Source organism: Eschscholzia californica, unplaced genomic scaffold (assembly GCF_041429995.1).
Source record: "Eschscholzia californica isolate CP2 unplaced genomic scaffold, dmEscCali1.0.p SCAF_3, whole genome shotgun sequence".
Classification (NCBI taxonomy): Eukaryota; Viridiplantae; Streptophyta; class Magnoliopsida; order Ranunculales; family Papaveraceae; genus Eschscholzia; species Eschscholzia californica.
Genome location: NW_028238420.1, coordinates 43,659,036 through 43,797,300, shown reverse-complemented (window position 1 = coordinate 43,797,300; position 138,265 = coordinate 43,659,036). Strand labels below are relative to the sequence as shown.

The 138,265-nt window shown below is 35.8% G+C and overlaps 18 protein-coding genes, 1 long non-coding RNA gene and 1 pseudogene across 32 annotated transcripts in view; 11 read left to right on the top strand and 9 right to left on the bottom strand.

Moving 5' to 3' along the window:
• Positions 1-323, top strand: part of LOC147550629 (anamorsin homolog) — a 2,242-nt gene extending 1,919 nt beyond the window's left edge. The window contains exon 7 of the mRNA XM_086665207.1: positions 5-323. Within this exon, the coding sequence (XP_086521333.1) occupies positions 5-43 (39 nt within the window). The 3' untranslated portion in view covers positions 44-323. The remainder of the gene's footprint in view (positions 1-4) is intronic.
• A 292-nt stretch (positions 324-615) lies between these two features.
• LOC147550628 (putative metal-nicotianamine transporter YSL12) lies at positions 616-3,839 on the bottom strand. The gene is made up of 4 exons (XM_086668480.1): positions 3,807-3,839; positions 2,745-2,842; positions 2,323-2,647; positions 616-1,894 (listed from the first exon to the last, which is right to left on the bottom strand). The coding sequence occupies exons 1-4, from the start codon at positions 3,837-3,839 to the stop codon at positions 779-781; spliced, it is 1,572 nt and encodes a 523-aa protein (XP_086524606.1). The 3' UTR covers positions 616-778.
• Positions 3,840-4,209: 370 nt separating this feature from the next.
• LOC147550627 (transcription initiation factor TFIID subunit 15-like) lies at positions 4,210-6,867 on the bottom strand. Of its 3 annotated transcripts, none has more exons than XM_086665210.1 (4): positions 6,727-6,867; positions 5,242-5,396; positions 4,723-5,111; positions 4,210-4,612 (listed from the first exon to the last, which is right to left on the bottom strand). In XM_086665210.1, the coding sequence occupies exons 2-3, from the start codon at positions 5,359-5,361 to the stop codon at positions 4,728-4,730; spliced, it is 504 nt and encodes a 167-aa protein (XP_086521336.1). In that variant the 5' UTR covers positions 5,362-5,396; positions 6,727-6,867; the 3' UTR covers positions 4,210-4,612; positions 4,723-4,727. The 3 variants fall into 3 exon arrangements, with proteins under 3 accessions (XP_086521336.1, XP_086521334.1, XP_086521335.1); XM_086665208.1 differs by having other exon boundaries at positions 4,741-5,111; XM_086665209.1 differs by lacking the exon at positions 6,727-6,867 and adding an exon at positions 6,007-6,545 and having other exon boundaries at positions 4,741-5,111.
• Positions 6,861-10,906, top strand: LOC147550626 (anamorsin homolog). 3 transcript variants are annotated; one of them, XM_086665205.1, is made up of 8 exons: positions 6,861-7,223; positions 8,674-8,815; positions 9,107-9,267; positions 9,348-9,452; positions 9,596-9,755; positions 9,835-9,971; positions 10,418-10,492; positions 10,597-10,906. In XM_086665205.1, the coding sequence occupies exons 2-8, from the start codon at positions 8,686-8,688 to the stop codon at positions 10,633-10,635; spliced, it is 807 nt and encodes a 268-aa protein (XP_086521331.1). In that variant the 5' UTR covers positions 6,861-7,223; positions 8,674-8,685; the 3' UTR covers positions 10,636-10,906. The 3 variants fall into 3 exon arrangements, with proteins under 3 accessions (XP_086521331.1, XP_086521332.1, XP_086521330.1); XM_086665206.1 differs by lacking the exon at positions 6,861-7,223 and adding an exon at positions 7,341-7,494; XM_086665204.1 differs by lacking the exon at positions 6,861-7,223 and having other exon boundaries at positions 7,655-8,815.
• A 253-nt stretch (positions 10,907-11,159) lies between these two features.
• On the top strand, positions 11,160-15,745 carry LOC147550625 (putative metal-nicotianamine transporter YSL7). Its single transcript, XM_086665198.1, has 3 exons — positions 11,160-11,678; positions 13,714-14,038; positions 14,467-15,745. The coding sequence occupies exons 2-3, from the start codon at positions 13,889-13,891 to the stop codon at positions 15,580-15,582; spliced, it is 1,266 nt and encodes a 421-aa protein (XP_086521324.1). The 5' UTR covers positions 11,160-11,678; positions 13,714-13,888; the 3' UTR covers positions 15,583-15,745.
• A 301-nt stretch (positions 15,746-16,046) lies between these two features.
• LOC147550624 (anamorsin homolog) lies at positions 16,047-28,255 on the bottom strand. The gene is made up of 11 exons (XM_086665203.1): positions 28,105-28,255; positions 27,918-27,982; positions 26,988-27,065; positions 25,383-25,768; positions 18,138-18,279; positions 17,686-17,846; positions 17,501-17,605; positions 17,198-17,357; positions 16,982-17,118; positions 16,461-16,535; positions 16,047-16,356 (listed from the first exon to the last, which is right to left on the bottom strand). Exons 4-11 carry the CDS (start codon positions 25,455-25,457, stop codon positions 16,318-16,320), a joined length of 894 nt encoding a protein of 297 aa, XP_086521329.1. The 5' UTR covers positions 25,458-25,768; positions 26,988-27,065; positions 27,918-27,982; positions 28,105-28,255; the 3' UTR covers positions 16,047-16,317.
• A 149-nt stretch (positions 28,256-28,404) lies between these two features.
• Positions 28,405-29,991, top strand: LOC147550623 (uncharacterized). Its single transcript, XR_015237938.1, has 2 exons — positions 28,405-29,293; positions 29,635-29,991. It is a non-coding gene; the product is annotated as an uncharacterized LOC147550623 (long non-coding RNA).
• Positions 29,992-40,366: 10,375 nt separating this feature from the next.
• On the bottom strand, positions 40,367-41,751 carry LOC147550622 (uncharacterized). Its single transcript, XM_086668479.1, has 2 exons — positions 40,704-41,751; positions 40,367-40,401 (listed from the first exon to the last, which is right to left on the bottom strand). The coding sequence occupies exons 1-2, from the start codon at positions 41,749-41,751 to the stop codon at positions 40,367-40,369; spliced, it is 1,083 nt and encodes a 360-aa protein (XP_086524605.1).
• A 507-nt stretch (positions 41,752-42,258) lies between these two features.
• Positions 42,259-48,288, top strand: LOC147550621 (protein argonaute PNH1). The gene is made up of 21 exons (XM_086665195.1): positions 42,259-42,467; positions 42,593-42,739; positions 42,910-43,043; positions 43,140-43,249; positions 43,462-43,568; positions 43,657-43,795; positions 43,928-44,044; positions 44,361-44,468; positions 44,566-44,637; positions 44,729-44,851; positions 44,993-45,152; positions 45,402-45,523; positions 45,604-45,741; positions 45,820-45,962; positions 46,507-46,569; positions 46,699-46,762; positions 46,875-47,010; positions 47,099-47,172; positions 47,308-47,402; positions 47,489-47,520; positions 47,896-48,288. Exons 3-21 carry the CDS (start codon positions 43,022-43,024, stop codon positions 48,063-48,065), a joined length of 1,995 nt encoding a protein of 664 aa, XP_086521321.1. The 5' UTR covers positions 42,259-42,467; positions 42,593-42,739; positions 42,910-43,021; the 3' UTR covers positions 48,066-48,288.
• A 5,353-nt stretch (positions 48,289-53,641) lies between these two features.
• Positions 53,642-54,871, top strand: LOC147550620 (uncharacterized). Its single transcript, XM_086668478.1, has one exon. The coding sequence runs from the start codon at positions 53,642-53,644 to the stop codon at positions 54,869-54,871; it is 1,230 nt and encodes a 409-aa protein (XP_086524604.1).
• Positions 54,872-54,995: 124 nt separating this feature from the next.
• On the top strand, positions 54,996-61,285 carry LOC147550619 (protein PARTING DANCERS-like). 4 transcript variants are annotated; one of them, XM_086670961.1, is made up of 9 exons: positions 54,996-55,025; positions 55,064-55,327; positions 56,296-56,423; positions 56,500-56,588; positions 56,661-56,756; positions 56,846-56,940; positions 57,031-57,071; positions 57,162-57,245; positions 57,835-61,285. In XM_086670961.1, exons 2-9 carry the CDS (start codon positions 55,264-55,266, stop codon positions 57,982-57,984), a joined length of 747 nt encoding a protein of 248 aa, XP_086527087.1. In that variant the 5' UTR covers positions 54,996-55,025; positions 55,064-55,263; the 3' UTR covers positions 57,985-61,285. The 4 variants fall into 4 exon arrangements, 3 of the variants coding, with proteins under 3 accessions (XP_086527087.1, XP_086527088.1, XP_086527086.1); XR_015238235.1 differs by having other exon boundaries at positions 55,025-55,327; positions 57,835-59,335; positions 59,451-61,285; XM_086670962.1 differs by having other exon boundaries at positions 55,025-55,327; positions 57,835-57,995; positions 59,615-61,285.
• On the top strand, positions 59,639-61,285 carry LOC147550618 (molybdate transporter 2 pseudogene; annotated as a pseudogene). The gene has a single exon (XR_015238234.1). The product of XR_015238234.1 is annotated as a molybdate transporter 2 pseudogene (transcript).
• A 16,397-nt stretch (positions 61,286-77,682) lies between these two features.
• Positions 77,683-79,812, bottom strand: LOC147550617 (protein SLENDER RICE1-LIKE 1-like). The gene has a single exon (XM_086666482.1). It carries the CDS (start codon positions 79,383-79,385, stop codon positions 77,796-77,798), a length of 1,590 nt encoding a protein of 529 aa, XP_086522608.1. The 5' UTR covers positions 79,386-79,812; the 3' UTR covers positions 77,683-77,795.
• Positions 79,813-84,675: 4,863 nt separating this feature from the next.
• On the bottom strand, positions 84,676-89,434 carry LOC147550615 (root phototropism protein 3-like). 2 transcript variants are annotated; one of them, XM_086666483.1, is made up of 3 exons: positions 88,713-89,434; positions 88,042-88,578; positions 84,676-85,904 (listed from the first exon to the last, which is right to left on the bottom strand). In XM_086666483.1, exons 1-2 carry the CDS (start codon positions 89,388-89,390, stop codon positions 88,048-88,050), a joined length of 1,209 nt encoding a protein of 402 aa, XP_086522609.1. In that variant the 5' UTR covers positions 89,391-89,434; the 3' UTR covers positions 84,676-85,904; positions 88,042-88,047. The 2 variants fall into 2 exon arrangements, with proteins under 2 accessions (XP_086522609.1, XP_086522610.1); XM_086666484.1 differs by having other exon boundaries at positions 84,676-85,826; positions 88,713-89,390.
• LOC147550616 (wall-associated receptor kinase 1-like) lies at positions 84,783-87,722 on the top strand. The gene is made up of 3 exons (XM_086666479.1): positions 84,783-85,838; positions 86,072-86,242; positions 86,346-87,722. Exons 1-3 carry the CDS (start codon positions 84,914-84,916, stop codon positions 87,545-87,547), a joined length of 2,298 nt encoding a protein of 765 aa, XP_086522605.1. The 5' UTR covers positions 84,783-84,913; the 3' UTR covers positions 87,548-87,722.
• A 2,550-nt stretch (positions 89,435-91,984) lies between the features above and the next one.
• LOC147550614 (ADP,ATP carrier protein 1, chloroplastic-like) lies at positions 91,985-96,163 on the bottom strand. 2 transcript variants are annotated; one of them, XM_086666480.1, is made up of 5 exons: positions 94,632-96,163; positions 93,583-93,840; positions 93,235-93,378; positions 92,794-93,141; positions 91,985-92,597 (listed from the first exon to the last, which is right to left on the bottom strand). In XM_086666480.1, exons 1-5 carry the CDS (start codon positions 95,418-95,420, stop codon positions 92,229-92,231), a joined length of 1,908 nt encoding a protein of 635 aa, XP_086522606.1. In that variant the 5' UTR covers positions 95,421-96,163; the 3' UTR covers positions 91,985-92,228. The 2 variants fall into 2 exon arrangements, with proteins under 2 accessions (XP_086522606.1, XP_086522607.1); XM_086666481.1 differs by having other exon boundaries at positions 93,235-93,375; positions 94,632-95,837.
• Positions 96,164-108,541: 12,378 nt separating this feature from the next.
• On the top strand, positions 108,542-114,793 carry LOC147550613 (V-type proton ATPase subunit c''1-like). Its single transcript, XM_086668726.1, has 4 exons — positions 108,542-108,845; positions 108,927-109,004; positions 113,960-114,130; positions 114,454-114,793. Exons 1-4 carry the CDS (start codon positions 108,718-108,720, stop codon positions 114,623-114,625), a joined length of 549 nt encoding a protein of 182 aa, XP_086524852.1. The 5' UTR covers positions 108,542-108,717; the 3' UTR covers positions 114,626-114,793.
• A 601-nt stretch (positions 114,794-115,394) lies between these two features.
• Positions 115,395-118,247, bottom strand: LOC147550612 (FAD/NAD(P)-binding oxidoreductase family protein). The gene is made up of 4 exons (XM_086668725.1): positions 117,880-118,247; positions 116,753-117,057; positions 116,449-116,659; positions 115,395-116,049 (listed from the first exon to the last, which is right to left on the bottom strand). The coding sequence occupies exons 1-4, from the start codon at positions 118,117-118,119 to the stop codon at positions 115,543-115,545; spliced, it is 1,263 nt and encodes a 420-aa protein (XP_086524851.1). The 5' UTR covers positions 118,120-118,247; the 3' UTR covers positions 115,395-115,542.
• A 3,758-nt stretch (positions 118,248-122,005) lies between these two features.
• On the top strand, positions 122,006-133,757 carry LOC147550611 (uncharacterized). 3 transcript variants are annotated; one of them, XM_086672530.1, is made up of 7 exons: positions 122,006-122,460; positions 122,610-122,747; positions 122,833-122,904; positions 123,006-123,068; positions 132,750-132,823; positions 132,939-133,146; positions 133,411-133,757. In XM_086672530.1, the coding sequence occupies exons 1-7, from the start codon at positions 122,056-122,058 to the stop codon at positions 133,453-133,455; spliced, it is 1,005 nt and encodes a 334-aa protein (XP_086528656.1). In that variant the 5' UTR covers positions 122,006-122,055; the 3' UTR covers positions 133,456-133,757. The 3 variants fall into 3 exon arrangements, with proteins under 3 accessions (XP_086528656.1, XP_086528657.1, XP_086528658.1); XM_086672532.1 differs by having other exon boundaries at positions 122,052-122,460; positions 122,592-122,747; XM_086672531.1 differs by lacking the exons at positions 122,610-122,747; positions 122,833-122,904 and having other exon boundaries at positions 122,020-122,460.
• A 543-nt stretch (positions 133,758-134,300) lies between these two features.
• LOC147550610 (DNA-directed RNA polymerase subunit beta) lies at positions 134,301-136,742 on the bottom strand. Of its 2 annotated transcripts, none has more exons than XM_086672528.1 (7): positions 136,481-136,742; positions 135,365-135,407; positions 135,186-135,278; positions 135,035-135,097; positions 134,846-134,941; positions 134,658-134,735; positions 134,301-134,554 (listed from the first exon to the last, which is right to left on the bottom strand). In XM_086672528.1, exons 1-7 carry the CDS (start codon positions 136,624-136,626, stop codon positions 134,468-134,470), a joined length of 606 nt encoding a protein of 201 aa, XP_086528654.1. In that variant the 5' UTR covers positions 136,627-136,742; the 3' UTR covers positions 134,301-134,467. The 2 variants fall into 2 exon arrangements, with proteins under 2 accessions (XP_086528654.1, XP_086528655.1); XM_086672529.1 differs by having other exon boundaries at positions 135,186-135,268; positions 135,379-135,407; positions 136,481-136,691.
• Positions 136,743-138,265: the final 1,523 nt, after the last annotated feature.

Genomic DNA, 138,265 nt, shown 5'->3' with positions numbered 1-138,265 from the left:
CCAGGTAACATTGTCTGACAACTTTCTTTTGGCCGACATTTGATTCTTCTCCCAAGAATAACTGAGAAATCGACCGTGAGATAATGCTATAGTTTGACAAAAAGGAGTGACAGTAGTTCAGATATATATATCCCAAGGTTTTATTTTCCTGTGTGACTTTGAATTGTCTACGGAACTTTTTCCTTCAACGTTCCAAAAACAAAATAGTATGTTCTGTTTGATTGACTGATGCTGAAAGGCTGATGAGAAAGATTTAAAAGATTTTGCTTTTGGTTTTATTCTCTAAATAATACAATTATCGACTTTTATTGTTACATTATGCATCAATTTTTGTTAATACATTGATAGACTCTCGGACTGTTCTTCGTAAAATTATCTATATGGTTGAGAAATTGTAAAAATAAAATAAATGAGATGATGACAGAATCTCTTAAACCCAAGTTTGTTGACGAAAGAGTTGGAGAGTATTCCAATCTTACAAACAAATAAAATTACACAAGGAAAAAATCAGCCTTGGGTGGCCTGAGCCCGACGGGGCATTATACCTCATTTGGTTCGATATATAATGTACTATACATCGATAAATCATGAAACATGAAAAGAATCCCCAAGAAGTAACATGACAAAAAAGATGTAATTTTGAATTTGTATGCACAGTGATAATACTAATACTATTAGCTATTACAAAGTTGGAGCAATACATATTTATATACATGAAGTATGTATAGGGACTAAACCATGAAAACAATCTAATGGTGAAAGTCAGCATGTTGAAGAATCAAGCGGTCTTCAACAGAAGATCAACTTTTTCATTTAAGTCTCTTGGAAGGAACTTCATACATATAGGTGGACGAATTTTAGCAAGTGAGAGTATAGAAGCAGGCATTCCCCACAAAGAATCTCCACATATCATACCTGATGCCATAGCTGGTACAAATGCGTCAGCTTCCGCTCTATCCCTCTTCTCCCACACATACCGAATCAAACTTCCAACACACATATCAATGGCGAAATACCCACCCAAATAGAATGGAATAGCCATTGCCATAGCATTTGGAACATACTTATGATACTCACACTGATATAGCAACAACATGTCTCTCAAAAGGTTCAAAAATATAGAGATTAGGAAGAACAAACCAGCTAGCTTTACACAGTTCATGGGTAGTGCTCTTGTTCCTTCGATAGCAATAAGAGCAATACCTCGATATAATGAGCCATATGGAGCTGGATGTTCACTTCCGTCCACGCCTAAGTCAGGATAAGCTTTGTAGAAGAAGAACCAGAACACAAATGGAGATAAAATGCAGCCTAGTAATGTTCCGAAAATTTGGCTAAAGAACATAGATCTTGGAGACGCAAGTGTCAAGTAACCTGTCCTGAAATCCTGCATTAAATCTGAAGCAACCGTCACGATACTCATCATAACACCGCAGGCAGCTAAACCAGCAACCACTCCTCCTTTTTCGACACCAACCCATGCACCAAATATGAAGATAGCAAGTTTACCATAACTTGAAGCTAAAGACCAATCTGTTAAACCACATCCATAAGAATTGCAGAAGGCTAAGATTGGAGCTATTGTGTATATAATGACAATGTGATACCATTTCAGCTCGTGGAAAAATAATGGGACAGCGATAATTGCGAGGGTTGCCAGAGTAATGTAACCACCGACAGCAACCGATGTGGGAATTTGATCTTTTAAGAAGAACTGAGTTCTTCGTTGATCGTCATAGCTCATAGGAATTTGATGTGCAGAAGAACTAGCATATGCAGATACGCTGTGTTTCTTTGAAAATTTTGATTTCACCATCCTGATTGTGGTTATTGACAAAACGACAAGAAAATGGTAAAAACCGTCTCCAAGGATCGTAGCTATAGCAATGAAGACCTGTTTTTTACAACCGGCACACAAAAAACGTGAGATGATTGTTTAGGTACAATTAGTAGTACTGGATAAGGTGTTAGCTAAGGTTATGTCTCGTTCCTGAGTCAAATCATAGATCCGTCTCTCAAACTCTGAATTGACTCAAGTCAGAATTTTCGTACTGTTTGTTTTTTTCCAACTCATAATGCATGAACTGTCTGAATAGCTGGTTTGGGTCCATTTCATCAAGACAAGTCAGATTCAGACAATGAGAAAAACAAACACATGTTTTTGTGTTTCTCCATAATGTGAACGCCCATACATTATAAATATCGACGTTTCACTTGATCTCGTACCAATGTTAAGTACTACTACCATGTTTGAACATGAGAAAATCGAAATGGATATACCTTAAATATACGAATGAAAGAAATGAAGGAGGAAAAAGTTACCTTGTACCCTTGGAGACCTTTCACACTAGAGGTAGGAAGTGATGTTGGGTACCACACACCTTGTTGTCTTTCGATAATTGGCCACATTACTCCCCACGAAACGAAAGCTCCAAGCAACATGGATAAATTTATGGAGTAAGGGCAAATCATTCCAACCCCAACATAAGTTGCAGAGAAATCAAAGTAAAACCTATATTTAAAGGCTTCAAGACCAAAAGTTGGGAAAGATGTAAAGCCACAACCATCTGCCGCAGTGAAGAACCATTGGAAGAAAGCCCATACAAAACTAAAGAAAAACCATTTGAATAGCTCAACAACTTGTTGCCTGTTTTCAAAAATAGAATACAAATATATATTACTTTAGTTAGTGTTTCTTTTACGAGATTAAATTCGGGTCATTCCATTTGATTCGGGTTTCTTACTTGGCCAGCCTCGCTCCTTTAGGTGTATGGAAACTGTTAATAAGGTATGCTGTAGCAGTTCCGCTCGGGTAGGTTAGTTTGTAGTCAAGGATCATGATCTGAAACAAAAAAATTTACACCATTTGATAATTCTAACGGAGTCTATTATAAAAATTCGTAATCACCTAAACCCAAAAAGAATTGTTCAAAGCCTAGTCATATCATTTGATGATCTTGAGTATATGTTTACCTTCCGAAGGGGAACAATTGAGAAGAGTCCGACGAAGCTCACGACATTTCAGGGAGGTTAAACCACTTAGATGTTATATTTGTAAAACCATATTTTATGTGTCCCTCTGGGATATATACACCTAAAAACATTATCTATTCTTCGTTTTTATCATTTAAGATTAAGCTGAAGTATGTTCCGCTTCTATACTTGTATGTCTTCAAGATATATCTGAGTTTAGCATTGTTATTTATCGTGAAATCTATGCTTCTAGATCAGTAATTGTCTAGTAGTTTATATACATAAATCATTCTGTAAGTTTTATCAGGGTAACGAAATCATGGTGCATATACATCATACATGGTAAGAAACTGATGTGAAACAGAACTTATATGCGCAAGAAACTTAGTCCCGCGTTTCTTAGGAAGACGTCCCAGACCTGAGTTATAATATAACACATTGTTCATACATATTGGCTAGGCCTTTAGGTGAGTTTGGCGCATAGATTGGTCAGGTGGAGAAGGTAACCTGGATGGTCTAAGGCAGCAGGCTCGTGCCAAGGAAAGCCTGTCCCATGTGAAACTAGGCCAATGATGTCTAAATAAAGGAGAATAAGAATAGTACTGAGGTTGGTGTTCATGTTTTATGTTAAAGCAGAGATGGGTGTTAAATCAGAATTATATTCTCAGTTTAGGACAATGTCGATACAGTGACATTAAAGAGTTTATTTGTGTTGGGGAAGGGCAAGCACCGACCATGATCATTTTTTTCGATATTCTCATATACTAAACTACAAGTTTGCCATAGAAGCCTAACTAGCCTAAGCGTGTATCAGTGTAGAGCAGTCGGCATACGCGAGATAGAGCCAAAAGCTGTGTTGAAGGCATGTAATTCCAAATTTTCACAAAACATTTCCATCACTGACATATCTCATGACCCTTTCTCAGTGTCTTCTCTGTTCTACCATTCTTGTTTTAAAACCACTCTCACATAACATTTCCATCACCAAGGATATTGCCCATAGATTTTGAATCCAATTTTCACAAAAACAAAGTAATAAAAGTAACACCTCTTCATATACCCTGATACAATAGCTGCTCATAGATTTGTTTTTGCTTATGATTTCAGACTCAACTGATTCATCTGAGCTCATTCAACGGTAAAATAGTAATTTTAACTGAGCCAGATATATATCTTCTGACAGATAACATATCAAATCAAATATTTATCCATTATACTGGAAGTATTTCAACAAGGTAAGCTCAAGAGATCAAATAATCTTGTATTTAGGCAGAGACCCAGCTCGACTGAAGTTGTATCTGAAATTTACGAGTGTATGAAACTAAGCGGATAAATGTATATCTACATATAGTAAGACAAATGTACATCTACGTATAGTAAAAGTTCTCGATACTGAGATCAAGACATACAAAAAATTGTGTATACCACCAGTGGTTATTTTCACAACAAATTTAGTAAGCTGGTGGCAAAATGTAACATGATCCAATCTTCTAACAAATGTAGAGTAATCTCATCTTGCCCAGGAAACAGAGTCTATCTCGTTCCTAGCCGATTTGTATAATTCCAGCCTCTTAGCACACTGCAGTCTTTGCTCCATCAAGGCAGGATCTTCATCCAATAATTGTGCAAGCTGTTTTCCCTGTTTATCAGATCGCGACAACCAAATTACAAAACATACCTCCACAAAATATATAACACTTCGAAGGAATAAAAGCGTCAGACATAATCTTGTGAGAAAGAGCTGCTCACCAATGTCACATCACAGACCTTGTATTCGGGCACATCCAATCTCCATCTTGCTGCCATGCTTTTCCTGACGCATCACCCCGGCCTCCTCCTCTTCCTCCACCATTCATATTTCCAGCATCATCCACTTGCCCACCAAAATCATCACCTACAACTGTATCTTCCATATGCTGGACTTGATGCCCTGAGTTATAGGAGACATCATCTTTGTTCTTTGACTCGGCTATAAATACCCCAATGGTGCTTCCATGAAAATCCTTATTATTAAACCATTCAACAGCAGCAAGTGCTGCATGTGGATCCTCATAAGTGACTGTTGCATCTCCCTTGGGCTCATTAGTTACTTTGTCTCGGTAAAACCATATCTTTGGTCTACCTGTTCTTTTGTCTTTCTACAGTGTATGAAGTTCAAAACAAACAAACCATACATTGTTTAGTTCCTCGATAAGAAATTTATTTACAGAAAATTGGTAGAACAATTACTGCCGGAAAAAAAATATGTTACCTGTTCAAACTCCCTACCTTTAGCAACCCGATGGTGCCGAAAAACTCGGCTAGCATATCTTCATCAGTACCCTGAGGCAAGTTACAAACATAAACTGAACCATTTGAAGGGTCTCTTTTTCCCGTATAATTTGCCATGTCTGCACTAATCTCATGAAACCACTACACTGGTCCTGCATAGTGAGAAAGTTTACTTGTCTGGTAAACGTATTTTTGGATATATACATTTAAATGCACTCCATGAGGAACAATTTGTAAGGGAAGTATCGACATAACAAAAATCAAGGGCGAATCTAGGATTTCACGACAGACAAGCCTAACCCCTAGGCTTGATGTTAGAAAAAATATAATGAAAAAAGCACTATATATATTCATTTTCTACCTAAGACACACCTAATATGTATAAAATTACAATCTAAAGGTACTTTTAAGTGATCAAATGTATTCTCAATGATTCAATACAGTGTGGAAATCAAGAATTGGCATAATTGTACAAAAACCAGTGAAACTAATCTTTTAATTCTTGGGGATATATCATCATCATGGCTAATACCAAATTCAGGTAGGAATAACTCAAACTCCAATTAGCCCAAGTGATTGGAGAACCAAATTGACAGAGAGAAAGTCATGACACATCTGAAGGTCATGGAGTAAGAACCCCGATTTCTAAAAGCGTTAATCATCTTAAACCAGGCTAGCAAAGACAACTAAGAAGCAATTCTTCATTGTTCAGGCAAGAATGACAATATTGAATCATATTCATCAAATGACAAAAGGATTTACCTCAAATCCCCAATTAGCTCAACAGAATGGGGAATCAGGTTGACAGAAAGCAAATTATAACACAATTGAAGTCTAGTTTCTAAACCATGGAGTAAAAACTCCAGATTTCTAACAACCTAAACTCATCTTTAGACCCGAAACAACTGATAAAGCAACTCGCCATTGTTTCAGGTAAAAATAAGAACACCGATTTTCACATCAATAATCGAATTTGGGGGTTCATTCAAAAGATAGCGAAAAATGATCCCTAGGGTAATTAGTCAACTTCACGTTACTTCTGAATGGACTAAAGGAAAGCAACCACGTTGTTTCTCAAGCTTCTTAAAGGAATACCCATTGCCCATGCTGCAATGCAACTCTAATCGTTGCGTGTACTTCAGCTTGAGCTGAGCTTGTAGTTGCTTCTCCTTTTTTGTCCATTCAAATTTCTAACGTCGACGAACCCTAAAATCCCAGAATATAACCATAAAAATCTCCTAATTTATTAGATCCTCATAAGAAATTCATTTTCTACAAGACTAGATCTTAGATTTAAATCATCAACAAAAAGCAAATTAGAGAAGACATTCAAATATAGCAAACCCTAAAATTAAATTTACCTGTATGTACATATATGTTTATGATTCTAATTAAGAACAACTGGCAGTAAGAAAAAAATTAGGTTTTTTTTTTTTTTTAACCAAGAAGACATAACAAAGAGAGAAATCATGGTAAACGTACCTGATGGTAAACCCAGAACGTCAAGAAGAAGATTAAGTTAAAAACTGTCCGTGTAGATTGAAATAGATAGAAATTGAAATCTTCTTTTTTAGGGTTTCTCGACCCCCCGTATAAACTACAGAGAAATTGAAAGGATTGAGATGAAACCTGATTTTCTACTATATGGAGCAGTTTTGGAGATGTGTTCATTGGAGGAGATGATTGACCATTTTACCCTTGAGCAGATCATTATGGTTATAGGCACCTCCAATTTTAAAGACGCATCCAGTTTTAAAGACACTCATGGAAAAGGCAAAAACCAAACAGTGCACGTGAAGAAGACGTGAAAAACAAGATAGTTAGGTATATTTTAGTCATTTGTCAATTTCCTGTTTCCGTAAACCCCTCTCTCTTCTCTCTCTCTAAAACCGCTTGCCGTATTTCGTCTTCCAAGTCAAAACTCTTTTCCGTGTTCAAATATCAAACACACAACAGAGAATTCGATTCATCGATCTAAGGTAAGGTTTCCTAATACGAACCCTAATTCAGTTCCATCAATTTTAACTTTGTCTCAAATTTTAGTGTTTATTGTATTAGAAATTTTAGGGAAAATCTCTAGGTTATAGTGATTTTAGGGGATCTTTCTGGTTTCACTGATAGGTGGCTTGGGTATTTCACCTGCTTTTATTTTTATTTCATTTTTCTTTTAATCTGGGGACTGAGCAAAGCAAGTGAAGTTAGCAACTAGTACTAGGGTTTATTTTTATTCTCCACTTGACCACTTAGAAGGTCAGAATCTGCAAATTAAACACTTCCTAGGTCAACCGGTTGATGATCATGATCTATGAACTATAACTCTTACTTTCTTATACGTTATGAATCTTAGATAAGTTTAAATTTTGTTTATTAGTCGGTGTTCGTTTGTCGATTGATGGTTATGATTTATGAATTATTATACTTACTATCTTATAAGTTATATATCTTAGATAAGTTCAATATTTGTTAATTAGTCGATGTTCATTTGTAGGTTGATGGTTATGATTTATGATTTATGATTCTTACTTTCTTATAATTTAGAATTCTTAGATGAGTTCAATTTTGTTAATGAGTTGTTCTTGATCGATTGATGGTTATGAATTATGATTCTTAATTTCTTATGAGGTATGAATCTTAAATAATTCAGTTTTGGTTCATTACTTTGACGTCTAATTGTCGATTGAGTGACATTGTTTATTGATTCATGTTTAAATTTTTCTAGACAAAAAATCTACATAAATGTGAAATGCATCGTTAAGAATGTATTTTATCACTAGAATTACCTTTAAATAACACTTTTACATATATTACATGTATCATAGGTAGAAACCTACTTATAGTGACTTTTTGTTAAAATCTTGGCTACCGTGAAATTAAAGCTTAGCCTCGTCTAAGTTTTCAGCACTGGATCTTTCATTGATAAGGTGACACGTAACCTTCAGGTGGCACCAACCACCAAGGGCCTGATGTTTGATACATCTCAGTACTCTAAATCTCTTGTTCGTTTACCTGTTTTATATATGCTTACATTTTAAAGCATAAAACCAGAAACAAAAAATAACAAGAAAAGTTGGACAAGTATATAGAGAAAATAAAAATACAATTTTCAAAATGTTATAGTGAAGCAGTAGCATAAAAGTAAAGTGAGAATAGCATCAACGCTAGCCTGAAAGCGCAAGCATCGACCACCTGATGATATTGTCTTGAATTCACATTGTACCACCTCCATTTTGAAGACCAATTCGTACTGGTGGACTTGGAATTCTTATATTTTTTCCGAACCTTAAAGTTGTATTCTTATTTTAGTTGTTGATATTCCTGTCGTTGTTTTTCTGCATGCTGCCCCCACTTTTTCTATATGCCGTTGTGCAGAATTTTATTGATGAATGCTCAGAATCTGTATAAATATATTTATTTTTATCGTTTCTGCAGGATACCATCGCAATGGCAAAGAATACAGTGGTGCTTACAGATCATGTTCTCGTGCCTGTCAGTGCAGTTTTGAATGCAATCAAAGAGCTCGAGGTTGATGGGCAGAATGATCCGCAGATTATCACTCAAGCTTTCCATCTACGTAATATTTTCTTTAGTCCGTTACTTCTTTGATGGAATATTATACTTTCTTGAGTTGGCTTTAACTAGTATTAGATTGCTTTCTAGTATCTGACCTTTGTAGTGATCATGCCAATTAGTTAAGTAAAGTATCTAAGTAACAAAAGATATTGAATGCTGTAGGATTTCACTTGTTTTTCAGTTTGTAGTAGAAGGGTTGTCTTATCTTTCCAAGATGGGCCTCCTATGCAACATTAGAAAGTCCTAGCTTGATTCAGTTTAATTTGAAATTAACTTCACTTTCCACTTGCAGAGATGCTTCCGATTGAGTCATCTTCAGTTGATACTGTCGTCTATATTCTGAAAACCCCTGATCTTCCTGATCAGTTACTTGCTGAGATCTCTAGAGTTTTGAAACCTGGTGGGAGAATCCTAACTCAGGCAGCATATCGTACCTCAGAGAACCCTGATAAGGTAATAACTGGTTTCCATAACGTAATGAAATTTTGATGTCCTTGAAATTCGCTTTAGATATTAATGGATTATTCTTGCAGCCTGGCTCGCATCTTGAGCGCAAGTTACTCTTGGCAGGATTCCTCGGAGTGCAACTTGTGGACCTAAAACAAATAGTACCAGAAGAAGATGTTAAACCTTTAACTGTGAGTGCGCTTATTCTTCTACCCTCCTGTCTACTTCTTATGTTACTTGGCTGTTAATAGGGGAACAACTTATGCGCCAGCATGTTAGTGAACGGTTTGTGTTATTTTTCGCAAGGTGTAAACTAAATTATTTATTTTGGCAGGTCAAAGCCAATAAACCTTCATGGGAGATTGGGTCATCATTTTCCATCAAGAAAACTACAAAGAGTTTACCCAAGGTACAAATTGATGATGATTTGGATCTTATCGATGAAGATAGTCTATTAACAGAAGAAGACTTGAAGAAACCAGAACTCCCCCCTGGTAAGATGACGACCCCTTCTCTACCTTACATCAATTTCGGAATCACTCTTTCAATTCTGATGCAATTATCCATGTGCAGAAGGTGATTGTGAAATTGGAAGCACAAGGAAAGCTTGCAAAAATTGCTCATGTGGAAGGGCTGAGGAAGAGGCGAAGGTTGAAAAGCTTGGGCTAACTGTAGACCAGATTGACAACCCTCAGTCTTCATGCGGCAGTGTAAGTATTTTCAGGCGTCTTGGTATTGGTATTGGTCATTGAACTTCTAAGTTTTGAAGTGAGCTTAAGTTTTGCTGATGCATTCTCTCTTCAAAGATTTGATATACCGATTAAGGATTTCTATGGATGTTAATTTGACCTACTTCAAGAACCTTCCTATATTTATATGAGCTACTGAGTACTGACTTAACTTTATCCCGGGTCCAACTGGTCATACACATAATTTTTTTTTGTTGATCTTGGCCGCATCATCCCAGTAAGTGGGGTCTTAGTACAATTAGAGAATACAAATCAGGTTGGTAAATGGACAAATATTAATCAAAGATTTCTACTTGTTTTTAGTGTTTATATATGTAAATCATCGTTTGCTTGAGATGATGTGCCTTGAGTTTCACCGTTTTTCGTTATTATTATACGGGTTTAACATGATTCTTTCTCATATGCAGTGTGGATTAGGAGATGCCTTCAGATGCAGCACTTGCCCTTACAAAGGTCTGCCTCCATTCAAATTGGGTGAGAAGGTAAGAACCAAATTCCGGTGTTGCAACTCAAGGACTTCTCTTGTTTTATATTCTTTAAGGAGTTCTTATCTAACTACCTGAACATGAGTTCATTTTTTTTCCAGGTAACATTGTCTGACAACTTTCTTTTGGCCGACATTTGATTCTTCTCCCAAGAATAACTGAGAAATCGACCGTGAGATAATGCTATAGTTTGACAAAAAGGAGTGACAGTAGTTCAGATATATATATCCCAAGGTTTTATTTTCCTGTGTGACTTTGAATTGTCTACGGAACTTTTTCCTTCAACGTTCCAAAAACAAAATAGTATGTTCTGTTTGATTGACTGATGCTGAAAGGCTGATGAGAAAGATTTAAAAGATTTTGCTTTTGGTTTTATTCTCTAAATAATACAATTATCGACTTTTATTGTTACATTATGCATCAATTTTTGTTAATACATTGATAGACTCTCGGACTGTTCTTCGTAAAATTATCTATATGGTTGAGAAATTGTAAAAATAAAATAAATGAGATGATGACAGAATCTCTTAAACCCAAGTTTGTTGACGAAAGAGTTGGAGAGTATTCCAATCTTACAAACAAATAAAATTACACAAGGAAAAAATCAGCCTTGGGTGGCCTGAGCCCGACGGGGCATTATACCTCATTTGGTTCGATATATAATGTACTATACATCGATAAATCATGAAACATGAAAAGAATCCCCAAGAAGTAACATGACAAAAAAGATGTAATTTTGAATTTGTATGCACAGTGATAATACTAATACTATTAGCTATTACAAAGTTGGAGCAATACATATTTATATACATGAAGTATGTATAGGGACTAAACCATGAAAACAATCTAATGGTGAAAGTCAGCATGTTGAAGAATCAAGCGGTCTTCAACAGAAGATCAACTTTTTCATTTAAGTCTCTTGGAAGGAACTTCATACATATAGGTGGACGAATTTTAGCAAGTGAGAGTATAGAAGCAGGCATTCCCCACAAAGAATCTCCACATATCATACCTGATGCCATAGCTGGTACAAATGCGTCAGCTTCCGCTCTATCCCTCTTTGTTCCTGTTAAAAACTCCCCAAATGCAATCCGAACTTCTTCTACTATTACTCTGAACCAGATAATTTATCAAGAACAAGATTCCAGCCCTCTTCTTTCCTCATCAAATCTTCACTTTCAGGGTAACTTCTCCTCTCGTCTTTTCGTTTCTTTATCATATCCAAAAGAATGAACATCCCCATTGCTTACTTCCGTTTCAATCCGAATTATCTATAATATTTTTTGGGTTTTTTGTAGAATTGTTGATTACCCATCGATGGTTTTAGTAAATTAACACTTGGGTTTTCGCCCAATCGAAGAGATTTGAAAAAAAAACTTTTTTGTTTTTGGAGATTTCGTGCTAGTGGGCAATTATTGCTTTAGGGTTCTTAATTTTGAAATTATGTGTTTCTTTTGTGTGTTATTATATGAATGATAGATTTCAAATTTGTTTATTTCGTCATGGTTGTAGTTTAGGCTATATGATTCATATTGGGGGTAAAATGTATCTGTTGCCTTAGGATTTTAGTTACTCAGTCTGATCTGTTTATATTCAAGAACGGGTTTTCTCAGTAACTTCTTGTGTCAATAATTAAACTGGTGTTTCATCAAACTGCAAGCTTTGAGTGTGTGCTTATGTGGAAGTCTCAATGTAGGATGTAATTAGGGTTTGCAGTTCCGATGGGTGTGATCGATGTTTGATGTTTAGACACGTTAGTCAGTCTAACTGCCGAAAAGGCCCTAACAAATAGGGAATCTGACATAGGAAAGGAATTGTCTAAATATGACCTTTTGGGGTCTGTTATCTTTCCTGACTGGTCATGGAGGCTACTTCACTTCGTTGAGAAAGGCGAAGTCGACCTGCGCATGGGCAGGCAATAAAGGTAATGTCGTGGGGAACTCGTGGGTATCTCCCTTTTATGTTTGTTGGAGGTGATGCCCACTCGTCATGAACCCTAGACCAGCTTTGAGATGGAAAGAGGCTTCTTTCACGAACTCCGCGCACTTGAGTCTAAGGTGTACTTGACATTTTAGTAACACAATGGTCATGTTAATTAGTCACTTGTAGTAGGAGTATTTCTGGTTGTACTTGCACATGTGATTGTTCTTCTTCTTAGATATTTCTGTAGAAGGCTAAGTTAGAGCATATATAAGAAACATTTATCAGGAGAATCTTGTGAGAAAGAGCTGCTCACCAATGTCACATCACAGACCTTGTATTCGGGCACATCCAATCTCCATCTTGCTGCCATGCTTTTCCTGACGCATCACCCCGGCCTCCTCCTCTTCCTCCACCATTCATATTTCCAGCATCATCCACTTGCCCACCAAAATCATCACCTACAACTGTATCTTCCATATGCTGGACTTGATGCCCTGAGTTATAGGAGACATCATCTTTGTTCTTTGACTCGGCTATAAATACCCCAATGGTGCTTCCATGAAAATCCTTATTATTAAACCATTCAACAGCAGCAAGTGCTGCATGTGGATCCTCATAAGTGACTGTTGCATCTCCCTTGGGCTCATTAGTTACTTTGTCTCGGTAAAACCATATCTTTGGTCTACCTGTTCTTTTGTCTTTCTACAGTGTATGAAGTTCAAAACAAACAAACCATACATTGTTCAGATCCACCATTCTGCTGACATTTTAGTTATGACAGAGCTCAAAGTGCCTGGTAGACTCGTGTTGACCTCTATGTCAGGGCTCGGGTTGCAGAGTTCTTTCGAATTTACATCTCTGTTGATTTCGTAAAAGATCTCGCTTGTGTGTCAGGTATCCAACACCTACTGCTCAAATCAATCAATTAACTTCTTAATTTAACTCGTCAAAGATTTCTGTATTTAACATTATTAATAAACAAATACAGCCGAAACTAAAAAACAATCCATGTCATATCCCTCGTGAAAGAGCAAAAACACAAATAAGCCAAAAATCAAAGGAGGCCAAGCACATTTTATAATTCAATAACTAAATGTAGCTATAGCTTGTAAAGTAGTAAAATTACAGTAACTCGTTATCTGTCTCAAATCCAATCTTAACTAATTGGTATGTCTGCACTAATCTCGTATCTGGCCAAGTAAGAAACCCGAATCAAATGGAATGACCCGAATTTAATCTCGTAAAAGAAACACTAACTAAAGTAATATATATTTGTATTCTATTTTTGAAAACAGGCAACAAGTTGTTGAGCTATTCAAATGGTTTTTCTTTAGTTTTGTATGGGCTTTCTTCCAATGGTTCTTCACTGCGGCAGATGGTTGTGGCTTTACATCTTTCCCAACTTTTGGTCTTGAAGCCTTTAAATATAGGTTTTACTTTGATTTCTCTGCAACTTATGTTGGGGTTGGAATGATTTGCCCTTACTCCATAAATTTATCCATGTTGCTTGGAGCTTTCGTTTCGTGGGGAGTAATGTGGCCAATTATCGAAAGACAACAAGGTGTGTGGTACCCAACATCACTTCCTACCTCTAGTGTGAAAGGTCTCCAAGGGTACAAGGTAACTTTTTCCTCCTTCATTTCTTTCATTCGTATATTTAAGGTATATCCATTTCGATTTTCTCATGTTCAAACATGGTAGTAGTACTTAACATTGGTACGAGATCAAGTGAAACGTCGATATTTATAATGTATGGGCGTTCACATTATGGAGAAACACAAAAACATGTGTTTGTTTTTCTCATTGTCTGAATCTGACTTGTCTTGATGAAATGGACCCAAACCAGCTATTCAGACAGTTCATGCATTATGAGTTGGAAAAAAACAAACAGTACGAAAATTCTGACTTGAGTCAATTCAGAGTTTGAGAGACGGATCTATGATTTGACTCAGGAACGAGACATAACCTTAGCTAACACCTTATCCAGTACTACTAATTGTACCTAAACAATCATCTCACGTTTTTTGTGTGCCGGTTGTAAAAAACAGGTCTTCATTGCTATAGCTACGATCCTTGGAGACGGTTTTTACCATTTTCTTGTCGTTTTGTCAATAACCACAATCAGGATGGTGAAATCAAAATTTTCAAAGAAACACAGCGTATCTGCATATGCTAGTTCTTCTGCACATCAAATTCCTATGAGCTATGACGATCAACGAAGAACTCAGTTCTTCTTAAAAGATCAAATTCCCACATCGGTTGCTGTCGGTGGTTACATTACTCTGGCAACCCTCGCAATTATCGCTGTCCCATTATTTTTCCACGAGCTGAAATGGTATCACATTGTCATTATATACACAATAGCTCCAATCTTAGCCTTCTGCAATTCTTATGGATGTGGTTTAACAGATTGGTCTTTAGCTTCAAGTTATGGTAAACTTGCTATCTTCATATTTGGTGCATGGGTTGGTGTCGAAAAAGGAGGAGTGGTTGCTGGTTTAGCTGCCTGCGGTGTTATGATGAGTATCGTGACGGTTGCTTCAGATTTAATGCAGGATTTCAGGACAGGTTACTTGACACTTGCGTCTCCAAGATCTATGTTCTTTAGCCAAATTTTCGGAACATTACTAGGCTGCATTTTATCTCCATTTGTGTTCTGGTTCTTCTTCTACAAAGCTTATCCTGACTTAGGCGTGGACGGAAGTGAACATCCAGCTCCATATGGCTCATTATATCGAGGTATTGCTCTTATTGCTATCGAAGGAACAAGAGCACTACCCATGAACTGTGTAAAGCTAGCTGGTTTGTTCTTCCTAATCTCTATATTTTTGAACCTTTTGAGAGACATGTTGTTGCTATATCAGTGTGAGTATCATAAGTATGTTCCAAATGCTATGGCAATGGCTATTCCATTCTATTTGGGTGGGTATTTCGCCATTGATATGTGTGTTGGAAGTTTGATTCGGTATGTGTGGGAGAAGAGGGATAGAGCGGAAGCTGACGCATTTGTACCAGCTATGGCATCAGGTATGATATGTGGAGATTCTTTGTGGGGAATGCCTGCTTCTATACTCTCACTTGCTAAAATTCGTCCACCTATATGTATGAAGTTCCTTCCAAGAGACTTAAATGAAAAAGTTGATCTTCTGTTGAAGACCGCTTGATTCTTCAACATGCTGACTTTCACCATTAGATTGTTTTCATGGTTTAGTCCCTATACATACTTCATGTATATAAATATGTATTGCTCCAACTTTGTAATAGCTAATAGTATTAGTATTATCACTGTGCATACAAATTCAAAATTACATCTTTTTTGTCATGTTACTTCTTGGGGATTCTTTTCATGTTTCATGATTTATCGATGTATAGTACATTATATATCGAACCAAATGAGGTATAATGCCCCGTCGGGCTCAGGCCACCCAAGGCTGATTTTTTCCTTGTGTAATTTTATTTGTTTGTAAGATTGGAATACTCTCCAACTCTTTCGTCAACAAACTTGGGTTTAAGAGATTCTGTCATCATCTCATTTATTTTATTTTTACAATTTCTCAACCATATAGATAATTTTACGAAGAACAGTCCGAGAGTCTATCAATGTATTAACAAAAATTGATGCATAATGTAACAATAAAAGTCGATAATTGTATTATTTAGAGAATAAAACCAAAAGCAAAATCTTTTAAATCTTTCTCATCAGCCTTTCAGCATCAGTCAATCAAACAGAACATACTATTTTGTTTTTGGAACGTTGAAGGAAAAAGTTCCGTAGACAATTCAAAGTCACACAGGAAAATAAAACCTTGGGATATATATATCTGAACTACTGTCACTCCTTTTTGTCAAACTATAGCATTATCTCACGGTCGATTTCTCAGTTATTCTTGGGAGAAGAATCAAATGTCGGCCAAAAGAAAGTTGTCAGACAATGTTACCTGGAAAAAAAATGAACTCATGTTCAGGTAGTTAGATAAGAACTCCTTAAAGAATATAAAACAAGAGAAGTCCTTGAGTTGCAACACCGGAATTTGGTTCTTACCTTCTCACCCAATTTGAATGGAGGCAGACCTTTGTAAGGGCAAGTGCTGCATCTGAAGGCATCTCCTAATCCACACTGCATATGAGAAAGAATCATGTTAAACCCGTATAATAATAACGAAAAACGGTGAAACTCAAGGCACATCATCTCAAGCAAACGATGATTTACATATATAAACACTAAAAACAAGTAGAAATCTTTGATTAATATTTGTCCATTTACCAACCTGATTTGTATTCTCTAATTGTACTAAGACCCCACTTACTGGGATGATGCGGCCAAGATCAACAAAAAAAAATTATGTGTATGACCAGTTGGACCCGGGATAAAGTTAAGTCAGTACTCAGTAGCTCATATAAATATAGGAAGGTTCTTGAAGTAGGTCAAATTAACATCCATAGAAATCCTTAATCGGTATATCAAATCTTTGAAGAGAGAATGCATCAGCAAAACTTAAGCTCACTTCAAAACTTAGAAGTTCAATGACCAATACCAATACCAAGACGCCTGAAAATACTTACACTGCCGCATGAAGACTGAGGGTTGTCAATCTGGTCTACAGTTAGCCCAAGCTTTTCAACCTTCGCCTCTTCCTCAGCCCTTCCACATGAGCAATTTTTGCAAGCTTTCCTTGTGCTTCCAATTTCACAATCACCTTCTGCACATGGATAATTGCATCAGAATTGAAAGAGTGATTCCGAAATTGATGTAAGGTAGAGAAGGGGTCGTCATCTTACCAGGGGGGAGTTCTGGTTTCTTCAAGTCTTCTTCTGTTAATAGACTATCTTCATCGATAAGATCCAAATCATCATCAATTTGTACCTTGGGTAAACTCTTTGTAGTTTTCTTGATGGAAAATGATGACCCAATCTCCCATGAAGGTTTATTGGCTTTGACCTGCCAAAATAAATAATTTAGTTTACACCTTGCGAAAAATAACACAAACCGTTCACTAACATGCTGGCGCATAAGTTGTTCCCCTATTAACAGCCAAGTAACATAAGAAGTAGACAGGAGGGTAGAAGAATAAGCGCACTCACAGTTAAAGGTTTAACATCTTCTTCTGGTACTATTTGTTTTAGGTCCACAAGTTGCACTCCGAGGAATCCTGCCAAGAGTAACTTGCGCTCAAGATGCGAGCCAGGCTGCAAGAATAATCCATTAATATCTAAAGCGAATTTCAAGGACATCAAAATTTCATTACGTTATGGAAACCAGTTATTACCTTATCAGGGTTCTCTGAGGTACGATATGCTGCCTGAGTTAGGATTCTCCCACCAGGTTTCAAAACTCTAGAGATCTCAGCAAGTAACTGATCAGGAAGATCAGGGGTTTTCAGAATATAGACGACAGTATCAACTGAAGATGACTCAATCGGAAGCATCTCTGCAAGTGGAAAGTGAAGTTAATTTCAAATTAAACTGAATCAAGCTAGGACTTTCTAATGTTGCATAGGAGGCCCATCTTGGAAAGATAAGACAACCCTTCTACTACAAACTGAAAAACAAGTGAAATCCTACAGCATTCAATATCTTTTGTTACTTAGATACTTTACTTAACTAATTGGCATGATCACTACAAAGGTCAGATACTAGAAAGCAATCTAATACTAGTTAAAGCCAACTCAAGAAAGTATAATATTCCATCAAAGAAGTAACGGACTAAAGAAAATATTACGTAGATGGAAAGCTTGAGTGATAATCTGCGGATCATTCTGCCCATCAACCTCGAGCTCTTTGATTGCATTCAAAACTGCACTGACAGGCACGAGAACATGATCTGTAAGCACCACTGTATTCTTTGCCATTGCGATGGTATCCTGCAGAAACGATAAAAATAAATATATTTATACAGATTCTGAGCATTCATCAATAAAATTCTGCACAACGGCATATAGAAAAAGTGGGGGCAGCATGCAGAAAAACAACGACAGGAATATCAACAACTAAAATAAGAATACAACTTTAAGGTTCGGAAAAAATATAAGAATTCCAAGTCCACCAGTACGAATTGGTCTTCAAAATGGAGGTGGTACAATGTGAATTCAAGACAATATCATCAGGTGGTCGATGCTTGCGCTTTCAGGCTAGCGTTGATGCTATTCTCACTTTACTTTTATGCTACTGCTTCACTATAACATTTTGAAAATTGTATTTTTATTTTCTCTATATACTTGTCCAACTTTTCTTGTTATTTTTTGTTTCTGGTTTTATGCTTTAAAATGTAAGCATATATAAAACAGGTAAACGAACAAGAGATTTAGAGTACTGAGATGTATCAAACATCAGGCCCTTGGTGGTTGGTGCCACCTGAAGGTTACGTGTCACCTTATCAATGAAAGATCCAGTGCTGAAAACTTAGACGAGGCTAAGCTTTAATTTCACGGTAGCCAAGATTTTAACAAAAAGTCACTATAAGTAGGTTTCTACCTATGATACATGTAATATATGTAAAAGTGTTATTTAAAGGTAATTCTAGTGATAAAATACATTCTTAACGATGCATTTCACATTTATGTAGATTTTTTGTCTAGAAAAATTTAAACATGAATCAATAAACAATGTCACTCAATCGACAATTAGACGTCAAAGTAATGAACCAAAACTGAATTATTTAAGATTCATACCTCATAAGAAATTAAGAATCATAATTCATAACCATCAATCGATCAAGAACAACTCATTAACAAAATTGAACTCATCTAAGAATTCTAAATTATAAGAAAGTAAGAATCATAAATCATAAATCATAACCATCAACCTACAAATGAACATCGACTAATTAACAAATATTGAACTTATCTAAGATATATAACTTATAAGATAGTAAGTATAATAATTCATAAATCATAACCATCAATCGACAAACGAACACCGACTAATAAACAAAATTTAAACTTATCTAAGATTCATAACGTATAAGAAAGTAAGAGTTATAGTTCATAGATCATGATCATCAACCGGTTGACCTAGGAAGTGTTTAATTTGCAGATTCTAACCTTCTAAGTGGTCAAGTGGAGAATAAAAATAAACCCTAGTACTAGTTGCTAACTTTACTTGCTTTGCTCAGTCCCCAGATTAAAAGAAAAATGAAATAAAAATAAAAGCAGGTACTATTTACGAAATTTCTTATATCGGAGAAGATGATATAATAAACATTCTCTAAGTTCAATACCCTTATAACATTCTCTAAGCTTAGTACAACTAATATAGTATTGTTCAAGAATAAAAACCTTATCTTCATCACGAACCTCTTGGTTTATAAACCAATCTTCCATTTGTTGAATCCAAAAATCTATATGATATTGATAATCAAACATAGGAATTTTGGAATCGACATTAATTTTGATAATCAAACATAGGAATTTTGGAATCGACATTAATTTTGTTTTGATCTTTTCGATCAACATAGAGTTGTTGTGCATCTCTTAAAGGATCCCAACCTAAACGCGGAAGATTATTCCAACATTCAAGATGAGAAGTATTTAAAAAAAAATTATCTGTTCCCAGATTCTTAAGGCTCTGAATACTGGCTGATGTAGATTGTTGCGGAAGCGTAAAAGTAATGGAATCCACCATTGTTAATAAACTAAACTAACGAAATAAAACTGATAAAATAACGATAAACAATAAACTTGATTAATAATAAACGATAAACTTGATTAACAATAAACTTGATTCATAATATTCTCTGATCTGCTTAACAAAGACAGACTAGACTTCTCTTATATAGAGATTGTACTTTCCTAGATAGACTCAAATAAGGAAATAAGATAACTACTAATAATACTTTCCTTGATTGCTAAGACTCATAATTATGGAAACCCTAAATACTTAATTATAGAAACTACGCTAATGTAGCTTCTTGACCGTGAGGCCCACTATCACCATGGTCGTGAGGCCCAATAGGAAGATGGTCTCCATCATACTCCCCCGCTGTGGAACAACTTGCCCCCAAGTTGGTATTGTCATAAAGCGGATCGTCCAAGTAATGAGGATATATATCAGCGATGTTGAAGGTAACTTCGGCGACGAGTTTGAAGGCAATCCTTAGTTCCCACTTTGCACGAAAATTGCCGAAAATCCGAAGAAGAAAAATATTGACAATATCACCAATTATAATGTGAAACATATATTGCCAAGATACTCGCAAAAGCAATACCAACGTAGATACGTCTAGTAAATTGCGACATCGCCCGTCGTCTTTTAGTTTGACGAAAGAGGTCACATATACAACCTGTCTTGTTCTTGGAAAAACAATGGATGGCCATGAAGATTGGTTTGTATAATTCTTTGAAGTTGAAAGCCATGAAGAAATCAATGGAGGAGAAAGTATTTTATGATTCGACACAACTAATTCGTCTCCCGTAATCATATATGGATCAAACAACTTATTCGAGCTTGTGTTAGTCAGTTGGATTTCTTATTCTTGATCTGTCTCATAGAAATTTTCTTCCTCCATTATTGAAAAATTAGGATTTTTTTTTATCAAAAACCTCTCCTTCAATAATATTGACCATGGTAGTCGAAGGAATTTCGGATAATAATTTGTTCGATTGGATTTGAGATTCTATAAAAGATAAGTATTCATGTAAAGGGAGAAAAGCATATCGAAAAATACTTTTCACTTTATTCCAATCATCTACGAATGATTTTCCTTCATTAACGAGTCTCCATTGCATTTGGGGCCCTTAATAGTTCCTTGTAAGGCTTCACAAAATTATAAAAGAAAAACTATTTTTGGGGATTCGAACCTGGGCGATTGGCATGAAACAACTACGTGGACCAACCTACTGACAAATCTTGTGTGTTAATTGATATAAAGAAATAAGCAAATAACTCATAAAAGTTCATTCAGAGGCCCTTCAGATGTGGAGGCTCAAAGCCACTGCTTTGGTGGCTTTGGGTCAGGGCCGCCCCTGACGGAAGGCTACCATTGCAGTTGAATCCACAACCCAACAGATAACCTATCCAAGTGTTGTGCTCTTCTAATATGTTAATGTACATTACATGCACAGCATTACCAAATAGGATTTGCACGGGCATTTCAGTCAGATCTCCTCCTCTAGTACCACGCCCGGTGTCTTTAACGCAAGTAGTATCTTACAATTTCTAAAGCCTACTGGGTTTAGTAGTAACATTTGTATGTCAGTATTGGGAGGCGGTTTTCTATTGCACTATGTTGTCTTCGGTTGATTAGTAACATGTGTATCTCTCCGCTTAGGAGACCAGGGTTTGAGGCTTTTTTTGAACTATGTGGCGTGTGGGTAAAGTGTGGGGGCCATTGGGCCCTACATGAGGTGCGAGGCTCATTGGGTGGTAGTCTCACATCGCTCGCGAGTGTCTGGAGCATGGACTATAGGTGAATGCTCAAGCTAAGTGTCTAGGACTTTTTGGTGGTCTAGTGGAGCCATCGCCAGGAACAAAACCTTGTACATGTGGGCCTGGTCTGAGGTGTTAAAAGTGGGGAACATATCTCTACAGTGTACCAGTAAACTACTCAAGATGGGCCTCACGGCCGAACTAGTTAGAGGGCCTCATGGCCGAGTCCATTAGGGTTAGAGTTTAGGAGTTTCCATGTTTTAATATTTCCTACTAAGTCTAGGTTTAGAAGTTTCTATATTTGAGTATCTTTGATATTTAGGAATCCTAATTTGAGTCTATTTAGAAGTTTCTAAGTTCCTATAAAAGGAAGTCATGTCTGTCCTTGTTATTCAGATCAGAGAATATTATCAATCGAGTTTATTATTAATCAGGTTTATCGTTTTGTTCTTTACTTTATCAGTTTATTTACGTATTTTACCGGTTTATTTACGTATTTTATCATTGTTATAATGGTGGATTCCATTACTTTTACGCTTCCGCAACAATCTACATCAGCTGGTATCAGAGCTTTAAAAATCTGGGAACAAAAGATGAAATTTTTTTCATGGATACATCTCTCCTTGAGTGTTGGAAAATTTTTCCACGTTTAGATTGGGATCCCTTTCGAGATTCTAAACAATTCTACGTTGATCGAAAAGATCAAGAAAAAATTAATAACGTTTCCAAAATTCCTCTCTTCGATGGTCAATACCATATAGATTTTTGGATTGAACAGATGGAGGTTGAAAGCCATGAAGAAATCAATGGAGGAGAAAGTATTTTATGATTCGACACAACTAATTCGTCTCCCGTAATCATATATGGATCAAACAACTTATTCGAGCTTGTGTTAGTCAGTTGGATTTCTTATTCTTGATCTGTCTCATAGAAATTTTCTTCCTCCATTATTGAAAAATTAGGATTTTTTTTTATCAAAAACCTCTCCTTCAATAATATTGACCATGGTAGTCGAAGGAATTTCGGATAATAATTTGTTCGATTGGATTTGAGATTCTATAAAAGATAAGTATTCATGTAAAGGGAGAAAAGCATATCGAAAAATACTTTTCACTTTATTCCAATCATCTACGAACGATTTTCCTTCATTAACGAGTCTCCATTGCATTTGGGGCCCTTAATAGTTCCTTGTAAGGCTTCACAAAATTATAAAAGAAAAACTATTTTTGGGGATTCGAACCTGGGCGATTGGCATGAAACAACTACGTGGACCAACCTACTGACAAATCTTGTGTGTTAATTGATATAAAGAAATAAGCAAATAACTCATAAAAGTTCATTCAGAGGCCCTTCAGATGTGGAGGCTCAAAGCCACTGCTTTGGTGGCTTTGGGTCAGGGCCGACCCTGACGGAAGGCTACCATTGCAGTTGAATCCACAACCCAACAGATAACCTATCCAAGTGTTGTGCTCTTCTAATATGTTAATGTACATTACATGCACAGCATTACCAAATAGGATTTGCACGGGCATTTCAGTCAGATCTCCTCCTCTAGTACCACGCCCGGTGTCTTTAACGCAAGTAGTATCTTACAATTTCTAAAGCCTACTGGGTTTAGTAGTAACATTTGTATGTCAGTATTGGGAGGCGGTTTTCTATTGCACTATGTTGTCTTCGGTTGATTAGTAACATGTGTATCTCTCCGCTTAGGAGACCAGGGTTTGAGGCTTTTTTTGAACTATGTGGCGTGTGGGTAAAGTGTGGGGGCCATTGGGCCCTACATGAGGTGCGAGGCTCATTGGGTGGTAGTCTCACATCGCTCGCGAGTGTCTGGAGCACGGACTATAGGTGAATGCTCAAGCTAAGTGTCTAGGACTTTTTGGTGGTCTCGTGGAGCCATCGCCAGGAACAAAACCTTGTACATGTGGGCCTGGTCTGAGGTGTTAAAAGATCTATCCTCAACAAAAAAAAATAGAAAAGATCTAATGTTTGGTAGGCAGCAGAGGCGGAGCCATGATCTGAACTCAGACAGGGGCTAACTTTAAATTACAAAATTTGAACTTCTATCGTTAAAAATAAATAATATTGGCTATCTAAAAATTAAAATCACTCTTGAACACAAAACTTTTTGTATTTTCTAACTTCAATTTCAAAATTAACGAGTACAAAAAGATTAATAAGATGTAAAGAATACGGTTCATCAGATAAGAGAATATATGTCTACTGCCGAATTACGTTTCAATTTTTAAATTATATGTTCTTAATTGATAAAATGATTTCTAAATCATTTATCTTGGATATCTAAATATTTTAGTGATAGGTCCTATAGGAACTGGATGATCATATTTGGTCACATCTTATGATGTATTAATGTCATGCAATGACTAACGTAGATCGTAGTCCATTTCCAAAAAAAAGGTGATCGTTAACCCTTCTTCAAATAGCGTCCAGATGGGAAAAGGATAGAGAAAAGTAAAAGAAAACATTGATTCATGAAATATGACATTAGACAAATACGGGGACTAAACTCTGGATAAGTCACAAATTGGGGGCCAATTACAATGAACCCTAAAATAATAGAGGATAAGGAAATTGTGAGCAAAAGGGTTGTTAACATTGCTAGAAGGAAGAAACAAACACGAGACTTCAACACACTCACTCATCAGTCTTACCATTGGGCTACAGACCATCTCAATGTGTGGTTTTTACAGAAAATCGAATAAATAACCCCAGACTGTAGCCCTGTGTAGTCTACATACATCTCCGCCCCTGATAGGTGGAGGGCTAAGTTTGCCGTTTGAGATAAGACCTGCTAAACTTCGTTTCATCCTTTCATACAATGTTTTCCTTTAGTTTTTGGCCTTTTACCTTCAATTTTTTTTTCAATATTTTCAACGAAGTTCTAATTTTATTGATGTTAATTTATAAGTTTACTAAGTTTTTGTTCTTTTATTTATTTTATTTTAAATCCCCAACCACAAGTAATATCACTTCAAGCACCAAATTAGTTTTTTTTTTTTATGAAATATACTAAAACCGAGTCCTTACAAACCAACCAACCACTACTGACTTAAGAGCTGACATGAAAGCAGGTATTACATTCAAACATATTTTTGTCTATTTTTCCTCCCCCATTTGGCTAGGGCATCTGCTTTAGCATTAACTTTTCTCGTAGCGTATGTGACTTTGATCTCCGTAAACTTATTCTTGAGTTCCATAACTTTTGAGATGATCTGATTCGATTGTCAGTCCAAACCATTACCTTGTTCGTTAATGTGATTGACGATGTTTTGGTTATCGCTCTCTATATGTACATGTTGAATCTGTAACTGAATCGCCCATAAGATACCGTGGAGTATAGGTAAGCTCTCACATTCTTTCGCATTTTGTCCTCTGACAGAGTCTGCCATGGCTATGATGAAATTTGCTTCTTCATCGTGAATAATACAACCTATCACTGCCGGTTCTAATAACTGCTTAAAAGATGCATCTACATTGATTTTGAGAAATGGTGTGGATAGAGGTCTCCGTTTTTGTTGCTTTGGTTTTTCTGTGACCCCCCGTGCCCCATAACTAGGCACGACCACGCCCAACAATTCACAGATGAGCCGAAAATTCGACAGGACCTCCTCTGTAAATCGAACGGGTCGTACCTGTAACCTGTCATGCAAACCATACATTCGCATACACATACATAACGGAAGCTAAAAATAAGACATAACTCAACTAAAAACTCTGGTTCCAAGCTAACCCCCAACACTAGGTTAACTCAACCTGCACAAAACCTTACATCCCTGCACAACCTATGTGATACATATATATTTACATTATAAGGTGTTAAGTGTATAAAACTATAACTCCGAAGCTAAATCAAAACCGAAATGAAAGGAAATAACACTAAAGTGGCACCGCGCCACAACCCCTGTAATCCATCTGCTAACCCTGTCGTTGCAGATGCTTCTAACTAGGAACCTGCATACTAACACACTGGTAGGGGGTCAGTAACTCACCGACACGAGTTAACTGGTAGAGGAGTCCCAAAATAAAACTACGATAAAAACCTTTTGCAAGTAAAACATGCACACCATAAATATATATCAATCCTACTCTAGCATACAGTAACAGACTTAACTGCCCACCCATGGTATGCCTCTCAATTAACAGAGAGTTACCCAGAGAATTCTATAGTACTTTGGTTAGTACCGTCCCATACCGGCACTAACCAAGGTACTCAAATTCTCTCGAGAAAGTGGCTTACCCCTAGGTAGGTAAGCCCCTCTCCCACTAGGCGACTCCACAGTCATTGAAAAGCTAACCTCGTGATAAATATATACACCTAGCTTAACTAGATACGTTTTAGCTTCACCGAAGTCGAATAGTTAGGTCGTCCCTCCAGTATTCGTGTTGGGACGAAAAACATATTCTCATCGATACCCTAGCATGCAACTATTCCTTCTGGTTTTAGAAAAGCATTTATTGTGTCAACAACCGAAATAATACTCTTTTCTTGTGAAAACATCCTTCACCCACAATCTCAGCAGATTCGGAACTGGCCCGTTACGCCCTCGACTAAGATAGGCTTTTTAAAACATTACTTATCTTATCATACACAGAAGTGGCACACCCAAGAGTCATATCATAATGTGCAGAGGGATCCCAATCACCAAACCAATCGGGCAGTCCGAGGTGTACAGCCTCTGAGCCCCGAGGGTAAGAACAAACAGGCTTACAGTCCAATCGAGCGGTCAAGGGTAGCAAATCCCTGAGCCCCGAGAGTCCAACCTAACGAGAATCCTGGCCAGAGAGTGGAGCACTACAACTGCCAAGACCCTCGTCTCAGTCCACTTCACCAATCACATACAACATACGAAATCAATATGTTTCCAAACATCAATCATCACAATCCGTTTCAAAAACCATTTCTCTAATCATTCGTAAGACATGTTTGCATATATAAAACCATCGCATCAAGAAAGTAACGTTCACAATACAAATCTCATCGAAATCACAATAAACAATACAAGCTTGATCGTAAAACACTTACTTAATATAGGCATAATCCATGTTATAAACCTCATTGAAATCAACGCCATAAATCATGCAGTATGCTCGTCTATTTATCTATGTATAGTGATGCATGCATATCTTCTACTCCTAGCATGAATCTAGACGATAATATGAAAGGAAAACATGAGATCACCCATACCTAGCGATGCAGTACTCCGTCCTCATCCGATTTGCTTCGATCTTGCTGCCAACTCGTTTCGGCTTTCCTTCTGACATCCTAGAAAAAGATAAACTTAAATTCCTCGACAAGAATCTTAAGATGACATAAATAACTCTGAAAAGACAATACGACAAGAGTGACAAAAGAGACTTGACTCGCATGAACATCGGAAGACCCCGAGTGACTCTATTCTGTCTTAGATTCATTCTCGTCACAATTTAGTGCCAATTCAAGCATATCATATATCGTTGGAAAGATACTTCAGTTTCTACCATTTCATTCCTTAGTGTCTCGGTCAAATTTAAAATGTACGGTCCTCGAAATAGCAAAATACAAACAACAGCGAATCTGAATTTCCTAACAGCGCGTTGCGCGCTATAACAGTCACAAATCTCTCATCGCTGATCGCTGATCGGTTTCAGTCCATTCTTTCGTCTTCGGAAAGTTTATCTCATCTACAATGTTTTGTTCTCAGGTAGTTTCTCTTAATTCAATCTAAAACATCTCCAAATACCACAAACTGTACGCAGCAGTGCATCTGTTTCACTGATCGTACGCTGCGTGTACTAACGGTCATATCTTTCTCATCCGAACTCGAAATAACATGTACCATACCATTATGGAAAGCTAGCATTCTAAGCTACAACTTACGTCTTTTGTATTACTTCATCCGGACACTTAATTAACACAGAAATGTCCGATAACAAACTACATTACGCAGTCCGTTGTTTTAGCTCAATCGATGTGCATCTTCAACCATTAAATTCTATCACTAATTTCCTTGGACTCCCGCATCTAACCATGGTCACATGAACACAAAACCCCCAATTTCTAGATCATAAAACCCTAGAATTTAAATAATTTAAACAGTCCATAATACTATTTGAAATTGAAGTGAGAATCTCTTACCCTTCTCTTGTAGTGATGACTCCCAACAATCTTTTTGTAGCTTTATTCAACCATCTTCAGAAAACCTAATACATATAAAGCTTAACTTCTATTAATGGAGTCTCACACCAAAGTATGAAGAAGAAGAAGAAGAATTAACTAAAAAGGTAGCAACAAAGTCAAAATATCTACAATTACTAACATTTACCTTCACCCCAAATAGCTACGACCGAAATCTTCACGCACCATCAAGCTTCAAGCCTTCATCTCTCCAATTACTAAACATCTCAATTTTCTAAAACTTCAATATTTTAGCACTAACTCTCTTTCCCCATGATCAGTTGATGAGGAAGAACCCTAAGAAATGGAGAACAGCAGCATAAATGTAAATCTCGAAAATTACTCTTTGGTCCCTACATTTTTCCATAAAGTGCAAAACAGACCCTGAATTGTACCTGGTTGTGTCCACCATCCTAAAAATCAACACTAGTTGCAAATTTAACTCTTATTTGTTTGCGAAACAGTCCCTCAGGCAACTTATTCATTTAATTCTTTAATCGAACACTCGGGACGTTACATTTTCACTGCTTTCAATAGTTGAAGTTTTGTCACTTTTAAGAGGTTTTGTTGACATTTTGTTGATTCGCTTGATCATCTGTATTGGTGATTGCCTTGTAGAGTTAAAACAATTTTTGCATCTCGCTTTCCAGATAAACCAAAGGATTTTAGCACCAAATTAGTTGTTATTGGTAAGAATTTCGTCGGATGAATCTATTTGTAAGTAGTTAAAAATTGTTAGAGATCTTATGCTCTTTGAAAAGATTCTTATAATTTTGAGTCAAAAAAAGTGTCATACACAACAAATATTTTCTTTGCATTAAACATTCAGCCTGTGTCATGGTGAGTTCCTGACTTTGCCCAGGGGCTTGTCATTTTAGCTATTGTCCAAGGTAACTCTGATCAATAATTTTGATCCAAAATTATTTTTTGTTGAGGATAGATCTTTTCTAATTGATATCAACACCCTTGACCACTCTTTAACAAAAAAGAAGAAATCCTCAACCACTTCAATGGCCCATATAACAAACTATACCACCCTTGGTCGGTCTGGGCAATCTATGGTGTCGACCACTTCAATGGCCCATATAACTTTCCCACCCTTGGTCGGTCTGGGCAATCTATGGTGCCACGCGTATCATGTAAAGAGATATGACCTGTCAATGGTGAAGCTAGATTACATAGACACCTGTTTCTTTCTCTCTCTCTCTCTATGCACTTATTTGTTTTCTTTCTCTCTCAATCTTTCTGTCTGAGTTGCCGTTATTTAACAGAAGATCAGATTTACCTAACAGAGATAGATAGATATGACCGGAAAGGAAATCCTCCACAAAATTAAGGTAATTAAATTCTTCCCATCATCTTTTTTGAGTTTGGGTATTCTTTTATTTACATTTTTGTTAAGTGGGTTTTCTTCAATAGAGATATATATCATAATTGACAATACTTATTCTCATTTGATATCAAAATTTGGATGATCAAGTAAGAATGAAGTTTTAGTTTTGATTTTTAATTGTTGAGACCAAATTTTAATTCAAGTTTGTGTTAAGTTAAACATTTTCGGTATTATAGACAACAAACACTTAAAAATGAAAGGCTAATAAAAACCACAAAGTTGTAAAATGTTGGGAAAGCATTTAAGTCATGGTTTTGGGGTTAAAAATGTTTGAAACTTTTGTAGGAAAAAACTGGTTTTGGTTCATCAACATCACCAGAAACAGGTGGGAAAGGAAAGAGCAAAATGTTGGGAAAACATTTAACTCATGGTTTCCACTTGGTGAAAGGACAATCACATCATCCAATGGAAGATTTCATAGTTGCAAAATTCAAAAAAGTAGATGATGAGAATGAGTTGGGTTTATTTGCCATATTTGATGGTCATTTAGGTCATGATGTCCCTAATTACCTCTGCTCACATCTATTCGACAACATCTTGAATGAGGTATAAATTTCACCATAACTTCTTGCCTTTTCATTTACTTTTCTTGTAGAATGGAACTATGGAAGTAGTAGTAAAATTTTATCTTTTTAAGAGGAATGATGACAATGACCAATGGGCCCCACACCCTGCATAGGGCCCAATGGGTCGCACCTATTGGGCCCAATATCCGTTGTAGAAGTTATCAATATTGTCCCACTTTTGACACTTCAAAGGCCCATAGGTACGAGGTTTTGTTTTGTTCTTGGTGAAGGCTCCATGAACCCACACAAAAGGCCTCTTATGCTTGAGCGTTCACCTATAGTCCAGGTTTCGAACACTCTCGCGAGTGATGTGGGACTATCATAATCTCCCACCCTTGGCGAAGAGTCGTCCTTGACTTTGATACCACTTGTGACGACCCAAGACTAACCAATTATGGATATGTTCCCCACTTTTAACACCTCAGACCAGGCCCACATGTACAAGGTTTTGTTCCTGGCGATGGCTCCACGAGACCACCAAAAAGTCCTAGACACTTAGCTTGAGCATTCACCTATAGTCCATGCTCCAGACACTCGCGAGCGATGTGAGACTACCACCCAATGAGCCTCGCACCTCATGTAGGGCCCAATGGCCCCCACACTTTACCCACACGCCACATAGTTCAAAAAAAGCCTCAAACCCTGGTCTCCTAAGCGGAGAGATACACATGTTACTAATCAACCGAAGACAACATAGTGCAATAGAAAACCGCCTCCCAATACTGACATACAAATGTTACTACTAAACCCAGTAGGCTTTAGAAATTGTAAGATACTACTTGCGTTAAAGACACCGGGCGTGGTACTAGAGGAGGAGATCTGACTGAAATGCCCGTGCAAATCCTATTTGGTAATGCTGTGCATGTAATGTACATTAACATATTAGAAGAGCACAACACTTGGATAGGTTATCTGTTGGGTTGTGGATTCAACTGCAATGGTAGCCTTCCGTCAGGGGCGGCCCTGACCCAAAGCCACCAAAGCAGTGGCTTTGAGCCTCCACATCTGAAGGGCCTCTGAATGAACTTTTATGAGTTATTTGCTTATTTCTTTATATCAATTAACACACAAGATTTGTCAGTAGGTTGGTCCACGTAGTTGTTTCATGCCAATCGCCCAGGTTCGAATCCCCAAAAATAGTTTTTCTTTTATAATTTTGTGAAGCCTTACAAGGAACTATTAAGGGCCCCAAATGCAATGGAGACTCGTTAATGAAGGAAAATCGTTCGTAGATGATTGGAATAAAGTGAAAAGTATTTTTCGATATGCTTTTCTCCCTTTACATGAATACTTATCTTTTATAGAATCTCAAATCCAATCGAACAAATTATTATCCGAAATTCCTTCGACTACCATGGTCAATATTATTGAAGGAGAGGTTTTTGATAAAAAAAAATCCTAATTTTTCAATAATGGAGGAAGAAAATTTCTATGAGACAGATCAAGAATAAGAAATCCAACTGACTAACACAAGCTCGAATAAGTTGTTTGATCCATATATGATTACGGGAGACGAATTAGTTGTGTCGAATCATAAAATACTTTCTCCTCCATTGATTTCTTCATGGCTTTCAACTTCAAAGAATTATACAAACCAATCTTCATGGCCATCCATTGTTTTTCCAAGAACAAGACAGGTTGTATATGTGACCTCTTTCGTCAAACTAAAAGACGACGGGCGATGTCGCAATTTACTAGACGTATCTACGTTGGTATTGCTTTTGCGAGTATCTTGGCAATATATGTTTCACATTATAATTGGTGATATTGTCAATATTTTTCTTCTTCGGATTTTCGGCAATTTTCGTGCAAAGTGGGAACTAAGGATTGCCTTCAAACTCGTCGCCGAAGTTACCTTCAACATCGCTGATATATATCCTCATTACTTGGACGATCCGCTTTATGACAATACCAACTTGGGGGCAAGTTGTTCCGCAGCGGGGGAGTATGATGGAGACCATCTTCCTATTGGGCCTCACGACCATGGTGATAGTGGGCCTCACGGTCAAGAAGCTACATTAGCGTAGTTTCTATAATTAAGTATTTAGGGTTTCCATAATTATGAGTCTTAGCAATCAAGGAAAGTATTATTAGTAGTTATCTTATTTCCTTATTTGAGTCTATCTAGGAAAGTACAATCTCTATATAAGAGAAGTCTAGTCTGTCTTTGTTAAGCAGATCAGAGAATATTATGAATCAAGTTTATTGTTAATCAAGTTTATCGTTTATTATTAATCAAGTTTATTGTTTATCGTTATTTTATCAGTTTTATTTCGTTAGTTTAGTTTATTAACAATGGTGGATTCCATTACTTTTACGCTTCCGCAACAATCTACATCAGCCAGTATTCAGAGCCTTAAGAATCTGGGAACAGATAATTTTTTTTTAAATACTTCTCATCTTGAATGTTGGAATAATCTTCCGCGTTTAGGTTGGGATCCTTTAAGAGATGCACAACAACTCTATGTTGATCGAAAAGATCAAAACAAAATTAATGTCGATTCCAAAATTCCTATGTTTGATTATCAAAATTAATGTCGATTCCAAAATTCCTATGTTTGATTATCAATATCATATAGATTTTTGGATTCAACAAATGGAAGATTGGTTTATAAACCAAGAGGTTCGTGATGAAGATAAGGTTTTTATTCTTGAACAATACTATATTAGTTGTACTAAGCTTAGAGAATGTTATAAGGGTATGGGACCTTAGTGGTTGTTATATATTTATTTTACCAAAGTAATACTATATGATAGTATATTAATTGTACTAAGCTTAGACTAAGTTATGGGTCATGCCATAATTGTTTCCCCTCATTTGATTTGCCATATGGTCCTTAAGAACCACATTTTTTTTCCTTATAATTAGTACTACATTGTAGGCATTGATTACAAGTGTTGTTAATAAGGAAACCCAGAGGACTCCTTACACGGTTAAAAATATAAAAAATTCTATTCCTTTCTCCATTTGCTCTCTCCCCATCCCTCTAGCTGATGTGGTGATGTCTAACTTGAGCATATTTTTTCTTCATTTACTCCATGCTCAAGTTAATCGTCGCCATATCAGCTAGAGGGTTGGGGCCTGGGGGGAGGACCAAATGGAGGAAGAAATAGAATTTCTGGAAGTTTCACATAATCAATATGTAATTTAGATAGCTGAGTTGGTTAAACATACTGTTGAGGCCTTCAAATTCTAGCCATGCTGCTGACCACTATAATAATTGCTGTCGTGTTTATCCATTTTATCATTGTTTATCTGGTTTCCGATAGTATTAAAAGAAAATCCGTTATGACAACCCTCTTTTCACCTTCATTTTTTGTGAAGTCATTTTATCAAACTAAATGTGAAGCCATTAATTTCAATCTAAAATGTTTGAGACCATCACAACCAACCTTTATAGGTCATCTCCGAGTAGGCTCGTGGCGAAGGAAAATCCAAACGAACGAGAGAAACGTTAGGACCATTGATGGGGTTTGGGTCATGTTAGTTAGGCTTAGGCGTAGTCAAGCTTGCCCAAATAATTTTTTTAACCTCAAGCTCGACCCAAATTAGAACTAGAAATCCTTGTGCAACTCCAAACTTGGTTAGCTGTTTTCTTATGTCGATTTGATTCTTGTGTTTTTATCATTGGTTTATGACCTTGGTGGGCCTGGCCAGGTAGAGCTTAGTGGGGGAAGCTCTCCCACTGAAATTTGTTTGCTTAAACTTGAATATTCTAGTCTTATAGTACTTACTGTGACACTCCACTTACACTTGTCTTGGAAGTCACCATAAAATGGATTCGATGGGCCGAGGCTGATTTTCAGTATGCTCAGTGTTATTATAATCTGTACTGTCTACACAAAAATACATGGTTTAGATATTATTAATCAAGCCACATATTCATACAAACATTTCAGCCTTGGAGCGAAGCTTTAAGGCAATTATTTGAGGTTACATGTTTGAAAACAAAAAGTCATCCAATCTAAACACCACCTCTTTCTTAGATAGAGCACCCATTAAGATGAATGCCTGAAAGACCGATTGAAGTAGACCAAACTAGGTGCAACTAACAGTGATTCTTGAAGTCTTCTTTTTTTTTTTTTTGGATTTCTGTATTGTAAAATGCTAGACAAACCGACAAATTCACAACTGTCAGCCCGAAAATGAAATGAACTACTATTATGTGTGTGATTGATGCTAATCTTGATAAATAAAACCAACTATCCAATTGTAAATCTTGGAAGTATCGGGCTGAAAGTTGTGACTTTGTCGATTTGTGTAGTATGTCCTTATCTATTTAATTATGAGATAGATGGTTGAAGAACAATATAAACGTGAGGTTTTACCACTACCATTGCTTAATTTATGCCTTGGTAGATGTATTTCTGTTTTTACTAGTAGCTAGGTAACTGTAAAAAAGAAGAAGGAAATACAAATCTGACATCTTTCCTTATATAAGAAAGGGACCCTTCACACTTATGTCTGGTTCTAAGAGGACAATGAAAGCCACAACAGACTGATATTCACCTTCCATGGCTTATATAATCTGTCAAACCTTCTGTCATCTAGGGTTGTCTTTTGCTTTTAGTTCAAACAAAAGAGTTTTTACTTTTCTTTTGGACTGACTGACTGGTCATGTTCATCCTAGAACAGAATCATCTCTGCTATTTTGTTCTAAGAAATCTAGATTTTGAACCTGAGAGCAAGAAGAATCCAATAACTATTGTTTTATTAGCATCTATATACTTGGAGTTTATTATTTAATACCATCATTACAGATGATAGTTAACTGCTTGGATAACATATTAGTGCACTCTCATGGGTCATCTCGTCCTTCATCCACGATGTACACTCATCACCATAAAATACATAAAATAGACAGGTTACGAGTACGGGTACACGAGGGAGTAGTCAAGATATCAATATAAAAATAATATTGGTTTATGGAAGAGTTCGACAATAGAGGACTGCCAAGAAATAGAATTTTCAGATCCACATTCACAACGGACACATTAAGAGACTTGGGATAAAATCTAGGGATTTCTAAACTATGGTCATCCCTATGCACCAATACCCACATTATATTTTCTGGTTCCTTGTGCTTTACTAGTCTAAAATTTAATTGGCAGTATTACTATTGAGTTCTAGTGGAATCCTGTGGGTTAAATCACGATCGTTGGCTTTCTTTGCATATCTCAATAATGCCAAATTGCTGGATTAAACCCCAAATAGCTACAATGTGGTCCTGATAAATATTTTGAACTTCGTGGGTACTTGTTTATCGTATTATTATTAAATTTAAATAGTTTAGAAACTAGTGTTTCTTCTTTTCTAGAGTCTATACTAGTTTTATCCTTTTAATGCGAATAATACTTCTTTTTTGTACATCTGATTTATATGCCACACCGGTTCTTACTAGTATGAGTAAATGGCATTCTAGTCAGTAGGCTTCAAGAGTTCAAGATAGAGTAAACTTCTTGATGTTCGTAAGATGAATTAGATTTACATTTCAGTCTCAGAGTAGTTTCCATTTGGTAAATGAACATAGCTTCCTCTTGGATTCGTAAAAGCAGTATATTTCGTTTCGAATGTGATTTAGTGTGGGTAAAGGTGTACCAATAAGACTACATAAAGTTTAATTTGACAATGCTTTTATTTGGATTCTATCATCGGCATACACACAAAAGTGATAGATAATAGATCACACTTTTATTTATGAACTCTTATAGAATTGATCTCTTTTTCGAGGCTCGATGAATATTTGACTGATAGTACGAAACATTCTCCAATATGAGGCCTATTAAATTAATAAATATTCAATTGGGTATTGGACATATTACATATATGCTTACTTCTTGTCCCCTTTTATCATTTTTATGGTAAGATAAACAAATAATTGTTATGGAAAACAAAAATTTCTTAATTCCTTTTTGAATCTTATATAATAGAGTTCAGATGTGATTGGATATGTACTTCCTTCCAGAGACTAGCAGCATTAAGCACAATAAAACGGTCGGGAGTTTTTATTCTTCTTCTTCTTCTTCCTCATGATATTTTTATTCTTTTTCTTCATCTTTGCAGCCGTTACTTGTATCTTCTTCCCCCCCTGTGATTTTTTACTCTGAAGAAACCCCCATATTCTCTATAAATTCCAGATAAAACGTGAAAATTGTCATCTGGGTACCTCCAAAAGCCATCCTTTTTTACCTTGTGTTTGTCATCTTTCTACCCTTTTCTGCATGCATTTGTCCCTCTCTTTCTCTCTCTACTTTCCTATTTCCATCTGGTTTTTGTTCTAGTATGAACAGGTGATGATAAATGCTAGTATTAAATAGAGATTTAGTTTGTAGGTTAACTGAGGATTTAGTTCTATAAAGTTCTGACCATTTATTTTTTCATCTTCTTTTGAATTCATTATATCAACCTGTGCTTTTACTGTTGCATCTATTTGAAACAGTGATGAGCTATGAAGCTTCTTTTTGAAAACTCTTCTAAAGTTCTTTGCTTTGACAGGCTAAATGAAGTTGCTCCAGATATAAACAACAACAGCTGATTTAAGAGAGGAATCTTCATTTCTTTGTTCCCCTATTTCTGTTTATCAAAATGCCTCATGGTCCCATGAAAGACCCACAAGACAAACATGTTTTTGTTTCAAGGAGACCACTTCAAAATTCCATGAATCAACAACAAAACCCCTCTTCCCAAACATTACAAAATTGTTCAGTTTGTTTACAAGATAAAAAGAAGATTGTTAGGAAGAGAAGGGGAAGAGGAGGGAGAGGGAAAGTTGGTCAAGTTGAAAAGTTTAAACAGGCTGAACTTGATCTTCATTTGGGTCCTCCAGTTTCTAGCAAAGGTTTGATGTTCCACCGACGACCTGGTTATGGTCAAGCGGGTACTAAATGCATCGTTAAAGCTAATCATTTCCTTGTAGAGTTATCAGACACAGACTTGAATCATTATGATGTAAGTTCCATTTGTGGGGTTTTCTCTCTACAAGTTAGTTATTTGGAAGAAATGGAAGATCTTCCTCTTTGATATTATACTGTGAAGAGGTGTCAACCTCTGACAATGATGATCTCGGTTGAGGCCGAGAGATAGAGAGATTGAGTGAGAGAGAGAGCTCGACTCGGTTGAGGCCGAGAGATAGAGAGATCGAGTGAGGGAGAGAGCTTGACTCGGTTGGAAGCCGAGAGTGAGAGAGATAGAGAAATTGTGGAGGAGAGATAGAGATGGAAGAGATCAAGTACAAAGAGTTGGTTAGTTACAGTTGACAATTGTATTCTCTTTGTATTGATGATTAATGAAGTTTACACAAGTAGTATATATAGGGTTACAATGAATATAGGGTTTCCTATTCTAAATATATTGTTTCTATGACTAAAGATACTAGGAATATATATTATGGAAGTTTCCATTATGTACACAAGATAGCCCACTCGGTTGGCCGAGTGGACTTGGGGCGGTATCCCCTAATACTCCCCCTCAAGTTGGAGCAGTAATCGAAGTAATGCCCAACTTGCCAATAATAGTCTTGAATGAGTCAGCTCCTAAAGGTTTTGTGAATATGTCGGCAAGCTGATTGTCTGAAGATGTGAAGCGTGTGGCAATTATATTATCTTTGATCTTCTCACGAACAATGTGGCAGTCGATTTCGATGTGCTTGGTGCGTTCATGGAAGACCGGATTGTCTGCAATATGGAGGGCCGCCCGATTGTCACAGTAAACTGTCATCGGGCTAGAATGGTCGATGCCAAAATCGAGTAAGAGATATTTGAGCCATTGGAGCTCACAAGTGAGAAAGGCGAGAGCGCGATATTCTGCTTCAGCAGAAGATTTAGCAACCGTATGTTGCTTCTTGGATTTCCATGATAATGGGCTTGAACCAAGCATGGTAAAGTAGCCGGTGGTAGAGCGGCGAGTAGTTGGGCAACCAGCCCAATCAGAATCACAGTAGCCTGTGATGTGAAGAGAGCTGTCAGCGGATAAAAAGATTCCATTATTAAGGGAACCTTTGAGATAACGGACCACACGATGAGCAGCATCTAAGTGGACTTGACTTGGAGTCTGCATAAATTGACTCAAATTATTGACCGCATAGGAGATATCGGGCCGTGTAACGGTGAGATAGATGAGTCGACCGATTAGTCGACGGTAGACTGAAGGATCCTTTAAAGGAACTCCATCAGTGGGACTTAGACGCAATTTTTGTTCCATAGGAAAATCCGACGGACGAGAAGCGGTGAGTCCGGAATCTTTGATAATGTCAAGGGCATATTTGCGTTGACCAAGAAATATGCCTTTGGAAGAACGGGAAACTTCGATACCGAGGAAGTATTGTAATCGTCCCAAATCTTTGAGGGAGAATGTATGGTCAAGGAAGGACTTGAGTTTGGAAATGGCAACTTCGTTATTTCCTGTAATGATGATGTCGTCGACGTAGACGAGAACGAATATTTGCGTGGATTTCGAAGAATATGTGAATAGGGAGTAATCACTTTTGGATTGAGAAAAGCCTTTATCTAAGAGGACTGAGGAAAATTTGGAAAACCATTGTCTAGATGCCTGTTTAAGGCCATAGAGTGATTTTTGTAGACGACAGACTTTGGACTCCCCCTGAGTGGAGAATCCGGGAGGAAGTTTCATATAGACCTCTTCATTCAAGTCACCCTGAAGGAAGGCATTATTGACATCAAGTTGGTGGAGTGACCACCCTTTGATGGCTGCAATGGAAAGAAAGACCCGAACAGTTGCTAGCTTAGCTACCGGGGCAAATGTATCGGTATAGTCTAAGCCTTCAACTTGAATGTAGCCTTTGGCGACAAGGCGAGCTTTAAAACGCTCGATAGAGCCATCAGACTTGAATTTTACTTTATATACCCATTTGCACCCAATTGGGCGTTTTCCTGGGGGTAGGGGAACAATAGACCATGTATTGTTAGCTTCCAAAGCGGAGATTTCTTTGGACATAGCTTCTCGCCAATGAGGAGATTTCATGGCTTGAGTGAAAGAAGTAGGTTCAACCGTGGATAAGACGGAAGAGAGAAAAATTTGATGAGACGTTGAGAAAGAATTGATAGAAAAATAGTTCTCGATTGGATACTTGATGCTGACGGATGGAGCGGAACAAACATAGTCCTTTAAATGTCTTGGCGGACGATGTTGACGGGTAGGTCGTTCCATGATGATGGGAGATGGTCCGGCGACCTCCAGATGTGCCTCCGGTGTAGCCGATGAAGTCTCGGGTTGAACCGAGACTTCCGGTGTAGCCGATGAAGTCTCGGTTTGAGCCGAGGGAGGTGAATCGGGTGGTGCTATAGGCACCACCGTAGGATTTGACAAAGGAGGTGATGGAGTCACCTCTGTCGGTTGGCCGATCGGGGAATTGGAATCGGTAATCACCGATGGGACCGAAGGCGGGATAGCCGGAAATTGGAACGAACCATCGTCCGGAATGGAGATGAAGTGACGAAGTGAATCGGTTGACGGTGAGAGGGAGGTTAATGGCCGAGACATCGGAAATCTTGTTTCATGAAATATGACATCTCGAGATGTATAAATTCGACGAGAATGAAGGTCATATATACGGTATCCCTTTTGACCATTAGGGTAACCAAGAAATATACCGGCGGAAGCACGGGGATCCATTTTTGTTTTGACTAACGGGATACGGGCATAACAGAGACACCCAAACACACGTAAGTGTGAAAGATCGGGTGGAGAACCCATTAAGACTTCATGTGGGGAAAGACCACGAAGGATTGGAGTAGGCAGTTTATTAATTAAATAGACTGCAGTTAAGACACACTCTCCCCAAAAAGAGAGAGGAAGATGAGCCTGTAAACGGATCGAACGAGCCACTTCAAGAATGTGGCGATGTTTTCTTTCCACCACCCCATTTTGTTGAGGTGTATGGGTACAACTTCTTTGGTGAATAACTCCTTTGGAAAGGAACCAAGATTGTAAGTGATTATTCATGAATTCAGTACCGTTGTCTGAACGAAATACTTTGATTTTAGTATTAAATTGGGTGGAGACGTAATTGAAAAAATTTGTTATTATTTTGAATGTGTCGGATTTTGAACACATGAGGAAAATCCACGTACAACGAGAGAAATCGTCTACGAGGGTAAGAAAATATCGACAGCCGGTAGTTGAGGGAACCGGAAAAGGTCCCTAAACATCGGCATGAATTAAATCAAAAGAATTAACAGAAGTTGAATTATGAGATGGAAACGGTAAACGGGTTTGTTTAGAACGGGGACAAACATCGCACGGCACTTTATTATTAATATTAATAGAATTCATACATGGAATGCGAGAAATAAAATATTGAAGACGAGACATAGATGGGTGGCCAAGACGCCAATGCCATAAATTAGATGAAATACTACTAGGACTATTATCCAAACTAGTAACTGAAAAAACTGGACGCTCCGTGCGAAGAAAATAGAGATCGTCGTGAAGACTACCATGCCCAATCGTTTTCCTCGTCCTTTTGTCCTGAAAGATACATAAGTCAGAGTCAAATAAGATGGTGCATTGTAGAGATTTAGATAGTTGAGAAATTGAGATAAGATTGACTTGAAAAGATGGGATATGTAACACATCTTGTAAAAATAAATCATTAGAGAAAAAAATTGATCCTATATGGAGAACACGGACTCGAGAACCATCCGGTAATCTAACAAAAAGGTTAGGAGGAGCGCTTGAATACGTAGAAAAACGAGTAAGTGTCGAACATATGTGTTTCGCGGCACCGGAGTCTATAACCCAAGGAGGAGAAAAAGAAGAATTAAACGTACCCGTGAGATTAATTCGAGGAGAGTCGAATGGATTAGCCGATTGCTTTTGTTGATCCAAGAGAGCAATGAGCGATTTGAATTGATCGGCGGTGAGAGAGGAGACGTTTGGAGTCGAGTTGCCGGATTGGTCTTGAACGGCGGCGGCTAGAGGACCCGTTCGGTTTCGGGTACGAGGTCGATCACTGGATTGAGGTGGATAACCATGGAGTTGATAACATGTTGATATAGTATGTCCATGGATTTTGCAATGATCACAAAACGGGCGAGGACGTTTTGGGCGTTGTTTATCCGATCGATCAAAAGAGGAACGTCCATTGTCATGGGAGCCGACGGCAAGAGTAGCCGATTCATTGTTGTTAATGGTGTTCAATAAACTTTGCTGAATTTCTTCTTGCTTAACAAGGGAATGAATACGAAGGATGGATGGAAAAGGGTCCATTAATAAGATTTGGCTTCGAATAGCCGAAAACCGGTCGTCAAGACCTTGAAGGAATTCCATAGCTCTATCTTGATTAGTACGATCAAGAAGAGACCTTGCATGTCCGCAAATACATGTTTCAGTAGTCATGAGAGAATTCAATTCATCTTGGAGAGATTTTAGATTAGTGAAATAAGTGGAGACATCGGAACCACTTTGCTTGAGTGAGGAAATAGCCCGTTTGAGTTGAAAAACCTTCGGAGCATTGGTTTGATAAAACCGGTCATGGAGATCTTTCCAAACATCATAAGCATTGTCATCATAAAGAATTGATGAACGAAGAGAAGGGTCAACGGAGTTGACGAGCCAACTTGAAACTAAGTCGTTACAACGACTCCAAACATGTAATTCAATAGGATCGGTAGGTTTGGTGATAGTTCCATCAACAAAACCTAACTTGTCCTTTGCCCGAAGAGCCTTGATCATTCCTCGAGACCATGAAGAATAGTTATCACCCGTAAGAAGTGGTGTGATAAGGACAGTAGTAGGAGAATCCGAATGGTGAACATCGAATGGACCACCAGGAGTTGGTTGAGAATTAACAACGGTTTCAGAATCGTTGGTAGACATGATAAAAAAAATATAACTAGCTCTTATACCATGTGAAGAGGTGTCAACCTCTGACAATGATGATCTCGGTTGAGGCCGAGAGATAGAGAGATTGAGTGAGAGAGAGAGCTCGACTCGGTTGAGGCCGAGAGATAGAGAGATCGAGTGAGGGAGAGAGCTTGACTCGGTTGGAAGCCGAGAGTGAGAGAGATAGAGAAATTGTGGAGGAGAGATAGAGATGGAAGAGATCAAGTACAAAGAGTTGGTTAGTTACAGTTGACAATTGTATTCTCTTTGTATTGATGATTAATGAAGTTTACACAAGTAGTATATATAGGGTTACAATGAATATAGGGTTTCCTATTCTAAATATATTGTTTCTATGACTAAAGATACTAGGAATATATATTATGGAAGTTTCCATTATGTACACAAGATAGCCCACTCGGTTGGCCGAGTGGACTTGGGGCGGTATCCCCTAATATATACATTAGGCTTCGCTTATGTTATTATTTGTGTAACTTATAGGTTTCAATAACCCCTGAAGTGACTTCTAGAAGTATGAATAGAGCTATAATAGCTCAGTTAGTGAAACACCATAGAGAGACTGATTTGGGTATGAGACTTCCTGCTTACGATGGAAGGAAAAGCCTTTACACTGCTGGATTGCTACCTTTTGATTGAAAGGAATTCATTATAACTCTTGTTGAAGAAGACGATGGTACTGGTATAATAAGGTTGGTCACTGTTGCTATTTCTTGTGTTAGCTTACTTCATAATAAATCTTTAAATGAGTCTGTAATATTTCCTATGTAAGATTCAATCAGGCTTTTTGATTCGAACTCACATAAATTAATGTCAGGGAAAGAGAATTTAAAGTAGTAATCAAATTTGTCGCTCGGGCTGAGCTCCACCATTTAAGACAGTTTCTAGCTGGGAAACTTGCTGATGCGCCTCGGGATGCTCTCCAGGTTCTTGATGTCGTCCTAAGAGAACTTTCAAACCAAAGGTGAGTTGATTCTTCCCTCCCTTTTATGTCTGGACAAATTTATCATTGACTTCTCAGATTTTCTTATACTGTATGATAAATGATGCGAACGGATTATGATTGTGACAATTTTCGGGCACTTAAGAAATGGATATACACCTTGATGAATTCTCAAACTTGATATGTGTTAGGTACATATCAATTGGAAGATCCTTCTATTCTCCTGATATCAGGAAGCCCCAACGGCTAGGAGATGGATTGGAATCCTGGTGTGGCTTCTATCAAAGTACAAGGCCCACACAGATGGGGTTGTCTCTTAATATTGGTACGTTTTCTGATTCTGTCACGTGTCTGGAGTAGGCTAATTTCTAATTGATCTTAACTCTATCATCTCTTGCTACTTCTGTGATTCGACCTGCAGACATGTCTTCAGCTGCCTTTATTGAACCACTCCCCGTAATTGAGTTTGTAGCTCAAGTTTTGGGGAAAGACATATTGTCTAGGCATCTATCTGATTCAGATCGGATTAAGGTACGTCAACTAGTGCTGAAAACTTAATAAAAATATGCACACACATTTTATAATATATATATATCGATGTTACCCATGTGTGAACATTCTCTGGGTAGGCGTCAAATTGAATTTCTCAGTTATATCTGCAATATAACATATATTGAAGTACCAACTTTGTACTGAATGCAATGAACTTCGAGTTAGCTCAAGTAACTGTGTGAAATAAGCAGGTTAAGAAAGCTCTCAGAGGTGTCAAAGTTGAAATTACTCATAGAGGAAATATACGACGGAAATATCGTGTTTCAGGGTTGACATCGCAACCTACAAGAGAGTTGATGTACAAGATCTTTTCCCTTTTACTATCATTACTTTTATAACTCCGTGGGTTTTCAATTAACATTTTCTTTTTTCCATCCTTTCCATAGTTTCCCGGTTGATGAGCAAATGAATATGAAATCAGTTGTGGAATACTTTCAAGAGATGTATGGGTTTACTATTCAACATACACATCTTCCCTGCCTTCAAGTAGGAAATCAAAAGAAGGCAAATTATTTGCCAATGGAGGTACACCTTGTTCATCCACATATGTATTTTACTCGGAAAAATTATTTTTATATTTGTAACTTGTAAAGTTGTAATTCGCGGAAAATTTATAGGTTTCACTATTTTAGATTTTTTTTATACTTGTTATTACAGGCCTGTAAGATTGTTGAGGGACAGAGATACACGAAAAGGCTAAATGACAAACAGATAACCTCATTCCTAAAAGTTACCTGCCAGAGACCTCGAGAACAAGAAGCAAACATATTGCAGGTAGCACTCCACATTCACTTCCCTGACTGTTTGCGTATATTCTAGTTTGGATCTAATTAATAACCAATCAGTAATTGCTATGTATACAAGAGATGTTGAATACAGTTATAATCTTTATGAGTTTTGTTGTAGAAAGCATCTCACCAGCACCATTTCCCCTGTCTAACTTTTGGTTCATAGCAATTACTAGGCTAAGAAGTGAATATTATTTATTACTTTATTTCGATAGTATGTGGTCAGATTTCTTATTTTGGAGTTTTTTTTTCAATGAAGAAGGGTGATGATTGGTTACATCGATGTTTTTGTCATTTTTCAGACTGTTCGCCAAAACGGCTATGGTCAGGATCCCTATGCGAAGGAGTTTGGCATCAACATAAGTGACAAGCTTGCATCCCTTGAAGCTCGAGTTCTGCCTGCCCCATGGGTAAACTACAACTTCTTAGATGAACCAGTTAACACGCATGGTTTTCTATTCTGTTTGTCTTGAATTTTGATCATCCCCTTTCGTTTCATTGTTATAGCTAAAATATCATGATACCGGGAAAGAAAAAGATTGCTTACCTCAAGTTGGTCAGTGGAACATGATGAACAAGGTATACATTCAAGTCCCATGAACTCTTCACCACAATTTCATTTTCCTCTCATGAGCTACTACAACACGATTTTTGTTTTCTTCAATTGCAGAAAATGATAAATGGAAGCACTGTAAATTATTGGGCTTGTATTAACTTTTCGCCAGGAGTACAAGAAAACACAGTCCGTGGTTTTTGTCAAGAGCTGGCTCAGATGTGTCAAATCTCTGGCATGGTAAGTTTCCTAATCCATTATTTTCAAACACCCGAGGAACTTTCTCCATGGGGTTTCTTCTATTATGAATATATATGGTTCTTACCATCAATTGCCTAACAACCTAAGTAAACTGTAAATATGATTGGTCTTTCACTATAGGAATTCAACCGTGAGCCTGTCATTCCTATATATTCAGCAAAACCAGATCAAGTAGAGAAGGCACTGAAACATGTCTATCATACAACAACAAATAAACTCAAAGGGAAAGAGTTGGAGCTACTTATTGCCATCCTTCCTGATAACAATGGTTCTTTGTATGGTAAGGGACTTTCTGTCTTGGTCTAAACATCCTTCCTAGACAGATGCTCGTCACAGCTCACAAGTGTCTGTGGCTGTGGAAGATCTTGTCGAACCTTATTGTCAATTTTTCTCTAAATGAACAACTCTTCATCATGCGAAGTTATTTTAGATTAGGTATTATAAAGTTGTAGTCCCTTAGAAAAAAAAAGATACTAACCGAACATCGATTTTTCTGCTTGATGTCTAAAATTACTTTCTTTATGTTTAGGTGATCTAAAGAGAATTTGTGAAACGGATTTGGGGATTATATCCCAGTGCTGTCTAACTAAGCATGTCTTCCGGCTAAGCAAACAGTATCTTGCTAATGTTTCTCTTAAAATCAATGTCAAGGTAAGTGCTCAAGTTACTTAGTCTTCTTATCTATTTCGATGCTTTATTTTGGTTTAAACGTGTGAATACTGTTACTTCAGTTGGGAGGAAGAAATACTGTACTCCTAGATGCTCTATGTTGGAGAATACCTTTGGTCAGTGACATTCCTACTATAATATTTGGAGCCGATGTAACTCATCCCGAGACTGGAGAGGACTCCAGCCCGTCAATTGCTGCAGTAAGTAAACCATATTCTTTTTATCTAATCTTAGAGTAAACCCAACAAAAAACCCGTATTAACCATTCATGGGTCCAGGTTGTAGCTTCTCAAGATTGGCCCGAGGTGACAAAATATGCTGGCCTTGTATGTGCTCAGGCTCATAGGCAAGAGCTTATTCAAGACTTGTTCAAAACTTGGCATGATCCTCAAAGAGGCACGGTTACTGGAGGAATGATCAGGTATTTGTATCTTTTCGGTAACTATTAATTCAAGTGTAAATCGGCAGCAGTTCCAAGTACAAAGTTGGCTTTAGTTCTTGGCCCTTTCCATGTGTTCTGTGTTTCAGTTTTGTGTAATTGTTTGTTAGACTATCAACTGAAATCGAGCTACTATGAATGACGGAACAGCCTTACTAGATCATTTCTGTATTCAGATATAATCGTGCTGAATTTCAAATCCATTTAGTTCATAAACAAAATATGTTTGAAGTAAGACACCCTTATCTGAAGTAACTTAAAACGGCTATTCTGCCTCTGAACCGAACAAATCAGACTCAGGCGAGCCAGTTTCAAACAATGACCAAAAGCATCTTTTAACGTGATTACTCACTTATTTAGTTGACCGACATTGCATATTTTGTGAATCATTTGACTCACTCGTATACGATTCTAGTTATCTTGTGAAATCCTTAGGCAAATCAACACAGAGTCTCTTTGTTTTCTATTTCAACCACCTCTCTGCCACCAAAGGCGTTTCATTAACACAAACCCTTGACAACTGCAGGGAGCTTTTAATTTCCTTCAGAAAGGCCACAGGACAAAAGCCATTGAGGATCATATTTTACAGGTACTAAATTACGATTACCAGTTTCAACTTCCGCATCTCTCGTCAGTTTCAACAACAATTTTCTTTCTCGGGCTAACACCAAGATTTTGAACTTTTTCTTATCCGTAACTTCTGTTATAACTCTGGTAGGGATGGTGTTAGTGAAGGGCAATTCTATCAGGTTTTGCTGTATGAACTGGATGCTATTCGCAAGGTTAGTTTTTCTTTCTTTTATTTTCTCCTGTTCTTAAGCTGAAGTTACTACCCCTCTGGTGTTATAAAACCGACTATACACTCTTATCTTGTTTAACTTTTTGTCATTTTAGGCATGTGCTTCTTTGGAACCCAACTACCAGCCTCCAGTAACTTTCGTGATTGTCCAAAAACGTCATCATACAAGATTATTTGCAAACAACCACAAGGATAGAAGTAGCACTGATAAAAGTGGGAATATTTTACCTGGTAATAACCTACTTCTGTTTCCCCAGCTTGTCCTGTGTTTTGTTGAATAGTGTCAGTGTTTTACGCATTGCTACGTGATAATGTGCAGGAACTGTGGTGGATTCAAAGATTTGTCATCCGAATGAATTTGACTTTTACCTCTGTAGTCATGCTGGAATCCAGGTAAAATCCTAACAGGGATACTTGGGTTGTTTTATGGATAAAATCGTAAACGTGCAAGTCTAGAAGGATTTTGATTCTTATCGATCTTAATATCTTATCATCTGTGTTTTTTTTTCTTTATTTATTGTTTGGCAGGGAACAAGTAGACCAGCACATTATCACGTTCTGTGGGACGAGAATAATTTCAGTGCAGATGAAATACAGTCTCTCACAAACAACCTATGTTACACGTAGGTCCTTTCGACGTTAATCCATGTCCACCCTGTGTTTCCATATTTTGTTCACTGACCTCACCTAAGTTGTTTTCCTGTTGCAGATACGCTCGGTGCACTAGATCTGTTTCTATAGGTATGGCTCAAGATATAGATATGGTTTTTCTTCGAGGAAAATATTATAAACTGAAAGATACATTAGCATGTTCATGATTTTTTTTTAACATGTGCCAATTTGGGCACAGACCTAGTTACCTTATGCAGACATACAAAATGACGAAAAACAAGCCCTATTAAGTGGTCCTATAGTTGCATACTTGCATAACCATTCATTTAGCTCTCAAGTCATATATCAAGCATGTTTTTAGCACCAAACATCAGAGAGCAAAAACTCATATTGAAGAATAAGTACGCTATTTGAGAGGTCACTGGATCTGTTTTTTCGTTATTTGTGATTGTTTTTTATAAATGCTGAAATGGTTCATTATATTCCTTTCTTTTCGATGATCAGTGCCACCAGCTTATTACGCACATCTGGCCGCATTTAGAGCTCGATTCTATATGGACCCAGAGGTAACAGAGACTAACCCAAAACGAACAACAAACATGTCAAATGGGTCGTGTGTACGTGAACTACCAGCTTTGAAAGAGAATGTAAAGAAAGTGATGTTTTACTGTTAGAAAGGAAAGGTAGTAACAAAACAGAAGATGTGTACATGAATGTTGTATTTATATTGTTGAGAGAGAGAAAGAGAAGAAGATGATGTTCCAAATTTTGAGATAGTTTTGGGTTAAGCTGTTGTTGCCCAATGTAATATCTATGATCCCATGATTTGACTAAAAGTTGAAATGCTTTATGTATAATATAACTTCACTTTCTATGTATGGGTATTGTAGTTCTATCTATCTATAACTTGAATTTGCCCAACTAGCTGATTATGAAAAAGACTTTGTTTTTTTCCCGAAGTTGCCTGTAACGACTAAAGCTTTAGCAAACATGAATTGCGTGCATTGTTTGTACACGAGTCAACGCTAAGGCCTTTACACTAAGTTTGATCTCGCACTTGTAGCTTGTGTTTTAGATGCTTTCTCAAGCAATATGAGCCTATTTCATCCTGCTCGCTTGGAGACCTTGACTCTCTCTAACACCTAAACTTAAAGGTTACTTTAGCAATTTTATCAATAAAATTACTATTATACCTCTGATCAGATACGACCCTTTCCAAACTCGATGCAATTCACATTTTCTTAGTTGACTAATAATCCATAAGGCAGTGCAAGTGTGCAACTCCACTACAACCCATTGCAAACTCGTTGCAGCCTATCGAAAACCAGTGCATACCCACCGCAACGTCTCCAATCCGAATCAGCATCTATATAATAAAACAGAAGGGAAACGATGACTGGGACAAACATCCTTTTTTAATAAAGGATATTGTCTAGAAGTCCTTCTCAAAATTTAAAATATAGTCATTCGTAGAAATAAAATTACCTATTTAAAAAACAATAATCTTTTCCTTCTTCGAAATAAAAATCTTTTTTTAATAAAGGATATTGTCTAAAAGTCCTTCTCAAAATTTAAAACGTAGTCCTTCGTAGAAATAAAGTTACATATTTAAAAAATAATAATCCTTTCCTTCTTAGAAATAAAAATTCTAATTTAAGAAAAAAGAAACAAAATAAATTTCAAGGGTTAAAAAAAGAAATTAAAATATCTCTCTCTCAATAAAATAATAACTACCATTTAATAGAAAAGAAACAAAAAAATAATAAGTAATAAAAATCTCTCTCAATAAAATATAACAATAAATTTCGTAACATTTGATTGATACAAGTGTCCGTGCCCTACGGCACGAGATATACCCTAGTCTATTATATAAAACAGAAGGGAAAACGATGACTAGGACAAACACCCTTTTTTAATAAAGGATATTGTCTAGAAGTCCTTCTCAAAATTTAAAATATAGTCCTCCGTAGAAATAAAGTTACCTAATTAAAAAACAATTATCGTTTCCTTCTTAGAAATAAAATAACTAATTTAAAAAAAAGAAACAAAATAAATTTCAAGGGTTAAAAAAATAAATTAAAATCTCTTTCTCTCAATAAAATAATAACTAATTTAAGAGAAAAGAAACAAAAAATAATAAAAAAAATAATAACTAATAAAAATTCTCTCTCTCAATAAAATATAACAATAAATTTCGTAACGTTTGATTGATACAAATGTCAGTGCCGTAAAACAGAAGGGAAAACGATGAATGGGACAAACACCATTTTTTAATAAAAGATATTGTCTAGAAACCCTTCTCAAAATTTAAAATAAAGTCTTTCGTAGAAATAAAGTTACCAATTTAAAAAACAATAATTGTTTCCTTCTTAGAAATAAAATAACAAATTTAAGAAAAAAGAAACAAAATAAATTTCAAAAGTTAAAAAAAGAAATTAAAATCTCTTCCTCTTTCAATAAAATCTATTATATAAAACAGAAGGGAAAATGGTGACTGGGACAAACATCCTTATTTAATAAGAGATATTGTCTAGAAGCCTTTCCCAAAATTTATAATATGGTCATTAGAAACAAAATAACCTTTAAAAAAAATACTCTTAACCCAGATAAGGAAAAGAGAAAAAAAATTGAAATCTATAAATTGGCGTTTCAGAGAACAAAGGTGCGGTTTCCTAAAGTAGTAGCCCCTTTTTAACTGTGTTTGGAAAGTTGTGATATATCATCACAAGTTTAGGGTTTTCTGGCGTTTTAGAGTACAAAGATGCGGTTTCCGTATCAATTTATTTGTTGGTCTTTCAATTCAGTTGTTAAGCTTAGGGTTTAATGATTTTATTATCACAAGTTTGCTTTCTGATTTTAGTCTCTAATGTTAAACTCATGATTTCTCCATTGTACAACTTAGGATTCTCTGTTTTCTTACATTTGATTGACTGGAAATTTATGGGTTTTCTGGTTTTCTTCACTTCAATACTTAGGGCTCTCGAGTTTTCTCTATTTAATTTATTATGAATTGGCATTTTTTTCTTGTACAATTAATTGACCTGTCGTTCATACTATATTCTCCATTCGTGATGGAGGAACGTAATAGTTTAACAAAGAACTCATTTTTTGTCAACAGTTGGTAGCCCAAGTGGTTCCAAGGTGTTGACATAAACTCCAGAAAGCCCTGGAGGTCTCAGGTTCGAATCCCAGAGAAAGTGGAATCTTTGGTTATTTGAATTGGAATTATTAGGGTGTAAATAATGTTGTTGGGCTTCAGGCCATGTCTTGTTGGGCTATAGGCCCGGTTCTCTTAGTGTTTGAGTGGCTCGGTTATCGAGCTTATCACATCTATGATGTATCAAGTGCCAAATGTAACTTACATACGTAAGATCGTAGTCGACTTCCAAAAGAAAAAAAAAAAGAACTCATTTGTTTGACATGTTCGTCTTTTGCAACAAACAATATGACTGGGGAATGTGTTTGTTTTGACTATTTGTTTTTTTCAATCGTTAATATTTTGTTAGCTCTGATGTATAATCTTATAATTTGAGTCTACTTGTTTCAAAAAATATGTTCATAATTGGCTATATAACTATGGTATATGGATTTCATGTTGAACACTTCCCAATCAATGGCTATAGGTTCAGAAAATAGGTTCATATCAATAGCCTATATGTATATGAGGTTAGATTCATAAATGTTTCAAAATGGTAAAATATTTTGTTGAACACTTTGCAATCATCAATGGCTTTGTGGCTTTAATGTTACTTATCTTTTTTTATGAAATTGTGGTAATAAGCTATTTTTACACAATTTGTCATTTATTGTTTTCTCACCCTTGCTCGTGGTTTTGGTATATGATTTATTAATGGTTCATTTTTTTAGGGTGGGTTTTAAAATGAAGGAGTATACAATGAAGCTAATTAACAAATGAATTCATATTGAACTAATCCGTCCAACTTTAGTGTGCGGGGTGAGGAGGACTTAAAAAATAAAGTATTCATACAAAAGAAAAATGAGAGATTGTCAAATCCGCAACGAGACTGTAAATAAGAAAATGATTGAGGAATCCATGGCAGAAGCTTGGAGCTCATTTTTATGTAAGATCATTTGGAGTTCTTTACAGAATTCTAAAATCTTATAAGTATTCTGAAACCAATTTTGATAGTTTACTATATCGTTGTATTCTTCATCCCAACTCGGTTCAAATAATTCCTAAAGACAAACATGTCAAACAAAACAGATCACTTGAGACGTTCTTAATATTGAATACTTTCACGTGGAAAATTTGTTTATAATCATGTAAACCTCTCTAATTTTTGCAAGTGTTTTTAAGTTATTTTTATTACCGGAATGTTATTATACTTTCCTTTAATTTAGATTTATAACTTTGATTATACTGTGATTCGTTAGATTTTCTGTTAAGAATGAGTTGTGCTTGACCTAAGACTTCTGTTATACCCTAAATTAGTTAGAAGTTAGATATCCACCACTAACCTAAGCCAGAATTAAATGAAAAAATAACTACTCCAACTTTCTTATTCAATTTAATTTTTTTTTAAGCAATCCATTATCGTACTTCATAAACTCGCTCGAAATAAAATTGATTTAAACGATATTGTCTAGAAACCCTTCCCAAAATTCAAAATAAAGTCTTCGTAGAAATAAAGTTACCAATTTAAAAAATAATAATTGTTTCCTTTTTAGAAATAAAATAACTAATTTAAGAAAAAAAGAAACAAAATAAATTCCAAAAGTTAAAAAAAGAAATTAAAATCTCTTTCTCTTTCAATAAAATAATATCTAATTTAAGAGAAAAGAAAGAAAAAAATAATAATACAAAAGAATAATATCCAATAAAAATCGCTCTCTCTCCCTCTCTCCGTAAAATATAACAACGAATTTCGTAACATTTGATTGATACAAGTGTCCGTGCCTTAGGGCACGGGATATACCCTAGTTATCATTAATATTAAAAACTCTAAAAAAATATCAAATCGTATGTTACTGTATGTTACTGTAAAGACGAATTCATCACATCAAATCAACTAGATTGGTCGACTAAATGATGAAATCTATGAAGTTTGATTGAGATAATAAAAGGAAAAAATAAGAAACAGTAATAAACCAAAAGAGACATTAATCAATTTAATCATTAAAGTTTTCTTCTAATATAATCACACTATCCTATTTCTCTCTCTCTATTTCCTTATAATCAAAATTAGAATTCTAACTTAATTTCTAAAGCCTTCATAAAAAAAAAACTTAATTTCTAAAGAACATTCTATCGTCAAGAATTAGTCACAAAATTAATAACAATCTTTCTTCACCTTTCTCTGCTCCATGCACTAATTTCTCTTGCTAGCACCATTACTATCACTTACACTTTTGACATTCATGTTTTTCTTATTTCTTTGAAACACTTTCGCCAGATACTTCCTTGTCCTCTCAAGAATAGTTTCTTTCTTCATTGTAAATGGATAACTCCTTAGATATCTTTGTCTACTTAAAGATCTTCTCATCTGATCATTCATCATGAGCACGTCACCACCACCACCAGCACCACTGCTGCTGCTCCCCCTATTCAAGTTTCTGACAAACTCTGCACCAGATTCTGGCCACTTGTTTGAGTTCACACACGTCGGTGTGACGGACACAACTATATCGTCATTAGCATAATTGGAGATACAATCAGAACTCATTTTCTTTAAACTTAGAAGAATTAACTAAAATACTTTGAACTTTATTAATAAAAGTGAATGAATAAAACAACTACTAGTCCCCTTTATATAATCCTAGGGTTTCCTAATCTTAATCAAATTCAAATAGCAACTTCTAAGAAAATATAACACTAGAATGAAAGAAATCTTAAACTGCAAGCAATAACTAGAAAAACTACTAAAATTAATTTTTGAGACCTAAACGATGGAATTTGACCCTCAAAGTGGGCCAGTCGTGACAAAGGGAAAAGAATGAGCGGAATGTTATTTTTGGGCCATCTCCTCTACGTCAACTAAACCCTAGTAATAGTTATGAAAGGGAACTCATTACTAGTTCCAAACAGGATGGAGGACTAGGCATAAGGTCATTAGAGCTAGTTAATGATTCTCTTGTGGCTAAAATTATTTGGCGATTGATTACAAATCCAGAAGCAAATTGGGTCAAAATTCTGAAAGGGAAATATTTCCAACTAGATGACTTCTGGTCAAGTAACTCTTCTAGAGCAAAATCCCCATTATGGCAGTCTATATTAAAGATCAGAAATTCAATGAGAAGCAATACAGTGTGGCTAGTGGGTGATGGGTCTAACATCAAAATCCTACAAGACCCTTGGGTCCCCAACACAACAGATCTCAATAACCATCTACAACACCCTCTACCATCAAATATTTACTGGGTTTCAGACCTCATCGATTACAATTCAACTCAATGGAAACAAGAGGTCATACAATATTATTTTGATGGACAAACAGCAAACAATATCATTTCTATACAACTACATTCAACAAGTAGCAGAGATAAGCTTATATGGAGTCCATCTCCTTCAGGTAAGTTTACTTCTAAAACTTATTTTACCACTTTCAGACATCGGCCAAATCTTAGTCATAACATCTCGGATTTCCCGTGGTCTAAATTTTGGTCTAAAAAGGACATGAGTCCTAAAATCCAGATCTTCATCTGGAGATTAATTCATGATGGTATTGCTGTCCTAAATAATATATGTCAAAGAATTAACAACATTAATCCTACTTGCATGTTATGTCACAACAATATAGAAACCATTAACCATCTATTTGGTTCCTGCCCTAGATTCACTGGCCTCATTGATCTTCTAGATCAAGATATTAGGAGTCATATAACAGATAACCCTATTGAGACTCTTAAAAACATTCTCAACCAGGGAATAACTAAACATAAAATCTGGATTTATTACACTTATCTTATTTGGTTTTGGTGGAAGGCAAGAAATAATCTTCACTTTAATGGTATTGAACCAAACTTGCAAAGGATCATAAGCTCCATCTCGAGCGAAATCAGGTATCACTCTCACCTTTTTCCCACAGAAGCAACTGTCTCACCTTCTCAGCTTCATCACGAACCTTGGACACCTCCTCTGGCCGGACAAATAAAGATTAATGTAGATGGGGGTTTTACAAACGAAAGGGGTTCGTCGGCTGCAGTAGCTAGAACATCTACTGGAGAGATTCTTCAATCATCATCGAAGGTTTTTCCTCCCATCTCAGCTCTCCACAGCGAGATACAAGCGGTGGTTTTAGGGTTAGAGCTAGGGCAACAACTGGGTTTAGTGGGATTTATAATAGAAAGCGACTCGGCCTTAGCCGTTGGATTTCTATCACAAGATCTGGACCATTGCCCATGGCGTTTGCTGAGAATCATTGAGGAGGCACGTGTTCGGATGGGAGCACTGGGGGTTACTGTTACCCACATCTCGAGATCAGCAAATCAACTTGCGCATGATCTCGCCACCCACATCTAATACTGACTTAGTCAGTCTTGTCCTGTAGTTAACTTTTAATTTTACCAGCTTTATTTCACTTTTGTATTAAACTGGTTAATGTTAATTTATGATGGGACTTTACTCAAAAAAAAAAAAAAAAAAAAGTAATAGTTATGAAAAATAATATCATTCGGTGAATCCCAAAGTTTGTTGTCATGTGAAAATAATGAGTTTGATGAATCCCAAAATACCTTAGTGCTACTAAGGCCAGAAATTTCAAATAATTTCCAACCAAAATTCAAACTTCTCCTATTACCTATTGCTACCTACAAAAATAAGAGTAGAACACTCGCGGGCGCGAAAATCTTTTCTCTCTCTTTTAAACTACTGGTTCTCTTCTTTTTGGTTAAAGCTAATCCACTCATTCGAAAATGGCGGAACGGAGGCCAAATTACGGAAATCCCCCAACAACTAGTGATACTTCTTCAACTAAAGGTAAACCTTCTTCTTCTTCTTCTTCTTCTTCTTCAACTAATTACATGTTTATTACTTTGAATCTGAAATTTGATTCTGATTTTCTGATTCTTTTCCCTCTTATCGTTTAGAAACCCTGAAGATCGTTAATCTTATCATCTTCTCAAACTGAAACCTAGATATCATTTTCATGTTTAGATGGATTTACATTCACTTCACATTTTTCTAAAAATCTTCGTAACTCAAATCCATAGGAAGCAAAAGATCGGTAACTTCTTGAGACTGTATTTGAACAAATAAAAACTCCAAATTCGTTAAGATTTCCTTTTTCTTCATGATCTTTTTGTAAGCATCAAGCCAGATGAATTGTTTGTGGTTTAGTTTTGTTTATCAGAATTGTGGAACTTTTTATCCTCATTCTTTAGGATGTGAGAAGTGGAAAACGGATTTAGGGTTTAATATCTTTGATTATTTTGAGTGTTGTCAGTTTATCTCTAATTGTCACTTGTTTGATCTAAAGAAAATACAAGTGTCTAAAGAAAATGGAACCAAAATTTTGTATAGTCAAATTCAAGTTATGTAAGAGAACAGGTTTGCTAGGCGTGATTTGGGTGGTAATTTTTTCCTCCTTGTCCGAGTAAGACTCGTCTGATTCGAATGGGTCCAGAATCAGTCACTTAGGCGAGCCATGCATCACGACTTCACGAGTTGGACAAAAACAAACATTATGAAATCTTTCTCTGAATCAATCCGGACCTCGATTCAGATTTCAGATCTGACTTAGAAGGAAAAAGGAACACTGCGTTCCCCTAGTCTCAAATTAGTTCAGTACTTGGAAGTCATTTTGATATTCAGGCTGTTTCAACGTCTCTAAATTTTGCATCTGGAAAAGTCGAGACGTGGGCAATGCATATTTGTTTTTAATTGGTGTATGTCATTTCAAGCTCGTACATCTAATTTTCTTCTGTACGACTCAACGTTTTTTTTAGGCGGGATTGGTGGAGTTTGTATGATGAGAAAAGCATGGAGAGAAGAACAACACCCATTGTTCATCCAGTTCATTTCCTCTTTCCTCCAAGACAATTCATTCAGACTCAACTTTGTTCCTATTGAACCTGTAATTTCCTTCTTTCCTCATCTCACAATCTCACATAGATATGTCTTATCACTCAAAGTAAAATTTGAACTTGTAGGATTTCATTTTCAACTGTGGCGGACTTTCTGTCGCTTTTGTTTTCGTAACAAGCTGGGACTCCAACCTCATTTCGTCAGTCTTCAGCAGGTAGTTTGATTGTTGTTGTAATCCAATTATTCTACTTCACTAATTATTAATTTCCTTTGCGATACTATCCAGGATACAGAAGCTGAAGGGACAGTTTAGGCATTTTTATGTCGTTGTCACCCTCCCAACAAGGGAACAGAATGATTCGTTTACTCGATCTTACTTCAAGTGAGTAATAAATCATTTCAACCCAAACTGATTCTTAAAGTCTTGTGGATCTTGCATCTAAAACATGGATTGTTCGGATTCTGGCTAAGGTACGGCATGGAGCTTGGAAAGCCAACATTTGTTCCTGTTCAGGACTTAGAGATGGGATTTGAGAAGATTGTGAATATTGCTCATGCACGAGGAGGTAAAAGTCCAATTTCAATAATATTTTGATTTAACCTCCGGAAATCTCGTCTGTGAAGAATCCCACACGTTTCTCTACAATTTATTGCAGTTTGTAAGCAACAGGATGCCGTCGCTAGATTGAAGGTTGAGGTTAGTTCAATGGTTGATTTGGTAAGTACTTGTTTCACTTGTTTTTTTTTAGAAATGTCTCTGAAATGTGCAATGTCTTTTTTCTCAAAGAGGGAACAATCAGTTCAAGTGATGGATGCCTTCCTCAGAGTGATCACTTCTATACCTGGCATTGACAACCATGACGCCAATATGGTAAAATTTAGTTTTATCGTAACATAACACTAATTGCTGATAAATGACTTGTAGATTCATCTATAATACGTATTTGTCTTTTCAATCATCCATGTTGAGTTACCCTGTAATATCCTTGAGGTTTCAAATTGATTATGAACACTGTAGGAAACTAGGAGTTAAGTAGTGCTCAATCAGATCGTCTGAATATTGCTGAACCCAATAAAAGGGTATGTTAAGAAAGACTTAAGCTGCTCAGCCTGCTAAATTGCGGGCGGGCTCTTTCATTTTGTAAGAAGTTCGGAAAAGAACATACTCTGTATTATTTTGAGAATGCAAACCTCCGATTCGCTGGACTATGAAAGCTATTTGGAAAAATCCACTTGAGGCACTTTTTCACCATATATGCGTAAATATATAATAATCTCTTTTTACATGTTCCAGTTTGTCGTAGAGGAATTGTCTTTTTAACGCTTATGATTTCACTAATGTTTACTGGAATATCTACTTAATAAGATTTTTTTCTATTGTATTTCTTTGGGTTCTGTACACGAACTCTCTCGTCTTTGAAGAAATAACTACAATAGTTATCGTCTTTGTTTTGTTTCAGCTTTATCAAGCAATTGGTTCAATAAAAGCAATATCAAAAGCAACAAAGGACCAAATTTTGGAAAAGACAGATCTTTCAGCTGACAAGGCAGAGAGAGTAACCACATTCTTCAGAGATCCAAACTATTATCTCAGTGTCAAAATCAATTAAGCAAAGCACTGGTATGGACTTTTTGATTTCCAGTGATAAGAACACGCCACTTAGCATTGAGTGCCTATATTCCAATAATCTGTTTGGTTTTCATTTTGGCCGGTCCTTTTGCTATTACGATGTTCGTTACGAAGCACTAAGCACAAAAAGTAATATATTATGAAGGAAACCCCCTTTACAATTTTTTTGAGGTATATTGTGAAGGAAAGAACTCCACGAGCCCAACCAAACAATTACTAAGCTAGAACACGCACCTATGGCCCAGGCTCAGGACAATCCCCCAAGCGGTGTGGGACTATCATATTCCAAGCTGGAGCTTTGAGCCAAAAAGGTTTTATCAATGGACCTCTAGCTTAAAAAAGAAAAAACAGAACACGGCATTGCTCGACTGTTAAATTCTTTTATCCTTATTCTTGGTTCCATGTGCCACTCACTTTCATATGTCACATCTTAATGAAAATTATTTCCTTCACAGGATACTTACTTAACACACTGGATGATATTTATTGTTTTAGGTTTATTAGATTCATAAGATAGTTTGCTTTTGAAGAAAGTTATTTCTTGATCAATACGTTTTTTTGTCTTATGTTCATAACAAGAAACATTGAAGGGAAAACGTGAACCTTCTTAGAAAGTGAAGAACCATTAGGGCTTAAAATTCTCACACTACTCACTAAATTAGAGTCTTGTTAAATGTTACATCATAGCAATGTCTTACACATAAATTACATGAAAACATTGTTCCAACTTTGAGTAGTGGTAGTGTGTATGACATACGGTAGAATGTGACTACTAACATAACACCTCCATAGCTAGACGAGATTTTGTCGAAAAATCATAGTCATAACGTGGAGACTACCAAAATATAGTTGCCCATTATTAAATAAGATACCATTATACAAGATTGTTTTTCTATTTACATTCTTGGATAAAATTGGAAGAGTAGAAAATAAAAGTTTGATTAGACGTAATAAAAGTTTGTTAACGTGTGAAAACGTAATTTGTTTAGCAATTGCCAAACAACAAGGTGTCTGGCCTGAAAAAGTGGTCGACTATAGTAGCCACGACTTATGTAGTTTGCCTAGATGTGCCAAGCATCTTCTCTCCTTAAATGCTAGTCTGTGGTCAGCCAACTATCGAAAATGACACTATGCCAGACAAGTTTCCCAGCTAAATCTTGACCGGGTGACATGGTCGGGATTCAGCAGGAGACGGGTCGGTCATAGCATCACGGCTTTTTCAGACCTTATAACGTTTCTGCTTTTGATATGCATATAGTTCAACAATTGTCTTTAGACGCTCTGTACAGACTAAAGAGCAGCAAGTAAATTGAAGTTTATAAAGATTATTGGTAAAGTGAAACAAGCAAGAGAAATAATGGTGGTCGATCGTACTGAAAAGTGAAAAGAAGATCATTATAAATTCCACGTAAAAAGGAGATTTTGTTAAATTTGATTTATCTCTAGGTTTAAATGGTTAGTTTGGAACAATCTTAAAAGATTCCCATGTTAATAATAAATGAATTAGTCAACTAGGTATTGGGCCCACGGTTTTTTGGTACATTATATGGCCCCCTTATAAATACCTCACTCATAAACTCTTTCTCTCTCTAATCTCCTCTCTCTTTCAGTCTCTTCGGCATCTCACCTGAAAAATGGAGTCTCCAAACCGGACATCTCCACTTCTCAACCGTGGATGGCGAAGCTACTTCACCGGAAAAAATTTCAAGCTGAAAACTTCAATTTGGTCAGAACTAGGTGGTTCAGTTGGTGATTTGGGTACATATATTCCAATTGTTCTTGCCCTATCATTAGTAAATCATCTTGATTTAGGTACAACTTTAATCTTCACTGCTTTTTACAATATCATAACTGGTTTTCTCTATGGTATTCCAATGCCTGTTCAACCCATGAAATCAATTGCTGCTGTTGCTATTTCTGAATCTCAAACTCATCTTACAATTCCTCAAATCATGGCTGCCGGAATTTCAACTTCTTCTGTTCTTTTAATTCTTGGTGTGACCGGACTTATGTCTTTCTTTTATCGATTCATTCCTTTACCAGTTGTTCGTGGTGTTCAACTTTCACAAGGTCTTGCTTTTGCTTTCTCTGCCATTAAATATATTAGGAACAATCAAAATTTTGTGACTGGGAAATCTGGGTCTGCGCGTTCATGGGTTGGTCTTGATGGTTTGATTGTTTCTTTGTCTTCTCTTATTTTTATAATTTTAGTTACTGGGTCTGGTGAAGAAGTAAATCAAAACCCTACCCATACCCAGACTCTTAGTCAATCTGAACAACAACAAGAACAATCAAATTCTGATAAACAAGTTCGTCGATTACGAATTCTTCGAGCAATTCCAGCTGCTCTGTTAGTTTTCTTATTTGGGATTATACTCTGTTTTGTTAGAGATACTTCAATTATTAAGAATCTTAAATTTGGACCTTCTAAAATTTCAATAGTTAAAATTAGTTGGGAAGATTGGAAAATTGGGTTTACTAGAGCAGCAATACCTCAAATTCCTTTATCAGTATTGAATTCAGTAATTGCTGTTTGTAAATTATCAAATGATTTATTTCCTGAAAAAGAAGTTTCAGCTACTTCTGTTTCAATTAGTGTTGGACTTATGAACTTCATTGGTTGTTGGTTTGGAGCAATGCCTTGTTGTCATGGAGCAGGAGGATTAGCAGGACAATATAAATTTGGTGGTAGAAGTGGAGCTGCAGTTTTGTATTTAGGGATTGGGAAATTGATATTAGGTCTTATTTTTGGGAACTCATTTGTGAGAATATTAACTCAATTTCCAATTGGGATTTTGGGTGTTCTTCTATTACTTTCAGGGATTGAATTAGCAATGGCATCAAGGGATATGAAAAGTAAAGAAGAATCATTTGTCATGTTGATTTGTGCTGCAGTTTCATTGACAGGTTCAAGTGCTGCTTTAGGTTTTGGTGTTGGAATTATTATATTTTTATTGGTCAAATTGAGGAAGCTTGATTCTTCTTCTTTTAATGGTGGTTTTTGGGTTTCTAAAAGAAACCAGAACTCTAGAGGGGATGATGAAACTGGAATACATCCTTGAAAGAAGATACTTTCATGGGTTTTTTCTTTTAGGGTTTCTAACATTTTTCTATTGTGTGGTAGAGTATATGTAGGGAGTATGACAGTGAAATAGTTCAACAAAAAAAAAAAGACAGTGGAATAAATGCTAGTATTACTTTTTTTTTGTTTTGGTTGTTGAAAGTGGGAATAAATGCTATTGTAAAGTAAAGGGCATATTAAACTATCTCCTTCTGCAATACTTTATATGTTGTTGTGATATATAGTGTTTGGATAATCCCAAAATGGGCAGTGAAAGTGGGAGGAGGTGAGTTTATCAGTTCTTGCTTCACAGTTTCGAGCTAGTCTTTGGAGTGACAGAGATCCAAGACCATCCAACACTAGCTAGTTTCAGAATCTGGGTATAGCCCGGACGGTTGAAGTTAAGAGCCACTATGTAAAGAGAAGATTGTTGTGATAATTTAACATTAGTTATGGAGAGGCAAGGTTAAGATTATAAGGGTGGGATCTTACCTCTTGAGCTGGTTGTTGAGGTTAGAACTAAGAAGCTCAAAATCACTCAATATATGTTCACGATTTAGCTAAAAGCAGCGATGCTCTCCCCAACATATAGACAGGCAGAGCCGCGACTGGCTGGGTTAGTATGAATCGTCCTAATAATCCGCTCAAACTGATCGATTACATGTAATAAAGTATACTAGTTTATAACCTTTTTATCTAATCTAAACTTTAAAATCCCTAATGAAGTCAAGTCATTTATGCATTTTACATCTACATCATTATTGTAACAACATTATATGTTGAGATAAAGAGTATCAAATTAACAATACCGTAAAATTCATGTGACTTCATACCAATTTTATAAAAGAAAATAATGTTTCAAAATGATTAGTACCCTGAATTGTATTCAAAAATGGGCTTCGGTGCCCAAATATTTGGAACTTAAGATATTGGTTTAAGTGGGCCTCTGGGCTCACTCATCATTATTGTTAAGAAAATTTAAAGGCACTCACCATATTTTTGCAATATACACTCACATCTAAGGTACTTTTTGTGTGAGTGAAATGTGCGTGTGGTAGGGCCCAGTAATGTGGCCCGGTTTTCTTTCTCTTATTTAAATTGTATTCCTCGACCAATGTGAGGCATGGACTGGGCTGGGTTGTTTTTAATGAAGGAAAGTTCTACGAGCACCTCCAAAGTAGACAAACACCCTTTAATTCTGAAGTTCCCTAAAGGTTCCTCAAAGAGGGAGGAGAGCGAAGAACCTCATTTAAATTTTGGGTTAATTCCGTTTTGGCCCCCGATTTGTGACCAACTGGCCGTTTTGGCCCCGAATTGTGTCCGGCAGTTCGTTTTGGCCCCAAAAAATTCCTAAATGGCCCCAAATTTTTTCAACCTCCCAATTCTACCCCCATGGCATTTCTGTAATTTTTTTTTTCTTTTTCTTTGTCCACCTCATCTAACAATCACCACATCACTCTGTCCACCTCACCCTTCTTCTCCGGCGAAAATTTGCCGGCCGGAATAAAAAATTCCGGCCGGCCACCTTTACCAAAAAAAAAAAAAAAAAAAATTTCTTCATCTTCTTCATTTCTCTCTCTTCTTTATCTCCTTCTTTCTCTTTCTTCTTCATCTCCTTTCTCTCTCTTCTTCTTCTTTATCTCTTCTTCCTCTTTGTTTACCTCTCTCTTTCTTTATTGAGAGAGAGAGAGAGGGGTTAGAGAGAGAGAGAGGTAAAGAAAGAGGAAGAAGAGATAAAGAAGAAGAAGAGAGAGAAAGAAGGAGATGAAAAAGAGAGAGAAAGAAGGAGATGAAGAAGAGAGAGAAATGAAGAAGATGAAGAAGAGAGAGAAAGAAGGAGATGAAGAAATATATTTTTTTTTTTTTGGTAAAGGTGGCCGGCCGGAATTTTTTATTCCGGCCGGCAACCTTTCGCCGGAGAAGAAGGGTGAGGTGGACAGAGTGATGTGGTGATTGTTAGATGAGGTGGACAAAGAAAAAGAAAAAAAGATAATTACAGAAATGCCATGGGGGTAAAATTGGGAGGTTGAAAAAATTTGGGGCCATTTAGGAATTTTTTGGGGCCAAAACGAACTGCCGGACACAATTCGGGGCTAAAACGGCCAGTTGGTCACAAATCGGGGGCCAAAACGGAATTAACCCTTAAATTTTTACAAAAAAATGCAATTTAATCGGGTTTTCAAATATTCTTTTTGTCTTTCTAAACTTGAATATCGCATTTGCTTCTTCTCCCTCTTTCACATTTGCCCTTGTTGCCTCACTTAGATATAACATGGGCCTACGGCCTTTCATTTCCATTGCCCACTATGAGAGGAGTTATCAACATTAAGGTCATATTCGGCGTGCAGGAATGAAATGTTATTCCTGAAAACCACATTCCAATAACGTGATTTTTATTAATTAGATTATTTTAGTTGATGTTATATTAAAGATAGTCTTGACATTAGTCAATCTAATAGTTTACGAAGGACAAATTTGTTCAATATATTAAAGCATGTGATTGTAGGAAATGAGAAACACCCCCCCCCCCCCCCCCCCTTCCTGGATTGGCTATTACTCCTTTTAGAAGAAATCCTATCTTTTCGAAAATGAGATTGTCCTTATATTCCCGCAAGCCAAACAGTAATTGGGATTGTGATTCTCAGGAACCACACTCCATTCCCATCCCGCACGCCAAACATGTCCCAAATAGTTTCGTCATGCAGAGACAAAAGAACATCTCATTAACAGGGGGACAACGCTATCTTACGAGATCATGGTGGGAACACCATTGCGGCAGCAACAACCAAAACCGACCGACACTCCGTGATAATGCATGAAATCTAATGAGTCTGGTTGGGGTTGCAATTGGCACTGAAGTTGGGGTTGCAATTGGCACTGAAGTTTGGGTTACGGAAAGTAAAGATTGCGACTGACTCCTCACACGTAGTAACAATCTTGACTTCCGTAGGGCAGCAACCACCATGGCAACTAATCAAAATAGTCTGAGAGATCCGTGCATTTTGCTGAATGCTTGATTCAACATGTATGTCGTGAAATCAACCAAGCGCCTGATTACCTATCTAAAGTGAAACCATACATAGGCTATACAGAATTGAGGGCAAACCCATTACCAAGGGAGCTAGAGAAAATTGTTAAATAAGACAAAGAGGGTGTGGTTAGAGTGAGGCATCCTAAATAGTTGAAAGTTTGTAATTAGTGGTAGTCCGTAGTAGTTTTTAGTGCTTTCCTTTCTATTTCCTTGTCTTTTAAGTTTTTCCTTGTTAAGGGTCGGGCCCTATAACCCACTGACGAATTCAAATAAAAAACTGTGAAATCCCTCGTACTTTAGACATCTCGTTGGCAATTACTTTTAAGTTGGGTGCCTAGAAATTTAATAGAGATCAATAGTGAAGAAATCCATGAAAACTCACCCACTGTCTATGAGTTTTGAGTCGGACCCCCACAGAAGCAACATATAAATAACATGCAACTTCTAAGTAAAGAACAACTAGTAGCATTATCCTACATTGCCTAGGTGTTACAATCGGCAAAATAGACAGACCTTGTGCAATATTTTCCTCCCAAACAAGTTTTCAAGGATAGCTGCTGGACCCAGTAGTCTCTAGCATAGTATGAAAACTGGTATTTCATTTAGTAGTCGAGACTTAGTAAAGGGGAGGGGGTGTACGTATAAGCAGTATCCCTCAATCGACTCTAACGAACCAATAAAGACTAACTTTAGGAACATCCACGATAAGTCAGTCACTAGCTACAACTTTTGAGTCAAACACCACAAACTAAGCAGACATCAACATCAAAATTACGGGCATATTCTTAATCAAGGCATATAAGCAATTAGCATTATCTCATGCCACCTATACATTAGAATCTTCAAATTAGATAAATCTTGAGAAACCATTACCATTTCTTTACAAGCCGGTTTTCAAAGAGAGTTGATTGAATAAACACTCACATAACATCTGAGCCAGTTTCTTCGGAATGTGTCAGGAAATAATAACCTTGGCCCTACGCAGATAGAGAGCTAATTGACTTTAGCCATCGTATGAGGTACGGTATCAGTATCTTTCCAGATTATGTGAGCATTAGAACTTTCAAAGCAGATAAACCTTATAATCTTTTGTGTACGAGAAGTTTTTGAAGAAGAAAAGTTAGGGTAAAGGTGAAGCTCACGGGATGGTAATCCAACAACCCTAGTGACCATGTTATAAGATGGGGACCAAAGGAGGGAGGGAGTAATATTATGGTATGAAGGTGGTCCCGAGTGGGGGGAGAAGTAGGAGCCGATCACATGTGGGTGGGGGATTGGTTTTGTCAGCCCTAGCGGGGAACGGAAACACGTGAAAGTGAGGTATTTCTGCTCCCCCAATAGCACTTCTTAATATCTTTTTTTTAGTGGTCCGTTTTATTTTTCGGTCCCACTCCCAACCTTTTTTGGTCTCACTCCCAACCCTACCACTAGTTCACAACTCATAAACTTCTTGGGTAATGGTCTCGACCCACTCGGTTACCCGTCTGAAATATAAAAAGCTACCGTCTAGAAACCTCCCCGAATATCCATCATTTTGTATAGTAGGAGAAATGTTACATACGTTGTGTTCAACACAAAAAATAATAATAATATTAACAGAATTAAGTAATTAGGCTAACACAAGATATTTACGTGGGTTGATTGGTGATACGTACACCACAATGATTCGATGATGATTTTCACTATGAAGAACAAAAGATTTCTTACGGGTTTTAGTATTTGTAGCTAACTAAATCCTAACACTCAACCGCCTCTTAACCCTCTCTCGGAGAATCGACTTTTAGAGTACACCATTTACATTGATAACAACTCTTTATAAGATTAGGGTAACTGGGTAAACATAAGTAAGGTCAGACATAGGATTTTTCAAATCTCTGACTAGATTACACATCACTCATATTTAAGACACTTTGGACAAGATGTTTAATTGCCATAAAACGAGAACCACTGATTTACTGTGTCCGAAACATTATTGCAAAATTATCAAGCATATGATTTTTGAAAAATTCGTGTCGAGTCGTTTCGGCATATTGATCGACAGTAAAACGAGAATTTTTTTTTTTGAGTATTTTGATTTTTCCTAAAAGAAAGCCTTAGATTCAACAAGTCTGACCCACAAAATGAAACTTTAGGGAAAGGGAATTTTAAAACCAGTGGTGTGGCCCATAATGACTAATTCAGCTGCAGGAGGTAGAAATGTCTTCAAATTCAATAAGGTTTTCTATATATGGTAAAGGGTTAATTCCATAGTTAAAAATAAGTGGGTGAATACAAGGTAGAAAATTAGTGGTAAAGAGAGAAAAAAAATCGAAACTTCAACTAGACTGGTGCAGTTAATGAAAGAAGATTTTTTTACTAAAGTAGAAAAGTATGGAATCCTTAGGACTACATAGCGGCCAGCGGGTAATTGTCGACTTGCATATGGGATACAACAGTGCTTTCTGGTTACATACTACACATATATGTTGTTTTACCTAGCTTCATATTTAAACTATTTCGATAGTTAAAACGTGTTATACTATAATTGGTGCAAATTTTCTAAGATTTCAAAGAAATACGTTGGTTTTGTGTATATTAGAAAAGAAGAAGAAGAGAGAATTGATTTCAATTTCATTCAATTATCATTAGCTATTACAATTCAACTCTTGAGTTTAAATAGAGTTTAAGAGAAAGAGAGAAACAGAAAGAGAAACAGAAAGTAGAGAGAGAGAGAGAGAGTTAGTTATAACTAACTCTTTTCTTAACTAACTCTAAAGTCTTTCTTAACTAACTCTAACAGTTTCATAACAACTTTACTAACCAATCTTGATTAAGCTAATCTAACTAAGTTATTACCGAGAATAATTACTTATCCTTAACATCCCCCTGCAAACTCAACATGGGTGGAGAGATGTTGAGTTTGGATCTTAGGGCAGCAAACCGAGTGATGGAGAGAGGCTTGGTGAGGATGTCAGCAAGCTGATCATGGGTAGAGATGTGTCGCACCTGAAGCTTATGATTCTTCACCATGTCACGTACAAAATGATAAGCTATTTCAACATGCTTCATGCGACTATGAAATATTGGATTGGCCGTGAGATAAGTAGCCCCTAGATTGTCACACCAAAGTATTGGGGAAGAACTTGATTGAATTGTTAATTCATCAAAAAGGGATTGAATCCAAAGAAGCTCAGAGGTAGCATCTGCAATTGCTTTGTACTCAGCCTCAGTGCTAGAACGAGCAACTGTACCCTGCTTCTTAGAAACACCATGAAATCAAATTAGAGCCCATGAAAATGAGAATACCACCAGTGGACTTTCTATCATCTGGACATCCTGCCCAATCAGCATCTGAAAAGGCTTGGAGGTTGCAATCCGAGAAGCCATTAAGAGTAAGAGATGACTTATGAATGGTAAAACAATAATCAATGGTGTTCTTGAGATATCTTAATATTCGTTTAACTGCACTCCAATGATCTTGAGTAGGTTGTTTAAGAAATTGACAAACTTTGTTGACAGCATACGAAATATCTGGTCTGGTAATAGTAGCATACTGTAAGGCACCCACTGTGCTTCTATATAGAGTGATGTCTGAGTCACTTAAAGGATCACCCTCATCCAACTTTAGAATTGTGGAAGGAGCCATTGGAGTGGAGACAGACTTAGCATCATTCATCTTTGTTTTGAGAAGAAGATTGGAGATATATTGCTTTTGAGAGAGAAGAAGACCATCTGAATTAGGTGTCACCTCAATTCCAAGAAAGAAATTGAGAGAACCTAAATCAGAAATAGCAAATTCTAGTGAGAGAGAAGAAATAGTAGATTGAACCAAAGAAGAGTCACTCCCAGTGATGATGATATCATCCACATAGATGAGAATATAAAGAACAGAAGTAGAAGAGATGCTATAAAACAAAGAGGTATCAGTTTGAGAAGCCATGAACCTTGACTTAGAAGATAAGAGCTTAGTCTCTCAAACCAAGCTCGAGGAGCTTGTTTGAGACCATAGAGTGATCTTTGAAGCTTGCAGACATGAGTGGGTTTATCTGAATCAATGAAACCAGGAGGTTGGCTCATATAAACCTCTTCCTTGAGAAAGCCATTAAGAAAGGCATTTTTGATATCAAGTTGTCTAAGAACCCACCCTTTTGAGACAGCCAAAGAAAGTATAATTCTAATAGAGACAGGTTTGATGACTGGACTGAATGTCTCCTCATAATCTATACCCTCAACTTGATTGAAGCCCTTAGCAACTAATCGAGCCTTGTATCTAGAAATAGAACCATCAGCATTTTTCTTGATTCTAAATACCCATTTACAGCCAATAACATTCATAGTAGAAGAAGAGGGAATAAGTTCCCAAATACCATTCTGAATTAGAGCATTGATCTCCTCAGACATGGCTGATCTCCATTTGGGATCTTTAGAAGCTTGGAGATATGTAGTTGGAGTAATGTCATTGGGTGGAAGAGAAACAGTATAAGCTTTTTGTTTTCGAATACCATCTTTGGCTCTGGTTATCATAGGATGAGAGTTCAAAACAGGAGGAATAGAAGATGGAATATGAGGAGAGGATGGAATAGGAAGAGAAGATAAAATAGGAGTTGAAGATGGAATAGGAGGAGAAGATGTAATAGGAGGAGAAGATGGGATAGGAGAAGAAGATGGGATAGGAGAAGAAGATGGAATAAGAGGAGAAGAAGGGATAGGAGGAGAAAATGGAATAGGAGGAGAGGAGAATGGAATTGAGGTGGAAGAAGAGGAAGATTGAGAAGGAGTGATAAGTGATTGATAAGGAAAAAGGGATTCATCAAACACCACATTAGAGGAGATGACAATATGATGAGTGATAGGATTAAGACATCTATAACCCTTATGCTTAGGACTATACCCAAGGAAAATGTGACAAGAACTTCTAAAGTCTAATTTGTGTTTATTATAGGGTCGAAGACAAGGATAGCAGCCACATCCAAAGATTTTGAGATAGTTGTAGTCTGGTTTTGTGTGAAATAAAGCTTCAAGAGGAGAGATGTCATGAAGTACTGGAGTAGGCAATCTGTTTATGAGATAGACAGCAGTCTCAAATGCAAAATCCCAAAGCTAGAGCAGTTTCTACTATATGTCTATGTTTTCTTTCCACCATACCATTCTGTGCATGATCATGAGGACATGAAATTCTATGTCCAATACCATTTGTCTCAAGAAACTTGGATACATTTCGAAATTCACCACCCCAATCAGATTGTAGACATTTTATTTTGAGGGAAAATAGAGTCTCAACATGAGATTTGAAGAGAAGGAAAGTTGAAAACACATCAGACTTATTAAGAAGAGGAAAAATCCAAGTGTATCTAGTGAATGTGTCTAGGAAGGTAACATAGTATTTGTATTCATTAAAGGAAGGAGTAGAAGCAGGTCCCCAAACATCAGAGTGTATTAAGTCTAAAGGAGCATTTACAGAAGATACACTTGATGGATGAAACAGAGAATGGCTTTTGGCCATTTGACAAGAATTACAAACAAATGGAAGAAGAGAAGTAAAATGAAGGTTATTTGATTGAATTACATGTTTCATTGTTCTGAAAGCTGGATGACCAAGTCGAGAATGCTAATCAGGAGCCAATGAGGAAGCATAGACAGCACCATTAACATCAGATGAAGGAGTATGAAGCTGAACTTTGTAAAGACCATCCTCACATGGCCCTTGGACAAGCTCCTTGTTAGTTTGAAGATCCTTGATGTTAAAATGATAGGGAAAGAATTGAAAATAGCAATTATTGTCTTTAGCAAACTTATGAACAGATAGAAGATTCTTAGTAATAGAAGGAACATGAAGAATGTCCTTAAGTAAAAAAGGATTAGAATCAAAAGATGCATAGGTTGAACCAGTATGAGAAATAGACAAACCTGAGCCATTGCCAATCTTTACTTGACCTTGACCTTTGAATTCTGATTGAATGCTCAAATTTGCTAGTTCAGAAGTGACATGATGAGTAGCACCAGAATCTGGATTCCAAGTGGTGGAGGAAGAAGATGAAGAAGGTGGTGGAGCAGAAGTATATGTGTTATGAATTTCTGGGAAATAAGTCTCATAATCAGTAGAAGAGGGAGAATCAAAGTGAGAGGGAACATAAGATTGATCAGCATCAGAGTAGGGATAAGAATGATAATAAGCTGATGAGTAATCAGGAAAGTAAGAATGAGAATCATCAAATTCAGTAAGAAAGGTTTGATGATCAGAAGAAGAAGAAGATTTAGGTTGAAATGCTGAGTTATTCTTATTATAACAGTAGAAGGCATAATGACCTGATTTGCCACAAATCTGGCATATAACTGGAGAAGAATTATTAGGTGATCGACCTCTAATCATATTTCTACCATGAAATCTCACATCAGATCTACCTCTTCCTCGAAAATAAGGAGCACGATGAAAACCTCTAGAAGAAGAATTTTGAGTGAAATTAATAGAGGAATTAGCAAGATAAAGAGAAGCTTCATGTTGTAATCGATTTTCTTCAATAAGGAGAAGACCAAGGAGATCATTAATAGAGTAATTTTGTGATTGAAGAGAGAAAGCAGCACGAAAGGAGCCATAATCAGAAGATAGACCTCTGAGAATTGTATCACAAAGATCATCATCAGAGATAGGTTTAGAAGCTTGTCGTAGTTGTAAAGCAAGAGATTTAGCTTTGTTAAAATAGGTTTGAATGGAATCAGAACCTTTCTTTAAAGATTGGAGATCATGTTTGAGGTTTGAAACTCTAGCTTTTGAGTGAGAGGAGTAAGATTTTTCTAGTTCAGACCAGACCTCATGAGAACTAGATAGATCAAGCACTTGACTGTGAGTTTCTTCAGTGAGAGAGGCAAGAAGCCAGCTTAGGATCATTTGATCTTGCTTAATCCAATTAGTATATTCAGGATTAAGCAATGGAAGATCTGAATCATGAGAACGAATGAATTTGGTAGGACAAGGAGATGTGCCATCCACAATACTAAGAACATCATAAGAACGCAGTAGAGGAAGGAATTGAGATTTCCAAAATATGTAGTTTGTGGATGTTAGCTTGTTTGAAACATATTGGTTGACAGTGGAAGGAGATGGAAGAGTAACAAAGGAAGAAGAAGAAGAAAAATTTGGAGAAGAAGAAGAAGAACCAGTTGCCATTAATGGAGAAGAAGAGAAAATTTCGTTGATTAAAAGAAGAAAAAGGAACAATTAGAAAAAGGAAAAGAAGAAGAAAGATTAGAAAATTAAACCTGATTTGATCGAGAAAGCCGAAAAAGTTGAAGGCTCTGTTACCATATTAGAAAAGAAGAAGAAGAGATAATTGATTTCAATTTCATTCAATTATCATTAGCTATTACAATTCAACTCTTGAGTTTAAATAGAGTTTAAGAGAAAGAGAGAAACAGAAAGAGAAACAGAAAGTAGAGAGAGAGAGAGAGTTAGTTATAACTAACTCTTTTCTTAACTAACTCTAAAGTCTTTCTTAACTAACTCTAACAGTTTCATAACAACTTTACTAACAAATCTTGATTAAGCTAATCTAACTAAGTTATTACCGAGAATAATTACTTATCCTTAACAGTGTATGATAAAGTGAACATTAACTCGTTTTTAACGATTGGTGAGTCTAGAACTATATATTCTTGGGGTAAATGTATAAAATGTTATTGTAAGAATGAATAAGGTGAGGAATTTCATGAATATCTTTTTGTTGAATGAAATTCAGCTTAGACAGAAAACCTTTTATTCAAAGTAAAATCCCCACACATTTGTTGGGGAAATAAGATTTGTATTAGGACAGGACTGCACATGGTATTAAAGTCTAGAACATTGTAAAGGCCAAAGGATTCTTTCATGGTCCCATCTTCAACCAATTATACAACTCTTATAAAATCTCACTAATTTTTTTTTGTTACAAAATGGAAATTGATTCTTAGCAAATCCCCCTCAATTTTGCTTTTAAACTATAGTTTGTTCAAACACATAAACAATAATGTGACCCAAAAAAAAAACTTAAGGTAGCCAGGTAGGTGCTTCGGGACATAAAGCTTTGGTTGTGGTGGCGTGAGACTATGAGTCAATTGAGTTTGATCCTGATCGAACAAAAGGCAACTAGTTTAATCCCAAAAATTAACATGTTCAGTGTTTTTACCTCGTAATCTTTATTTTCAACAACACCACATACCAACTTTTTTTTTTTTTCTCTTTCCTTCTATTCAGATGTCTTTACCATTTGCCTTTATCTCGAAAAGGGAAGTTGGTCTATTTTTCAGGCGAAGGACAACTATTCATGAAGAGCATACATGAACAAATCGTCTATTTACGAAGAACATGTCTTCTTTGTCACAGAAAAAAGGATCCCCTCCTCTTATCAAACAAAATGATTTCGATCTTCGTCACTAAAAAAGAAAGTGGTGAAGATAAAAATGAAAGAGTGAAAATTGAAATTTAGCCGTAACCATAGTTTATTCTCTACTCAATTTAGATCTTGATTCATGCCAAGTCTTACACTAAACACGATAAGATTATATAACGGATGCCCTAAAGAATATATAGGGGTGCCCTAAGATGCTTCAAAGGTAAGGCCATATTAGTAGGATTACCCTCCTTTTTAAGTAGATTGTTAGTGCAGGAACACAAAAGCAAATGACATTGTATTGGGAGTGACCAACTAGAATCTGGCATACAAAATTATGGGACCCAATAATAGGGCAGTCCTGGATTGTGTGATTGTGTCGAAACAGAAACAAATGTAATTTCTGACTGCCCTTCACACATACCTCCCTTCACACATACCTCATGTGACCACTTGCCCCTCTCACTACCCCACAGTACCACCATCTCTCTTTCTTCTTTCTCTCTCTCTAACTCTAAAACAGTACCTTCATGCTTCTTCATCAATCATCACCCTAACTTCCCTACCAACATAATCTTAACAGTCACACTTTTATACCAGAACCTACCTCCACTTCTATCGAACAATCTCTAATGTTGGTGAACAAAACCCTACTATTTATTGGGTAGTTCAAAACTGTTATGTTTGCTATATCAAGTTTGAGGTGTGAGAAAATTAGGGTTATGTTCAAATGTGAGTCAATAGAATTATATATTTGTACTAGTAGAGTTTAAAAAAGTGGGCAGAATCTGAAGGTGGGACTCACAAATTTTTGCTGCCATCAACTTGTGAAGGACATTGATATGAAGATGGCATATCGTACAATCTACTTGACCTGCTCACACAAAAGTCCACTCAGACGGTTACGAACATTGCTACCTGATTACTCATTACAAAAATGTCAAATGATCACCACAAGATTATGTGGCCGGCCCTCGTCCGACCGACACTGTAGATAGAGAAATAGCTCGGCCAATTAAGAATGACGATTTTAATGTCGACATATGGTCAACAAATTTTTAGATGGGTGTTTCGGAAAAACAAGAATTTTTTTTGGAAAAACATATGAAAAACCTAAAAAATCTTTCCCAAACACACCGTTGAAGTCTTTAGTAGAAGTCGCCGGTCAAAGTTAGCTGACAATGGAAAACGACTTCTTTGCCTCTTATCTCTCTCTCTCTCCTTTATTCCTCTCAATTTCTCTTTCTAAACTCTGGCGAAGGGAAGCCAGAAACCTTCATCTGGTTGTCCAGGCGAAGGGATTTCCCCTTCGTCCGAACTTAGAAAAGTAGGAAGGGAGGGAGGGAGGGAGAGAAAGAGAGAGAGATCACGGTCGGAGTTAATGGTCCCTTGAGTTGATGGTGGTGGGACGGGAAGATGGAGGAAGAAAAAAATATAAAAAGTGGGTAGTGTTAGAGAGGAAACAAAAAATTTGTTTCCACCCAAACCTTTGTACCCTAAATTTTTTTTCTTATTTCTTTAAAACATCGACTTTGTTTTAGGATCATTTACCAATGCTCTTAGTGATATTGACACTACATTATATTACTGGTCAACTATATTTTTTGCACAAAACGCTAAGAACATAAGAGACTGAAGTAGCGCTTGTTCTTCGTGGATCATTTATATAGCCAAGAACGTAGTTGAGAATCACTTTTGCTTTCTTTTCATCTGACAATTAAGATGCTTCAGTTCGTTAGATTGTCTCTTGTCTTCCCATGGATTCAACAGTGTTTCGCAAAGTTTCCCTATTTGAAAATTTTCAGATTTATGCTTATTTTCAACTCCCAAAAACATTTTGTCGCTTGTTACACCCTTCCTCATGTTTGGATACCTAGGTATCCACCGTAAACCTTTTACACATTTCAACCTCGTCGTTCACTTTAAGACTATTTCATCCTAAAGTGTTGCTAAATGAAAGTATCTTACCATCGTCCATGAGCGATAAATCATAAATCGGACTGTTGAATCAGATGTGCACCTCAGGTACTTTCTAATATAGATGTTTTTTTAAGAGCTTTCTTTTGTTAATGATAAACTTATAACTGTTAAACATATTTTGTTTGTTTGGTAATCATGGTTATGTAGTAATAAGACTTTGTGTGATGTTTCGAGGTTATGACATGTTTTGTCGACATCTAATTCAAATTAGACAGATAAAAGAATACTATTATCACAATCAAATAACTTGCATAAACAAGATTTAGATTCGAATTTCATAGCTTACTATATGAACACTACGTAAGTTCTTTTTCTCCTTCTAAGATGCCGGGTTAGAATAGATACCAATTAACACACCTATATTAAATTCGAGATCTTTATCCAATTATTTATTTATTTTTCCAAGATATAAGTTCGGATTTTCTTATTTGAATTAGATATTACAACATTGTAGCTATAATAATTTATTAACTATTTTTAATCTTTGGAGGCCGGAGTACTTTTGAGATTTCTCTCTTTAAATTAGCCTTCTCTTTTCCTTTTACTTTTTTTTTTTTTTTTGTGGATGGAGAGTTTCCACTCCTTTCCTTTCCCTTTCAGTTGTGTCCCATCGAAATAAAATCCCAACGTCCACTATCATAAAAATAGAGAGCTCGGTCCGCATTTATCTCAATCAGTATATGGTAGGGTTTCTATTTAAGCAACAACTATTGCATTTCTACTACTAAAACACAATATTCCACTTGTTCATTGCATTTAATACGATAATAATATGGGTCCGTGGGTATATAGACCAAAATAATATTCAAAAAAGGTTTATGATCCAATCTTCCCAAAATATGGATATTTAGTCCTTTTACATTATGGACATAATAACCCATTCTTTATGAGAGAACTACCGTCCATGTCCCTCCTACAAAAATCACGGGATTTTTAATTTTTCAGGGTGAATTTGGAATGATTCTAATGTGGGCGTGATTTAGGGGATTTAAAGCAACTAACTATAAATCCGAAATTGATTTTTATCTATCTTCTAACCGTTTTGGAAAGCAAATCTATTTCCAAAATCAATTCAAAACAAAAATCGTAACCAAATCAATTTTCTCTCTCTTTACAGATTTGGAAACCAAATCAATTTTTTCTCTCTTACTATGTAAATTTTTTTCGATTCAAATCAATTTTCTCTCACTTAACTTTCAGATTTGGAAATAGTATATTTTCTAGGATCAATTTAGCGTGATTTGGGGGTTAATATACAAAACATATAAATATCATTTTCTCTCACTTAACTTTCAGTTTTGGAAATAGTATATTTTTCTGAGAACATTAAAGCAACATATGTTTTCGTTTTTACTCATACATAAATACACATAGAATACAAATTATGAAACAAATACGTAAATTATGTATTATTTATGACGAGGAAACCATCATTTGTCAAATATACAACATAATTTATCAAATGTATGTGGGTCTTGTTCAATAAATTACACATAATTTCTTTTATATTACATATAATTCCTTTACATTCTGTTACAAAAAAAAAAGTACAAAATCTTCTTTGGTTCAAAAATGGTGCCCGTCCATGTACTCTCCATTAGTTTCGTTGACTTACTTTGATTTGATGATTCTCTTTGAAATTTCATCTGGTATATCAAATCTACACACATAAATACACATACATTAAAGAAAAAAAAAATCATATATTGTATTATAAACTACATATACAATTTCGTAAATTATATATAATGTTTGTCAAATTTTGGCAACATTTGAAGGTTTTGAGTAGTTTGGTAAACTTATCAAGGCTACTGTTTTTGGTGAAAAGTACACGTAATGGTAATACATAATTTATGAGCACTTATACGTAAATTATATACATAATGGTAAAAACATGAAGATATACGCAAATTATATATACTTTATTGCAAAGTACACGAGATTTGATAGTAAAGCGAAGTATTTTTACTAATGAAATGAGTACTGTTTTGGTGTTAAAGTATGGGTAATGTTCTGTAAATTACCCATAATTTACTATAGATTGTGGTAATTTACGATACAGTACATGTACTGTAAATTCTGTTATGAGTAACCGTACGAAAGAACAAATGTTTCATAAATCCGTATGGATTGAAAACCAGATCTGAACAAAAAAAATGAGAATATCATTAAGCTTAAACTACAAATCTAAAGATATCTGCTATGATGATTGATTGCAATAATGTCAAACTCTAGTTGAAGGATTAAACATCACGATCAAAAACATAAATGAAATTTTAAGAGAGAGAAAGAAAATAAACATCAAACATTCGATTAATAATTGATAATCTGATCTCACGAAATATCAGAAAGAACAGAAGATTAAACATAGATCTAAGGAAATATGATATTATCACTGGATGCAAACATAACATACTAACTTTGAAGGAATCATTGAATAAGGAATAAACATAAAGATCTTAAACAGTTATGAAAATTTTAGGGTTTTAGTTATAAATCATTGAATAAGGAATAAACATAAAGATCTTAAACAGTTATGAAAATTTTAGAGAGAGAAAATAAACATCATACATTCGAAATTAATGAATTAGTAAACAGATCTATAGATATGTAGCATAAATCTGATACGTTTTATAATAGAGCGAAATAATTAGGGTTTTAGTTATAAGAAGAAATATTAGATATTAACAATGGTGTTTATAAAGATTTCGAAAGTATTAAACCTGATAATGATGAATTTGGACAGCAATATAATGTAGAAGAAGAAGATTTTCTGAGTTTAATGGAGGTTTGTCAACTAAATCGGTTTTAGAGAGATCAAATAAAGAGTTTCCGTTACTGAAAATAATGAAGATATCCTTACTTTGAATAGAAACATGATTGGAGAGAAATATGGGAGATAATAATGAAGATATCCTTACTTTGAATAGAAACATGATTGGAGAGAAATATGGGACATAAATATGGAAAAAGATATGCATAGATTTCGAATATAAATTAGTTATAAAATATGGAAAGGTTAGATTAGGGATTATGAAATAATATTTATTCTAGAGATTTGTGTTTTCTCTCTAGATGAGACCAAATGGACTAGATATCCATTTATATTATTTTTTTGGTTTTAAAACCCTTTATAGGATTAGAGAGGATTATATCTACTATTAGGACCCGTTTTTTGGACTATAAACCTAAAAATTCTAATAATATTTCAGGAAAAAAAATGTTAAAAGTAAATTCAAATAAAAGGGCAATAAGAATAGACTATTTTTACTAAAAAAAATTACCATTTGAAATGTGAACCCAAAAAAGGGATCTATATTCCTCACCACCCCAAAGTGTAACTTGGGTGTATAAAAAAGGGAAAGGAATAATTACACTTATAGAGAAGGTAGGGTTGTTTCTAAAAATGGTTTCCAGGCTGAAGCTGCAATGAGAGGTCTATTATGCCAACCCAATGTTAGACACCCTTCTCTCTCCTCAACCGAATACCCTTCACCTGAAAATAATGTCAATAACATACTTGCTTGCTTAAAAGCATTCGACCCGAGATACACGGGTCTAAACCCGGTTGACCCGAATCTATTTCTCCACTTGACTAATGGTTCGTGTCTCTCAACTCGACCCACTCCTTCGTGACATAAGACGTTACATATCTCTCGTTGTATGTACATTTCCGCTACTACTTTTTCGGGTTGCAACCAGCAAGCTTCTAAAGAATCGAACATCGTCGAATAATAATGTAGAGCCTCGGTGAACCGGTTTATGAATTCGGGTTGATTGTGATCCGCTTCTTGTTCAACAACGGTTACTATTTTCGGGTTTAAGTTTCGGATCCACGCTAAAACGGAGTCTATAGGTGGGTTATGGGTCGGGTCAGACCCTAATAGCTTGTGAAGTTGCATTATGGAGTTTATAGCTAGGGCTTCTGTTGGTTTGACTTGGAGCATCCACGGCTTAACATCTTCAAGCCGTGAAGCGGCTACACCACGAAATGAGAACCGGACATTGACTGACCAAGCTAACTCAGCTAGTTTGAGACCGATTTCACGAAGTGAGTCACGTCCGTCGAGTGATGGTGGACCGATTCCTGTTAAACGGAGGAAAGGTGGGCCACCAGGACGGAGTGCTAGTGCTTGAATCAATGCCGGCCATTGTAAACCGTCCATCAAGTTGAAATCAATGACGTGTACACAATCTTGACCGTTGAATGCTTCTAAGATTGCTTGATTGGCAGTGAAGTGGGCGAATTTTAGGTAAGGACAAGCTTCGTAGAAATGATGGTATAAAAACTCGTTCTCCTGAGTCAACTCGGTAGACAAGATTTGACCAGGATTACAAACTCGGAGCGTCAATGCTTCAATGAAATACCCGGCTACTTTACCGATTCCGCTACCAGTGTTCACACGTGTTAAAACGGTACGCATTTCCTCGATTAAAGTAACAGCCAATGAGATGTCGCCATGTTGGATTGACTCGGCACACGTCATCAACAAATGAACTAACCTAATACTCGAGTCTTCCTCCATGGTTGAAACCATCGTCATCTGCTGCTGTTGAGGTGTACCGTAGATGGTAAATCCTTGATTAACAACCGTCGGATGGAGTTGTGAATGTAAGAGATCTTCTGTGAACCGTTGATCAGGAAAATCTAGTAGATCGGAGGGTGGAGGATGATTCAACTCGGTGAGGAGTGAGTCAACCCAGGAACCGATATTTGAAGGATTATAGTGAATGGCATCTGAAGCGAGTTGAGAGATCTCATCGGTGGGAGCGTTGACCATAACAGTTTCAAGTTGTTCAAGACGCTGAGCTACTTGCCGGAGTTCCGATGACCTAACTTTGTAACCGGCACCGGCGAGAAGTCCATCGATGTCGGATGAAAATTTTCCAGCAGAAGAAGAAGATGAGGAACTACTACTACTACTTCCGGCAGTGAAATTGCCGGAATCATAAGGTTCCATCTCCATTGTAATTGAAGTAAATATCAATGGGTTGTTTGTGTTTCAATCATTCGTGGGTTTTAGAGAGAGAAAGAGTGGGAGTGGGAACTGGGAAGCAAGTGTTAGTTACTTGGTTTTATGTCTAGTCTCTAGAGAGAGAAAGAGAGGGGAAGAGTTTATTTATGTCTAGAGAGAGAAAGAGAAAGAGAAATGTGTCATGTGTGAGAGAGGGGGAGGGGAAGAGATGATGATGATGATGATTTTAAGCATATATGGGATGACGTGGATGACACTACTGCCTACTAAAATAATGCATGGGATACATCCATGAGAGTCCATGCACGTACCGTCACTCATTTCCTTAAAAAGGAAATACTCTAATTCCACCCAATCAATTTGGTTCCAGTTTAAAACCGGGGTTTTTTTTTTTGGAGATCAAACTTCATATAACGGCAATAGGCTAAGGAGAATCACATCATGAAGTTGGAAAACAAAGACACAACCAAAACCGGACGAACAAGACAAGTAATGCTCACTTGAAGTGCCTCTAAAACTGCCTGATATAACTGGTGGGCTACTTCTGAAATTGCCCGAATCATAAGATTCATTCTCCATGTAATTGAAGTAATATCAATGGGTTGTTTGTGTTTCAATCATACCTGGTGGGCTACTTCAAACAGGGGTTTAAGTATTATCCTAATCCATATAATTTCTCTTTAAACAACATTATTATAATTCTTATAACAAAACTGTTCAGTCGGTTACATGAGAGTTAAGTATGTCAGCACATTTTTTTCACCTTCCACATACAAAATGTTTGATGTAAGTTATTCGTTTTAAGTTATAGTTTAAATTTATTTATTTCTTTCGTAAAGACATTAGCGTAAAGAGATTTATCATGTCCGTAAGACGAAGTGAAAACCTAAAGAGTATAATTAGTATTCATATATCACTCATGGATTGGCTTGGATGCATCATGCAACTTAATACAGATTTCCAATTTAATTGGACATGTTATATAGATGCCATTCAAAAAAGAAACTATATTTTAAAAATATTGGTCCAATTGATTTTCTTAGACTTATTTTGAATTAGTGGTTGAAGTTGTTCTCTGAATTATATTTCTTTATCTGGATGGACAATAAATTAAACTGAAAATGACTTATTAACAACTTTATTCTTACAAATTCAATTAAAATAGCTCCATGATTGACATTTTAAAAACAATTTTGATTAAGGAAAACCACAATTATAACCACCATTTCTATAAATTGTTAAATTAATGTACTGATTATAGCTTTAGGTTAGAAACAAAATGCAAGACATATTTATCATCAAAACCATCATTAAATTATCCCAACTACTTATGATATCAATACAAAATGTTTAGCCTCATCTTCTTTATCACTACAAACTTTGGGCCTCAAACCCTTCACCCAAAAATGATAAAACTTCGATTTTTTATTTTTTTCTATTTCAAGCAAACCATTGACATATTAGCCTCGAAGTCAAGACTTCGGAGAACTTGGTGTGGAATTCTATACTTTTGATTTGATCGAAACACATTAAGATTTTATGTTACAACCACTAAAAACTAAAAGAAAAAGAAGTTTGCAAATCTTTTAATTAATCATTTTGGAGTTCCCGTGTTTCTTGGGGACCTTATTTGTTTCCTTTTTCCCATAAAAAGTTCTTTGATATTTTATGTTTTCCTAGAGCAAAGATTGGAAATGAAATTTGTGAATTACCACAGTTTCAATGTTTTATTATTGAGATAGAACAAATAAGAAAAAAAAGGGAGTTAAATAGTTATATATTTTAACTAATATATGTCCATATCAAGGTTAACCTTATCAATGATTCAATAATGAATATCACATATCTATTGTAGAATAGTGTTGGTGTGACATTTGTCGTTGACAACATCCCAACATGGGTCTAAACAATATGTTAAAAAGTAAATAGAAATCATCCCACTTGACCATCTTAAATTCTATATTTCGAAGTCATTAAAATATGTCGAAAGATTTCATCAACAATGTTGTTATTGATTATTATAGACAGCCAAATCTAAGTACAAGATGGATGAATCTCTTTATTTCCCATATCTATTATTAATTACTTCTTATTTATTTATATAGGAATAGGAAGACTTCATTCAATTAACCCATGTTTAAATATTACTTTATAAATTTGAGTATGTCTCAGTATTTTTTTTCTATAAATAGGTAAAACTCCCTAAGCAAAATTTGCATAAAACACAACTAACTGACAGTCAAACGACACATTGCGAAGTCGACCTGAACTAATTTTTTTTCTAGGTAAATCATATAAAAAGGTACATTTAAAACTTAGACATGGGTATTCCCCTAATATAATGTTTTAGGTCTTCGAGATCTCAAATAAATTCTTTCAAGTACCTAGAATATATTTTTTCTTAATTATTTATAAAGATTTGAGCAGATCTCATAAACTTTTTTTTTCTAGAAAAATTGTGTAAAAAGTACACTTCCAACTTAATTAGTTATTTTTAGACATGGGTCTATCTAGAAATTTACCATTTTAAGTCTTCAAGATATAAAATAAATTTTTACTGATACCTATAGATTTTTTTTACTTAATAAAAGTTGCAATAAAATAGTTGTCTGTCTTTTATATTATATAAAAAAAAAACATCTTTTAGAAAAACATTTGCTTTTATATAATTATGTTCCACTACTAATTAATTATTGATTACTATTGAAGACTAATCAGATTAAAAGTTACTAATCTTAGTTTTGATTAAAATATTACTTGATGATCATGTAATATAATTTTAAATTTTGTCCGACAACTGGATTGATCTATTACATTATTAATTGTAGAGGAAAATATAATCAAACTTTTTATCACATCAAACATTTTATTATAGTTTTTATGGGTTGTCATGAATCACCTATTACAATAATATATTTGTAGTATAGATCATCTTTTATTTGATCTCTTAAAATAAAGGATGGGATAAAATATTTTCAATTATTCTAAGGAAAAACAAATTTAATATCATATATCATTTGACTATAGTGTAACATATTCAAATCCAAATTGCTTTCAAGAATAAATAAATAAATAAATAATAATATATATATATTCAAAGAAAGTTACTATATACAAAACGGAAAAAACGGTGGGACCTCAAATAAAACCCTAAAAAAAAGTCGAGGATGTAGCAATAAATCACACACCAGAAATCATATTAAGATCAAAGATGTTGTATTTAAAGCTAATGATTTTGTTTAGTAGAGAAAATAAAAACAATATAATCTAAAGCAATTTGTTATCCCTTCATATCTCGAATATATATATATATATATATATATATATATATATATATATATATATATATATTATTTTCAAGAAATTTCATAAAAGACGTAACATTTCTCATATAGATGGGAAACATTTTTATTTCTCTATCATGTTATTATAGTTGACAATTTGATGTTAATCGAAAGCTCAAAAACAATATTTGTACGTATGAGACGTTGCGTTTTGGTCCCAAAAATTAATGATTTTTCTATTTGCAATGGTCCCATGGAAGTACTAGTGTGACAATTTTAGTGGGGTTTTCATTGGATCAGATAGACCCGACTGTCATTGTCCAACCCGACCAATATGATCTCTGATTGTGGGTTTCCTCAGAGATATATACTTACCCTTTGGTTATGGAGTTCGGACTCAGATTCCGTTAATTGGTATTCTGGTTTCTACTCAGACAGGCTTTTATCATGGAGGTTGGACAATCAAATCCAATCCAATCCGACCCCATTCCCATGCCTTGTGATTAGATGAATTTGGGTAATATCTTATAGAATTATACATAGTGGGGAGGTTTATTTGTCACATTGTCTTTCTGCTAATGTTGGATCGAAAACCTAGTTTTCTACCTTAGTTAAAAGACGCGCCATAACTATTTAAAGACTTGCTCTTTACACAAAAGCCTATAATTTGTAGATCTGTGGAAACTAAAACTTTTGCAAACCTTTTACATAGATATCTAAAGTTTAATTTATTTTATTTTATTAAATTTGACACAAGAATGTCGACGCTATAGAATTGTTCGCCGCCAATTCTCTCTAATTGTAATTGGATTCAGTTTCATATGAATAAAGGGTGAATACCACCACAAAGTGAGTGACAAAAGTATCCAAGTTCTCATGTGAATAACTAAACAAGTATAGGTAGATTCAAATAAATACAAACTAGAAGTGAAGGCATGAGGGTCGATATAATTTTGATATATGGGCCCAGTCCTTTTGGAAAGGAAAAGTTTTATTGGGCCTCCATTTATGTATCACCTTTCGATTATTGAAGTCTCTCACTTCTCAGTAAGTTGTTAAAAGCGCACTTCCACCTATATGTTTGACCTAAAAATCAGTAGGTTCAAAAAATAGTACTTCTTTGAATTCCCCTTTGCTCAAAACTCCAAATCTTGTGGGGGATTGGAATTTGGGGGAAGTTGAACTAGTGTTCAATTATGGGTGTCTGTTTCCGGAACCTGTTTGATGAAATGTCTGAGAGAAGTTTAATTTTTGGAACAATGATTATTGATGCTTATAATACTCTGTACTGTCAACCCGTTCAAGCTCTTGAGTTTTTTTTCGGAGGAAAATGTGAAGCCCGATCAATGATGATGTCTTGATAGCTTCTTGTTAAAAAACGAGGAGTTTCGTGATGAGAAATTGGGTGAAAATAGATATGGGTGAAAATGGATTTCGATTCGTTTTAGTTCTTATAGATGTCTAGTAAGAACTTATTTCATTGGAATGTCATGATAAATTGACATGTCAAAGATAGTGATATTGAAAAGGCTTTACCGATTCAAAATTAGAGACAACATAAATTTGGCAAGATTACATATGAACATTTTTAGTTTGAAACAATGTTATAGATATAAGATATTGATCCTAAAAAATTTATGAAACTCGTAGAGACTAACTGCGCGTTGGTTTATATATTTGTATTTAGAAGGGAAACAAAAAAACACAACTTAGACAACGAAGATTTGACAAAAAAATCATGGGATACCCGGCGAAACTAAGGTAACTACGTGTGTTTATTTCTTCCCTTTTCCATTTAGGCAACGTGCGTACGAGTAACCTGAAAACCCCATAAACAAAAGAGAAAAACACCGATTCTAACAGAGGATTTTAGCGTAACCCCACTCATTAATTTCCTATCTCCTTTTCCTTATGGAAAACTATTTGATCGTATAAAATAACCCAAGTGCCGATGACAAACATTGAATATAAAAAAGGTGCTACTTGCAACACTGAGCTGACTTTGGAATTCTTAATGCTTATTCAGAAATGGTAGTTGTGTGCCTTGTCAGTTGTTACAACATCAATGAAACAGTAAAAGCAGCTAACCATCTACTAAGTCATTAGACTAATAAGTCAACAACAGAAAACCAGACGGCTTCTTAATCGAGAGGTCAAGCATTCCCTCAACTCTAAATTGCTATTTAACGGAAACTAGAGTAATCATCTCGTTCCATTGAGAATTATAACTAAATTATGGCTGGCTCGTCGTCTGCATGGTGGTACTACATTATGTTTCTACCCCTCTCTTGCTGGATGGCTTTAGCATCAGCAGATAAATTTGTTCAGACGAAAGATGGTTGCCAAGCTAAATGCGGGAACGTTAGCATTCCCTATCCATTTGGTGTAATGGTGGATCAAGTTCAAAAAGGGTGTTCTCTTGATGGTTTCGGAAGAGGATTTCATGTGAACTGCAATACATCTTATGATCCTCCCAAGCCTTTCCTCGAATCAAGTAACTTTGAAATTTTAAGTATATCTAATACTGAATTTCGAATAATAAACAGGCTAGCATCCATATGTTACAATCGTTCAGGTGCTATTGTGATGGATGATTCTTTTACATTTATCAATTTGAATAGGACATCATTTACGGTTTCATATACTAAAAACAAGTTCTTCGCTGTGGGTTGTGATACCATAGGGTCTACACTCATGTTTGATCAACAAGGTAAGGATTACTCCAACCCTTGCTTCTCAAAATGTTTTAATAGGGAAGATCTGAAGGAAGGGACTTGCAGTCCTGGCAGTTGGTGCTGCCAATCATCCATTCCAAAGAGGATAAATAAGTTACTAGTACTTGTAGGCAGCGTATACAACCATACAAATGTATCATCTTTCGACCCTTGTGGATATGCTTTCATGGCTGAGCAAGACAAGTACTCGTTTGCTCCTTCCAATCTCCTTGACAACAACAATTTCAATAGCAAACAGGAAGCTATACCTTTGGTGTTGGATTGGGCGATAGGGAATACGACTTGTGAAGAAGCCCAAAAGAACTCGTCTACGTTCATATGCCAGACGAACAGTTATTGTAACAACACCGATAACAATCTTGGATACCGTTGCATTTGCCATAATGGTTACGAGGGTAATCCTTATCTTAGTCCTGGATGCCAAGGTACGTATATGATATTACAACTTTGCATATATCAACGACTGCTTTAGCAACTTAGTATGTTGTAATCTGCATAATCATAAAGATTTAAAAACTCTTAAATAATTAAATCTTTCTCTCCAATAAATGCCCTTTTAAATCTTCTAAAATATCGCTCTAACCACGACTGTACTTTAGTTTGTATTGTAAATTGCATAACGAATATGTTCCTTATACTTGTGAGAACGTCTCGACAGATATAAATGAATGTGAGAATCAAACGAACAGTCCCTGTATAGGGAGCTGCACAAATACAAATGGGAGCTATATTTGTTCTTGCCCAAGTAAAAGTAATGGTGATGGGAGGAAAGATGGAACTGGTTGCCCTGTCAAGAAGAAGGAATTTCCGCTAAAATGGGTCACTCTTGGTACTATTTCCTTAGCTAATTACTACTCGGAAATATCACGATCTAAACTGAAATTGTACTAATCCATTAACTAAAAATTCGAATTACTATATTGTTGACGCAGGTACGGGATTGTCACTTCTGTTTATAATGGGTGGAAGTTATTGTTTATGCTTGAGCATAAGAAAAATAAAATTACGGAAACAGAAAGAACATCTCTTCCAGAAAAATGGGGGTTCACTACTAAAACAACAATTATCTTCCCAAGGCGGTCAGGTAGAGTTTGCAAACATTTTCACAGCAGCTGAGCTAGAACTAGCAACAAACAAATACGACAAAAATCTAATCCTCGGGGAAGGAGGTTATGGTACTGTATACAAAGGAAAATTGTCGAAGAACCGGACAGTTGCTATTAAGAAGTCCAAAGTAGTTGATCAGACTCAAATTGAGCAGTTCATAAATGAAGTTGTTATTCTAACACAAATTAATCACAGAAATGTGGTGAAGCTCTTGGGATGTTGTTTAGAAACTGAAGTTCCGTTGCTTGTTTATGAATACATTTCGCATGGGACGCTCTACGAACATATTCATTCTCAAGGTACGGAAACTCCCTCTATTTCTTGGCAACGTCGTTTAAGGGTTGCTACCGAAACTGCAGGAGCACTTGCATATTTACATTCTGCAGCATCTATACCCATTATTCATAGAGATATCAAGTCTACAAACATACTCTTGGATGAAAAGTACAACGCAAAAGTATCGGATTTTGGTGGATCGAGGCTAGTTCCTTTGGAGAAAGAACAATTTACCACCCTAGTTCAAGGGACTTTAGGATACTTAGATCCAGAGTACTTCCATTCTAGTCAATTGACAGAAAAGAGCGATGTGTATAGTTTCGGTGTCGTTATTGTTGAACTCTTAACAGGACAAAAACCCCTTTCTTTTGAAAGATCTCAAGAACAAAGAAACCTTTCTACGTACTTCATTTCATTATTAGAAGAAAATGATTTGTTTAAAATTCTTGACCCTCGAGTGGTTAATGAGGGCAATCCGAATCAAGTCCTTGCAGTTGCGGAGCTTGCAAGGAGATGCCTTCACTTAAAAGGTGAAGAGAGACCCAGTATGAAAGAAGTGACAACGGAACTAGAACGTCTGAGAAAGATAGAGATACACACATGGGATCGTGAAATGAACTATGAGAAGGAGAAGAACTTTACATCTGAGCCGAGTGATCTCTACAGTGTACCAATAAACTACTCAATCGTCGATTCGGAACAGTATAGTATGGATACAAATATGATAGTGCCGGATAACTTCGCTCGATGATTGTGTAATTTACATATCTTGATTTGTTGTATGTCTTTTTACTTGTAATGAATTGTAAGCATTTTCTCTTTAATACAAATGTAGTGAGTTTGACATTAGAACTATGTGTAAATGGTTGCAAAAGAAAAACTTAAAAACTCTAATAAGCTTCTTAAAAATAGAATTCAATACTAAAGTGTGGGTCGAATCTTGTGGATGTTTTTTTTTGTGTGTATCCTTCTAACTTGGGCATTGTTGAAGAAGATGCCCAAGAAGAACTTATTTCATTGGAATATCATGGTAAAAATGAACATGTCGAAGATAGTTATTACGAAATAGTTTTGTTTACTTCTAAATTGTTAGTTTAGTGATTGTAGTACATTGAAAAAACATAATCTGTCTTTTTGAACTCAATGAACTATAAAACAATCAAAGAAACACAAAGGAAAGATTGTTTCTTACTTGGATGAATAGAGAGGATTTAACAAAGTAATAGAAAACCAGCAAGTTAGTACCTTTCTTCATGACATTGATTTCCTCCACCTTGTTGGAGTTCTTCTAAGCTGCGTCTTATTAAGCGGTGTCTGTCTTTCGATCCCCATCTTGACATCTACTTCACTCTCAGCAATCTGCCCAATCACATTTACGGATTGAAATAGAGGAATAGCTAGCTTCCTCCACAGAAAGCTCTTTTTCTTCTTCTCACTGAGCTTCTCTATATGTTCTTTCATGGAGTTGCAGTGACTTTGAAGCCTAAAAACTTCTTCTCTCAATTTCTTTATTTCCATCTCTTGATTTGTTAACTCACGCTTCGATTGACATCGTGTAGGTGGATCGAGAAAAGGGTTTGAAGTTTGAGCCCCATTAAAGGACCCACTCCATTCAAGTTGCCGATTAAGCTTAGTTTGCTCAGAGAATAGCACTTGGATTACTGCACGGACAGGTAACCGGTCATTTTCTGCAATATGAGAGGTTGCCTCAGTTGATAATTTCTTGCTATCAATCAATCTGAATAGATTTTTCCTTTCTTTTTTCGACACGTTTGGATGCACCTGAAAAATGGGTTCCATCCACTAGTTAAAATAGTAGGAGATAGAACAATTAAAAATCTCTGTAACTGGGCCGGTGTTTTTCTCTTTCTTTCTCTAATGTCGAAGGATCGGAATAGGGATAGATGGTTACTTACTTTGAGATAGGTATCAACGGCTCGGTATAAACCATCATCGGTAAGACGAGCATGACTAGGGAGAGCTCCAGCAAGTGTAATGAACTCCAATATAGTGAAATTAGCATCAAGAGAAGCCTCGGCAAGATAAGAATCAATCAAGTTCGAAACTTTAACCATTGAAGAATCACTCTTTAAACCTTTATCCAAGTTCACAAACATTTCTACTAATCGAATAACAAGTCGTGTATCTAACAGAGTCTCACTATTATAACTAAAAGCAGGTATCATTAACTCTATTAATGAAGCCTGGTCAAGTTGCCATGAAACTCGTTTCTCAAGCTCGTTTCGATGGTTCATATCAACTCCAACCATATTAGCTGTTCGAAGAAGTCGTAAAAGGAAATTACATGGTACATAGTCTTTCTCAGATGGAAGAATACCAACTAAAGTCTCAATAAAAAATCTCTTCTTCATCCATAAATAAGCAAGACTCTCAGGTGATTCTTCAGAGCTAGTTAGTGTATTACCTGGCTCGTCATGTAAGAACTCGGGGAGCCATTTTGATGCGTAATTTGCTATAATGGATGAAATCAAGTCAGGACTAACTTCTTTTTCTTGAAGACTTTTCAGGTTCTTAATGAACTCATCCATATCAAGAATACAAGTATCGTCTAACCAAAGTTTTTTCTGCGACATCGTAGAGACGACAATGGCATCCGAATTGAGTAACAAGACCACATAAATGTACTTCAGTAGGGAGCGTTATAACGGGGTATCTGATATAGCAGTATCTTTGATATCGGTCCGTTTTCTTGGTTTTAAAATGAAAAGTTTTTAATCATTGGTCTGTCTGAATATGACAGGGATTGTAACATTTGGGATGAAAACAGAAGAAAAAACAAATGAAGGACATAATTGTGTAGTTGGCAGAAATTTGGCATTAATATGTAATTGATATCTATACTGTCTTTACTATAATGGAGTTACTATTAAATTACTATATTTCCTCATTTTTCCCACTCTAACAAGTTAAAGATACTGAGAAAAATGGAATGGATATTTTGTTCAAGAAGGAAGTTAAAGTTTCAATGGTTTCTAATTTTAACCATTGAAAGGATGGAGTGGGAAATGGGATTTGTGATATAGAGACAAGAAAGGTAGGTTTTTATAGAGAGTAATGAGAGAGGGAAAGGTCATGGACTCATAGAACTTGCATGATATGTCACTCTCTTGGATGAAGAATGAAAATCTTAGAAGGCTATCCTCTAGTAACATGTCCACCCCATTTCATATAATGGGCAAAATGAGGTATCTTTCAACAACAAAAAAACAAATGAGGTATCCAAAGATAGGAAGAAAGAGAAGTTTTACAGGCAATGCCCAAACTTAGTTAAATGCAATGAGTTTTTCACCGAAGACTTAGTCAAAACAAGTTGACTAAGTATGGTCAGAGGCAGTTCCAATTTTTGAAGGTATTTATCACACTTTTTTTCTCTTTCTTGGGCAAAAAGTCGCCGGCTCACAATCTCTGACACAACAATAATCTTAACATAAAAAAATTTCTTAGTTCTTCTCCTCCTCTCTCTACCTCTCGCTGGTGAAGGGGGTCGTTCGCCAAAGAGAGGCAGAGGAAGAAGAAGAAACTTTGTATGTAAAGTCACTGGCCTGCGACAACCTAACAACGTCAAGCGACAACTTAACAACGTCAATTGTGTTGTTAGGTCAAACCAAATGGTTATTGTCTTTTCTGTTAAGGTCATCGACTAGAGATTGTCGGTCGACGAGGTCCTAACAGTCAATTGTGTCGTTAGGTCAAACTCAAATGGTTATTGCCTTGGCATTACTTCTAACCAAAATATGTTGTAAAAGGGATTGTCTTTAACAAGTTTGGACATTGCCTGTAAAACTTTCAATGAAGAAACGGAATATGAGACTCTGTCCTTACTGGTCGGGGTATGTACGGGGGCATGATTTAGAGAGAGAAAACGTTTTATTTTCTCTCTCTAAATCATGTCCGGACACACATCCTGACTGGAATTCAATCGAGATATGTGTCAGTGGAGATATGTGTCGGTCATGGCATCACGGGTAACGAAGAAATACTCTCTCTAAAGTAGAGGCCCAAAGGTGATACCTCTGTCCCACTCTTTCTCAAGTAGAGGCCAAAATGTGATACCTCTGTGTCATTGGCTCATATGTAATAACAAACATAGCAGGATGTTTGGCATATAGATAGGTGGATGTACCACTTGGCCGTTACCTGCACATGTAGTAACTCTATCCTCTTCCTAGGGCTGCCAATTGAACGGCTTCTGTCCCCTATCACATAAACTTGGCACCTACTGGAGATCTCTTGATGGGTTATGTTTCTCTCTTTTTTTTCAAACTGTAAGATCGGAACATGAGTATCTATTGTGATGAAAATCTAGAGAAGCAAAACAAAATAATGAAGTAAACAATAGAAATTTATGCCGTTCGGTCATAAAACTTATTCCGTATGTAATGGCGTGTTTACAAAGATTTCTCGACATAACGTAAACATGTTGGACCAAAATTTCGGCCCTCAACAATTTCTCGAGTCGCTTTTTGGGTTTGATAAAGACTTATATTCAAAGCACTTTCACCATCTTTCCAACAAAGAAACTTAAAAGTCGAGATGGCGATTGGAACTCATCCTCAAATTCAAATTGATTTAGTCATGCTTACACAAAAATGTGAATTTGGTTTAGTAAGATTTTGACAAATCAACTTTTCAAAGCTTTTAGGCACTATACAGTTTATTGCACAATCTCAAATTATTTTATATGCATTCTCGTATACCAGACACCATTACAGATGTGATGCATAGTAATCACATCACATTAGCGCCCAAAGTAGAGCTTAAGGGCTTCAGAAAAGCCACACGTTTCCAAGCCATTTCGACCGAAAATCAATAGTTCCATAGTAGAGAAAAGGCGACCTCCAACCGAGACATGTTAATAGAACAAAGGAGAGACATGTTAATAGAACAGAGGAGGAAGGTAAGAAAATTGTCATGCCAGCAACAAGGAAGATGAAGAACATGACAAACACCTCCCCAAATTTTACAAGTTTAAGTTTTCTCAATTCAGGACCAAATCAACCAAACTGTGAAAATAAGCCATTTTTCGTGTCTATTTAAACGAGACATGGGATATCGTCACTGCTCCTCGTGAAACAGTAACTAGCAGGTGGATGAGTCGACCTTCGTCAATTTGTGGGTAGATATAAATTCAAGACAGTAATCAGACATGAGATGAAGAGTTCGAGTGTGAAAAAAATGAAACTAATTTTACCCAAAGAATCTAATCAAACATTCATGAATTTCATAACCTAAAATAACAATATTTGATGTTTATTACCTACCCGAGTAAAAAAAAGAAAAGAGAAGGATTTCAGTATAATCAGTTGTATCTTGTTACCTGCTTTCCCCAGTCTGATTATTTCTATCCACCAATTAACCAACTTAACTTATTTTTCCAATCATCCTGGTTGTCTTTCTTCATCAAGACACTTCTAGATGTTTCGAGGCTGGGAAGGCTCGGTTGAACTGCTCGATAAATCACCACCCGATGAGCTTAGACCACCAGCAAGAGACCCAACTGAAAGAGTTCCTCCCTCTTGAGCTACCACTGGAATCTTAACATTTGATCTCTCTTCCATCTCCTTCTCAAGTTCTTCCTCTCGGCGCAACTCGGTGAACTGAGAATCTAAAGATTTCGCTGCCGCTAACCAAGCAAGAACTATCACCAATAGAATTCCACCTAGATAAGGAGTCGAATTCGCGAGTGAACCGAATGTTAAGATCATAAATTGCTGGATCAGAGCCCCTCCAGATTTTCCCAATGGATTGCAGACAACATCAATGGCTGCCTTCCCTTTAACCTGTAAGAAAATCCATTCAAGGGTTTAAGCCAATGAGAGAAAAGACTCATGAAACTCGATAGATATGAACTCGGCTAGGCCTGTCAACGGATATCTAATGAACTTATTGCTTCGAATTCGGATAAGAGAATTTGGATACCGATATAGTCATATTATACTATTGCACAGCTAAATTTGGGTTTTCAGAATTCCATACCTTTGTGTCTTCATCCAGAGGAATATAAGCCATTTCTTTGCAAGGATCGAATAAACTGTATTTTGCACTTTTACTGAAAATATTCTGCAAAGCTCCGACATAAACTGCTGCAAGAAGAGGAGTCATCCCAAGCTGGCCGATAAGGGGAGCTATCGGACCACCGAACAAAATCAAAGAGAAAAATCCAACTCCTGTTAGAAGGAGAACCGTGGGCGTAATCTTAGCCGCAACCCCCCATCCATATTTGTTGAAAATCCACTGGCTTAGCAACATCATTGAGAAAGTTGCAATACCAGTTGCAGTTGAGAAATCACCCATGAAAGCTGAATACTCGTTCGGGCTCGGAAACTGTAAAATTGCAGGCAAGGAAGTGATTAGAGAAAGCTAGACCTAGATGAAAAGATAGGACTTGAATTGAAATGCAATCGTTTTCTTTTTTACCTGAGCCTTGAGCTTTGATTTCCAAGTAACCTCGACAAGGTTGATGCTTATACCATATGCAACCACCAAGGTTGCAAGGTCCCTAATATATCTCGAAGAAACTAGGAATTTCAGGCTCTCCATTGTTCCCATTTTCGGCTTGTTCTGTAAATAATTGATACCCACAAGAACAAAATAATTTAAGCTCAGGAACTAATTACTGCATCAAACTTACTTTCTCAAGAAGATGAAACACAGCAAGATTTCTTTCAAGATTAGCACTTAGCTCAAGGTATAATTCTTTAAAAAAACAAAACAGAAAAGTGGAAGCAAAAATGATTAGTAACTGTACAGATTTCGCCGATTTACCTTCTTCTTGCTGGCACGGGCTGCTGGAAGAGGCACAAAAGTGTTCACCCACCAATAGATACCACAGATAGCGAGGCCCATTAGCACCACAATGGTCATCATTCCTTTCAAGGAGACAGCCCAACCATCAACTCCAGGACCCAAGTTTTTTCTCAAGTTAGAGAAGTACTTGACTGTCCGACCAGAGAAAATAAGAGCAACATTTGCTCCAAGTCCAAATAGTGGATAGAATTTTTTGGCTTCGTCGACAGTAGTTATCTGCATCAGAGAGAATGATAGGAGTAAGTACAGCTCGAACAACTAGTATTTAGATACTGATACCACGAAATAGAACGAGAAACCATATACATCGTAAGAGAAGAATTTCACGCAGAGAATTTTTGTAACACCACTAATATATTAGAATTGAATAGAATCGTGGATTTTCAAATCTTATATTTCAACAACAAATATCAAACATATCTATCTTAAAGAATATAAATGGCCCATAAGGGTATTTTAATAGTTTTCAAGTCGAAACTCCTTCAGATGATTATATCATATTAATCGAGTCTCTCATTAGGGAAGAAAACACCTCATTTCCGAAAAATGTGCCAAACTAAAGCTAACCATTCATTAACTCTAGCACTTAGGAACAAGGAAGGCCATTTAAAAGAGGAATTATAAAACAAATTGATCCTACTTATCAGATAAAACACCGGCATCCAACATCCATAATCAATCAACAATACAATCCCATCAAAGCCCTCTCAATTCTTTGAGCAAGGCGAATAAGGATATGAATATCAATTACAAATTTCTTCATATTATCCACAAAGAAATTACCATAATAACTAAAAGAATCAAACCCCTGATTATACCAAACATCCATCGATATTGCAAGGATTAGAATTGACAAAACAAACTAGATGAGCATCAATCTACAACAAAATTTAATGAACTAGTATTTTCACCAAGCTAGCAAAAGCAAAAAACTAAGACTTAAAAAACCAAAGTATCAATATCAGAACAGAATTATGAACAAGATTCAAGTTCTATAAGAGTTATACCTGATTAGCAAACCCCCAAAACAGAACAGAAACCACAACACTTCCCCAGAGCTCAGCCATGACATAAAACAAACAGAAACTCCATATCCTCAAAATTGCAACTGGACCAAGGAAACTAGGTCCAAGTGAAGCTAAAAGCTTATCAGCAAGTGCTGTGGGATGGAACACATTGCTGAGAGGATAAAGAACAAACCCAAATGCCCCGAAAAAGGCTATAAATGGAAGCATAACTGTATAGAAAAGAGCTTGTTTTGATAACACATTTGAAAGCTTAGTATATAAAATCATAAACCCAATAGCCATAGGCAAATTAACCCAAGTTTTTAAAAATGGTATAATCTCAGCACTGCTTCCTTTAGCTGTCACAACTAAAACATCTTTTGTATCCCTAAGAATTGTATAGTTAAAGAGAATACAAAAGAACATCAACCCTAATGGTATAATCTTCTTAAGAGTTGCAATTTCAACACCCAAAATCTTAGGTTTATCATCAACATCACCAAGAAAAGCTGAACCATCAGCAGCTGCTGCTGCTGCTGCTGTTGAAGAAGAAATCTTCAAGTTCTCCCCTTTCTGCAGAAACCCATTGTTTTTTGGAACAAACCCATTGTTTTTTGGGACAACCCCATGAAATTTTTGAAACCCATTAATAGATTGAGAAAACCCATTAAGAGCTCTGGTTTTTTGGATGTTTAATCGGTTTCTCAACCCATTTTGTGGATTGAAAAATCTGGTTTTGGGGTTTGAAGGAAAAGAAAGAAGCCCTTTTGTTTGTAGAACTGCTTCCATGTTCCCTCAAGAACAAAAAAATTTCCAAACTTTTTGTTCAAGAGAAGAACATGAGAAGGAGGGAGTGAGAGATAAGGTGGCGCTGGGTGAGGAGATTGGGGAGAGGGTTTTAGAAATAAAAAGGTTTTATATGATTTTTCTTCTAGAGCAAATGACAGAAATGCTCAGTACAAAAGGACAATTGAAAGAAGAAAAAGAGGAAAGCTGAAATATTTAATAATTAACTAGATTTACTGATCTTTTTGGGAAAATTCTGCATCTTAATAAAGTATCAAAGAAGAAAGAGATTTGCAGTTAAATGATGGGTATTTTGAATGAATGAAGAAGAGTCGAACAAGAGTGTTAAGAATTTGAAAGAGTCAAGCAACAAAATAGGATCTAATTAGTAGTGTGATACTGTTTGCCCTAAACCCAAACTGGCCCTTCACTCCAAATTGGATCCAAGTTGTTATTTAGAGCACCCCACAAATCTAAGGTAGATTTGGAAAAGAATTTCAAATCAACGACCCAAATTCTTCTTCGTTAAGGTCTCACATGTAGGACAAAATTCTACATCAACGGCCAAAATTTATTCTTGATTAGTGTCGCAGATATAGGAGAAAAATTCAAATGAACGGCCAAATTTTCTTCTTGATTTGTGACCCAAATTAAGAAGTTGGCACACTAATCTGAGTCGTTAGTTTGGGATCTCTGATGTCGGGGATTTCCCTTGCTATATCATTTTTCTATATTCTTAAAGTCACAGCTTTGGAAAAAAAAAATCCAGAGTACAAGATGTTGTTGGCGGTGGTAGTTGAAGGTGCTGATCAGAATTGGTGGTCGTAGATAGGAGGGAATGTGGAAGAGGAAAAAAAAGTTTTGTTACTTTGAAAATTTTGACAAAACTCACAACATTTTTCTAATTTTGTACTTCGAAATATTTTGTATTTTCACAAAGTAATAATCTCATTCTAAATTTATCGTAATTCCATGTTTATTATGGAAATGATACTGTTTATGATGACATATCAGTCAATACATGATAGTATAGAATGTGAACTATTACATGTATAACTAGTTAAATATGTCGAAATTCATGATAAAATGAATTGATTTGGGTTGGTGTATTTCAACACAAGTAGTAAACCATTTTAAATTTTAGTAAATAATTTTTCTGACTAAATAACTTGACCAGTCTATAGAAATTAACCAAAAATGCTAAACGAGATGAAAATCAGTTATCATTCATATCTGCCCTATTTTATAAAATCAATTATCATACATATTTACCCTAATTTATAATGTATTCCTAGTCTGGTTTAAAATGGTGTGAGTTTGATCTCCTTTATCAAGCATAGCATATTAGGAAGAAGAGTCTACATTGACTCAACACACACGTAATGGTACTAGCCTACTAGGAAAATGTCACAAAGCAACTGTTTTATGCAAAAAAAAAAATTTGATTTGGTTTGTGATTTCGTACAGGCCTCTACTGAAAAATAATAAAATCCAAGTTTGATTGCGATCTGAAGTTTTCTTTTGCTTAAGTAAGTCAGCAAGTCACAAATCAAGTCAAAATCTCTTGTACACTGAACATTTTCCAAATTATTAACGAGTTATCTTAACATATGTGCTTAAGGAACATATTAAGACAAGTACTCTTATTCATTTCAAACTTTGAGCATATTAGGTTGGTTCCTTCAAATTATTTAGTAGGCGTGATACAGAGACACGTAACTAGATTCACACGCTACCCTCACCATATTGTTTTCCTTACTACATTACGTCAAGCTTTCAACCTAGCTATTAATACCAACAAAATGACTCAAGAAGTGTTGTGTGATTAAGAGGTAACATAACTATCGATCAAGACACTTCATCGTAATGAATCAGCTCATTTTAAAAAAAACCAATGTCTCAGTAGTAATGAAAAGATGAAGGTTAATAATCATTAACTTTATAATGAAAAATGACACTTCTTGTCTTCTTCACAATTTCTTATTAAAATGATTACAGATTTGTCGTTGAAATACTATTAGATGTTAAAAAGACGAAACAAGTTGTATTTTTTTCAGTTTTTATCTCCTTTGTTGTAACTTTGTTTTCAATACGTTGTTTGTCGTTGTCTAAAAAAAAAACGTCATACTACTTATTATTTTACTTCTAAAACACACAGACCATCTAAAATCCCACTGAAATTAAAAATTAAATTTTGTACTTAATAAAGGTTCATAATCGGTAATCCTGAGATATGCAATTTACATGGTGTGTATATAAAACGGTCCAATAGATAGATGTTTAAAGAGTGGAACGTCAAAGGCTCAATTTTGGCCACGTCTTTTAGTAAGAGTTAACGGTCTTAATTAATCCACGTCTAACGGGAAATATCTGAAACCTCGAGAAATACAACACACGTTGCCCAAGAAAGAAACTCCACAAGATTTGGGGACCCGAAAAACAGACTTCTGTTTTGACACGTCAACTAGATTCAACTCACAATTGGTTGCGTTGTTGGGTTGGTTCCTTACGGGACTTTGATAAGTCTAGATATTTTTTTCAAATTTTAATTGGTCGGATAAAAATTGATCGAAATTTCTCTAATAGCGTGGACGGATTTAAGATTTCCAGTTAAGGGGGGACGAAATCTAATTTTTTTTTGGCAAACAAAATAATTAACAAAATACTTGTATTCATTAATTATATTAATACGTCAACAATTACAAACGCATTAATCTCTACAAGAGTTCATGTATTGAAATGTACTGATAATCAACTCATTGTCAATTTTATTAAAAATTTATTTTCAATAAAGACTACTAAACTATCATTTAACCAGGAGTCACTCATCTTGTTTCTTAAACGTGTTTTAACTAGCTTCAAAAAAACTCTTTCATAGAGACAGTCGGACCCGGCAAAGTTAGTACTGATGAAATCTGACAGATAAAATTGAGCAAGACGCATCAACTTAATTTTGTCGAAAAGGACAAATCCTCTAAATGGACTCAAACATGTCATAAAACAGAACAACTCGGTACTCTTGAAACGAGCATTTAGTTCTTGAAGTTGAATATCAATAAGGATAGAATTCAAAAATAATATACTTTAAAATGCCTATAGTAATATTCAAATATTCTATAGAAAAAATACTTAAAAATCTCGTAGAGGGATTCAATCCCACGATCTCACACTTATAGCTAAGATCTAACTCACACCTTAACCAGTGTGCCAAGTCCTTCTTCATTTCAATATCATATATCATTAGGAGCAAATCCGAACATGACATTAGCAGGGCATCAAGAATTCACCGTCGTCATAATAATTGGGCACATTTATCGGATCAAATAACTTTTTCTGTTTTTTTTCAAGGCAAAGAATTGATAGAAAAATTTACATCTTTACAAATCCGTTACACATTTTATGAGTCTTTTCTGTTGACATTTAGTTGTAGTTGGACAAATGCATAAGATATACTTTGTATAAACTGTGGAAAAAAGTTTAGAGCTGAGCAAGACGTGTTCAGTTGTCTCACTTGCTTGTGTGTACAGAAGACATCCTTAAACCATGGTGAAATCAATGTAGCCCATTTTGAGTTCTCTAACTTTTCTATGCATGCTTTTCAAATAAAGAAATAGTTTTCATAAGTATATTTTTCATACGGGGGATGTGTTTTAAGTCCAAAATCGCATGATCAATGAGTATAGAGACCAAAGATAATCTGAAATAGAAAATAAATCCACTCAAAGTAAATTACATGTCTATACTCTCTTTCTCTTTTACTGTCTAACCTATCCTAAGTTAAAAAAAATAACCTAAAATAATATATACTGTTGTGAAAAATAAAAGAGGTAGGGAAGAAGAAAGATGATGAAAATATAAGCAAAGAGATAGAGACAAGATGAACAAGATTTATATTCATATGTTTGTAGAGAATTCTCTACATTGGCACATTGGTATATTGAGTACTATGACACATTGGTTTGATCCATCTTCTTCATTAGCAAGTAACCTCTTTATATAGGCATTTAGCTAGATGAGTTACACATCCAATAGACACACAATAATGGAGCTTGAATACAAAGTAATGGTGGAAAACCTATGGTGGTGGGAGTTACAATTGGTGGTGGTCATCCACCATAAATCTAATATTTATAACACTCCCCCTGGATGTCCACCACATTAGAAATTGTCTCATTAAAACCTTACTAGGAAAACCCAATGGGACAAAACCATAGTGAAGGAAAAAAGAGTACAAATTCTTTGTTCATGTACATCTTTTATGTACACATAATCTGCCTCATTAAAAACCTTGTTGTAAAAAACTCAGTGGGAAAAAATCTTAACGAAGGAAAAAAAAGTACAGTATGAAAATGTAGTATACAGTGTCTTCATAAACTTGCTTCCCCTCATGAAGGTTGAGGACATTGTTCGACTTGTTATGGTCAGCTTCCTTTTGGTATATAAACACATAAATATAATAAGTAGCATTTGACATTTCAAGTTGCATTCATATAACGCTTTAAAGTTTATGCATACTTTAGATTGAAGCTTGTTAAATCCTTCAGGGATTTCAGTTGAACTCACTTTCTAGTGATTCATATTTGTCATATACATCGATAAGATAATTATAATATTTTATGAAATCAATGTACTAATCACATTTCAATGTGCATCATAAATTTCATGCACAATCCACCTCACACACATAATATGTGTTAAACTCATCATTCGATGATTAGTTGTCTCGCCAAAATCTTGTCAGGAAAATCCAACGGGACAAAACCTGAACGAAGGAAAAAAGACCACAACTTTTACACAAATTATAACAATTTTCAATACGCATAGTTGCCTCGTTAAAACCTTGACAAGGAAAACCCAATGGGACAAAACCATGACGAAGGAAAAAAGAGTACAACGCGATTGACATTTTATACATGAATGATGGTTGTTTTCTGAAACCATATGACAACATATGTAATGTATTGTTTGTAAATATTAGGTACTTCTGACCTGAATTTTCATGACATATTAAGACATATGAGTTGCTTTGAAGATTATAGCCGTTTAGTATTTCAGAACATGTTCATTTTCAAGATTTTCTTTACTCGAATAATCTTTTTCAACAATCTACTCCGAAGCTTTGATAAACTCTTCAAGAGTCACAATAGGATTTATAAATACTTCATAATATAATTCGAGGATTTGTAATTCATATTGAAATTTTATAAGTGGACGTCAAATCCTTTATAGACTAAAGGACATTTCTTACACATGTCTACTTTATTACCTTCGGGGTAATTCTTAATTGGTGCTTCGACTTCATGTCAGAAGACTTAATTATTTTGTAAGAGATTCCACAAGTAATGGAGTATCTCGTCAAAAGTTGACCAATATTACTTAGAGTAATTTCGGATCAATATGGTCCCAGTAGCTACTATATTCAGAAATACATCGTCTGAAATGATTTATTTGATTTTTCAAATTTTCACAGCATACATAGTTCAGTGATCTCAGGAGATTTTCAATATGCTCTTCAGGAGATTTTATTAGGAATATGAATCACATTCATTTCTAATTTGATAGCCTCTTCAAGAGGAAAAATTATTCCTTCAGTGTCAAAGAGTATATGTCACTTTGATCTACTCTGATCATTTTCCATTACCTTTATCTGGATATAAGCATATTAAGCTCTGAAAAATATTAATATTTCGAGGTAGCAAGTTTTCCGTATAATGATTCCAAATGAGAAAAACTCGATCGTTTTCAAGTATTTTACGACATTGAATATAGGACTTCCTCCCCCTAATGTCGATAGATTTTCGTCTTATTTATGAGCACATACTTCAAAGATGTGACAAAGACGAAGGAAAAATCAATTGCTGTAGGCATATTTGATTTTTATTTTCATATCATATTTTCCGTTAGACAAAAATTACTATCTGATCACAGCTTCCGGTGTGAGCAATTTGTTATAATATCACAACTTCGGGTGTGATTAATTACATGTGAGATATATCATCTTCATGTGATTTTATTTTATTTTGTTTATTAAATCCATCATCACTTTCTCTTTGGTTATTACAACTTCAGGTGTAATATGAAAGCGGATATTCAACAAATTCTATTTTTTCAAGAATTTACAATCCATCACCTGAAAGAAGATATTATCACCACTTGAATAGATATTTTGGATTTCGACTTAATATATGATGAGTTTCACAAAAATTGGTTACATTCCACGATGAAGAGCTTTGTCAAATTTAATCAAACTATATGTTGGTATAGTAAAATGAGATTCTCAATTTTGTCACTCTATTTCCAATATGAACTCGGTGTAGGATTTTTCTTATCACCGTTTAATTATAATCCTTTAAAAACCAACGGAAAATAATTTCAGTACTAAAAATTAGCATTTGTCATTCTTCAGGAATGCGCAAATAAATTTTTTTTTTCCCAAGGGTTTACCCTTTTGGGTGACAATTTACCAACTCATAAGGGATATATGTTTTCATCCTTTGAGATTTTTTTTTTACTCTAGTAAGGTCTCATTTGGGTACACACATAGCTTATATTATGAGCTTTTCTATAAGCCCATAAATAAAAGCGCTTTTTAAAAATATGTCTGAATCGTTTGGTACGCTACATAACAAGTGTTTTTATATCTTAAAAAGCTAGGTATGACATTTGGTAAAAAAATGTAATCTTCGTATTGTAGTTATCAAACAATATGCTTATATCATTATATTAATAAAAAATTTATAAACATTAGACACTAAAATAAAATAATAGAATTTTTTAAATTTTCATAAACACATAAAGATCAAAATTTGAACCTAATGCAGTGGTGATAGTGCTCAATGGTGGTGGACATGTTATGGTGGTGCTCAATGGTGGCGGAGTTATGGTAGTGATGGTGGTTGTAGAATGGAGGGGGTGTTGGTGGTTAGGGGGTAAAGTTGCAACGACGGTAGTGAAATGGGGTTGGTGGAGGTGGTATAGTGTGGTGGTGGAGAGGTCGATTTGTGGCGATGGTGGTGGAGTGGTTGTGGTAGTGGTGGAGTTGCACCGAAAATGAAGCTACGTCGGAGGTTGTGGAGTTGCGGGGGAGATGGTGAAGCGTTCGGTGATGGTGGTAGAGTGGTGACGAAGGTGGCGGAGTAGTTGTAAAAAAATTTGATGGTTGTAGAATAGTTGTGATGGTGGTGGAATTGCGGCGAAAGTGGTGGTGATGGAGTTGCGCCGGAGGTGGTATGGAAGTGGTGGAATTGTGGCATAGGTGGTGGGGTGATTCTCAGAGGTGGTGGAGTGATTGTGGTGGCAGAGGTGGTGGCGTGGTTGTGATGGTGGTGGATGTTTATTGATGGTGACAAAAAAATATATTTTATTTTATTTTCATAGCTAGCTTTTAATAAGCAGCTATAAAAAAGCCACAAAATTGTGGCTTCTGCTTTTTAGAGAAAATGGACTTTTCTAGCTTAAAATAAGCGACAGCTTTTTGAACCAAACGCGTAAAATTTTCAATAAGCGCTTAAAATATGCTAAAAGCTGGCTTTTAGCTTTTTTTAAGCGGAACCAAACGAGGCCTAATTATTTTAGAATTTTCTAGATTTGAAGAAGTATATACGCCAATATACAAATAGACGTTCCAATTTGATCTTAACCAAAATTTAATGGTTAAATTTCTTCTTTGAAAAAATCTTCATTCACAGATCAAAATATACTCTTATGATACATTCATACAAAATGAAACATTAGTTATGAGAGTAATACCAATTTATTTTGGATGCATAATTTACCTTGACCTTACCATTGAATAGATTGCATTGATATTCATATTAGTTTGCAATACCAACATTTTCACCATTATCATCTACTTAATTATAATATTCTTTAGATATGATTCACTATGCCTCAACAATCACAAAATCAATGGTTAGAGATAAGTAAAAATAATAAGTTCGAAACTTTAACAAAGAGAACCCACATACCTTTTAACTTACCAATTACAATTGACCAAACTTACCCATATTTTATTTGTTTGTACCTTGATCAAGGAGTTGATAATTTCTTCTTCCCTTTGGCATAAAGCAAATCGTGTTGATAACGTGTTGTGAAAAATAAAAGAGGTAGGGAAGAAGAAAGATGATGAAAATATAAGCAAAGAGATAGAGACAAGATGAACTAGATTTATATTCATATGTTTGTAGAGAATTCTCTACATTGGCACATTGGTATATTGAGTACTATGACACATTGGTTTGATCCATCTTCTTCATTAGCAAGTAACCTCTTTATATATGCATTTAGCTAGATGAGTTACACATCCAATAGACACACAATAATGGAGCTTGAATACAAAGTAATGGTGGAAAACCTATGGTGGTGGGAGTTACAATTGGTGGTGGTCATCCACCATAAATCTAATATTTATAACATATACCATAATATTTAGAGATTCATTAAATGATTTCCTCAAAAACAAACTTTCCTTCCGGAAAAATAGTTGCCTTTACCGTTTAGCAGAATACTTTCTTTTATATTTCTATTAGAATTAGGCAAAAGTAAACCGAAGAGAGAGAGAGAGAGCATTGTCACTTTCTAATATATGAACTAGGTTTTGATTTCATCCATCATCGACGCCCAAATTAAACCGAGTGAAAAAGGTGAAAGCATCGAGTGGGAGAGAGAGAGAATCGATTGATGGTTTCATTCATCATCTACAGTAGTGAAGAGTAAGAAAAAACAAACGTTAAAATAAAATGTTAAAAATGTTGTTAGACTCGATAAGATTTTACCAGCATAAAATTTTATTAGAATCAACCTATTGTAACAAATTCATATCAGATGGTAACAGAATCAAGAAAATGCTAGTAAAATACTGAAAATGTAACAAAAACAATTTCACATAATATATTTTAAGGCAGCGGCTTTGGGGAATAAAGAAAAATCTCCGGGGAATAAAGAATAAGTCAATTAAGTTTGACTTAGGGAGAAATTTATCTTTTAGTCCAGAAATTAATATGATTAAACTTTGCCTCTTAATATTCATCTTCTCCTCTCATCATCTCTATCTTATTTTTCTCTCTACTGTTGATTCACTCTCATGATGCTCATTCTCTCTCTATATTACTTTGTGTTTATTCTTTTCTCTCTCTCTCTCTCTCTCTCTCCCTATTACTCTATCTCTATCTCTCATTGTTCCCCTCTCTCTAAACTCTAATAATAACCATTTTCCTCTCTCTAAATTATCTTCTATTGTTGCAGAACAGTAGTAGTAGGTGACGGTAATCTAATCTCCAATACTCTACTCCGACTCTTCTTGTTCATCCGTTTAGGTAGCAGTTGCGAAGCTTAATTAGAGGACAGATTAATGGAGGTCTTAAATCCTAATTCTCTTTTTTATTAATCTTTTGGTGGTACAGATTATTTGGGTCTTTCGATCATATCGTTCATTATTTTGATTGAATTTTCACTTTCTGTTTTTATTGATCTAATAGTTCAATCGTGGTGGAATTGATGATCAGAGGAACAACATTGTTGGAGCCAATTCAAGTCTTGCTCCGGTATGAATTCTCTCTCTCACGCAAATTTTGGGCCGTTTTTTTATTATGTGTTGAATTCATACTTCATTATACTGATTTGAACTAAAGAACATAACTGTTTTAAGTATCTTGTTTGCGAGAATGTGAACTGAATTGTTGGTTCTTTAGGGCAACTACAGTTTTTTTCCATCACTAAAATTCGGTCATTAGGAAAAGAGATAATTGGGTTTCTAATGTCTTGAATTTCTCCCTCTTTTTCTCTTTATTAGTAATTGCAATGCGGATTTTGTGTTTCTCTAAAGATTAGAAATCAGAAATGGATTCGTGGTGAAGTGCAGAAGAAGATCGAGGAAGTCGCTGAGAATCTATTAGGGTTTCGTTCTATTATTTTGTCCCTTAAAAACCCTAAAATTTTGCCGGAATCACCAAGAAACTAGAGGATTTATTGGTGATTGCGGAGAGAGAGAGGCCGAGAAGGAGAGACAATAACAGTGGGAGAGAAAGGAGCACGAGAATGCTAATGAAGTAGACAGAAGAAGAGAGGAGAGAAGAGATGAAAATTAAGGAGCAAAGTTTAATCATATCAATTTGTGGACTAAAAGATAAATATTCTCTCAAAGTCAAACTTAATTGACTTAGTCTTTATTCCCCGGAGATTTTTCTTTATTCCCCAAAGCCGCGACCATATTTTAATTACTAAAAAGTATTTGTTAACCTATTGTAACAAATTCATAAGACGCTAGCAAAATATTCTTGCTTTTTAAACTACTGTATTCAAATTTATTCAACCGGTGCTAATAGAATGTAAAAGTTGCTATTAGAATCAATAAGATGCTAGCTAAATAGTATTTGCTTTTTAAACTACTTTATCAAATTCATTCATCAGATGCTAGTAGAATGTAAAATATGCTAGTGGAATCAGTAAGATGCTTGCAAAATAGTTTGCTTTTTAACCTCACAAAAGAATTTGTAGATGTTTAATTGGATCGAGGTAGAGATAAAAAGCAAATAAAAAATTCATACTTTCTTGAAGTTCAAAGAACATAGAGTTACAAAGAGAGAAAATCGTTTTTGGGAGAAAGCATCTCGTTTTAGGTAAATATTGGTTGAATTGGTAGGTTAATTTAGACAAATATCAGTTTTGGAAATAATATATTTTCTTGAGTTCAAAGAACATATAGTTATAGAAAGAGAAACTCGTGTTTGGGAGAGAGAGAACTAGTTTTAGGTAAATCTCCATTGATTTGGTAGGTTACTTTAGAAAAATATAAGTTTTGGAAATAAAGATTAACATTAAATATCAACCATAAATATTCTTTCATAAAATTACTAAAAAGTATTTGTTAACCTATTGTAACAAATTCATAGATGCTAGTAAAATATTCTTGCTTTTTAAACTACTGTATCCAAATTCATTCAACCGATGCTAATAGAATGTAAAAGTTGCTATTAGAATCAATAAGATGCTAGCTAAATAGTATTTGCTTTTTAAACTACTTTGTCCAATTCATTCATCAGATGCTAGTAGAATGTAAAATATGCTAGTAGATTCAGTAAGATGTTAGCAAAATAGTTTGCTTTTTAACCTCACAAAAGAATCTGTAGATGTTTAATTGGATCGAGGTAGAGATAAAAAACAAATCACAAATTCATACTTTCTTGAAGTTCAAAGGACATAGAGTTACAGAGAGAGAAAATCGTTTTTGGGAGAGAGCATCTCGTTTTAGGTAAATATTCATTGAATTAGTAGGTTAATTTAGACAAATATCAGTTTTGGAAATAATATATTTTCTTGAATTCAAAGAACATATAGTTACAGAAAGAGAAACTCGTGTTTGGGAGAGAGAAACTAGTTTTAGATAAATATCCATTGATTTGGTAGGTTACTTTAGAAAAATATAAGTTTTGGAAATAAAGATTAACATTAAATATCCACCATAAATATTCTTTCATAAAATTTATAGAAAGAATAATTGTATTAACTCAACCATTATAAACCTTTGGTTTACCAATGGTTAAAAAATATTTATGAAAGGGAAAATTTGACAGAAAATTAAAGGATTGATGCATGGGGCCCACCAAATAGTGAATTTTTGGACTTATTTTACATTTTCGGTTTATTTTGGTTTTATTTTATTTATTGATTTAGGAGTGGATATATGACTAATTACCCCCCCTATTTTTGGACCTTAAACTCAAAAATCCTTTTTCATAAGTATATTTTCATTTTCATATATCCTTCCAAGGAAATTCCTTCCCAAATATTCAATTATTTTTTTTTTTGTTGAACTACCCAAATATTCAATTATTGTAAAAAGATTCTAAGTGAGAAATTTCTACTCCTCTAGTGACTAGATTCTATACGCTTCCGAACCATTGTCATTCTTCGCTTGTCCTTTAGTTATGGTTGCTCATTTAATCACATGGTTGAGAAGTACCTGCTTTTTTTTTGGGCAATGGACTAATTCCTACTACATGTCTTTAAATTCGTTAGTGTCTAGTTGGGCTTCTGGTCGACCAACTTGAGTAGATATTGTAAGGATTCGACATGTTATACCTTCGTGTTGTTGATTTCGAACAGACTAGTCGCTTACTATTTCGATCATACTTAGATAAAAAAAATATCAAAAATACTAAATCTTTTCGTGACTAATAACATATAAATCACATTAACGAGAGATGGATTTCACATCATTTTTTATTACTTATTAGGATATAATGAATTAGTCTAAGCTTGGATATGGAAGACCTTTTGCCATGGTCTAGGCACCCTCCTTCGTTCTCTCTTGATCAGGTTGTTGAGATCGTTCATCTCGAAGACAAGTAAAGCAGCTAAATTGCAAGTTGGTGATATCTTTCGATCATGTTATAGAGATACTAAAATTAAAAAAGCGTCATAATTTACCTGGGATGCAGAATTAAAAAAGGGTTAAAATTTATTGTAATGAAAGTGGGCACTACTTAGCCTAATATTTCGGATAATTTGTGAGTAAGTTATTTCAGAATTAGTGTAAGTCCAATGTGAGGCTCGGGCTCCCAATTTTGGGAGCTTTTGATTTTTAGGAGTCCAGGGACTTTTTTCAATTCCAACGTTGAGCTCCTAACAGGGGCTCCCAAATCTAAATTACGTACGTGTGTAATGTACGTGTGCGGACTTTTAATTTCAATTTTCAACCATAAATTATTAATTTCAAATATAAAATTGAAATTTAATATTATGTTAGAGAGAGAAGGAATTTTGGAAAGATGAAAACAATAAAAATAAAAAAAAAAAAAAATTAGAGAAATGATTGGAAAAATAAATTTAAAACAATTTATATTTTTTGAAAAATAATTAGTTTAAAAGAAAAAAATAAAAAGAAGTGGGGTGGATCCCCTTTTTAGGGGATCCACCCCAAATATGGCCGTTGGGGGTTTGGGAGCCAGGGAGCATGGGCCTCCCGGGTTGGACTCCGTGGGCTGGGGAAAAAGGGGATCCACCCCAAATATGGCCGTTGGGGGTTTGGGAACCAGGGAGCATGGGGCTCCCGGGTTGGATTCCGTGGGCTGGGGCTCTCAGATTATATAATAATATCCAAAGGAGTTAACCCAAAATTAACATTTAGGACTCACGTGTCAATACATAATATTGAAAGAACTTACTCACAAATTATATTTCTTTCGTTTTAGGACCCACGTTTATCACCAGGAGAGAAGGTGAACATTCATCTCTATCTAGCCCTAATTTGCTCCAATCATAATCTGAAGAACAAAAAAAAAAACTTCATCTTGATCTAATAATGTCTGGTTCAACGATGGTTGGGGCATCAAGTTCTTGGTCTCACGCTTTGGTACAGATCTCACCTTATACCTTTGCGGCAGTTGGAATTGCAATCTCTATTGGTGTTTCTGTTTTGGGTGCTGCTTGGTAAGATCAAATTTTTAGTTCATTGAAGTTGTTTATTTTGCTTGATTTGATTCTAATTGATCTGGGTTATGAATGGTTTAGGGGAATTTACATAACTGGGAGTAGTTTGATTGGTGCTGCAATTAAAGCTCCTCGAATCACTTCTAAGAATCTAATCAGGTATTCACTTCGATTTGATTATGATAGTTTTCCTCAGTGATTGTTTAATCTAAAGATTTCATCTGTGAAACTTTCATATTTCACATGAGAATTTAGTTAGGAAGTAGGGGAATTAAATTTGGGGGTATTTCAAAAAAATTTGCCCTTTTGAAAAATTACAGTTATATGAATAGATTGAGAGAAGTTTGATGAATATATTGATGGACTAGATTTGCCATTGTTGAAGAAATGGTTGAATGTAATGTACAAGTTCTAGGTTTCGTGCAAAAGCTTAATGTGATGTAGTCATATGGGAATAGGGTTAGTTAATTTTCTTTTTGAAAAGTGAATAGGGTTAGTTAATCAACCATCTCTATGTCGGGTTTCCACATCTGGTATTGTTCGACTAGTTAGATGCTGAAGGCATTTCGGTTAGGTGGAAAACTAAGAACAACCGGACCAACATTACCTAATGAACGGATCGCTCTGATACGCAATACAGGTACTAGTATGTGGTAGGATACCATGTGAATATCGGGTACGCTATGGGTATACCTCTTCGGTGCACCATTTTCGATTGTAGTATGTCTATGACTATTTTCCAAAACAATACATACTCTTTATGATGCATTTATAATAGATACACCTACTCTTAGACATCCTGTCTCTACAAGACTTACAATCTAGCAAGTTCATTTAAAAATTCATGTAGTTAACTACCCAACTAGTCGAGTTTATATATTTTACAAAGACTTTGGGTTAATTAGAACTAACATTTCCGGTAGGCTAATTTTGGCTACTGGATCGCGAACCCACCTAAAAAGGGTGCGGGGAATCGGGTACGTGGGACGCAAAGGGGAGGAGAGTGTCTGATGGAGACCATCCGGCAAGTGGGCCTCTCGACCAAGACACATTGGAGCCCAATGGCTAAATTGCTATATTAATATAGTTTCCGTATTTTAGTATTATGAGTTTCTATAATTACGAGTCCTAGCAATCAAGGAAAGAGTCCATAAGTTATTATCTTCTTTTATTTTCTTCCCTATTTTGAGTCTATCTAGAAAATAATAATCTCTATAAAAGAGAAGTATAGTCCGTCTATTGATCCATTGAATTGAATATTGAATAAAATCCTCCTTGATTGCATTGTTCTTCTTATTATTATTTAGTTTAAGCTTGTTTAATTCAGTTATTTAGCAATGAGTTCTTTAGTTAAATCGCTTCCGCAACAATCTACATCAGCTGGTATCATGAGCCCGCAAAATCCTGATACAAAAAACGAGAAATTTTTTTCTCAACCCTTCACCACGACTTCATCTCTCCGCCATTCTTCATCCCTTCCAAAACCTCCGGATCCTGCGGAAGGACATAACGTTTTCAAATCAAGACTCACCATCAACAATAAGGTGTGTGATTTTATTATTGACAACGATAGCGAAGGAAACATGATATCACTTCGTCTCGTCAAAGCACTCGGTCTTCCTACTTACGACCACCCTTGCCCGTATAAACTCGGTTGGATTTCTGACAAAAGCGATTTATCGGTTCACCAACAATGCATATTTACGTTCTCCGTCGGTTCTTACTACCGCGACTCTCTGTTGTGACGTTGTTGACATGGAGAACTGTCATCTCATCCTAGGACAACCATGGATTCTCGATGTTGATGCCGTATGTAGAAGTCGTAATAATACTTATGAGTTTGTTTGGCATACGAAACTTGTCATCCTTGTTCCGCTTGAAGAAAACCCGACATCGACTAGAGAAAAACATGAGGTAACTGCTCCACCAAAAATTTTTGAACCCGACATCAACAACAACATCATCAAATTTAAGAAAAGAAAGAAAAAAAATAACAAAGGTATTGTTCTTTCAAACCCTCCTTCTAATATTATTAGTGATAGTTGTGATATCATTATTGATGGAGATGTAGTAGTACCCGAGATACTTACCAGATTACCAGTTAAATCACTCACTCGTTTCAAAACCGTCTGCACACATTGGAATTCTATGGTTCAAAAAGATAGAAACTTTATTGATTTTCCTCTTCCTCCCAACGTGAAGATGAAAAAGAACAGATTCAAATTCAAGAAGAAAAACAACAGATCTGGTCATGTTTTTCCAAACCCTCTTATTCAAGAAGATTTAGTAGTACATGAGATACTAAGCAGATTACCTGCGAAATCACTTTTTCGTTTCAAATCCATTTGTAAACAATGGGATTGTATAATTGGAAAAGATCAAAACTTTATTGATTTACACCTTACCCGATTGACGTCAAGAAACCATAGTCTTCTTATCCTCACTCCTCCACCAAAAGAAAAGAATTCAAGTTGTAAGGAGATGATGTTCTTGACAGGTAACATGATTGAAGGTTGTATAGAAGAAGGAAGAACAACTAGGAGTTTGGTTCAGTTTAACGACACAAAAAACCCAATGACATTATGTTATAATATATTAACAAACTCCATTAATGGTTTGATTTGTTCTATTGACATATTGGCTCCTGACATCACTCCTTATTTGTGTAATCTAAGTACTCGAGAAGTATCACCCTTGGTAAAATCAACTCTACTGAAGGAAGAGATGGAAAAGTATGGCGACGATGTTGATATATCAAGTTGGAACTATCAATTTGGATTTGATCCTGCTTCCAATGAATACATCTTGGTATTTTTTCCGATTATGTATGATACTTCTGTGGGGAACTTATATAATTTTTGTGAAGTCTTGACAGTTATACCTAAACGATCTCCCGGATTTCTTTTCATACTCACAAACATATACAAACCATTGAAACTAAGTCCTGTAGAGATGTGGGAAGATCTTATACAAGATGGAGGAGTTGATTTTACTGATACTTATGTTTTTTGGAATAAACATGAAGAGGCTCCTGGGAATTACTATTTTGATGGAAGATATGATATAGTTAGGTTTATTAAAACAATACAACAACCTGGTCTTCTTGCTCCTCTTATAATTGGACCTTATGTTTGTGGGCATGGTGATGAATTCAAGACTGTCTTTGAGACAATTTTGACGACGAACAATGATTCGTTTGTAGTATTTCACAATTGCAAAAGAATTGAGAAGTTAGAAGACGACAATCACCTGTATCGTACATTGTTCCTACGAAGTTTTTCTATTCCTCGATTGTTTTCATCCAAGGAAGAAGTCCATACGGCATTAGTTATTGACACATTAATTCTTTCGACAAGAAACAAGGTTGACTACGTATTGCATGGGGACACAAGATTCATTGATTTTCTTCCCACAAAGAAAAATGTTGTCTTTATGGTATCTTTAATCAAACTAAAAGATGAAAAAAAGTTATTCAAGAAGGATATGGTATTTTCACTGATTTTGTTCAAAGATGATGGGAGATGGTATTTTCAAGTTGTTATTAAACGTTCCAAGTTCATATACGTACATGATGGGAGTACGACATTACATATTTTTCCAAGAACGAAGATGGTAATAATTGTGGTGTCTTTCATCAAATTAAAAGATGATGGGCGATGTCGCAATTTATTGGACTTTTATGCACCATTACTGTTTTTTCGAGTTTCTTGGCATCATAGGATTCAAATTTTATTTGGTGATATGGTCCTTATTTGTCTTCAACGAATTTTCGCCACATGTCGCGCAAAGTGGGAACTCAGGATTGCCTTGGTGAAGTCATTGTATATGGTACCGCCAATCTTTTTTTTTTTGAAAGGTTCCGGAAGAATTTTCTCTAGCGATAGCTACCAGTTTTATCCGAAGGAGTCAATTTATGACTACACCAACTTGGGGACAAGTTGTTCCTCAGAGGGGGAGTATGATGGAGACCATCCGGCAAGTGGGCCTCTCGACCAAGACACATTGGAGCCCAATGGCTAAATTGCTATATTAATATAGTTTCCGTATTTTAGTATTATGAGTTTCTATAATTACGAGTCCTAGCAATCAAGGAAAGAGTCCATAAGTTATTATCTTCTTTTATTTTCTTCCCTATTTTGAGTCTATCTAGAAAATAATAATCTCTATAAAAGAGAAGTATAGTCCGTCTATTGATCCATTGAATTGAATATTGAATAAAATCCTCCTTGATTGCATTGTTCTTCTTATTATTATTTAGTTTAAGCTTGTTTAATTCAGTTATTTAGCAATGAGTTCTTTAGTTAAATCGCTTCCGCAACAATCTACATCAGTGTCTGGTAACGCTGAGCCGGACTCAAGTTTACCTTGGTAGAATGATTTATGACAAGATGGAAGTGTACAATATAAAGGGACACAATATTATTAAGATTTAATGTTTCCATCTTGGGAGTTTGATAAAGTTCTAGACTATCGGACTTTAAAACTGAGATCTTCATCTCTGAAAGCCGACCCCCAGGGCGATAAAACCCATTTGTGCTGGACCAGATTAACAATTTCTTCAGTTGTGACAAGATTAGGTCGAAAATTAACATGACAATCTTAATAAAGCATTCTAGACTTGTTATCGGACTTTAAAACTGAGATCTTCATCTCTGAAAGCCGATCCACAGGGCGATAAATTCCATTTGCACTGGGCCAGACTAACAATTTCTTCAGTTGTGACAAGATTAGATCGAAAATTAACATGACAATTTTTATGGTTGGACAAAGCATTCTAGTTCAGTAGACAGTTTACCGCGACTAGCTATGAGTGTTTGGTAGTTCGCTAGTTCTAATGTACGGATCGCTTGCATCAGTCGGTAATCGGTTACCGCCTTACATTGTCTTTTTCACTTCAAGTAGAATGCAAAACCCTTCCAATATAGTCCAACGTGGGTCACAATACGAATTTCACGAGTTGATTCTTTAAATATTGTTATTGATTTTTGAATCTTATATTCTTTTTCCTCATAGTTTCAGTGAATTTATGACTAATGCCCATAAGATATCCTTGACTGGCCATAATATTGATCACCGGTTCTGATCGCCTAAAGTTGTAATATTTCCCCCTGCAGTGTGATCTTTTGTGAGGCCGTTGCTATATACGGTGTCATTGTAGCAATCATCCTTCAGACAAAGCTAGAGAGTGTGCCGAACTCCAAGATATATGCACCTGAATCACTTAGAGCCGGATATGCCATCTTCGCCTCTGGCATCATTGTGGGGTTTGCAAACCTTGTTTGCGGGTAAGTTTTGCCTCCAACTTCAACATAGTTCCTAAAGCAGACAATTGGTAAATTATATTTTTTTTCGAACAAGTGAAAAGAATATTACAATCTTAAATGTAAAATGTACAATTTTGGAACAGATGATGTCATGACACCAAAATAAAGTAGAAACTTCATTGTTGCAAAATAGCGCCCCGATTCTGAGTAAAATCTTTTAATATTGAACAATTCATGTCCAATTCATTCGCTTAGGCCAATAATGTACCAAAGTATAGCAATCTTCGCACTTTCGAAAAATATTTTGATTATTAAGTTTTTGTTTTTTTCCTCTATTTGAACAGGCTTTGTGTGGGAATAATTGGAAGCAGCTGTGCTTTGTCGGATGCTCAGAACTCGTCTCTTTTCGTGAAAATTTTAGTGATTGAGATATTTGGAAGTGCACTCGGACTTTTCGGAGTCATAGTTGGTATAATCATGTCAGCTCAAGCAACATGGCCTTCGAAAACTGGGTGATCGGACATTAGATCAAGAATCTAGCTTCAACTTATTAGTAGAACGAGAATTGTACTAGTTTGAGTTAAAAAAAATACATGTTATTCTTTTACATGAATCTGCACTAATAAGTTCTATGTAAGATTTATTGTACCATCCATTTGTCTTAATTGACTTTCTTTTTGAGTTGGTTCTTGTACAACAATGAGGATTCCAGTGTCTTTTTTCTTAGTATCTGACTCGAAATTCGAGTTACCATGCTTTCGGAGTTATCTGTAAAGAAATCGGATTTGATTTGGCTTATCTTCATTGTTTGCTGAAAGTGGTGCTGGCATCCAGTTTTTGGTTAGGAGGGATGAATACTCTGGGTCAATTCACTGATCTAAATTGACGAGAGAGACCCCTGATTTTAAGCCCCAAACATCTTTGTTTTTTTACTCTCTAATTTTCATCACCACCTCCGACCACCGCCACAATTTATTGTGTTCCGGCGGAGGAACTCTTAAGGGGCGCGAATGGAGGGTTACTTTTATGAGGAGGCAGAGTCCCTTGCGCATACGAAGAGGGAACCTGAGTTGGAACCTTCTCTAGAACATAAAGAGAGAGGTGGTGGTGGTGGTCCGAAGTAAAAACAAATTGATTTTTCGACTTAGACTGCCTTCTCAGCAAATTAGGTCAAACTAGATTGACCCAAAAATCTCGGACCCCCAACCAAGGCTGGATGCCCCTAAGTATCCATATTTCTGAAACCACACTGATTCATCTCAGCTTCCATTAGAATTCTTACCGGTTTTTTTTAGGCTGACTAGAATTTATTTTATCGGAAACATGATAATTCTCAGAAGTGATTTAACTCTTTCAAGAATCAGTATCTTGATTCTTGAATGTGCAAAGAAAATTATACAGATTATTACGAAGACAACTTAAATATAATTGGATCAATTCTTCTTCATTTCTGTAGGTGCATCAGCAAAGAATGGCATATTTCCCTGCTTAAGTTCTTCAAACTCCTCCGAACTAGCATTTTTATGATCGAATAATTTCCGATCAGGAAGGTCCAAACCCTGTTTAATCCTACCAAGTCTTCTCGAATGTAAAACTTGTTTCGAGATAACAGGAAGTCTAATAGACTGAAATTCTTTCAAACCCATACTCAAGTTTTCAGAATTCTTTTTCTCAAGGCATTTGCCTAATACTGCAGCATCCAGAATCGACATATTAGTGCTTCTCAGGCCGTGTGGGGATATCGGATGAGCAGCATCTCCAATTAAAACCACATTGTCCCAAACAATCTGTTCGAGAGGATCACAATCATATATGATATTGATGAAAGGTTCGTTCGTTTCTTTCATTACTCTTGCTAGCTCTGGAATCCATATTTTTTCAGCTTCTTTGTGCATACTTTCGAGCATCTCCTTGCTTACTTTCATTGTCATTGAATTCCCCTAAACATTTAACATTTTATCAAACAAACTTACTTCAAAGCTAGAAACTAAAAAGTCTTAGAAGTGATAAATAAGACCTAACTAGTTGGGATTGTCTGATCCACCCGAGTAACTCATGAATCAGATTGGGACCATGGGTAGCCCAAGCCGGTGTCATGTCGAACCTAGAGTTTGTTGCTATATATGAAATTTTGTAGCCTATATATAAGAAGTCATACATGTACATGGTTACACACACATGCATAGATGTATATGAGTTAGTGGAAACCGGGCTAGGTGCTCTGCTCGGATCTGTGGGGATCGACCCTTGTCCAACCCCGAACAAATACCAGCCCAAACGGCTTAGAACGACATAACGCAGACATAAGTTATCAGTTTATAAGATAGAGACGTGATTACCTTCAGATCGGGTTCTGGTTGATTAACATACCAAATCCAATTGATTCTTTTGTTTTGAAGCTCATAAAGAACAGAATGGGTTCCAAGGCCTATATCAAAATACAAGCATTTCCCAAGATCCGGATACGCCTTTCGAAGGTTGATGATTGTATCTGAATTCTCATTTCCTTTGAAATCAAGAACTCCTCTCCAGGCACAATAACCAGAATACCTGTTCAAACCAATCTTTAATACATTAAGTGATAACATGATATAAGCAAATTAGCATCAAAAGACCATTAATCAACAAGTTTGATTTATAAACCTCAACTTAAGATCGGGTAGGAAGCATCTACGGATAGTAGACAAGCAACCGTCAGCTGCAATAAGCAAATCGGCAACTATCTCTATTATCTCATTTGTTTGAATAACTTTGGCATTAACTTTAACAGAAGCTTTATCATCTGAAATGCAGAAAGAGAGGAATTGATGGCCCCAAAGAACGACATCTTTCGGTAAAGATCTGTATAGCAAACCATGAAGATCAGCCCAATTTGCGGCTCGAAAATTGAAGTTGTCATCTCTTGACAAAGTCCAGTTGATCTTTTTCTCACTGTCTGTTGCTTGGTTCTGCTCAAGAACAATATTTCAACAAAAATGTCAGCAAAAGAACTCTTTAAGTACTAAAATTGGCGAACTTCATTTAAATCTTCGAAACCAAATACGTCTACTATGCTTTTCCTTAAGATATTATTTGTCCTTTTCGTATTGTTATTGAGGCCTTTTTGAGCTAAGTAGTCGAGTTAGTGATATATATCCAATATCCATAAACTACTTGATGATCTACCAAACAGAATAGATATGGCTGATATATTAGCAATATATCGACAATACAATGACTTACTGCACTCGGCTTATGTGGCCCGATATAACCCAAATTCACTACCTAGTTTAGGATATATCTTCTCATATCGCGTATAGTCCTTTGGTCTATGTGGTCACTTGACCCATATTTATTACCTACTTCACGATATATCTTCTCACATCGCATATAGCCCCTTTTTTTTTTGATGAAACGCATATAGCCCCTTGGTCTATGAGTCTATCCCATAACCCATATCAACTGCCTAGTTTCCGATATATCTTCTCATATCGCTTATAGTCTCTTCATCTCTTGGTTAATTCGGTCACTTAACCCCTATCAACTAAGTACATCATTTACCATATATCAAACACCTCTTTGCAAACATAATTTACGAAGATTACGCAAACATAAGTAAATGAAGTGGGCTTGTAAGATTAGGGCAAACATAAGTAAACTGGGGTAGCCTTAAAATGGTTTTGAATTGTCAACCGGGTTAGAGCATATAGAACCAGTCACAAGGCAGTTTCAACAAAACTATACAAGTAACAACATATCATATAGTAATAGACATATAGTTATGAGTGCACCTGATCGATGGAAAGTGGGAGAGTAGAGTTGGAGAGGAGGTGAGATTGGTCATCATGTAGCCAGAAATGAATGAAGTTGTAAGCCTGTGGGTCAAGTCCAAGACCTGCACCAGTTGGGCTATGAGGACTCTGGTGTGGAGAAGAAGATTTTTCAATTACTACCACATCCCAACCTGCTTCTATTAGTGAGTGTGCACATGATACCCCAGCTATGCTTCCCCCTACCACAACTGCTCTCATCTTTCTCTCTGGATCTCCTTCTCTCACTAGACTCTAGAGCGGTTGGGCAATTGGGCGTTTTCTATCTAGGGTTAATTCCATTTTGGTCCCTAATTTGATTCACCGGATTGACTCCCACAGTGTCCGACAGTTCGATTTGACTCCAAAGGGCAAAAGAAATTGGGTTAATTCCTATTTAGCCCCCTACTTTGTGACCAGCTTCCTTTATGGCCTCCTTTTTTTTCGTAAATTCAAATATGGCCCCATTTTCTTAACACCGTCAGTCAACTTTTATGGTCAATACCATTTTTTCCATATTTACCCTTCTTATTGGAATGATTTCTAAATTCAAAATTGACCCCCTTTTAAATTTGGGTCAATTTCAAAAAAATTATAACAACTTTAGAAGAAACAAGAGGGCTAAAATAGAATACATATAAAAAAACAAAAACACCTCATCCCACCCTCTCCCTCCTCCATCTCACCTCCACATCATGTATCTCGCCACCTCATCATCTTCTCCGAATGAAGGTCGCCGGCCGGCCAAATTTTCCGGCGACCTTCCATTCCCCTTCGCCGGAATAACCAGACCTTGAAGGTTTGGTTCACTACAAAAATCCGGCCCTTTTGTAACGCCTATTTGTAACGGCTATTAGCTTGCCGTTATAAAAATTGGCTTATATATAACGGCTCCTCCCATAGGTAGCCGTTATAAAAAATCCAATTGAGTGGCGCGTACATTTTTGTTATTATAACGGCCTTTGTAAAATAACGCCGTTATAAAAAAGTTGTACAGTACAACCCTGGGACTTTGTGTTATAACGAAGACCGAGCCGTTACAATATCGTGTAGTTATAAATTTTTTTATAACGGTTTTAAGCCGTTACAAAAAGTTATTTGTAACGGTTTTTCATGCATTTATAACGGCTTCAACCGTTACAAATGTGACGTGTTTTTGTAGTGGTTTTAGAGGTAAACCAGACCGAGTCTGGTACTAACCAGACCTTCAAGGTCTGGTTATTCCGGCGAAGGGGCTCCTCCCCTTCGCCGGAATATAGAGAGATGAGAGAGAGTTTTTTTTTTGAGAATGAGAGAAATGTGATAAAGAGAGAGAAATGAGAGAGAGAGATTAGAGAGAGAGGGAGATAAGAGAAAGAATAGAGAGAGAAGATGAAAAAAGAAATGGAAGGTCGCCGGAAAATTTGGCCGGCCGGCGACCTTCATTCGGAGAAGATGATGAGGTGGCGAGATACATGATGTGGAGGTGAGATGGAGGAGAGAGAGGGTGGGATGAGGTGTTTTTGTTTTTTTTATATGTATTCTATTTTAGCCCCCTTGTTTCTTCTAAAGTTGTTATAATTTTTTTGAAATTGACCCAAATTCAAAAGGGGGTCAATTTTGAATTTAGAAATCATTCTATTAAGAAGGGTAAATATGAAAAAAAAAGTATTGACCAAAAAAGTTGACTGACGGTGTTAAGAAAAGGGGGCCATATTTGAATTTACGAAAAAAGGGGGTCATAAAGGAAGCTGGTCACAAAGTAGGGGGCCAAATAGGAATTAACTCAAAGAAATTTGGATATTTTTCTGAAAATATTCTTGGGGACCAAAATAGAATTACAAACTTTAAAAATATTAAAGTCACTTCAACTCTCCCTCTCTCCTCAACTTCATTTTTTTGCCACCTCATCATCTTCTCCACGAAGGTCACCAAATATTTTGACGATCTTCAAACTTATTTTTTTTTATTTCGTCTTCCTCTGTAGCTCTTCTTTACCTGGAAATGAAATAGAGAGAGCAAAAAGAAAGAAAAGACAAGGAGAGGAGGAGAAAAGAAGAGAGAAAAAAAAGATGAAGAAGAGAGGAAAAAAGATGAAGAAATAAAAAAAAATTGAGTTTGAAGGTCGCTGAAAAATTTGATCGGTCCGCAACCTTCGTCAGAGAAGATGATGAGGTGGCGAGAGAGATGAATTTGAAAAGAAAGGTGATGAACTGGAAAAGAGAGAGGGAGATGAGGTGGTTTTAATTAATTCCATTTTGACTTCCATGAGTACTTCTACAAAAAATTGAAATATTTTTTGGCTTTAAAGCCAACTTTTTTTTTTTTTTTTTTTTTTGTTGAAAAGGGCTTTAAAGCCAACTTGAACTCGCGGACACCTATAGAGACCAAAATAGTAAGATATGCACAAAATAGTAAGTTCTATCTATGACCTCAACGCCAAAAGAGAACCGAGTTAACATGTGGCCTTATGGGCTAGATAAGAGGATGTGTCCTCAAATGCTCATACATGTAGAAGAGATGTTTCTTTTTTTCTATTTCTTTCATTTGTTTTCGGGTAATTCCACTTTAGCCCACTAGGAGTGACCAGGTAGAAAATTCCACCACCAAAATCACATTTTTTTTTGATAAAATGTTAATTGTCGGATTGAGCAAGCGACATATTATGATTATTAGGAATCACTATGCATGAAGTCAACAATGCTACTTGGCCTGATAAAAAGTGACCGGAACCAACAAAATTTTCCATATAACGTTATCAAAATTCACCTTGTTCAAGCCATTCAAGCTGCTTTCCGTCGGAATAAATAACATTTTCTAATAACTTTATTCACAAATTGTTATAAAAGTTAATAAAATTTCTAACTTTTCCATCTTCTAATTCATACTCCAGTAATCACCATTTCTGGTGAAGTGGTTGGACACTCACTTTGAAACTCTAGATGTCACGGGTTTGGTTTTCTCATTGAAAGTAGAAATCTATGATTTATTGAAACCTCGTCACCAAAGATATAGATAATGGCCTATAAGGTGCTGGACTAAATATTGGTCAGTCATGACCGATCAAATGATTGACCTGGAGGGCTCGTTTCAGACCCCTGAGAGGTAGACCAGAAAGAACTCTTCCACCTCAATCCGACATGGGAGGTTGGCACGAGGCTCATAAGCACTTTTTTGAGCTTTGTCATAACTTAAAGGCCAACAAAAAGTGAAATTGAGTCAAGCTCCGAACCTGAGCTCGGATATGGAGGTTTGTAGAAGTATGTTTGGCACATTGAGTTTTACTCTGCCGAAAAGAAATGTCAGTTATGCGATGGCTAGATGACATTGAATATCTGTTTGCCTTATCAAGATATACGATCATATTCGCTACGATTAGAAAGATTCTATTCAAGGTCTTGCCATGTGACGTTCTTAAAGTCGATGATTCACCACCGTCATGCAAACCTATATAAACAACAAAGATTTGCTCTACGAATGGATTTGATTCTTACCCTTCAACTACTTAGATTTTCAACCAGCAACACTGAATTGAATTGAACGTTAGAGTGTCTTTCCATGCACCTCTTCCCTCCATATTTTCACCGACGGCAGAAAGGGGCAACAACTTTTTTTGAAAGTACAAAAGACGATTTTTAGGAAGCTACTTCGCGTAATCATCATAGGGAAGTTTTATAAGACCTCCCCAATTTTGTTAAAAGGCCTCCCCATGAACCATTTTACTTGCTAAATTATCACTGAGGGGAGGCCTTTTAACAAAAATGAGGGGGCCCTATAAAATCTCCCATCATCATAAGGTAGTTGGGATAGCTTTTAGGATGTCTCTAGAACAGTTCTATGACAATTGTAAGTACATTGCATTCATTTAATTGTGTTTTTTTTTGTTGAAACATTCATTTAATTGTGTTGTTTCTCTAAACTTGTATGTTCAAGTCAAATATGTCTAAGTAAAGAAACAAAATTCTAGAGTGGCTTTCCCATTTTTAAACCTTTTTTATTGCAAGAAGAAACACCCAAGGGCCCAAGTTGGTGGCAAAAAAAAAAAACAGTTGGTAGCAGATTAAGGAAAGTTTCAATGTAGCTTTATTAATACAAAAATGATAAAATAACAAAGTAGTAATAAAGACTTGCTTATTTAAAGAGCTTTAACACTAATGGTCAACCAAAACCTTAACAACGATGGCAGCTTCTCTTCCTCACCATTTAATTTTCCGGCAATCTTCCCTTAGGTTGTGTGTCAGTTTCCGCCAAAAACACATCGGAATCTCCTTCCCTATGTCAAAACCTTCCTCGCAGATTAAAACTCTTCACAATTTCGAGCGGTGGGCTTCATTTGGATTAGGCTTGGGTAATCAAAGCCCAATACTATCAACTATCGAGATTAACCCAATAATTGATAAATTGTACATCGAAATACCACATACGTTTGATGATCAAGGGATGGATCTAAAATTGTATGATGAAAACCTCACATTTAAGGACCCACTCATGAAGTTTGATAACCTTAGTGGGTATATTTCATATGTTGAAATTTTGAAGAAATTTTTCAGACCAGTAGTGGTTCATTTGCACTACATAAAAGAGGTATTCTGTTTTCTATATGCTTTGATTTGATTTGATTTGATTTGATTTGATTTGATTCGATTATTCAACTGTCACAAAAATAGTATTAGCTCATGGGTTTATATAATTTCTATAAGTTTTGGTATTTTTAGATTGATCTCGAAATATAGACAGGATGTCATGAAATTACTGCAAGATGGACGTCAACAATGACGTTAATCACCTTACCTTGGAAACCTCGGTTAGTCATCACCGGGACATCAATCATGAGCATCAACCCACTAAACAAAAAAATCTACAATCACTTAGTAAGATTCATTTATATTGTTGCAAACTCACACACATATATAATATACACAGTGCATTTTAAGATTCATCTTTGTTTTGTCTTAGGATACGTGGGACTCCCTTAGGAACAATAATGACAGTTTTTCTTTTGAGGCTCTATTGGATATCATAAAACAGGTAAAAATGAGCTCAATTGTTTAGAATGTAGTTTCATTAACTTGTTAATTAACTCTTTTAAGTGTTTAACTTGACACTTGTTTTTTATTACTTCTTCGCAGTTACGAATTTATAAAACGCCTTCAGTTGAATATCAAATACTAAAAAGAACTGCAAACTATGAGGTACGTATAAAATTTACACAAATAACGACTCTTTTGGAAAATGTTGTGTACATTTACCCTTTTCACCAGATACACTCGTTGATATTGTGGTTAGCTTCTGTCGGTAATGTTGTGGTTAGCTTCTGTCGGTAATGTTGATGTCAAAATTTGTCTTCTTGGAATCAATAGAGGGGTCGAGAAGACTACGTTGAATCCCGCTAGGCTCTTCACGACATGGGGGACGAAACTTGCAAAAAACTCGAAAACCTTTTTGACGCTCAAGACAATCATATTGCCCTTGTAATTAAATAATAGAGTATTGAGTAAACCTTGGTGAATTACTCGTTTGATCGAGGGAGTTTGTTCGCTCGTTGTGATCGTGTCCGCTTTGAGACGATTTGATTACTTCTTATAGGCCGCTTTGACTGACTGTTGATACGCGGTGTGAATGAGGCGGCTGAAATCCACCATGTTGGATTGCAATAGTTATTTCGTAGTTTGGAGATATTAGGACTCCTCTTTGGGATTATCTCGTAAGTTTGATATTTAGAAGTTACCTTATTCAAATATACTTGATAGATTACGTTTCCGAGTTTTTAGATTATTATTATGAGAAGTTTCCTCCTTCAGAGACTCTTGAGGCTCAAGTTTGATAAATACTTAAGATCCTTACCTACTGGGATCTGTTATACGATTTGGGATTAAGTCGGTAAATATTAGGCAAACTTGTACCCTCGTGTTTCGGGATTGAGGTATTGGTCCCACTTACGTGTGATGAGACATGTAAATGTCCCATCTGAGTCTCATAACTCGGGCTAGTTAGTCCATTTCGAGCAGTTACTCTCATGAATTACTTGTTTCTCTTGTCAGGTGTCTTTTTCTGAATTGAGTACAAAAAAGCGAGTAAAAACGGGAGAAAGATATACGAAGGGCATTATGGACGTTTGTAATTCTGGAGATTTTGGTCAACATTGGTGCTCGATTGAAAAGTAGAGCCCAAGATGAACTCGTGGGCGAAAACAGAAGTGAAATCGGGATTCGGATAGTCTAATTAGAGCAAGTCAAAGATCGGAGTCAATAACCATTGACCAAATCAGCTAGCTGACAAGTGGTGTGCAATTTGAGGCAACTCCGTGAAGCGTTGAATCAACCCATTTTCCAGCCAACAAATCAGTACGTGATTGGTGGGTCTTCTCTTATATTCTCACTATCAATTCAAATGGAAATAAGAATATGTTAGAGAGAGAAAGTGCTCTTTTGAAAAGGAAAGAAAAGGAACGTTGAGAGGGAAGAGGATAACAGTTACTACTGAGAAAGATATTTTGATATCTCACTAACAATAGAGGAAGTAGATTCGGTTGAGCAGAGATTTGATCGAGATTAATAGCTGGATATCTTTGAAGATTGGATTACTGTTCTTAGAAGGGAGAAACAGAGAAAGATATTTTCTTTCTCATTTCTTTCTATCTTCAACTAATGCTCCATACATTAGAGAGAGAAAGAGATTTCTTCTTCAGTTTTGGAAACTGAGATCATTGGAGAAGATCGGATTAACAGTAAAGAGATTAGAGAAATTGAAGATTCTTGAGAGTGATTAAGGGAAGAAGTGATTTTGGGATTATGAAGATATCATCTCTATTTGTTACTCATATGGCTGTGGTTTATAAAGAGATGGATTTTGAGAGATTATAGATGATTTCTAGATAAAGAGAAAGATGGAAAGAGAATCAAGAATTGGATTGAGCAAAACAAGAATGAAAGAGAGCAAAACAGGAAGGTGTCTTCTCGGGTATATACAAAATCAGAGAATCAAGTTTTAATATGGGAATTTCAGGGAGATTGAAGAGACAGAGATATTTTGAGAGAGAGGGAGAGCTCGGCTAGAGAGAATCCTTCATGAGATATAATTTCTCTCTAGAAATTTAAACAGAGATTGAGAAATATGGAGGGAGAAGATATTGAAGAAGGATACGACTAAGAGAGAAAGTTGGGAAACAGAGATCAAGGAAAGTTCTTTTCTTCATATTCTTATAAATACAACAGCAACAAAACAGGCTGGGATATCTCGGTTTGGGGTCGAAAACAATCACCATCTCGACTGGAGAGTCTTCCTCTGGTAGCTCAACCAAAACCGACTATATTAGAGAGAGAGAGAGTGATGTAAAGAGCATCTCGGCTGGGATCATCTCATCTTTGGGGGATCATCTCTCTAGCTCAATTAGAACAGAAAATCAGAGAGAGAGTGAAGGAGAAGAACAGAAACAGAATTACCATTGTCTTCTTCTTAGAGAGAACTGTAAACAGAGAGAGAAAGGAAGCACTGTATTTTCATCTTTACTTTATCATCAATTTATCATCTTTGCTGTGAAAGTTTTCTTCATTTATTTCTTTTCTTTGTGAGAGATAAAGGGAGTGATTAGAGAGTGTTTTTAGAGAGAGATAGAGAGAAAGAAGAAAAAATAATTGTTCATTATCTTTAACAGAGAGCATTCTCATGTTCCTTTCTTCATCATTTGAGGATCTTTATCAACACCTTTTCTTTGTGAGAGGGAAAAGAGAGTTAACAGAGATGGATAACAAAAACAGAGTATAAAGAAAGAGAGGGAACAAAGAGCTCAAATACCAGGATCATTCTTCTTTTGGTGATTTCTTTTCTTACTTTTCTCTAGAACATACTTCTTTCTGATGAATTTGATGTGTAGCTAAGTCTCTTTCTAGGGTTTTAGGATGAAACTTCATTTTCTAGCTTTTAGAGACACGTTCTTATTTGATTAATTCTCTTGAATAAGTTTGAAAGTTTAAGATTGTTTTAATTAGTTAAATCGATTTTCTATTCATTGTCTATGCTTTTGGATTTGATGCATCATACTTAGGTTAAATCGTTTGATGGTGTATACTTATTAATTGATAGATAATAGTTCAGAGATCTCTTTTTCAAAACGAAACAATTACGTTATGGTTAATCGGTTTTACACGAAAACATCTCCCGGAATTAGGATAGTTCATTATCCGAAATTCTGAGTTATAAAACGAGAGAGTTAGTCGGTTAATTTTGTGTGTTTGAAAGTGAATTATTCGGTGGATTCCAAAAACCCTAGGCCTTCTCCCCATTGATTTGTTTATTTAATTTATTTTAGTACTTTATTATTTTATCACAAAAATCCTAAAAACCAATTTCAAAATCAAAACCGAGTTACTTCCAAGTCTTAGAATAGGTTTCACTTAGTCTCTGAGGAACGAACCGGTCTTATCGGAATTATTACTTGACGCCCGTGCACTTGCGGGTGTAGACCTATTTAGGAAACTTTCTAGGCCCATCAAGTTTTTGGCGCCGCTGCCGGGGACTATGTTTTAAATTTATTCTAATTTTGGAAAGTTTTTATTTTTGGTAAGTTTTGAATTTTGGATACTTTGACTTGCTTCTCTGTTTTTGGTGTGCAGAACACTAAGGAGCTGAAGAGGAGGCGCAACAAGGAGGAGGACCTCAAAAGAAGAAATTTACTGTTTTTATTTTTATTTTTTTTGTATTTATTTTGGTGAGAGAGAGACTTAGACTTTTTAGTACTTTCTTTTGTTTTGACCCTAAATTGGAGGGCTTTTATAAATTGTAACCGAAAATCCAACGAAGCCTCGGGTTCGAACACTTGAGGGAAGAGTGGCCCGGGTCGTCCTCAAAGGTCATCGCCCGTCTTGAACGGGAGGTAATTCCTTGATCACCCACGAATCCCCTGTAAGTGGGTACTTTTGTGCTTGTTTTCCTATATGATCTTCGTAGTGATTCCTTGGTTTTGAAAAAAAAAAAAATTTTTTTTTAAAAAAAAAAAAAAAAAAAAAAAAAATAGAAAAAAAAAAAATGGTTCCCTTGTTACCAAAAACTCTAGCAGTTGACCCGTTGGAAGCATTGTTGGCCCATTTTAACTTAGATTTTGACGAGGAGAGCAGTATCAATGAGGTGAATGCTTTATTGGATTCAACCCCATTACTGGATACTGTAAAGTGGGAAGCTAAAGCGGAACTCCTCATAATCTCAGAGCCAATTATACTGTCACCTTTAGAGGCACCTCAACCATCATCGGAAGAGGGTTCTAGTCAGTCTAACCTAGAGTCGTCTCCATTTATGGGGGAACCAATAGGGCGGTCTATGACAGACCAAAAGAGTATATGTTCATCTGACCCTGAGAGTCCTCTAGATGTTAATGCATATGGTCCCTCGAGAGTAAGTCTAGACGTTTTTGCAGTTCCTCACCCACTTTTTCATTTCTACATAGACCCTTTTTACCAGGTCTATACTATTTCGGGTGTAGTACCAAACTTAACGACCTTAATGTCGTCTAAGTTTGGGGATTGCCTTTCTTTTCTGATAGTCTCACATGCATTATCAGTAATTTACAAAAATGTGAGACTATCGTTCACTGAAAACTTTGTGTTTTGGGTGGACCCACAGAAGTATCGATTATTGGTTTACAGTTAGTTACGCTTCTGTAATCCAGTAGGTATAATCTTTTCCATTTTTCGAATCATCTGTTTCGTCTGGCTGAAGACGTTAAACTTAGCGCTTTCTGGGAGGCAACCCACGCATAGGACCTTGGAATCAGGTAATATCTTTCCCTCATCCTGTTATTTTTTTGCATAGTCTTCAGAACATTGAGGACAATGTTCGGTTTAAGTTTGGGGATAGGGGAATGAATTTTTTGCTAAGTCCTTATTTCAAAAATTCAAAAGGGTTTAAAATTTTTCAAAATTTTTAAATTTTTGGATTGAAAATGTGAGTCTAGTTGTTTTTGCTTGTTAATAGTTATAGAGTCTAGTTTGTCAGACTATCCGTTTGCTAAAGGTTTTTCCACGAATTTCGAGTCTTGAAGTTGTTTGTGCACTAGCCATGTGAGTGTTAGATAGGTGAAGAGTTGACTTTTCTGAGAGAACTTAATCGATCATTAGTGGAGACTTAACCTATGTGAGATTCTGAGCCTTTCTTGTTGTTTTGAGTGATCTCTTCTGAGCTAATTCCGAGTAGAATGAAGAGCTACTCAACCTCGCAATTTTGAAAGAAGAACTCATTTGATCTCCTGAGTTCAAATTTTACAACTACTAGGGATGTCATCAGGAAGTGAACCTTTATCTTGTAGTCTGGAAACTTGAAAACAATGTCAACTTGAGGAAGATAGAAATCCATTTGTTAGAAACCTGAGAATAAGGCATGAAGCAAAAGGAAGATTACCGAGGAAAGAATAATGTCAAAAAGTAGTATTTGTATTTTGAGTATAGTGTACAAAAAAAAAAAAAAAAAAAAAAAAAAAAAAAAAAAATCAAAGAAAAAAGTGTTTGTGTTAAAGTGTTTATCCTTTGAAGAAATTCTTGAAGATTTGAAGACGTCGAGTTCTCAGGAGTTCTAGTTCATCCTTAGTCTATCGACCTCTAGGAAGCATTGTTAGAAAGTAAATCAGGTGAGAAGAGTTGGTTAGCTTCCCCATTCTGTATTAGTGGTTGTTTTCTTCTTTGAGATCAGTCGTCCACAAAATTTTAGTCCATCTTTTGTAATGTGTTGAGTTTCCGTCATACTCATACTCGCACATTGAGTGAACCATTTCTGAGTGATTTAAAATTTTGAGTGTATGACCGTGAGGCAGTAGTCGAGGCGAAATGTATCGAGACGGTAATCGAGGTCTTGTTTTTTCAGAACCGAAATGATACTTATTTTGGCTGGTCATGTGCACTTCGAGTCTTGATTACTAGTGAAGAGATTTTTAGCATTTGTGTGGTCTGGTTGACTTGGATTTGTGTCTATTAACTTTCGAAAATCTACCAGATAAACATTTTTAGTCCATATCATATTTAAACCCTTTCGCATTTTTGAAATTCTTGAATTTTGTGGGTAGATTCACTGCAAACCCTCACGAGACAAAACTCGTCCACTAGGGGAAACCTAGGGGTTTAACGGCTTGTTGCACGGGCTAAGTGCAATCGTGATTCCCTACGAAAGTGGTGAAATGGGTTTAGTTTTATTTTTCTGTTTTGCTCGAGGACTAGCAAAATCTAAGTTTGGGGATGTTTGATGAGACATGTAAATGTCCCATCTGAGTCTCATAACTCGGGCTAGTTAGTCCATTTCGAGCAGTTACTCTCATGAATTACTTGTTTCTCTTGTCAGGTGTCTTTTTCTGAATTGAGTACAAAAAAGCGAGTAAAAACGGGAGAAAGATATACGAAGGGCATTATGGACGTTTGTAATTCTGGAGATTTTGGTCAACATTGGTGCTCGATTGAAAAGTAGAGCCCAAGATGAACTCGTGGGCGAAAACAGAAGTGAAATCGGGATTCGGATAGTCTAATTAGAGCAAGTCAAAGATCGGAGTCAATAACCATTGACCAAATCAGCTAGCTGACAAGTGGTGTGCAATTTGAGGCAACTCCGTGAAGCGTTGAATCAACCCATTTTCCAGCCAACAAATCAGTACGTGATTGGTGGGTCTTCTCTTATATTCTCACTATCAATTCAAATGGAAATAAGAATATGTTAGAGAGAGAAAGTGCTCTTTTGAAAAGGAAAGAAAAGGAACGTTGAGAGGGAAGAGGATAACAGTTACTACTGAGAAAGATATTTTGATATCTCACTAACAATAGAGGAAGTAGATTCGGTTGAGCAGAGATTTGATCGAGATTAATAGCTGGATATCTTTGAAGATTGGATTACTGTTCTTAGAAGGGAGAAACAGAGAAAGATATTTTCTTTCTCATTTCTTTCTATCTTCAACTAATGCTCCATACATTAGAGAGAGAAAGAGATTTCTTCTTCAGTTTTGGAAACTGAGATCATTGGAGAAGATCGGATTAACAGTAAAGAGATTAGAGAAATTGAAGATTCTTGAGAGTGATTAAGGGAAGAAGTGATTTTGGGATTATGAAGATATCATCTCTATTTGTTACTCATATGGCTGTGGTTTATAAAGAGATGGATTTTGAGAGATTATAGATGATTTCTAGATAAAGAGAAAGATGGAAAGAGAATCAAGAATTGGATTGAGCAAAACAAGAATGAAAGAGAGCAAAACAGGAAGGTGTCTTCTCGGGTATATACAAAATCAGAGAATCAAGTTTTAATATGGGAATTTCAGGGAGATTGAAGAGACAGAGATATTTTGAGAGAGAGGGAGAGCTCGGCTAGAGAGAATCCTTCATGAGATATAATTTCTCTCTAGAAATTTAAACAGAGATTGAGAAATATGGAGGGAGAAGATATTGAAGAAGGATACGACTAAGAGAGAAAGTTGGGAAACAGAGATCAAGGAAAGTTCTTTTCTTCATATTCTTATAAATACAACAGCAACAAAACAGGCTGGGATATCTCGGTTTGGGGTCGAAAACAATCACCATCTCGACTGGAGAGTCTTCCTCTGGTAGCTCAACCAAAACCGACTATATTAGAGAGAGAGAGAGTGATGTAAAGAGCATCTCGGCTGGGATCATCTCATCTTTGGGGGATCATCTCTCTAGCTCAATTAGAACAGAAAATCAGAGAGAGAGTGAAGGAGAAGAACAGAAACAGAATTACCATTGTCTTCTTCTTAGAGAGAACTGTAAACAGAGAGAGAAAGGAAGCACTGTATTTTCATCTTTACTTTATCATCAATTTATCATCTTTGCTGTGAAAGTTTTCTTCATTTATTTCTTTTCTTTGTGAGAGATAAAGGGAGTGATTAGAGAGTGTTTTTAGAGAGAGATAGAGAGAAAGAAGAAAAAATAATTGTTCATTATCTTTAACAGAGAGCATTCTCATGTTCCTTTCTTCATCATTTGAGGATCTTTATCAACACCTTTTCTTTGTGAGAGGGAAAAGAGAGTTAACAGAGATGGATAACAAAAACAGAGTATAAAGAAAGAGAGGGAACAAAGAGCTCAAATACCAGGATCATTCTTCTTTTGGTGATTTCTTTTCTTACTTTTCTCTAGAACATACTTCTTTCTGATGAATTTGATGTGTAGCTAAGTCTCTTTCTAGGGTTTTAGGATGAAACTTCATTTTCTAGCTTTTAGAGACACGTTCTTATTTTACTAATTCTCTTGAATAAGTTTGAAAGTTTAAGATTGTTTTAATTAGTTAAATCGATTTTCTATTCATTGTCTATGCTTTTGGATTTGATGCATCATACTTAGGTTAAATCGTTTGATGGTGTATACTTATTAATTGATAGATAATAGTTCAGAGATCTCTTTTTCAAAACGAAACAATTACGTTATGGTTAATCGGTTTTACACGAAAACATCTCCCGGAATTAGGATAGTTCATTATCCGAAATTCTGAGTTATAAAACGAGAGAGTTAGTCGGTTAATTTTGTGTGTTTGAAAGTGAATTATTCGGTGGATTCCAAAAACCCTAGGCCTTCTCCCCATTGATTTGTTTATTTAATTTATTTTAGTACTTTATTATTTTATCACAAAAATCCTAAAAACCAATTTCAAAATCAAAACCGAGTTACTTCCAAGTCTTAGAATAGGTTTCACTTAGTCTTTGAGGAACGAACCGGTCTTATCGGAATTATTACTTGACGCCCGTGCACTTGCGGGTGTAGACCTATTTAGGAAACTTTCTAGGCCCATCAACGTGGACCCCCTATTCTTCTTTTAAATCTCAGGGCAGACCTAGTATTTTGAGTCAAGGCATGACTTAAAGATGCGTAAGACAATCGTTACGACCTCCTAGTTTGGGCTTGAGCGACATACCTCTTTCGAATTCAACCTCCTTGTTGACTTGATACGGGTTGACCTGTTGGACTTTCGGTCTTTTTTTGACTTATTGAACTCAACCAACTGATGACCATTTTTGGATCATCAGGTATATATTCACACTGTCGGAAACATGAAACTGATGTGTAGCATAAGACATCGGTACAGTCATGCCACCAAATAGCAGAGAGAAATTTCTAAGAGAGGTTTGATAAGTTTTCATCAGTAAGATGAAATTGTTGCTATACTCAAATTGTCGGAAAGATGAAACCGATGTGTAACATCAAACATTGGTACAGTCTTCCTGACGTTTGAAGAGAATTTTGATAAATTTTCCGTCGGTAAGGTAAAATTGATATGTTATCGGTAACTTCGTGTTGACCTATAGTGTATCTGTCGAATTGGTACCTTTGATAGGTTACCTTTATGCATTTTTTTTTCAATAGCAACACTAATTTCTTTGAAAGAAAAGCTTAAAACGAAGATTCATGTTATGCCTCTATACCTTTTTAGTGAGTGAATCTTCGGTCTTTATTGTTTGATTTGGATCAAAATAAGAATGTGAAGTTTCTCGTTTTTTCCATGATTTTCACCATCAAAACACCAATAAAAAACTTCAATAATTTGAACATGATCTTAGAGGAAGATAATTAATTAATTAATTAATTTCGGCATGTTTTCATCGACCAAAAATACTTTAAGTGGTGTGATGGTAAGTGTGGTTAATGGAAGAATTGATAGATGAATTCCTAGATTTTGGGTATTTTTTAATCAGCTTGACCAATACTGATTTAGTGGTGAGTGTGAGTGAAATTTAACTCGATCAAGGCAAATTGGCCATGTCAACTTGAATGTGAGTGTGGCAGGTAAAAATGGTAAACGTTGTAAAACTTGCCCTTCTCTCTTATGCTTAAGCTAGCTCGATGATCTTAAGTTATTTATTTGACTTGTTTAGTTAGACTTCCTAATTATAATTGTAGGTTCGAAAATACTCTCACATAGAGATGAAAAGGGAGAAGCTCTCATTCTCTATCAGAAACGGTGTAGCAAAAGGGTGAGTGTTTTAACGTTTGTTAATTTAATTTGGTAAACAAGCGAATTTGTCCTTCTGCTACAAGAGAAAGATTTTATAGCAAAAGTAATTAGTTCAACTGGTGCATCTTAATCAGTTTACAAAACCCAAATGGAGATGGAGGTTTGAGAAATCTCGAGGAAGGCTTTGCAGTTGTATTGACATTCTACGAATATCCTACCGAGCAAAATGTTGGAGAGAATGAAAAGAAACTACGTCGGTTAGCTCTACGAGATGGTCTTAAACCTACAAAATTTTATTCAACGGCTCAACATAATCCATTCGGAACGTGGAACTTTATGATGGTAATTACAGTGGTGTCCTCGACTACTTATCATTACGTTGCTTTTATAATTGGTTTTAAATGTTTTAGTAATGAATCTGAAGTCTAAATGTCCGATATACAAATCTTAAAATAAAAATAAACTTACTGAAATCTGACTAGAGCTAATTGATCGAATTATATTTTTGAATTTGACAAGACAATAGCATAACCTATTGTAGGCTTGATTTTCAATTTCGCTTTGAAATCTGAACTATTTTAGGGTTTCTTTTTGTTGTGATTGAAGGGGAATGAAGTGTTGATATGGCTTGAAGAGTTCACATTGGGTTAGTTTCATGAGTTGCTTTGAAATGGGAATCCCTATCCTTGGGAGGATAAATTGACCTAATCAACAAATGTAATATTACCTTTAAGAGTTTCTTATTTCTCTTGTAAACCAACCAAATATTATTCTTCCCCAATTTATGTCAAAATATATTGATTATCATACTATTTACTACATATAAATATTATTCTTTCTTTCTCGAGAATTTGTATTGACTATCATATTACATATTGACAAATTGCAATTTTTTTTTTTTGATGAAGAAATTGCAATTTGTTCTGTACAAATAGAAATTGCAATATTTTATATAGAACAAATGGCACTTTTGGCCTTCCTAACATGAATTTTTGATCTCCTACTTTTCTTTTCTTTTTCAGAATTTGGACCCAACCTATTACTCTAATAGCATCAAATTTTAGGACTTTTTGAACACACAATGTTTTGCTTTTCATATCTCTCCCAACTCCTTGGTCACCAAAGACATGGATACCAACTCTTATGATTAGTGATTTCTCAATGGTTTCTTGTCCAATTGGAATATCAATGAAGAGGGTGATAGAGAATATGAAAGAGTACATGGAAGTTAAAATTCTTATAATTTCATTATTTTAAGAATTATCAAAACTTGTAAACCTAATTAGTTGAAGTTGGAGTTGAATATTCGGGCATCTTTGCAGGTACAAAGTTGTTGAACCATGTTCTTAATCTGTGATCAAAGCAAAACATCTCAGAGTTTTCCTCCAGCGTGCAGACGAAAAACGAAGATGCTATAAACTTCTATAAGAAGCTATCGTTCGAAATTCTGATTTCTATAGTACTAGGCAGGCCAAGTCCACGATTTGCGAATTATATTTATGAACGATTAAGATTGCATATACAATTGAAGTGATTTACAATTTTACATACCCACAGATTCGAAAAGATTAGATGTATACATATATATATATAGAGACCAACAGATTAGATGTATTTGCAGTTTGTAGACTGTATCGGTAGATTAAGAAGGTTAACGGTTTCTTCAATAAGCCACTCCACCAGCAAAGCCATCGCCGTCGTGGAGAAGGCTCTCAGTAAGCCAGTAACCATCCCAAGAACCACCCACTCTCTGCAAGTAGACACAATCATAAGTAAGCAGACTGCGAGAAAATTGAACTTCTTCTTTATGTCAAGTGTTAAGTATCATTACGACAAACACCGAAAACACCCACTTGGATCATTGTAAATTGGAATATTTCTTCTTCCTCAGGCCGAGCCCCTCGTATCCAAACTCTCTGCTTGAAGCGATTCTGTTAAAAATTGGCCTAATATCATTTGCATATTGAAACTAATAAAAACTACACGAATTGGCAGTGTTTTATCTTGGTTTTGTCAGAGATAAGCTCAATTTTCCAGTTACCTCTTCCACCCAGAGACTGCTCATTATCTTCCTTTCCTTGTGACCAAGCAAAACTCGGTAGGTCGAGTGGTGAAAAATTCGCCTGAATCTTTCGAACTGCAAAAAGTTCCATATAACCCACTTTTAGAAATTTTGATTTTATCTTTCTAGCCACTAGCAAGTATTAACAGTTCTAAAAGACTCACTGACCTGTCCTAGATCAAAGAAGGGACCAAAATAGGTCGACCTCTCAAAAGGATCAAAACCAGCAAACTGTCAAAGAGAGAAAATTGTAGTTCAGGCTATTATATACTCCAATTTCACGATGAAAGAAAACAGTGATGTTCGTATAGGTATTTACCCTGTACATTACTTCTACCCCATAATCTTGACGAGGCTGGTCATTGTGTTTCAGTGCATCAAGTTGGCATTGAACTGCTTCTTCTGCACTAAACTAAAATAAGAGATTAAAGTAGAATAACATATTATACAAAATTAGTATAGGAAGATTTTAGTTATTCCCACGAATCAAATAAGTACATTTAGTTTCGGACCAAAAGGTTTCTTCCTGCGAGATTCGAGCCTGCACTAAAAACAATACAGTAATCAGCTTCATCATAGAGATATTATTAATGAACACTTGAAAGAGGAGACTAGGTAAGAACTAGATTTGAATACAAAAAAAACATTGGCGTAGTGAGGATGGTACCCAAACCGACTATAAGTACAAAGCAGCTAAAGAAACCGAGCATTAGTTTCCCCATGTCCAATGGCTCACATTCATTACCTAACAGTCGGTTGTTGTTACACACCCAATCCGACTATAAAAGAGTTAAAGAAAAAAGACCACAAGATGCCTCACACACAGCGAGTCACATGCATCCATCCAACGGTTGCTTGTTGTTGCACATCCAAACCAACTACTAGTACAAAGGAACTAAAAAACCGACCGAAAGATGACCGACATCCAACAGCACACATTCATCCACCCAATGATCGGTCATTGTTACGCACCCAAACCAACTATAAAAAAGCTCAGGAAAGTGAACACATCACGCCCCACATCCAACGGCTCACATTCATTCATCTAACGTTCACTTGTTGTTACACACCCAAACTGACTACAAATGAGCTAAAGAAACCAACCACAAGATGCGGCATATCCAACATCTCACTTTCATCAATCCAACAGTTGGTTGGTGTTACCTATATAGTTTTAGGGTTTCTAATTATGTACATTTTGATCTCCAGTTATTCTTGTGTCAGATTTATTATTTCACAAAAAGAATATCAGAGGCAACTTAAGTCACTGCAAATCCGGCATACCGAAGCCAACTATAGATTGAAATCTACTACTTGAATGGATTCTCATTTAGTAATTGAAATGCATAGAAAGGAATAGGGACAAATAGTGATAGTAACAGAATTCTTGTAGATAGATGTATACAGAGTTCACCTAATTTCTCTAAAAACCAAAAAGAAACGGTTATGTACAAGAAACCCTAATTGATCAAACATGAGGAGAGATGTATACAGAGTTCAATACATAACAACAAAACCTAATTCTAATAGAATAACATCTAGCAATCTAACAGTTATAATAAACTTGAAATCAGAAACAAGAAGCCCTAATACTGAATTAAAGAAGAAGAATACCAATCAGCAGAAAGGAAGTCAGGAACATCAGCTGAAGAAGCTCTAATAACAGACAAATTCTGAGATTTATCGCAATCCTTAAATCTTTTTGGGACGAAAGATAGACATTGAGGAGATGATACCGAAAAACAACTCAACGCCATCATCTCTCTCTCTCTCTCTCTCTCTCTCTCTCTGTAAAATGAGTATCGAGGAGGAGGAGAGAGAACGATATACGAGTCAGACGTACAAGAATTGGAGAATACCGTATACGCAATTAAAATTTGGCGGGCCCACGTAAAACATTTTATTGGTTAATATTAACTACTGAAACTTCCGCCAATATCAACGGCTAAAACCAAAAGCAAAATTGGGTCGGGCCTTTCGTTTGATCTTATGGACCAAGCCCATTTATACCTATATCCAACTCTTACTATAGGATACCCCGCCCAATTCTATCCAATTGAAGATAGAAATAAAAGCATGGCCGGTGTTCTGGGCCCAATATGTCTTAATTGGCGGTTACCATGTTTATCTAAATTAACAATGTATTACATATTATATTCATGATTTATCTATGTCATTGAAATGTAATGACTTTTGGAGTCGAATCTCAAAAAAAAAAAACTCAGAGATACAAAATTTTAAAAAGTAATTGAGATTTTTGACAAATTTTCCCAGGTGCAAAATTTTAAAGGGAAACAAAACATCTTCTTAGAGCATCTACAATGCAACTAAACTTAGAAACTCTGGGTGTCACATATGATTTGTAGAATTTTTTTTTTTTTTTTTAAATTCTCTCTAATGAAACACTCTATTTGGATCTCTAAGATGACGTGTCGAAGATGGAATACAAATATTTCAAAATGACACTTTATTTCCAGAGTGCCTTCTTGAGATATCTCTAATTGTCCAACTCATCAACATTTGATTTTCAACCAATAGAAATCTTTTATATTTTTCAAATGACTAATTATTTATTTATAAAAATAACTATGTCACGTAAGTAAATAAGATAAGTTTAGAGTTTTGCATTGGAGGCACAAAAAATTGAGGATCTCTATTTTCGTCACCCAAGAGTGAGAATCTCAATTGGAACTTGACACATAGGATGAATAAAGATTTTTTTGAGTTTTGCAATGGAGATGCTCTTATTCCTCATCTCTTACCACCAACTCCGACCACCACCATCACCGTTATTTTCCCCCTCTTTTTCTTCTTCGCTTTCTACCACCACCACTATTAGGAATACTACGAGGATAACGAGTCAAACCACAAATCAGAACTCATCATTTACCATCAATCATTAACGCTCGATTGTCATAAGTAACATTAGCGCCATATTTTCTCTCTTTATAAAATTTATGTGTAATACCTTTCAGAGAAGGTTTTTTTTTAGAGAAGAAAATGTGCTAATACCTAAGCTTCGTTATAAAAGAAGAACGCTAGAAGTACACCACAAACCCTAATGACCCATTTCCTATCTGAACTTAGATTTGTAATTTTTAGCCTTGAAAGCCTTCAATAATCTTGATTCTATTTTTTTTTTTTTTTTGCTTTTGTTCCATGAGGTTTTTAGAAACTTTGATTGCAAACTACTAATCTAATCAATCATCTAATCTTAGGCTCTGTGGGTAAGTTGAGATGACAAGTTTATTTGTTGTTGTGATTTTATGTTATGAATGATTCTCAAATTATAAAGAGAGAACTTATATTTGTTGAAAAAGATGAAGAGATAGGTAAATAATGGTGGTAGAAGGTGGTGGATGGAGAAGGAGAAGAGATCTAGAGAGGGGGGAGGGGAGA

Coding starts and splice junctions, on each gene's coding strand:
- LOC147550628 (XM_086668480.1), bottom strand. CDS start 3,839: ATGCCTTCAACACAGCTTTTGGCTCTATCTCGC. Junction 2,648..2,744: donor AAAGGAGCGAGGCTGGCCAA/GTAAGAAACCCG, acceptor TTTTGAAAACAG/GCAACAAGTTGTTGAGCTAT. Junction 1,895..2,322: donor AAGGTCTCCAAGGGTACAAG/GTAACTTTTTCC, acceptor TGTAAAAAACAG/GTCTTCATTGCTATAGCTAC.
- LOC147550627 (XM_086665208.1), bottom strand. CDS start 5,361: ATGGCAAATTATACGGGAAAAAGAGACCCTTCAAATGGTTCAGTTTAT. Junction 5,112..5,241: donor GCACCATCGGGTTGCTAAAG/GTAGGGAGTTTG, acceptor CATACACTGTAG/AAAGACAAAAGAACAGGTAG. Junction 4,613..4,740: donor TGGATGTGCCCGAATACAAG/GTCTGTGATGTG, acceptor TCTGATAAACAG/GGAAAACAGCTTGCACAATT.
- LOC147550626 (XM_086665205.1), top strand. CDS start 8,686: ATGGCAAAGAATACAGTGGTGCTTACAGATCATGTTCTCGTGCCTGTC. Junction 9,453..9,595: donor AAGATGTTAAACCTTTAACT/GTGAGTGCGCTT, acceptor TTATTTTGGCAG/GTCAAAGCCAATAAACCTTC. Junction 9,756..9,834: donor GAAACCAGAACTCCCCCCTG/GTAAGATGACGA, acceptor ATCCATGTGCAG/AAGGTGATTGTGAAATTGGA.
- LOC147550625 (XM_086665198.1), top strand. CDS start 13,889: ATGATTTGCCCTTACTCCATAAATTTATCCATGTTGCTTGGAGCTTTC. Junction 14,039..14,466: donor AAGGTCTCCAAGGGTACAAG/GTAACTTTTTCC, acceptor TGTAAAAAACAG/GTCTTCATTGCTATAGCTAC.
- LOC147550624 (XM_086665203.1), bottom strand. CDS start 25,457: ATGGTTTGCATGACAGGTTACAGGTACGACCCGTTCGATTTACAGAGG. Junction 17,847..18,137: donor CACTCAAGCTTTCCATCTAC/GTAATATTTTCT, acceptor TTCCACTTGCAG/AGATGCTTCCGATTGAGTCA. Junction 17,606..17,685: donor CCTCAGAGAACCCTGATAAG/GTAATAACTGGT, acceptor TTATTCTTGCAG/CCTGGCTCGCATCTTGAGCG.
- LOC147550622 (XM_086668479.1), bottom strand. CDS start 41,751: ATGTCTACCAACGATTCTGAAACCGTTGTTAATTCTCAACCAACTCCT. Junction 40,402..40,703: donor TCCTCGAATTAATCTCACGG/GTACGTTTAATT, acceptor TGTATCTTTCAG/GACAAAAGGACGAGGAAAAC.
- LOC147550621 (XM_086665195.1), top strand. CDS start 43,022: ATGGGGTTGTCTCTTAATATTG. Junction 43,569..43,656: donor CAACCTACAAGAGAGTTGAT/GTACAAGATCTT, acceptor TCCTTTCCATAG/TTTCCCGGTTGATGAGCAAA. Junction 43,796..43,927: donor CAAATTATTTGCCAATGGAG/GTACACCTTGTT, acceptor TTGTTATTACAG/GCCTGTAAGATTGTTGAGGG.
- LOC147550620 (XM_086668478.1), top strand. CDS start 53,642: ATGAGAAGCAATACAGTGTGGCTAGTGGGTGATGGGTCTAACATCAAA.
- LOC147550619 (XM_086670961.1), top strand. CDS start 55,264: ATGGCGGAACGGAGGCCAAATTACGGAAATCCCCCAACAACTAGTGAT. Junction 56,424..56,499: donor ACTTTGTTCCTATTGAACCT/GTAATTTCCTTC, acceptor TTGAACTTGTAG/GATTTCATTTTCAACTGTGG. Junction 57,072..57,161: donor TCGCTAGATTGAAGGTTGAG/GTTAGTTCAATG, acceptor TTTTTCTCAAAG/AGGGAACAATCAGTTCAAGT.
- LOC147550617 (XM_086666482.1), bottom strand. CDS start 79,385: ATGGAGATGGAACCTTATGATTCCGGCAATTTCACTGCCGGAAGTAGT.
- LOC147550616 (XM_086666479.1), top strand. CDS start 84,914: ATGGCTGGCTCGTCGTCTGCATGGTGGTACTACATTATGTTTCTACCC. Junction 85,839..86,071: donor TCTTAGTCCTGGATGCCAAG/GTACGTATATGA, acceptor ACGTCTCGACAG/ATATAAATGAATGTGAGAAT. Junction 86,243..86,345: donor GCTAAAATGGGTCACTCTTG/GTACTATTTCCT, acceptor TTGTTGACGCAG/GTACGGGATTGTCACTTCTG.
- LOC147550615 (XM_086666483.1), bottom strand. CDS start 89,390: ATGTCGCAGAAAAAACTTTGGTTAGACGATACTTGTATTCTTGATATG. Junction 88,579..88,712: donor CCGTTGATACCTATCTCAAA/GTAAGTAACCAT, acceptor CCCATTTTTCAG/GTGCATCCAAACGTGTCGAA.
- LOC147550614 (XM_086666480.1), bottom strand. CDS start 95,420: ATGGAAGCAGTTCTACAAACAAAAGGGCTTCTTTCTTTTCCTTCAAAC. Junction 93,379..93,582: donor CCCGTGCCAGCAAGAAGAAG/GTAAATCGGCGA, acceptor AATTATTTACAG/AACAAGCCGAAAATGGGAAC. Junction 93,142..93,234: donor AATCAAAGCTCAAGGCTCAG/GTAAAAAAGAAA, acceptor GCAATTTTACAG/TTTCCGAGCCCGAACGAGTA.
- LOC147550613 (XM_086668726.1), top strand. CDS start 108,718: ATGTCTGGTTCAACGATGGTTGGGGCATCAAGTTCTTGGTCTCACGCT. Junction 108,846..108,926: donor TCTGTTTTGGGTGCTGCTTG/GTAAGATCAAAT, acceptor TGAATGGTTTAG/GGGAATTTACATAACTGGGA. Junction 109,005..113,959: donor ACTTCTAAGAATCTAATCAG/GTATTCACTTCG, acceptor TTCCCCCTGCAG/TGTGATCTTTTGTGAGGCCG.
- LOC147550612 (XM_086668725.1), bottom strand. CDS start 118,119: ATGAGAGCAGTTGTGGTAGGGGGAAGCATAGCTGGGGTATCATGTGCA. Junction 117,058..117,879: donor TCCCACTTTCCATCGATCAG/GTGCACTCATAA, acceptor GTTCTTGAGCAG/AACCAAGCAACAGACAGTGA. Junction 116,660..116,752: donor CTACCCGATCTTAAGTTGAG/GTTTATAAATCA, acceptor TGGTTTGAACAG/GTATTCTGGTTATTGTGCCT.
- LOC147550611 (XM_086672530.1), top strand. CDS start 122,056: ATGGCAGCTTCTCTTCCTCACCATTTAATTTTCCGGCAATCTTCCCTT. Junction 123,069..132,749: donor AAAGAACTGCAAACTATGAG/GTACGTATAAAA, acceptor TTATAATTGTAG/GTTCGAAAATACTCTCACAT. Junction 132,824..132,938: donor AGAAACGGTGTAGCAAAAGG/GTGAGTGTTTTA, acceptor CATCTTAATCAG/TTTACAAAACCCAAATGGAG.
- LOC147550610 (XM_086672528.1), bottom strand. CDS start 136,626: ATGATGGCGTTGAGTTGTTTTTCGGTATCATCTCCTCAATGTCTATCT. Junction 135,408..136,480: donor GACTTCCTTTCTGCTGATTG/GTATTCTTCTTC, acceptor TTTTTAGTGCAG/GCTCGAATCTCGCAGGAAGA. Junction 135,279..135,364: donor CTTTTGGTCCGAAACTAAAT/GTACTTATTTGA, acceptor CTCTTATTTTAG/TTTAGTGCAGAAGAAGCAGT.